This window comes from Pinus tabuliformis, chromosome 6, assembly GCF_031772625.1.
Source record: "Pinus tabuliformis cultivar Carrire ecotype Pingquan chromosome 6, CPIR1, whole genome shotgun sequence".
In the NCBI taxonomy this organism is placed as follows: Eukaryota; Viridiplantae; Streptophyta; class Pinopsida; order Pinales; family Pinaceae; genus Pinus; species Pinus tabuliformis.
The window spans coordinates 1,553,294,976-1,553,439,154 of record NC_142292.1 but is presented as its reverse complement, the minus strand read 5'-3'; positions in this window follow the sequence as shown (position 1 = coordinate 1,553,439,154).

Sequence of the window (144,179 nt, the reverse complement as noted above, 5' to 3'; positions counted from 1 at the left end):
AAAGTCCATTATTCATAATACAAAATTTAGCAGCCTTTAGTTTCAAAGTTCTACCTTTATTTTTAGCCATCCTCAGTGGCAGTGAAAGGTGTTGGAGCACATATACAATATCTGAATACCATTGAGAATGACAAAAATTTCAGATGCCTGAACGAGTGAAATGTATTCATCTTCTTTGTACATAGCAGCAATCAGGTTTATGTCCAAGGCATGCAAATTAGACTCTGCCATCAATTTTGCTAGACCCTGCCCCTTGATTAGCTTTGTTGGCTTTATCTCCAAGTCATATTCTAACAAAGCTCTGATCCATTTGCCTCATCTCCCTTATGGATCTATTAGTACCAAGACATCTTTGATGGGTGGGTTAGGGACATAAGCAAGACTATGAGAATGTAGAATATATACCCGGAAATCTTTCAAAGCTTTCACCAAGGCAAGAGCTTTCTTTTCAATAATGTTATATTTTAAGGGTGCGTCTATTATTGTCATGCTGAAAAGAGCAGTTGGATTTTCAAGCTGGTCCCTTTTTTGCATTAGGACTGCTACCATAGTATGTTTAGAAGTGAATGAAAATAATATGAAATCTTTGGAATAATCCGGCTGATTAAAATCGGAGCTGAAGAAAGAACTATCTTTACCAGGTTGAAAGACTTTATGGCGTCTTCGGTCCACTTTACCACACTATCTTTGTTCAACATATTTGTAATTTTCCTTAAGTGTTCAGCTAGATTTGGCACAAAAAGACGTAATAAATTCATCTTATTGTTAAATGCTTGGATATCCTTTTTACTACGAGGAAAATTAATTTTCTGGATGGCTTCCACTCAAGCAGGATCAATGTGGATGCCCTCCTTGGAAATTATGTGACCGAGAAGATTCCCCTCATCCATGGCAAACATGCTCTTCTTGGGATTGAGTGATATGCCATATTTTCCGCAACACTCAAAAACAATTTTCAGATGGTAAAGATGCTCCTCATATGAATTGGAAAAGATAGTCAAATCATCAAGATACATTACTAAAAATACATATTTCTCATACAAAGGCGATATCCATAGCCTACTGAAATGTTACACTAACATTCTTTAAATCGAATGGCATCTTGGCATAATGGAATGTTCCCCACGGAGTGGTGAATGTTGTTTTGTCCCTGTCATCCTCATGGACCAAAATTTGATTATAGTTGGAATACCCATCGAGCAACAACATATGAGATTCCCCAAGCACTCTTTGAAGTATGTGGTCCATTTTTGGCAGCAGATAATTATCTTTCAAAGACACCTTATTCGAATATCTAAAATCAATGAACAATCTAATCTCACTTGTCTACTTCCGCACGGGCACCAGATTGGAAATCCAATCTGAAAGTCTTATTGGAACGATTATACCAGCCTTGTATAATCGATTCACCTCTTTCTCTATTGATGGCAGCAACTTCAGATTTATCCTTCTTAACTTCTGTCGAAATGGCTTCTAGTTTGGCTTGATTGGAATGATAGGATGAATTATACTTTTATTATACTCCTTCAAATCTGTATAGTCCCATGAAAATACATCAGTAAATCAAGATAATAAACTAATATATTTTTCTTTTACTTGAGGAGGTAATGCCTTTGACAACTTCACCATCTTTGGATTTTCTGTTGTTCCAATATTCACATCTTCCACTTCCTTTTCGGTTGGCACTAAGCTTGGTTTCCAAGCTATATCATCTTGATCAAATAATTCCTCTAAAGGTATAAGGCCTTTAGGGATAAAATTTTCCTTCAACTACAAAACTTCCATCTGGTTTACCTCTATGTCTGGTTCACCATCATCTTGCTGACCATGTATAGAAGTGTCTTGATATTTGCCTTCATTTTGAAGAAATTCTTCAATATCTTTGTCATCCTGAAACACTTGCCAATATCTTTGATTATCAGGGACAGCTGGGCGATGCTTCACATGAATTTAAAACTTATTGTTTGAATTCATCGGGATTTTTAAATTACTTGCAGCTGTAGCAAGGGAATCTGCAATAACATTTTTTACACGAGGGACACATGTGAAAGTATAATCTAGAAACAACCTCAAAATATCGAAAACCGCATTACGGTAAGCCCTCATTCGAGGATGTTTGGCTTGGTATTCACCCTTGACTTGTTTGATTACTAATTCGGAGTTGCCATAAATTGAAATTCTCTTTGCAATCAACTTCTTGAGGATTTTCAAGCCTGCAATTAGTGCCTCATATTTAGCTTCATTATTGGAACAATCAAAATCCAGCTTATATGAAGAAACTCTTACATTACTTGGGACTTTATTTGGTAAGAAAACGGGGCTGCATATCCAAATACCAATTCCGGCACCATCTTCAACTACTGCTCCATCAAAGTCCATACTCCACAAACCGTACATTTCCTACAAGTGTTGGAATTCTACCTACTCTTCTACCTTTGGCTGTTCTCCATCCATTTTCTACTATTGGTGGAATGTTGACTATTCAGCGGTATTTTCAAGCCTTTGTCTCTCTTGATCAAGTACTGCTCTGAAATTTTTTGTTATCTCTGGTATATCTTCAACTTCAACTAATTGACTATTTACATCATTGAAACCACTATCAGAATAAAGAACAAAAGATTCTAAATCTGCATGTACATAATTAATTAGATGATTCAAAGGTTTATCCTTGCTCGTGATCATATACTTCATCTTTTTATCCCTATATAATGTCCTCAACTGACCAAAGACGAGAATAGTGGCATAGGAGAAATCTAACTACAATGTCCCTTTGATTTTTGCACCCCACGACCTAGATAAAAGGATGCCAAATCTAGGGGGAATGTCAGCCACAACTACATCCATACAAACATTCTTTGCTAGAATCTGATCTAAAGTCACAAGCAAATCTTTAATGAGACCAATACATCTGACCCTACCAGAATCAAAAGAATAAAGATCATGATACTTGCGAGTGATGTCCAAACCCAATTTTTCCATAATTTTCTTTGGCATTAGGTTGTGAGGTGCGCTTGAATAAAACATGGCATTGTGCAAAACATAATCATGCAATCTAGAGCTGATGTAGAAAGGGGCTACATCACTATCCTCAGATTGGCCTTCTAATGCCGAACCAAATATAAGCTCAGGTTGGTCATCTTCCACATTAACCATATCAGATAGGGGATCTATATTCAAAATCTTTGACACTTGACCTTTATAACTGCTATTTTTCATTAATTCAGTCAAAGGTATTGACACTTTTAACTTAGCAATCTCATTCTCTAAGCTAAAGACTGTAGTTTTCTCTAGCTCTTTGACTGGAGCATCCTTCTTTTCAGAGTTCTCTTTTGTTGCACTTGGCTAATTTGACTTTTCATTTGCTGATTGTACTTTGCTAGAAGTCAGATTTGGCTGCTTTCCCTTTTTCTGAACATTTGGAGAATCATTCTTTGGTGGTGTTGCTTCCTTCCGCTTCTAAATTGGATTGTTTGGTACATCCCTACTCTTGAGTGAGTATTGTCTTTGTTGTGTTGTCAATGCATTCATATATCCCCTCTGATATTCACCTGATTCTTCTTCTAGGACTATTTCATTCGCTAATATAAAATCTTCATCTTTTTTTATAGCGTGGCTTTCTGAATACTCTTCATCCTTGGTGATATAAATTAGCAAACCATTTGGTGTAAAAAAGTGATTCTCCTCTCCTATTGGAGTCTCATCATCCTCTGATTCAGTGCCATGGAAATATTTCTGCTGTAATGGTGTTTTGACCTGCTGCTGAGTTGATTGATCTTGCGCTCTTTGCTCTCGTTGCTTAATTCTGAACTGTGGTTGCTGCTGACCACGGAAATTTGGATTTATGACCTAAGTCTCAGGCTTATTTGTAATTGTTAATCTATCAAACATCCTCTCAAGCTTAGAAAGCAAATGATCTAAGGAAGAAGATTTTTCCTTTATGGTCACCTTCTTCTCGATCTTTGTTCTAGCTCTCTTAGCTAGCAGATTTTCCTCCACAGTCATTGCGATTTTCTACGTGTCCTCCAATGTATTCGGGTCTCTTTCTCTCAATTGATATGCCATGTCGAGATCAAATCCATCAGGAAATTTTGTCAAAGCCAGCGCCATTGGTGGCTTGATATTAGCTAGAATAGCATTATAAACAGTATTGAATCTAACATAGTAATCCTGGACACATTCACAAACTTTCCTCTTTATGTTTTCATATTTAGAAAGGATTTGGAGTGGATTTTTCTTTACCTCCCAACGATATAGAAATTTTCTTTGAAGAACTGCTAATATATTGGTAGTTCCAGCAGGCAATGCTCTGAACCACTTTCACACTTCGCCTCCAAAAGTTTACACAAATAATCTCATAGTCACATTCTCTTCATCTATCTCGTGAAGATCAAAGAAATCACTCATCCGATCAACATGCTATTGTGCTGTGATACCTTGGGTAGCATCAAACAATGGGATTTTACTTTGGTAATTAGCAGGTATATCATCCAAGTTCTGTGGCAAAATGAGAGGTGCATATCTGGCAGCCATTACTCGAGGTGGTTTTAAAATTGTCCTTAGGGATGTAGGAGGAGTGGGAAAAATGATAACAGTTGATGTGATGGGTGTATGTGGTGTCGAAGGGGATGAAGAAATATTTGATGTTTGAGGTGTTGAAGGGGTTGATGGAGGAGAAGAGACTGCAGATTTCTGATTAGATATGGTGGGCTGCACAGGAATGGTGGGAATAAAAGGAGGCTCAGTAGGAATTTTTGGACTATACACAACAACGGATGAACCAAGAGTAGTAGGTGCAGATTCTAGGAACTCAAGAACATTGGTAGCCACAATTGGAATTTGAAGATTTAGAATATAAGCATAAATTGATCTATTTTCTCTTTCAGTTTCAAGATATTGGACAAACTCCAAATTTAGAACAGTAGCACCAACTACACTTTCAAACTTGGTTTCAAACAATGATAGATCAAAATGTTCATCAAATGGGAGATCTTCAAGATATTCAAAAAAATTGGGCATGAATGAGATCTAAACATAGGAACCATAGAACTTTCTTGGTGAAGAATTCTTGGAATGAGATTTGGGTTTTAATACACAGGAGGAGGATCAGAATCAAGATTGGCTCTGGTGTATCGTATGGAAGCCAGTGAGTTGAATTATTCCCAAAAATCAAATTGACATTACAATCTTGTCAGCCTATTGAATTCTAAACTCATCATCAAAAAGTCTAAAATTATTTAATTTACTAGGGTAATAGTTTTGAATTTTTCCACAAGGGTGTTTAGAATGCTTGTAGAGAAAGAGCAGTTCGAAGGCTATCTGGCTAACTTCAGGCTCTGTCTGTATTTTATAAAACAAACAACAATAATGCACAAACAAACCTTTCTTCTCTAGTATGGTCACCACTATGTTAGGGCCTAAATGTACCTCAGGCTGAGAAAGGTAGGTCTAGGGTAACATCAAACCACACTTAACCTGGTAGCTAGCCCTACCAGGTCGGGAGAGGGCTCTCTCCTTGTCAATATCAATGAAAATTTATCAAGGAAGGTTTTATATGACTGATATAAAAACTAATTCTAGGCTAGATATGTTTTCTCAGAGGAATTTTGATTGATTTTGATGGTTGGTTGCTGGATAAGGTGGGAAGGCAGCTTTGGATTTGGGAAATCAACACAGATTTGCAGAGGTTTCTGTGGGGCGAAGTAGGCAAGTCTTTTAGCACTTTAAAATGAATGTAATGGTGATTCTAAAGACTGGTGAGGAGTTGGAGAGGTCATGAAAATGTCATGAGTCTTCTTCAAATAGTAGCAAACACGTGAAACTAAATAAACCCTAAGGCAGAGCACTGAAACACCAATGGATTCTACCCTTTACACTTGATTCATTTAGTTATTGCAGAATAAGATAGACAATAGCACACATAAACATAATATAAATTGAATTACAGAGAAGAAAACAATGCTCATTCACATTACCACAAGAATCCCACAAAATGCTACAAAACCCTGGTTTATTTCCTTGCCAAACTACAAAAGTGATGTACAAAATAGCTCAATGCATCCACAAGAGTCCAACCTTGACAAATGACTAAAAAAGTACAAGATATAGCCATCAAGCCACCTATACTAGCCATAAAGGGTCGAATCCATGATCCAAGGAGCTGTTTCAACAAGATCTAAAGTAGGAACTAAAAAATAGGCAATGGAACAGGTTTCCTCTAAAACTATAGAAGCTGATTTATTCAGCTCAAAACCACCTAAAACTGATGTCTCTACCTCCGTAAGTCATTTTTCATCATTTTTACATAATAGTACATCAATTTACATCATGTTACATCATGAATTTGACCATGAGAGAAGAAAAAGTCAAACTGGTAGAAAACTAGGCGAAAATCTGAGTTTTTGAGCAAAATTGGCAAAATTTTACCTGATGCGCAGTGCCATTAGCCTAATGCACAATGCCACTTCCGAGCTGTGTTTGAATGCCTTCCCCTTCACCAAATTAGCTTCAAAATGTCTTGTTGGAAAGGTTTGTCTGTCTAATTTCTAAGACAAGTGGAAATTTTGGATTTGGTGTCCATTTTCCCCTTCAAAAGTTAGTTCTCCAAAGACTACTTCGTGTGGGTCCAAAAAGTGGTAGAGAGGGCATTTTTTTTGGGCTTTTTTCCCTTTAGGTGAACCAAATCTCCTCCAAAATTCATGAAAAATTTTGTGTTTTCATATCTTTTCATGAGGAACCAAAAAATGGAAGCCATTTTGCAAAATTCCAAACCAGCTCAATGCGCAGTGCTAGTGGTGCTGCACATTAGAGGAAATTTCCTGTGTTATGCAATTAAAATTTATGAATGAAAAAATTTATCCAAAATTCTTCAAAATTGGCAAGAGGCAAGCTTATCAATTACTTTTCTGAGCCGAGGAAGCTTCAGCCAAGATTCTAAGTTTATCTTGCTCCTTTTTGGCTTTCAAGTCTCTATTTAACTTAGCTTTTAGGCTTCTTATCCTTGTCTTACAAATTTTGTTCCGGGCCAAATAGTGATAAGCCATGTGGCGCAACATGTTCTTCTACTTATTAGCCTTGTCCGAAAGCTTCTCAAGGTGGATATTCACTCTTTCCAACGATGATTCTCGGGCAGCCTCTATTTCTTTCTCTATTGAAGTCAACTTGATTTTTCTTCTTTTTGCCAATAGCCGGTTTTCCCTTATGGTTTGCAACTCCATGATTGTTTGTTTGTCATCCAATTGCTTGTTCTATTGCTCAAGGTAGTTAATAACCCATTTAGCCCTCTCAAGGTCAAGAGATAAGGCTTTGATCTCAGTTTCTTTTTCCTTGATGCCCATATCCTTGAGTCTTGAGCTTTCGGAGCCTAAATCAGTGTCCTCTTCCTCAACCAAAATAAAAGCCTTGTCTTGGCCTTTAGAAGGCCATTCATCATGCAATGGCTGGTTTCCTCTATCCTGTACTTGTTCTGCTAAAGAAGAAGGCAAAGCCCCTTTCACCCCAGGTGAAGATAGCATTTGTCTATTTTCCAGTGAAAAGAACGAGAACCCTTTCAACCTTGGTGGAGATAATACTTGTCTAGCAGCTGCAAAAAGTCTTCTTGTGCCCTTTCCATAAGTTATAAACACAGGAATGTGAGCCTCTTTAGTCTTGCTTTCGTGCTCTCTTTGTTGCCCTAAAGGTCCACCTTCCTCCCGAAGGTCTGCAAAAATCTGAGGCCCCTTGAAAATCTCATGGGAAATGAAGGTTTCCCATGGCACTCCCAACTGAGTGAGCTAATGCACAACAATAATATTAATGACAACAAAGTGATAAATTCTATTAAGATTCTATGAGTATGGTTTTGTCTTTTAAAGCACAATCATCGTCTCTATGTTTTTGCAAATGAAGTATGGAATACTCATCATTCTAACCCTGGTGAAATGCATAAGCAATTTGATGTGATAAGCATAGAGTCTGGAGAACGTTCCCTCACATGTGAAGGATTTAATGATGAGTTTCACTAGTGGAACATACTGGTCCTCCAAAAACTTAAAGGAAACACCCTGCCCAATTTGCTATGATATTTGGCTTTAATGTAGGGTTCATAGTTCTGTTTGTTGATATTCTGTCTTTTGTTCCATCTTTCCCCCACATCTGGCATCCTAGTTGCTTCTGCAATAATGGATGGTGAAAGAGTGAAATTGATGCCAGCAAGCTGCACCATATTGTCCTCCATATTGATGAAAAGTTGCCTTGCCAATTCATGATGATACTTAACCCTCTCAACCATCTCACAAAACTCAAAGTAAGATTGGTATCCAAAACAAGTGGTGGCAAGGGGACAAGCAAGAATTTTAGAAACACTAATAGGCTCCTCTTTGATTATTTTGCTACCCTTGTGAGGTCTCCTAGGCTGTACATTCCTATCTCTTAAACTGTCACTTTGTGTTTCTTCTTCATAGCTTGATTCATTGTTTCTTGCCATGATGCTTAGTGTTGTCTTAGGAAGATGATGTGATGAAGGTATGGTGACAAATGTTAATGAGGACAAGGGTAATGATTATGAAGAGATTTTATTCTTGGGAAATGAAATTGGGGAATGGAGGGATTAGTTTTGGGAAACTAGGGTTTAGTGAGGGATTTAGGGTTCGATGAGGGAATTATTTGTTTTAGGGGAGAGGGACATGGAAAAATGAGATAAATGGAGTGTTTTAGGGTAATAAAAGGTTGAAAAGGGGTTTAATGATGTCTTTGTGATGATGGAATGAAAATTTCATAATGAAATGGAAAACAATGATGGCAAGCTAGGGTTTCATTTTCCACATGCAAAATTTATGAAGAACACAAATGTGACCACAAATTTAGCTTTGAGATGATGATTACTTACTTGTAGCATGCAAATGTAGCAAGTTTGAGGGTTATGGCATGATTTGAAGTGATTTAGCATGTTCTGTGTTGATGCGCAACGCACTGGGCCCAATGCACAGTGCCCTCCTAATGTGCAACGCTCATTCAAAATTACACAACAGGAAAGCCTCTGATTCGCAGCACACTGCCTCTGATGCACAACGCCAGGCCAAGTTTCTTTGAAAAATAGGGTTTTTTTTCTCCTTGGCTCCAAATCATGATTTTTGAGTCTCCAAAGGATTTTTGCTCAATGAAATGATAAATGGAACCCCTTTGACTTTAAATATGGATGACCTTTAATTTTTACTAATTCCAAGCTCACTTTTCGAGCTCTGTTTTTTCATTGAAATTGACTTTCTTAGTCACTTGGTAAACTAATGCATTGAAGCTTGCGTTTTTGTCTGCAGTGGCTGGAGTTGGCAAGGTGAGAAAGGGAAGTAGCTTTGAACTTATTACATTTAGAAAATTTTGAAATTACATAAAAAAAATTTACATAGAAATAAAAACTTTGTTTCACCTCAAAACATGGTTTTGAGGTAAAAACCATTTATTGAGCATAACATCATTGAAAATTTGATTTTTTGAACTTATTAGACCTCCTCATGTGCCTGCTAACTGTTTATTGAATTTTTTCTGACCATGATGACAAACCCTAGACATAATGAGACCTAAAACCCTAAAAATGATTTTTTCATATGTAATGACAAAAATGACTGTAAATGACCAGAGCATGTGAAAATAGTCCAACAAGTAAAGACCATGAGGGAAATTTGATATTGAACCACTACCAACAGATGATCCATGGCCTAATGGAATGCAGCTGATCGGATGGGACACCTAATATGCATGCGAAAGAGAAATTTCATCATTGATGGAGGGATGAAGATACCGACACTAACACATACATATCTCATATCATATCTAGTATGAAATATTTTGTTAATTTAAAATGAATAATGGATTCGTTTGGAGCCTAAGATATTATTCACCACACTCCATGTATTTCAAAATCATTTGATTATACAAAGTGAATTTCTATAACATTTTTGTGTGGATTCATATTAGCCCTAAGTCAATGATACTATCAAGAAGATCAAATATCTTGAAGTACATACCTCTCTTAAAGTGAAAAACGTGAAAAAGGGTTGTAGGTCTAAGTTTCTAATGTATTTACGCTAGTTGTTTCTATATTTGTGTATATACACTATATATTACATTCATGCTTAGCATGGAAGTAATTACACATAGGAAACACACTAATAAAATGCTTTAACCATAATATCTCATAAATTATTATATATATAAGATATGTTAATTATTTTTATGATTAATAACAATAACAATTTAAAATTTTTATATTTACTATATTTACTATTTTATTTTACGTTTCTTTATTTTATAGAAAAACATTTGAACAATTTGAGTTGTATGATGGGGCAAGTAATTTGATGCTTATCATGTATTGTACCCTATTAGTGTATATCATCCATTGAATTTACCTTGCTTACTCCATATTGAAATATGTTATTTATGCTCGACATTTTTGAGATTTAAATATTTTTTCATTAATATTTCTTTAAATATATGTCTCCTTTATATTGAGAAGTTTCCCTCTATATGTTTTTGATATTTCTATAGTTAATATGGATTATTTTACTAAATGTTTATATTGAAATATTTTATTCATAACCTACAAAGAAATATTAAAAAAAAAATTCCTACTCCATGTTAAAAATTGATGAGTGGATACAATGCTCTTTCTCTGGCTAGATGACCAGATAGGATAGATCTTCACCTTCACTACCACCCAATGATCTCGATATCACTATGTTTAATTTATTTCTAACAAATTGCATGTAATGCAGTACATGAAGAAATTAGATGAAATTCTAAAGGTTGAGGATTTTTCACCATAATTAAGACGACGAGATATCCAAATCCTTGAACATGGCTTCATAGGGCAATTAATGGGGAGCTAGCATTCTGTGCATTATATTACATTGTCGACTAAAAAAAAATAGAGGAACCCAATGATCAAGGGTTTTGTCCCTTTCAGTTTTTCAGGAAAAGGTTATTTTACCTTAATTTTCAACAACAAGAATGTTATATACATGATATTTCTATAACAACCCTATGTACTCATGTAAATAATATTTAAGGAGAAGGAACTATTTTTAGTAATAGCAGGAAATCCATATCAAACTCAATTAGGAGTAAACATGATGATGTAATAAACAGATTTTCATAATAAAAATAAACTAGAAGATATACTTGGAATAGAACACTTGAGTTAATGACATCATTATTCCAATCCGGAATCCATTGTGGATAGTATTGAACAAACTTCCCTTAATTCACTCCAAAAAATCCCTAAGGTTTGTTGGTAAAGGTTTAATAAGATTGGAGGACAAGATTATATTAAATCGCTCAGTGATGAGAGAACATGGAGTATTGCTGAATAAAGCTTTGTGGGAGAAAATGGTGGGCTTTAATGAAAAAGGAAAATATTTTTTCGAAAAATATATAAAAAATTATAGGTTATGGCGTCAACAGATCCTCAAAAGTAGCATGCCGCTAAGGATTCCGCATAAAATACCTTGGACGAGAATCATAGGAGGTTGGTTGATTTTAGGATAATAACAGATCTCATCTTGGGGGAGAACTAGAGGTGAAAGTTCATGGTTCGATGGAAGTGTTTCTTCCAAGTTAATCCGGTGAAATACGTGCATAAATTGACTTGTTGAGCATCTATATTCTCTAGACTTGTAGTTGTGTTATTTGTTGAGAAAATTATGTTGTTTGGCTATAGTCTGGATTATTATTGTGTTCGACTATAAGCATGAATGTCTTTTTTTTATTTATAATTGTGTATATTTTGTTGATTGGGCTATATTTTAAAAAACTCTATAAATCATCGAGGTAGGATTGTTTGGGGGGTATTTTGAATAATTATGTTAATTATCGAGGTCAGACTATTTTGGAATTAAGATGGTATTCATAAACATAATTGTTTAATTGGTCCCTTCTTTATAGTTCCTTACCAATCACAAGAAAATTGGTTATACTAAGGCATGATATACAAAGTATCGAGGTATGGATGATTGAAGACATGGTTGTAGTAGGATGGAGAAATCAAGTGAGGTTTTGGTAATTTAGTAAATAAATAACCTATTTTTAGACCAGATAGAGCACCTGAGAAGTCTAACACAGATACGTAATTCATTTCTTATTATCATGTTACGTTAACACCTGTTTCTGAACAAGTTGAGGTATGCTGATAGATTATTGTGAAATTGCTAATAGCTACGAGGTGGCTAAATAGATAGGTTGGTATATAGTAGGCACATAAAAAGATAGTAAAATTAACTATGATGCCATACAAATATTTTGTATTAGGATTGAAAATGAAATTAAATAATGAAGAATCAAAATTCAAGCATGTTATGCACAAGAATGCTTCAATTTGGATTCAAAGAGTACATTAATAATTATAAATCTTCTTAGGAATATTTTACCATTTTAATTATACTTCCCATATAAAGGAATAAATTCAAACCATATGAACCATAATCATTTAAAATTGTAAATAAAGATATATTAAATTGTATGGTAAACCCAAGCTCAGATTATCACTTTACATGTGATATTCACTTTATACTACATGAGGCTATTACATATAGTAAGTACATAATAAATTGGTATAAAAGAACCTAAATATCAGTTAAAGTTGATAATTAACTTATCTTAAACAAAGAAATGCAAAAGATTGAAATTTTTTCCATTCTAACAAAAATCATAGTGCTTAGTATAGAACAAAGCGCTTAATTATCTATTGAATATACAAGGACGGAATTCGTTAATTGGTATTAATATATTTATATAAATTGACTCATTTACTCTTAAGCCATGATATGCACAAAAAGTGTTTAAATAACTAAAAATCGAATGATGCATTGCAAATATATAGTGGTATAAACTATTTGATATGAAACTACATAAATCCTCTGATTTTACACAATCAATACATATGGTACAAAGTTATCACAGATGGGAGTCAAAGAAAAGCAACAAGTACTTCAAAGAGAGAGATATTGTAGTTACAAGCGTGAGGAATGGAGAACTTATAAATTAAACAATAATAAACTTGATAAATCCTAATAATGTAACAAAGAGTTACACTGTGAGTCGTAACCTCTACAATTCGTTTTCGTTGGAGAAGCAAATGAATTCTAATTATAATGATGGCTATGAGTAACCACCATCCTAGTTGAAGTATGAAAACTAATGGAGTTTCTGATAGAATTCATTTTCAAAAGAATATTCATAGAGGCAAGAGCATACCACCGACCTATAGTAGAACATCACACAGTTAACTTGGGGTCTCAGCACAAGGTGAATGAAAATATCTGAATTACCCATTATCAATTGTGTCATACCAATATGATTAGGTTGCAAGGGAGGAACCAATAAATACTTTTGTAAATTTTTGGGACCACATTGAGAGTCATAAGATTCTACTTATCCAAGTGTGAATAAATATAGGAATAACCCATAATATTTAGTTACCTAGGATAGAAAGGATCATATTGCTTTTCCTTGTGATACCTAAGTAGGAGCCATAAAAATAATTAAATGGAATAATCAGTAGAGATAATGAACACTTAAAAGAAAATTTGAAACAAGAAAACTAACAATAAGAAAATCATACCTGGAGGGAACAATTAATCACCCTCATAAGAAAATAAGAGTAAACAGGGGATCCATGGCCATATTGACAACTAGACACTCTCCTACAGTGTAGAAAAGAAAAACCAGAATGGAACCTTAAATAAATGAGAAATTTTGCCTCATAACACAAGTGTATCAGAAAACAAATTGGATGGTAAACATTTAGAGGTTACCTGGGGGTGTGAGGATTTGTTGAAGACCTAAATGTCGGTGAATTTTCTTTGCAGTAGAGACTATTCTACTACATCCAATTCAGGTTATTACTATATCAAAGGAGCTACATAGGGTGATAATCCGGTTAAAAGAGGGTATGAAATGAAAAAAATATGACAACATATACCTATTAAATGAGAACCTGGAAAGTAGTAAAAAATATTGAGTGGTAATCATGTGAGGTTGCCACAATACCTGTACGTAAGGGTTTTCACAACAAAGAAGATCCCCAAATCGTCAATAGTTTAGCTAGCAACTCTAAAAGAATTCAACGACAATTAGATAAACAATTAGAAAAGAAAATGAAATACTCACAAGATTTGAAGAGGAACCATGGTGGTTTTTAAGTCGTAGTCATGCAAGGGAAAGTGCCAAGCAACGCTGAATTCCACTTTCATGCCACCATACTTTCATTGACATGAGAAAATGTAGTAAAGGGACAGAAATACTCAAATTGGCATAATGAGTAGACATTTTTCACTAAGAATGTACCATTTCCCTCATTTTGAAGTGACCCATGTTTGAGTCTCCTCAGAAAACATTAGACAGAGGAAAGGAAGCCTCGACACACCGTAGGCCAAACTCAAACTAAGGAGTAAGGGGGTTAGGTGTTTTAAAAAATGTAAGCCAAGGACAACCATCAGATTGCCTTGAACAATCTGGGCTGTCAAAAAAACACAACACTGACCCTCTTACCACCTTCACGTGATCAACAGGTGAAAACGAGGATGTAGTGCATTCGGGTTTGAGTCACAATAACTTAGGGACGTGTCCTCTCAGTGGTAAAGAAAGTGGGAAACATAGCGGATACCATTTAGTTGTTATTAATTAATACAACAATAAGGCCATATAGTGAGAGAATTGCCAAAGTAATATGACTAGACTGTGAGATAAGTACCTGAGTTCTATTGTATAAGAACACATATTATACCTTGGAAATAAATGAAATTATCTAGGATGCAACGCATGTTTTCTATAGTCTACGAAATATAACATATAGGGGAAAGACCAATCATGACAGGTAATATGTAATATTCATTACAGTTATCCAATGTATTTATCTATATCAAAGAGTTAAGGGAAATATCAAATAAGAAATAAATATGTCCACCAAGGAGGTAAACCATGTGATTATATCATTAAGTTATAGTCATATGGTTTGGTATGGTGATAATAATGTTGAAATAAATTAATTGAATATCTGATTTATGTCCATATATAGGTATATACAGATATAAGGTTATAGTTTTTACATATAGTAAAAAAAGAAAATCCCTTAGAAGGGGAATGCATGACAAGTGGTATCAGAGACTAGTTTGAAATACTAGGCTTATAATGGACCATCACTATTGAGCAAAAACACACAATTTTTTTTAATTATTATTTTTTATGTTTCTATAGAAGTTTTGATAAGTAGCTTGTACCTTTTTTTAAAGTACATAAGTGAAGCGGGTCACTCAGAATGGATGAGGAGTCTACTCCAACAATAATAGGTAGAGAGGCACTATATATCAAATTTGGGGAAGGTAGCAATACCTCAAATTCTCAATTAATGGAAGTTATGGAAAATTGGCAACAAGAATTGACTCATCTTTGAAGCAACAATGAACAATTGTTGAGAGCCAGTTAATAACAAGAATGCGTAATAAGGGAACTGATGGAGAAATCCATCTATAAGAATGTGGAACCACAAAGGTTGAAACAGAAGGAGGAAGAAATAGAGCTGGATAAATATGAAAGTGTGGAAGAATATAATAGAACATATTCACAGTCACGTAAGAAAAATAAAAAATTGGATTTGTAGGGAGAATTTTGGAAAATTAAACCCCCTAATTTTGATGGGGAAAAGGAGGATGACGCAGAAGCATGGCTTCTGGACATGATTAAGTAATTACAGGTGTATGAATATGAAAGTAATTTCAAGGACCGACTGGTTATTTACCAATTGCAGGTAAAAGCCACTCTTTGTGGGGAAGAGGCTAAAAGTATACATTTATTAGAAGGGAAGACAATTTAATGAGAGGAATTTCAGAAGAAATTTAAATCTTGGAACCTGAACAAACAATATAATGATGACTGTGCTAAGGATTTCCATGAACTAAGGTTACCATGGATGGCTTTTAACAAAATTTACAAACTTACTATGGTATTTTCCTTATATCAAAGAGGAGAAAGCAAAAGTACAAAGATTTATGAATTGTTTACTAACATCTTATAAAGAGAGGATTGAATTCAAAAATCATAAAACTATGGATGAAGCGGTACGGAAATATAGATTATGTTATGAGCATATCAAAAATAGAAATGGGGGAACAAAACCGTGGAAAAATAAAGATAAAACCAAAACTTCCATGAACATAAAAAGATAGAAACATCCCTATTACAAACAATTTGGTAAAGAAATTTAGTACAGAGTTGTTATCAACTGTTTAGAAAAAACTGTGAGTTTTGTAGACCAAATGAACAACCAAAATTAATAAGAGGAAAACCAGAAACAATATCAAACAGGAAAATTTCAACATTATAGTTAGAACGGACAACAAGGAAAGGATATCATGTATACATGGTGGATGTGGAAAAAAATGAACAACAAGTAGAAAGATAAAGGCTAGAGGTTATACCAAATATAAGAGAGTTTCCATAAGTTTTTCTAGAGGAAATTCCTCAATTACCCCCTCTTAGAGATATAGATTTCTTTATTGATATAGCACCAAGTGCTATGACAATGTCTAGAGCCCCATCTAGAATGAGTATACTAGACTTGTTAGAATTGAAATTGCAGCTACAATAATTGCTACATAGGGACTATATGAGACAAAGTGTGTCACCTTGGTGGGGCCCCGTAATATTTGTCAAGAAAAAATATGGCACATTTAGAATGTGCATCGACTATAAATAGTTGAACAAGTTAGCTCTAAAAAATAAATACATGTTGCCATGAATTAATGTTTTGTTCAATGAGGTAAGGGGAGCACGTGTGTTTTCAAAAATTGACTTAAGAACCAGTTACCATTAGTTGCAGATAAAAGATGAAGATATCCACAAGACAAATTTTAAAACTCGGTAGGTACATTATGAGTTTATAGTGTTACCCCTTGGTCTCACTAATACACCAACAAACTTCATGTGTCTAATGAATAATATCCTACAAAAATATCTTGATAGATTGGTGTTAATATTCATAGATGACATCCTAGTGTACTCTAAATATGAAAAGGAACATCAAGAATATCTTAGATTGGTATTACAAACATTAATAGAACACCCTATTTATGCAAAACCTAGCAAATTTGAATTTTACAATAACAAAATTCGGTACTTATGCCACATTATTTCCAAGGAAGGATTGGTTATAGATCATGAAAATGTTAAGGCTATCGTGAATTGGCATATATCTAAAGATGTATCAATAGTTCACTCATCCACAGGAATTTCTGGATATTATGGAAGATTTGTAGAGGGATTCTCCAAGTTAGCTAACCCCATTACCTCATTGCAGAAAAAAGCATTAAAGCTTGAATGGACAACCAAATGCCAAGAAATGTTTGACAAATTGAAGCAACTATTAGCAACATCCCTTATATTAAAAACATCATATCCAACAAAGAAATTTATAGTTTGTATTGATTTTTATTTAGAAGGACTTGGGTGTTTGTTAATGCAAGATAATGTTGTAAAAACCTATGAATCCAGAAAGTTAAAAAAACATGAACAAAATTATGTTTTATATGATCTAGAATTAGCAGTAGTAATACACGATCTCAAAATGTGAAGGCACTATTTATTGGGAAATAAATTCATGTTGGTAACCGACCATATCAGTTTGAAATACTTCTTTAGTCAACCTGATCTAAATGCTAGGCAGGCAGTATGGTTATCTTTCCTTAACAAGTTTCAATTTGATATAAAACACATAAAAGGGAAAAAAAAATTAGATTCTCTAAGCAGACATGTTGATGTCTTGGTGGGAGGTTCTAGAAGTAGCTCTAGTACTGATTTTGGAGAAAAAATTAAACATGCAATACCACAAGACCTTCAATATCAACAAATACAATAGAGATTATCACCAAAATAAGTCCCTTGATATGTTGAGAAGTATGACAATTTATTAACTTACCAAAATAGATTGTATATTCCTAATTTGGCCACGTTGAAACAGATGATATTGTATGAATACCATAAGAGATCATATGTTGGTCACCTAGGATAGTATAAAATGGTAACAATGTTAAGCAAAACTTTATTTGGCTAGGCATGAAAAAATGATATAGCAGAATATTTGGAAAAATTCTTAGAGTGCCAACAGGTAAAAGTGGAACACCAATACCCTTTAGGATTACTAAATCCATTACCCATTCGTGAATGGAAGTCAGAGGTGATCTCAAGGGATTTTATTACATGTTTAGCTAGAAAAAAGCATCAACATGATTGCATCATGATGCAGGTTGACACCTTAAATTAATGTACTTTATACCAGTGCAGTCTACTTTTGGAGTGACGCAGATTGGAAACATTTTAGTGAAAGAAATTTTTTGACTGCATAGTATCCCAAAAATAATAATGTATGATAGGGATGCTAAATTTACCTCAATGTTTTGGAGAGCTCTATTTGGGGGGCATGGGAACCCAATTAAATTTTAGTATTACCATCCGTCCTCAAATGGATGCCAAACAAAAAGCGTGAATCAAATCTTAGAAGATATGCTACACATGCATGTAATGGATAAACCCACTAAATGGGAGGATTTTATGGATTTGATAGAATTTGCCTATAATAAAAGATATCAATATTCCATCAAAATGACCCCTTTTGAAGCTTTATATGGTAGAAACTATCACACACCACATAGCTGGGGACAACCAAAAATTAGATTAATACTGGGTCTTGAAGCTTCCCAGCGAACGGAATAGATAGTATGGAAGATTAGATAGAATATTAAAACAACACAAGATGGACAAAAAAGTTACGCAAACATGAAAATGACTCATAAATAATTTAAGTTTGAAGATCATGTCTACTTGCGAGTAAAGCCCAGAAAAAGTACTCTCAAAACTAGCAGTTGTTTGAAGATGGCACCATAATTCTCCAAGCTTTTGGAAATTTTGCACCAAGTTGGTATAGTGGCATATTAGTTGGCTCTGCCTAGTCGTATTAAAGTTCATAATATGTTTCATGTGTCATTATTAAAAGAATATATTGATGATCCTTCTCATGTAATTGACTGGAATCTAATACAGGTGGAACCCGAAGGAGATTTTCTGCAAGAGCCACTTGGTAGTGTGGATTGGAAGGAGACCATGCTCTAGAATCGAGTCGTCACTCAGGTTAAAGGGCAGTGGAGGCTCTTTACACTAGAAGAGGCTAGGAACGTGAGGACATCAAGAAGGATTCATACCCAGCATTATTCTTGGATTACACAACAAAATAATAAACACCGAGGATGATGTTATTTTTTGTTTAGAGGAGGAAGATGTAACACCCCTCTATACTCATGTAAAAATTCTTTAAGTAGAATGAACTATGTTTAGTAGTGGTAAAAAAGCCATAATAGACACAATTGGGAGTAAATATGATGATGTAATAAACAATTTTGATAATAAAAATAAACTCGAACATTTACTTAGGAACGAACACTTGAGTTAATGAGATCATTATTCTAATTTGGAATCCATTGTGGATAGGATTGAACAAAATTCCATTAATTCACTCCTAAAAATACATATGGGTTGTTGGTTGAGATTTAAAAAGATTGGAAGAGAAAAATCTACTAAATCACTCAATGAGAAGAGAACACTGAGTATGTGTGAATAAAGCACCACGGGAGAAAAAGGTGGGATTTAACGAAAAAAGGAAAATAGTTTTTCATATAATCATGAATACTCTTGTGTTTGGCTATAAGTGTGAATGTTTTGTTATTTTGTTATAATTGTGTATATTTTTATGATTGGGTTATATTGTGAAAAACTATGTAAATTATCGAGATACGATTGTGTGGGGAATATTTTTAACTTTTTTGTAAATTATCAAGGTGGGATTGCATTGGAATTAGAATGGTATTTATAAATGTAATCGTTGAATCGGTCCCTTCTTTATAGTACCCTACCGATCGCAAGAACAGAGGTTATACTAAATCACAATATACAAAGTATACATGTGTGAATGATCAAAGCTATGACTGTAGCACGATGGAGAAATCGAGTGAGGTTTTGGTAATTTAGTAAATAAATATCCTCCATTTAGACTAACTAGAGCACGTGAGAAGTCTACCATAGATATATAATTCATTTTGTATTACCGTTTTTTGTTAACTCCTGTTTCTGAACAAGTCGAGGTAGTGTTGTCAGATAATTGTGAAATCGCTAACACCTACCAGGTGGATAAATAGCTAGGTTTGTATATAATGGGTACAAGAAAACATAGCAGTGAGTTGATACTAGTGTAGCATTTTGTATTATGTTAAAATGAAATTAAATAACAAAGAATCGAAATCCATGCATTCTATGCACATGAATGCCTCGATCTAGACTAAGAGAGGTTGTTAATAACTATAAATCTTCCTAGGAATATTTTACCATTTTAATTATACTTTCCAGATAAAGGAATAGAGTCAAAGGATATGAAACATAATTATGTAAAACTATAAATAAAGATATATTAAATTTTATGGTAAACCTAGGCTCACATTATCACTTTACACATGATATTTTCTTTATATTGTGCATTATTATATATAGTAAGTAAAAAATAAATCCAACAATAGAACCATAAATAAATTTGTATAACAAAACCTAAATTTCAATTAAACTTGATAATTAACTTATCTCACATAAATAAATGCTAAAGATTGAATTTTTCCATCGTAACAGTGAATCATACTGCTTATTATAGAACATAACATTAACTTATCCACTGAATATACAATGAAGGAATCCTTTAAATGGTATTAATATATTTATATAAATTGACTTGTTTACTCTTAAACCACGATATGCACAAAAAGAGTTTAAATAACTAAAATCAAATGATTCATTGTGAATACATAGTGATATAAAGTATTTGATATGAAAAGTGTATAACAACATATACCTATTAAATGAGAACATGGAAACTGGTACAAAATATTGAGCGGTAATAATGTGAGGTCACCACAATATTTGTACCTAAGGGTATTAACAACAAAGAAAATTCCCAAATTGTAAATATTTTACCTAGATTTTATGAAATAATTCAAAAGAGAATTAGATAAAAAATTAGAAAACAAAACCAAATACTCACCAGCGCTAAAGAGGAACCAAAGTTGTTTTTATGTTGTAAGCATGCAGGGGAAGGTGTCAAGTGATGCCAAATTGCACTTTCATCCCACCATACTTCCATTGACACCAACAAACATAGTACAGGGACATAAAGACTCAAACTCGCATAATGCATAGACATTTTTCACTAAGAATGAACCATTTTCCTCATTGTGAAGTGACTCATGTTCAAGTATCCTCACAAAATATTGAAGAGAGGAAAGGACGACATGGCACATAATAATACAAATTGAAATTGAGGAGTAAGGGGGTTAGCACTTCTGGAAAACTTAAGCCAAAGAAAACCATCAAGTTTCCTTGAACGATATGGGTTGTTAAACAAAACCCAACACCAACCCCCATACCACCTTCACATGATCAACAGGTGAAAAAAAGGATGTGGCATATTTGGGTTTGAGGCACAAAAACTTAGTGACATCTCCTCTCTATGGTGAAGCAAGCGGGAAACATAGTAGCTACAATTTAGTTGTTATTAATTAATACAACTATACAATCATATAGTGAGAGCATCGACAAAGTAATATGATTGAACCATGAGATAAGTACGGAAATATTACATATAGTGGCAATACCAATCATGACAGGTAATATGTAATATTCATTACAGTTATCCAAATTATTTACCTATATCAAGGAGTCGAGGGAAAGATAAAATAAGAAATAAATATGTCCACCAAGGAGGTAAACCTTTTGATTAGATTATTAAGTTATAGTCATCCTGTTTGGTATGGTGATAATAATGTGACAAAAATTAATTTAATGTTGGAGGTATGTCTATATATAGGTATATAAAGATATACGGTTATATATTTTATATATACTAAAAATAAAATAACCTCAGAAGGGGGACACATGAAACTTTCTAAGTGGAGCTTACTTCATGAGGGCCCAAACGTTATATTTGGATTCACGGAGCCCATATTTTAGCACTAAAAGTGATGTCTAATCTATACTCCATGTTTGAGTAAAGCTTCATTCTTTCCCATACTACTTTTAGAAGTATTAACAATGCACTTGGGATAATACAGTTATCCAATAGAGCAACTAGAGGGGTCTTCTCTTGTGAAAGAATATAGGTGGAGTAGTTCTACATAATGGATTTTCTATCCAAGGGAGCTTTTCTATTAAATGTTGGGTTAGTTTCCATATTAGAGGAGTCTAATGGTATTTTCTTGTCTATTTTGTCCTTTAATATTTTTTATCCTATTCAAATAAGAGTCACTTAAATTTCAATATATGTTTAAGGTCTAAGATATATCTAAGAGATATCAATTGTGGTTGTAGCCAAGCGATTATACTTTTTGGTTTCCTATGAAATATGGCAAGTATGTTTTTTATTTTGGAAAAATTAGGGTATGAAGTGTTATACTTTACATAAGGTTCAATTGCTCACTCCCAAAATTTGACGACATAGAGAGATATGTTGTATTACTATTTTTATTTATGTGACTCCATTATAGGCTTCTATTCTATTTTGAAAAATCATACATATACAATGTGGGCTAATATTCACTAAAAAGCCATGTAATTTACAATTAAAATGGTGGAATTTTCAAATAAATGCGCACAAATTTTCTCCTCTTCTTCACACCAAAATGGAATCTACGGCAACTTCCGAAACAAAATGAAATATATCCAATTCATAGTATTAGAATCCTCTTTAGTTAGATAATATGATATTAAAGAAAACAATTGTCATATAAAATCAAAAAGTTTCCATTCATAACATAATTGAAATATATTTTAATAAATCTTTTTATTTTTAAAATCAAATTTTGAAATATTCCTAAAGTTTAAAATTATAATACATTTAATAATATTGAAATAATAAAAATAATATAAAAGAACATAGTTCTCTATACAAAATAAAACTCTTCTTGTCACCAAAATAGAATCTAATGTAATTGTATGAACACAATAAACTCATAATACTAAAATCATTTTTAATTAAATTAAATATTATAACATACATTAAAATTTATCAAATTTATAATATAATCAAAATATATTTTAATCAATATTTATATTTTACATATAAAATTTTAAAATCCTAAAATTTTAAATTTTAAAAATAATATTAAAAAATGATTACCATACAAGATGCAAATGGAATACATCAAGTGTATGCAAATGGAATACATCAATTCATAATAGTGGCTTTTTTGGTTTGTGGAAATGACTAAATACATCAATTTCATAATACTTGATTTTGCTTAAAAGCAAGAAACCACAAATATTAACATCAAATAGTTGTTTTTGTTTGTTTCAGCGGATGACAAAGAGAGGCACGAAACCACATCATTGTTGACGTCACTTACATTTAATACAAGATGAGGATATAATATTCCTTTAGGTAAAGATGAGATTGACGAACAGTATGGCGTGAAGGAATGAATGGTGGCCTGAATCAAAATTATTAATATAAATACTAGAGAAACGGAAACCACCATGATTTGAAGGGATTATTAATATAAATACTAGAGGCTGCCATTACGATTAGGAGGTCATTTGGCTTAGCTTTACTTTTAATGTTTTTATTTGAGTTTTTTTTCTCACCAGAAAAGTCTCATAAACAAAATTGAATATATACCTGTCATAGTATTAAAATCTATTCTTTTTATGCAAAATAATATTAAAAAATGATTTTTTGTATAATATAATTGAAATATATTTAAATAATTTCCTTTATTTTTTAAATGAAATTTTAAAATATTCCTGAAATGTAATATTCCATTAAATTTAATAAAATTTTAAATACTAAATAGAGTAAGAATGAAAGTAAAAGTGAAATAAAAAAAATATAAATATTTTTTATATTGTCGTAATAATATAATTTTAAAGTAAAAAAATAATTTATTTTTTTTTAAATTAAACTTTGAAACTATCACGACATAAGTTTTTTAATGCCTATGAATATTTACTAGTCATTTAATTTATATAAATGCACTCGTTATTAGGTAAATGATTGGAATTTAAACTCTAAGGATATCCTAAAACATTCTAGTAGTGATGGAAGGTTGATATTTTACTTAAAAGTAGTTATTAAATGTTTTATTTTTAATTATATATTTTTAACTCATATTTATTCTTTATGATTAAAATTAATAATGATTATTTTAAAATAAAGTTACCATTTAGTTAAGTTCTATTTTTTAATCATAGGAGAATTTTGTATTTATATGAAAGCTTGTGCTTGGATTGTAGCAAATACAAAAAAATTTACATACCTAAATTAAAAAAAAAAGAAAAAATATCATAACCCTATTATGCATTAAAACTCTAAATTTTTCACTCAAGGCTTGAAAAAAAAATGGGTTTTTTTACCTATATACTTTACAAAATTGACCTTATACAAAAGGAAAATTAGATGTCATACTATAAGTGATGATAATGTGCTCCTTCATAGCTCTATAGTGACAATCCATTTAACTCAAGAAGAGGACCTTTTGTTGCTTTCTTAATTCTTTTCATATGATGGAGTAGCTCTTCACCAAATGTTGATTGAGGGAGGCTCCAAAAGTAGTGAGATATGTTATATACTTTTGGCTAATGGTACATGACATAAGATTCAACTTAGCCACATGAATACTCTAGATCATTAACTCTTATGAATACCTTGTAGCTTTAACTTTCAATAGTCTAAGGCATATTATGACTTAATTATTTTGATGTTTATCCATTTTACTACATTAAAGGTATAAATGTCTCTATTTTAGAGTAGTGCTTACATAATTTTAATTTAATTATTAGTAATTATGAAGTGGAGTGCAGGGATTTTACTTTCAGTTAATATTTGACATATATTCTAATTGGATGACAAAGGTTTTCGCTCCAAATAAATATTCATATCCATAGTAGTATACCAAAATCAAAAGTTTAGATTTCTGTCCAAAGGAGTTGTACCAATTTATATATTGAATTATCAAATTGTCAAGTATGGAAAAAACAAATTTTTTAATTATTTTGAAATGGTAAACTACTCTTTAGGTATGAACAAGTGAACTTCTCTAGACTTCTGGCTCCCAATATTTGATTACACCAAAGAATTTGTAGTAATATTTTTCTATGTTAAATTCTCTTTTTAAAACAAAATAGGTTTCCCAAATAATTTAAAATGTATCCATTTCATAGTACTAAAATCCCGTCCCAATAAAATTCATATTAAAGAAAATGATTTTCTTTTCAAAATCAAATACATTCATTTCATCACACAAGATTCCAATCAAATTATTAAAAAAAAAAATTCACATAAAATTAAAAATGATCCATTTCATAATATGATTCAAACATATTTTAATAACATCCTTAAAATTTAAAATTCTATTATATTTAATAAATTTGAATTATATTCATTTCATCATACTAGATTCCAATCAAATTATTAAAAAAAATAAATTTCACATAAAATTAAAAATGATTCTTTTCATAATACAATTCAAAAATATTTTAATAATATCCTTAAAATTTAAAATTCTATTATATTTAATAAATTTAAATTATATTCATTTCATCATACTAGATTCCAATAAAATTATTAAAAAGAATAAATTTCACATAAAATTAAAAATGATCTCCTTCATCATACAATTCAAAAATATTTTAATAACATCCTTAAAATTTAAAATTCTATTATATTTAATAAATTTAAATTATATTCATTTCATCAAACTAGATTCCAATCAAATTATTAAAAAAAAAAAAAAATTCACATAAAATTAAAAATGATCCCTTTCATAACACAATTCAAAAATATTTTGATAACATTGTTAAAATTTAAAATTCTATTATATTTAATAAATTTAAATTATATTCATTTCATCATACTAGATTCCAATCAAATTATTAAAAAAAAAAAAATCACATAAAATTAAAAATGATCCCTTTGATAATACAATTCAAAAATATTTTAATAACATCCTTAAAATTTAAAATTCTATTATATTTAATAAATTTAAATTATATTCATTTCATCATACTAGATTCCAATCAAATTATTAAAAAAAAAATCACATAAAATTAAAAATGATCCCTTTGATAATACAATTCAAAAATATTTAAATAACATCCTTAAAATTTAAAATTCTATTATATTTAATAAATTTAAATTATATTCATTTCATCAAACTAGATTCCAATCAAATTATTAAAAAAAAAAAAAATTCACATAAAATTAAAAATGATCCCTTCCATAATACAATTCAAAAATATTTTAATAACATCCTTAAAATTTAAAATTCTATTATATTTAATAAATTTAAATTATATTCATTTCATCATACTAGATTCCAATCAAATTATTAAAAAAAATAAATTTCACATAAAATTAAAAATGATCCCTTTGATAATACAATTCAATAATATTTTAATAACATCCTTAAAATTTAAAATTCTACTGTATTTAATAAATTTAAATTATATTCATTTCATCATACTAGATTCCAATTAAATTATTAAAAAAAAATCACATAAAATTAAAAATGATCCCTTTGATAATACAATTCAAAAATATTTTAATAACATCCTTAAAATTTAAAATTCTGTTATATTTAATAAATTTAAATTATATTCATTTCATCATACTAGATTCCAATCAAATTATTAAAAAAAATAAATTTCACATAAAATCAAAAATGATCCCTTTCATAATACAATTCAAAAATATTTTAATAACATCCTTAAAATTTAAAATTCTATTATATTTAATAAATTTAAATTATATTCATTTCATCATACTAGATTCTAATCAAATTATTAAAAAGAAAAAAATTCACATAAAATTAAAAATGATCCCTTTGATAATACAATTCAAAAATATTTTAATAGCATCTTTAAAATTTAAAATTCTATTATATTTAATAAATTTAAATTAGATTCATTTCAACAAACTAGATTCCAATCAAATTATTAAAAAAAATAAGTCACATAAAATTAAAAATGATCCCTTTGATAATACAATTCAAAAATATTTTAATAACATCCTTAAAATTTAAAATTCTATTATATTTAATAAATTTAAATTATATTCATTTCATCATACTAGATTCAATCAAATTATTAAAAGGAAAAAATTCACATAAAATTAAAAATGATTCCTTTGATAAAACAATTCAAAAATATTTTAATAGCATCCTTAAAATTTAAAATTCTATTATATGTAATAAATTTAAATTAGATTCATTTCATCAAACTAGATTCCAATCAAATTATTAAAAAGAAACAAATTTCACATGAAATTAAAAATGATCCCTTTCATAATACAATTCAAAAATATTTTAATAACATCCTTAAAATTTAAAATTCTATTATATTTAATAAATTTAAATTATATTCATTTCATCATACTAGATTCCAATCAAATTATTAAAAAAATAAATTTGACATAAAATTAAAAATATCCCTTTTATAATACAATTCAAAAATATTTTAATAACATCCTTAAAATTTAAAATTCTACTATATTTAATAAATTTAAATTATATTCATTTCATCATACTAGATTCCAATCAAATTATTAAAAAAAAATATTCATTTCATCATACTAGATTCTAATCAAATTGTTAAAAAAAATAAATTTGACATAAAATTAAAAATATCCCTTTTATAATACAATTCAAAAATATTTTAATAACATCCTTGAAATTTAAAATTCTACTATATTTAATAAATTTAAATTATATTCATTTCATCATAGTAGATTCCAATCAAATTATTAAAAAAAAAATAAGATAAAATTAAAAATGATCCCTTTGATAATACAATTCAAAAATATTTTAATAACATCCTTAAAATTTAAAATTCTATTATGTTTAATAAATTTAAATTATATTCGTTTTATCATACCAGATTCTAATCAAATTATTAAAAATAATAAATTTCACATAAAATTAAAAATAATCCCTTTCATAATACAATTCAAAAATATTTTAATAACATCCTTAAGATTTAAAATTCTATTATATTTAATAAATTTGAATTCTATTATATTTAATAAATTTGAATAAGAGTATAATATAGTAAATTTGAATAATAATATGAATAGCGGTGATATTAAGAAAATGCTTGGCCATACACTATGAAATGCGTGTACTTCGTATGCTAAAATCTCGTGCAGTTAGGTGAAGTTGAGATCAAAAGGCAGACTGGCGTGGTTCATGCGTGTGTAGGAATGAATGGCAGGCTGAATCACATTTTTCTTTGTTTCTCCATCGTTAACGCCATGGAGTGTATCGTATATAAAACGGGGGTGTCTTCAGCAGATGCATAACTATCACAATAGCGTTTGGCATTTGGAAGTGATATTATTTCATTTGAGGCAGCCTTATATTCGGTCATTCGCCTTTGCTTTTAAGTTTTATCTCTAATGCTACTATTTGTTCTCCAGACGCCCGTTATGGGCATCTGTAACTCCATTTTTCGATGCTCTCTGTAAACTGCTCGTATGTTTGGAACAAACGACGCCCGTCAGCGGTGACAACTACAGGACGGCACTCTGCAATCAGGCACTCTCTACTTCTTACTGCAGCACAACAATTCCTTCGGTGGTCTTCTTGGATATGGCAGTGAACACTGTTCCATCCGCTACGAGCAGTACAACTTCTTTTATTTTAAGTACTCTACAACACCGGCGATACCAAATTCATCTAATATCTCGGTGTGATAATGTGCTGCTATTCTAATTTCGTTTGAAAGTCGTGTTGCAGAGAGCAGCACGTTATCGCTACTGATATCAGACTCCTTAGGGTTTTATTGGTATCCCCTCAGGTTGTAGAGTAGTTGATACTAATAGAAGCCATATTTTTCGTAGTGCATGAAACAGTGGTCACCATATTTAACGTTATCGCTACAGAGATGAGATATTTCTTCTTGGTTTATTAAACAGAGATATTAGATTCATGGGGTATCGCCACTTGTTGGTATAGATACGAGAATCTCTGTTATAAAATAATTAATAAAACAAAATACTGTTTTACTGTTTTCTTTTTTTTGATATGCCTTTTACATCAATTTCTTTTTATTATATTTTAGTTTTCATCTTAGAAGAGTTTAATGGTAGTTTGTTGTTTATTTTGTTTTTTGTCTTATTCAAATACGAGTTACTTAAGCTTCAATAAAAGTTTAAGATTTAATATATATTTGAGATTTTGTTCGTAGTCCAATTTTTTAGGTTATTTACTGTGGGTTAAGGTATTATATTTTTTTGATCTCTTTCGAAATATATAAAGTATGTTTTTTTTTGAAAAAATATCTGATATGAAATGGTTTACTTATCACAAATATGAAATATGTAAAGTATGTCTTTTTGGAAAAAAAACTGGTATGAAATGATGTATTTATCACAAATTTTAATTGCTCACTTCCAAAATTTGACCATTTAGAGATATTAGTTGTATTATTATTTTTATTTATGTGACTCCAATTAGTGTATTTTTTAAGGATTCAAATATTATGCTTATGTATAGTATTAGAGTGGGTTATTCTCTTTTCAAAAGTTAGAATTTTTTGACTAATATTATCTTTTTGTAAAAAATGGAACTATCAGAAAATGTGTGAAAAAATAGTCATTTAACCAAATTTATGCCCTAAAATTTTCCTTGTATGTAACAAAAATGGTTGCCCGATAAAATTAAAATATAACCAATATATAATATCAAAACCTAATATAGTTGCTCAAACAAAATAAAATATATCCCACTCATAATACTGAAATCCTTTCTCACTAAAATAAAATAATATTAAAAAAAAAATTATTATATAAAATAAAATTCATCACCTTCAGAATATAATTGAAATATATTTTTCTAAATATTTAAGTCAATATACCTTTCTTTCTTTTTTGCTTTGAATCAGGACACCTCCCATTTTCGTCTACCCTTCTCCAATCTGGGTGCAGATCTCTTATCTGGGTGACATCTGCAGAAGTCTTTATGCTCACCCTCTCACCCTCCTCTCCCGTTAACATCCAGTCACCAATAATTTTACGCCGAATTACGTGCAACATTGTTTCCAGCAGATGTTTACAGTCGATATACCTGTTGTTTCCAGTCAGCGCATTTCCGGAAGAGTGAAAACTAATATAGTACAGTCTGTCGAATTTTTTTAAAAATGGGATGGGCTAGTTTCCTATCGAAGCATTATGGGCTAGTTCCCTATAAAAGTTATGGACCTTCTTTCTTAAGAATCCAATTGCCATTGAAGCATTTCACACTACTCCTAAATGAAATCTGATTGTATCCTCTACCGGAAACGACAGACCTGGTTCTCAGACAGTCGTAAATACTGCGCCATGGATTTTTACGGTTGGAGTGTCCTCAATCGACGTGGATTTCCTGTCAAATGTCGTGTTAGCAAACGGTAAGATTATTGAAGTGAGAACGGGGAAGCCAAACCTAAAAATATTATGTTTTTTCATTTTGCTAATAGATTCAAGACCATGCCCCGTTTTTTCAAAGATAACAGTGAGAATTTCATGCTTCTTGTTAATGGTATTAAAGAATATTTAATATAGATGTCGACTAGACCTGTAATAAATGCAGTTTTGTGTGAATTTTTCGAACTAGGGCAACAATTTTGGAAATCAGACAGATGTAGATAGGTTCTATAACAAACATTTTGTAAAATGCATATTTTAATTTCAGAGAGCACCAGAACCGTTGGTACACCCGAGCACAGTTGTGGCTGGGACCATAGCTTTGTGCAGAAGCTCTGTAAAAATGGATTTGATAAAATCTCAAGGCCTGAAATCGTAGCTCAGGTCGTTAGCGCTCAAAGAGATCCCGATGGACTTCCGAGAAACCTAACTACAAGAACAATAATGTTACTTACGGAGATATGATTCAATTATTAGGTTCCGCAAAGAAATTTGATGCCCTAAACAATTTACTCAAAGAAACAAGGAACTTTAGGAGTCGAATCTCTCTGTATGCATTTAATTTTTTGCCGAGAAGCTATATCAGAAGCGGGAGAGTTCAAGATGTAATGCAAGCATATGATCATATGGGGAACCTTGGGCTGAAACCACATGAGTATGCTTTTAGTTGGCTTATTGAGGCTCTCATACAAGCAAACCATCCAGACTTGGCCAGAGGGGTCTACTCTGGTCTTCAGAAAACCGATCATTGTATCGATAAGTTTACGCTGTTCTCGGTCGTTGGGGATATTTGCACGGGAAATGACATCAAACTGGCCTGGAAATTGCTTGGCCAGAGGGGTCTACTCTGATCTTCAGAAAACCGATCATTGTATCGATAAGTTTACGCTGTGCTCGGTCGTTGGGGATATTTGCACGGGAAATGACATCAAACTGGCCTGGAAATTGCTTGGTGAATGGCTTGACAAAGACGAGTTTTCGAATCTTTTGATCTTTGTGGAGATGATGAATGGCCTCTACCAAAAATTGAAGCTTGATGATGCCTTCAAAGGGGCATCCTTAAGTGTATTGCAGATTCTCTGAATATTGGGAATTGGATCTGACACCCATGTCCCTAGGATTCCAGAATATTGGGGGAATCTGCAATAAACTTAAGGTTAGGGCTTTCAAAGTGCTTACTGAAGTGAAAGAAATGAAGATTGTATTTGAATTTGTCATTACCAAAAATTGAGGCCAGAATCTGCAATAGACTTAAGCTCAGGACTTTCAAAGTGCTTACGGAAATGAAAGAAATGAAGATTGTACTTGAATTTGTCATTACCAAAAATTGAAGCTTGATGATGCCTTCAAAGGGGCATCATTAAGTAGATTGCAGATTCCCCGAATATTCAGGAATAGGATCTGACACCCATTTCCTTCTCAAATATTTGGGGAATCTGCAATAGACTTAAGCTCAGGGCTTTCAAAGTGCTTACGGAAATGAAAGAAATGAAGATTGTACTTAAATTTGTCATTTACAAGATCTTACGGAAATGAAAGAAATGAAGCTTGTACTTGATTTTGTCATTTACAAGATTTTAATTGAAGGGAACCACAAGGATGGAAATTCCTATCTTGCACAGAAACTTGATGAGGAAATGAAAATCAGGGATGTGACCCATATTTGGACAATTACAGGCAGTTAATTGATGTTTATTGAACTAAGGGTAGAGTGCAAAACGTTTATGATATTTACACGTGTATTAAACCTGCGGGGTTTACCACAAACCGTGTTGGTTACAATACATTGATTATTTTTGTTTGCAAGGAGCATCAGAGCTCAGGGGAGAAGAAATACTTGAAGAACATGGCAGAGTCTATATTCTTTGACATGGAGAAAGCAGGTTATGTTATTAGAAATCATTCTCCTTCGAGTTTTTACTTTGCAACCAAAATCTCATGGTTGGATTTTTATTCAAGGCCGAACGTACAGAATCTGCTATTGGGTTATTGAAGGAGAATCTTACAAAATGGGCGTTCTCTTGATTTGGTGACATATACAACTTTGATTGATGCTTTATCCGGAACAATTTTGCTGGATCCAGCACATGATACGGATAATGAAACGGTCAAAGAAGAATGTCGTCCTGACTTATTTACTTTTGAAACTCTAATTTATGAGTATCTCAGATCACGAAAACATATGGAGGCTGAAGAATAGTTTTTCTCAATACGAAAAAAAACAAGATTTTTATTAATATGAGCATATTTACATATAGAACTGCTGATAAGAGCAATATCATAATCTAGCAAAAGATAATATACTATCATGTCCAAAATTGGCCTTCATACTAGCATAGAAACCACATCTTTCAGGAGCATGACTCAAATCGAAAAGATAGACAGATAAAAAGGATCCAACTACACATAAAGTACCAGATCCATCACCCAAAAGAAACATGGGAAAGACTACATACCTCTAAGAGAGCAACAGATGATAGAAATATGAGAAAAGCAATACCGGCAGAGAACTAGGTACCTGGTATGGAGAAATCCTCTATCAGAAAAATAGAGTTTTGCATTTGTACCTCCAATTTCCATATACCAAGGTCAATAGTGAGTCCCTTCTTTGATAAATTGTCTGCCACCGAATTCAGAGACCTGTCCACATGGTTGATAGTATATGACTCATGACTGTCCCATAATAATTTTATCCTATCAATCCATCCTGACAGAGAGTCTTATTTGTTAACTTCCCTGTGGCCAGACCAATAGTATGTTTTGAATCCCCATAAATTTGCAGTTGGATATCGAGGAAGGAGGTTTATAGTATGTTTTGAATCCCCATAAATTTGCAGTTGGATATCGAGGAAGGAGGAAAACTGAAGAAGACTCACTAATGCCATTGCCTCAGGGTTATTATTTGTACCACATCCACCATGCCAGTATATAGAATAGTGTAAATCTTCCGACATAGGAAAATAAACAACACATGCACACTTATCTCTTTGAGCAGTGCCATCGAAGAATGCTCTAGGATAGCCCACCGACTGCATTGTATGGATGCGAGGATTGTGAGATTTGCCTAGAGACTCTTTTTTTGGAATGGAAAGATACATCAAAATTATTTGATCAAACAGAGGCAAATAATGTTCTTTCCCCTCTCGGAATATAGCATTGTTCCTTTTCTTCCAAACTGCCCAGAAAAAATAGAAGAGGAATAGACCTAAAAGCATGTTTCTGCTAACTCCACTAGGTTAAAGCCGCTTTGACATTTGTATGATCCATACGATGAAAGCCAAAATAAACTGCAAGTTCCTTCCACAACTGGATGGAAAAACTACAGGTGAGAAAAATGTGATTACTATTCTCATCCTCATTTTTGCAAAGAATGCATATGCCTGGGCCAGACCAATTCCTTTTTTGGAGATTCTCCCAAGATAGAATTTTGTTATGAAATACAAGCCAGGAAAAATGGATAATTTTGTTGGGAGCTCCAGATTTCCAGAAAGAGGTAGGAAAGATAAATTGATGTGGACTCGGAATCGATCTTGTCAGAACAAGATAGATATCTTTTACCTTTAATACATCAGAACACTTAACACCTCTCCATGTAAGATAATCCTTCCCATCAAAATTGAAGATTCCAGAGCCCCTTATAGAAATCATAATACTATCCCACTGTTGTAAGTATGCTTGATTAAGTCCCAGAGAAAGAAAACTCTTCCATATAGGAAAACACCCCTGCCAGTCTTCAATAAGTTGATTCCAGTAAAAGAACCCTGATCTATGAAGAGTCGCGATGATAGAACTAGGGAAGAGAAACTCCTCTCCCAGACCTGTGATATGATCATAGCCAATGAGCACATCTTTCCCATTTTGAATATTCCATTGTAGATTCTTCAGAAAGAAAGCTTGTATTCTGCAGAAGCTCTTCCAAATGGTCGATCCCTGAATTTTTCCAATAGTACCAACATGGTACCAGAAAGAGAGATCTTTGTTCTCCATATACTTCCTTCTAATAGTAGTACCCCAAAAACTATCCCCATTGATATATCTCCATAATGATTTACATAAAATGGCCTTACCAAAATTCCTTATATTCATAATACCCCATCCTCCCAGAATCTTAGGAAGGGAGATTTTTTGGAGACTAGATAGATGATATTTGATTTTATGTTTACCTCCTCCCCAAATAAAATTAGCCATTAGCCCGTTCAATTTAGTTATGATACTAGAGGGGAAATAGAATAGGTGGGCCCAATAGACTATGATCTGGGCCAGTACAGATTGGGCCAACACCGCCCTACCCGCAATGGAAAGGCATTTGAACTCCCATCCTTCAATTCTCTTATAAAACCTATCCGACAACCACATCCAATCAGAGGTTTTGTAACCTACAGGTCTAAGAAGAAAGCCCAAGCATTTGAAGCCCTCCTTTAAAGGCTTGGCACCAATATTAAACAAATTCGATAGATAATCCAATATTTCCTTGTCATCCACATCAGAAAAGAAAGATGATTTTCCTTCATTTATATAGATACCTGAGGCTAATTGAAAATTTCTTAGTATTTCATGAATGCATTTCCATGACAGTCTACATAACATACCAAAAATCATGATATCATCAACAAAAAGGCTGTGGGAGATATGGGAACCAAGACATATCCTAATAGGTTTGCATTTATTTTCTTTTACTGCCCCGTTAATGTGAAGACTGAGAGAATCCATAGCTAGGATAAACAGAAGTGGGGATAGAGAACAACCCTGACGAAGACCTCTAGCAGCAGCAAAAAAATTAGTGGGGATGCCATTAATAAGGACAACATAATTTACATTCTCCACACATGCCATAATCCATTCAATACAGTCATATTTTAGGCCAATCTTACAAAGAATACATCTTAAGAAACCCCAATCTAGGCTATCATATGCTTTCTTCAGATCCAACTGCAAAATGGCCGCACCTATCTTATTGTGATGCACAGAGTGTAAACACTCTTGAGTATTTGCCACAGCCTCAATAATATTCCTGTTCCTGAGAAATCCATGTTGTTATAAGGAGATATGCTCTGACAGGATGCTACAGATTCTATTGGAAATAATCTTAGAGGAGATTTTATAGATTGCATTGCAGAGGGAGATCGGTCTAAAATCTGAAAATTTGTTAGCTTGCTTCATTTTAGGAATAAGGGCAATATAAGTCGACATGAAGTGAGGATGAAAATATCCCCTCATACGCGATTCCTCCAGCATAGCCAGAATGTCTTTCTTGAGAAGATCAAAGAAAAACGATGTAAACTTTGAAACACGAACTATAAACTCAAAACGGGAACTCTGGCCAAAAAACCCCGGAAAAACATAAAAAACAGTGCTAAAAATGAAAAGTGTGTATACTGAAATGATGATTTTATGTTTTAGGGGTCAATTTTGAACATATTTTAAAAATGGCAGTGACTACAAAATTTACTACAAAATTTTCGTGCAGAATATAGCTTCAAAACGAAAAAGTGATGATACTGGAACGATGATTTTTTTTTTAGGGTCAATTTTCAAACTTTTAAAAAAATGCTAGTAAAACCAAATTTTTATGTGCCAAACAAAGTTGTTTATGAGGAAAAAAACACATAAATGTTTTTGGTAGAATATCATTTTTCTTTCCTAAGTATAAATTCAACATGTTCTCAACCATAACATCAACATCAACGGTGCTATGTTATTTTTTTTGCTTAAATCCCACCATCTAATTCATGAGTAACATATTTCAATCTCTTCATGTCAAACACCATCCATTGAATTAATGGTCAGATCAATAATCCAAATCTATTGCATGTGACAAACTCCTACAATCTCTTATATAGAATCTACTTTATATATCAATGTTGTGTCATGAGCTTTCAATTTGGCTATTCATTTCACGTTTACTGGTCTCTAAGTGAATTTACCAATTATTAACAAGTGATATAGAGGTTATTACATACTATAATTGGCTCAATTAAACTACTCAACAGTTAATGCTAATATGTACAATAGTTTAAAATCAATTTAACAATTAAAAATTCTTATAATGATAAAACTAGTTTTTTATGTCTGCAAAAATTCAACTCAACAAATATACTATTTGTAGAAAATAAATCTATTACTAGGGCTACAATGTTGCTATATAAATTTACTACAACTACTTTTTATGAAATAATTGCAAGGGCTATTGAAAGAAACAAGGTATAATCACTAAGAAGAAAATAAGGTACTTCTAGTAAAATATAGTATGAATATATTTTATAAAATACAATATAGTGGATAAAATAGAGTATAGCTATTTTACAAAAAAAATTAAATAATTTACAAATATAAAAAAATGAAATATTTCCTAAGTTAGAAAATAACAATTTGAATTCATTGAAATATATATGGATAGAAAGAAAACATATTTATATATTTACACAAAAAAATAACTTAAAATTAGCATTACCACTTCTTTAGAGTCGCCCTTGCTCTATAGTAGAATTGGTAATCACAAGCATACACACACTAACCAGCAAGATTGGAAGCAATTACTCTTTGAATTTCAGGAAAAAATGATTAAACACCAAAACAATAAAATCCCTTAAACTTAGTTCTCTTAATTTTTATACAAAAATTACTTAACTATAATAACTTCCAACTAAATTCTAGTGTTTTTTCCCTTAGTGTCCAGGAATACGACCATTTTTAAGTGTTTATATTTAGTATCAAGTAAACAAAACTAATTAAAACATATTTCCTAGTATGAAGGAAGGCAGCCACTTCTTAGTGAAAAAACATATAAGTATTTATACTTCGTATGAAGTACAACAAACTAGTTAACTAACTATTGCATCATGTGCTTATTTTAGCCTATAATTAAGCCAAATGGCATGAGTAGAATGACATTAAATTAACTAACTATTGCATCATGTGCTTATTTTAGCCTATAATGAAGTCAAATGTCATGAACGGAATGGCATTAGTGGTCTAAAATAGTGGAATGAAAAATCTTACGCTAACTTACGATTACAAAATTTTGAAATTACTATCAAACAAATTCAAATCTAAAAATGCATTTTGACTTCATACGCACATTTCTATATATATAGAAGCGAGTGGCTATTGTCCATTCATCAAATAAAATCGCATAGCAAAAGTGTAGTGCTATGGCTCAGATTTCTTGCTCTGTTTCCACCAAATTCATTGATGAATCTTCCATCCCTCAACGCACTGCCAATTACCACGGAAACGTGTGGGACGATGACTTCATACTTTCTTTGAACTCGCCCTATGGGGTATACTTTCAATCTCTCTCTCATGGGGCCAATTTGTAGATTTGTCATCCGCTCTTTCCTTTGCTTTTAGTCACATATTTGTAGCTCTTTCTTTTAGATATTTTTGGGGGCTTGTTAGCTATCAGTGCCATGATATCTCCATCTTTGTGATCTATATATTTTAATTCCATTGTACTGGAATCAGGCACCTAGATATTATGAACGCGCTGGAAAGATTATTGAGGAGATCAAGCATATGCTTTTGAGCGAAATGGAAGATAACAATTACGATTTAATCAAACGTCTGCAGATAGTAGATACATTGGAATGCCTTGGAATTGATCAACACTTTCAACCTGAAATAGAAATGGCAGCTCTAGATTACCTTTACAGGTTAGTCGTTTCCAAAGATATGAAGAAATTTAGTTTAGCGATTACATATATCTGCACATCGATACTTTGGGGTTGTCTTCTATTCGTTCATTTAAAGATGACTGTTTGAGCTGAGTAAATATTGGAACGAAAAGGGTATTGTGGTGGGATCAAGAGATTTTCTCAGAAAGATCTTAACACTATAGCTTTAGGTTTTTGGGCTCCCCGACTAAATCGTTATAGTGTATCAGCAGGTGGTATAAACACTATTGATTTTTTTTTGCATGTTAAGGTAGAATATACCCTTTTAATGTGGTCGGAAAGTACCAAGTGAAATAGTTCAAATGGTTAACTTAGTTCAGATGTAGTTATTGTTGTAGCATTAATCTTGTTTATTTCCTGAAAATTTTCATTGATTTAATTCGATACGTATATTACTTAGCTACCAAGCAGGTGTGTTGGAGAATTTCAAGGATGGAAATGGGAAGTTTTTCGGCAATTACAGTGGAGATAAGGAAGTGAGAAGCATGTTGTCGTTACTTCGAGCTTCAGAAATTTCATTTCCCAGAGAAAAAGTGATGGAAGAGGCGAAGGCATTCACACGAGAATATCTAAATCAAGTTTTGGCTGGACGTGGGGAAGTCACCGACGTAGATCAAAGCCTTCTGGAAGAGGTAAACAACACACACATTTTTAGGGTACCTGAAATTGAAAAAGGATGATGTCCATTGTTTATAGAGGATTTGACATGATCACTATTGTTTAGGTCAAGTACGCGTTGGAGTTTCCATGGTACTGTAGTACGCCCAGATGGGAGGCTCGTAGTTTCCACAGAAGAAGTCGTTATCTCCCGAGTTATCACACCGGATATGGGAATTATAACGACAATTATCACTAGATACGTGAAGTTTCATTCGATGTGCAAGTTATCACCATTTTAAATGCGATCTGTGAAGGATATGCGAGGTATCAAGCATTGCTTGGGACGATTCATAGCAGATGGTGCGATTCTCAGAATCGTCGGGTGGTGGGGCAATTCTCATAATCGCCCCGTCACCGCCCGGGTGGTGGCGAGGCGGTGGCGGGGCGATTCTGAGAATCACCCCACCACTCCGCAATTCTGAGAATCGCCCCATCTGCTATGAATCACCCCAAACAATGTTTGATACCTCGCATATCCTTCACAGATTGCATTTAAAATGGTGATAACTCGCACATCAAATGAAACTTCACGTATCTAGTGATAATTGTCGTTATATATATGTCATTATACGAGGGGAAATCCTTGATCCCTTCAATGAGTTGGACGTTGAATGCTTTGGTTATCTATTGGCAGATCTTCAATAATTCTGTGCTAGATTTATTCTTCGTGATCTGAATGTGTGGTATTGATTGCCTCTGGGAAAGGTTCTCGAGAGTGACTGTAAATCCCGGCTTTAGATCCACCACATACAGCGAGTGTGTGATGACAATTCCTTTTTTATTTTTGTTGAATAAATACGACTCTACCAGGCATTGGGTTTGTTGCCTATGGGTGATATACTAGAATGCTTTGCCAGTGATCGGTTTACATACACCTCGGTAGTGTATATGTTATTATCATTAACTAAAGAAAGTTTTCATACACATTATGTATATTTCCTATGCCAACAACAAACTTTTTTTTGAAAAGCCAGCGCCTTACTGTCATACATGCACTCTACACAGTTATCATTATACCTCTGCAATGTTTCTATACATACCTTTTGTTTGTGTATGCATCGAGAAGAAAACTGGAAACTTGGTTAACTGCCATATGCTTGTTGAGCAGTTCCTATTTTGTGCAATCTTTTTGTGGGTGTGGTTTGGCTGGACCTTTTTTTGCTGCTGCTTGGAAAAGTTAACTTACATCTCCCTATTAATTTAAAAATTGCATCGTTAGCCTTAGATGAATTTAGTCTTGATTTCTTCAGATTTTCTTTTAGAGAGACACATACCATTGAAGTATCTGTTTTGCACAGCCTGACAAATTGATAGACCTTCTTTTTTGGGTTATTTATTTATTTTATTCTGTTACAGCCTCTGTCATAAAGCTGTATTGCATTTGGTTATTTTTCTAATGCATTTACCATTCCTTGAATATTAATAAAAGTAATGTGAATTCAGAATTGCACACTTGCATAAGTCAATTTTCTATTTTATTTGTCCAGTGCTTGTTGATTGCCTATACTGTGGTCCTTGGTAGTCAGAGCTGTGCCACAATAATTTTCCTTACAACTCCCCTTTTTCCCAGACTAGAATCCAGATCTTGATTATAGCAATGCTAATATTTCACATCTTGCAAGGTTATTACTTGTGAGGGATTTATCTCCATTCTTGATTTTATTACTACCTTTCACAATTTATATGGTTAAAGTCATTTCAGTCGAGAGCTTCCTACATCGTGCAAAGTTTTAATATGTTTTGGGGAAGAGATTCAAGGGTAAGCCCTTGATTGCATGTGATTTTTCATGGAACCGTAGTGTAGATGATTTTAAACAAGCTGATGTATTTCTTTCTAAAAGAGGAATGTACTGAGTGAGAGTATAGTACTACAACAATTCTGCGTAACTAGGAAAGGATATCTATGTTAATTGGGAGTAATGTTTTATCATGGTAGATTGTCAATCATTGGACATATAGTTGGCAAGGGGTTTGTGAAATGATTAATAGTTGAAATTATTGTTGTAGATCCACAGTAATATTTGTTGAATAATATATTGAACTCATCATTTTGAAAGGCTAAAAGAAAAATCACCAACATTCAAAATATCTAGTCAAATATTTAGTTAATTTAAATAAAAATGAAAAACAAGATTAAATGAGATGAGATTTTTAAATAAAAATTAAGATTTGAATTAAAATTAAATAAGATATTTTTAAATAAAAATTAAAAAATGAGTTTAATTATATTAAAAATGTTATCTTTGGTACTAAATTTATCTTTATTTTTTTTTCTTTTAAAACAAATATATTAACAAATCAAAACTAAAAGCATCATAGTCTATATAGACTAACAACTACATTAAATAATGTTTGTCAAAATCTTACCCGGTGGTGTCCTCTTCGATGAAAAGATCTTGCTACCATTTTTAACTAGTGATCATAATGGGTAAGTCTTGGTTTTCACAACTTATCTCACCAATTTCTAGTTTCATTTATGAAGTTATTAATCACTAAGGTATGGATAAATGCAACAATAAGAGGAGAGGATATTAACAACCTTTCAATTTTTTTTATTAAAACAACCCAAAAGATAATATCAATAAATGGAATTACATATATATATAAAATATCGTGATAATGAAATATTTAGTTAAGTTAAATAAAAATGAAAAACAAGATTAAATTAGATGAGATTTTTAAATAAAAATTAAGATTTGAATTAAAATAAAATAAGATATTTTTGTACAAAAATTAAAAATTAAGTTTAATTATATTAAAAATGTTATCTTTGGTACTAATTTTTTTTTTTTTTTTTTTAAAACAAATATATTAACAAATCAAAATTGAAAGCATCATAGTCTATATAGACTAACAAGTACATTAAATAAGGTTTGTCAAAATCTTACTCGCTGGTGTCCTCTTTGATGCAAAGATCTTGCTACCATTTTTAACTAGTGATCATAATGGGTAAGTCTTGGTTTTCACAATTTATCTTCACCAAATTCTAGTTTCATTTATGAAGTTATTAATCACTAAATTATGGATAAATGCAACAATAAGAGGAGAGGATATTAACAACCTTTCAATTTTTTTTTATAAAAACATCCCAAAAGATAATATCAATAAATGGAATTACATATTAAATTGCATTATTTGAATGACTGGTGCTCTAAATCCCTGTATAAGGGATATGTGTAGGTATTATGACCGTTTATGTCTCTGTCTGAAACATATTTTGTCTAGCCTTTAGCTACATATCATATGATTTCACTGCAAGAGATGGCACTTTTGGGTGGAAAAAATGATTGCTCAATTGAGCTCTTTTTAAGCGTTCGATCGAGCCATTTGAGCACTTAAACAATGTAACCCAATGTTATTTAGGAGCTTGATTTAGCCATGTCTTTGCGGCTGTCAAATGAAGGAGATTGGGTTTTGGATTTATTTTTTGGCTCAGGTAAGTTTTATTATATGGAATTAAATTTCAATATGTTATTTATTAATTTATATGTCATTGTACTAATTTACTTCATTATTTCTTTTGTGCTTGATAATTAGGTACAACACTAGCATGTTGCCTTCAAAAAGGAAGAAATTGCATTGCAATTGAAAAAGATCCAATACAGTGCAATTTCATTAAGCAAAGAATTAATGCTCTTCAATTTCTTCCAGATGCAATGCAAGAAATTGGGTTGAAGAAACGGGACTTTAGTGAATCACGTGTGGCAAAAAAGGCAAAGGAACCCAAACCACCATTATAAGGAATGTTTGGAAAAACATACATTGGGAGATTCGCAGACATCAAAGATCCATTAGAATAGGAAAATGAGCAAAAGGAAGCAGAAAATATTGTGGAAGAAGACAATGATGAAACTCTAGAGGGCGAAGAGTTTGGATTACGTGACATTGTTGATTAAATTTAAGCTATGCTTGGAAATCAAGCTTTGCAATGTTTTGACTTTGACATTTTATGAGAAGAATAAACACTCAATTAAGGTTGTTATACGTTCAATATTTGTAATATGTGATTTTCGCATTAATTTTTAAGTTAATCGTTATTTTTTGAAAAAGAAGTGATTATTATTATTTTTTTGACATGAAATTAAAAAAAAAACTATTATTTTACTATTTTTAGTTAAAATTTTCGTATAAAAATTGTGATTTTGACATGTCAATTCTAGCAAAAAATTATCAAAACGTGTAGTTTTTTAGTTATATTTATGTTAAAAATGGTTATTTTTATGTCCATTGTTAAAAAAAATTGTTTTTTAGAAACAATTATTTTATGTGGATTGAAAAATTAATTAAGGATGTATAAATTTTTAGAATATCGAAAATTCAAAATATCGATCTTCTAATTTTAAAATGCAAAACAATAAAAACCTCACTACAAAAAAATTAAAATTTAAAATAAAAAACAAGAAAATATGAAGAAAACGACCACTTAAAAAATTATTAAATTTACAAAATAATTATTTACATTTCATACATTAGAAAATTTAAAGTAAAAAAATAGGTCTTTTAAAAAAAGGGTCTGATGCAGAATACCCACTTTTTTAAATCAGCATGAAAATCACTACCATTCTAAAACGTACATAAAAAAAATTAAAGTGCCAAAAACTATGCTCTAAAAAAAACGTGTGTGTTCTGCATCACCCCTTTTCAAAATCAGGTCATTTTTTTACTATCTCTACGAAATGGGTAACAGTATCAGTTTCCGTTTCAAAGTTTACATTGTTGAAATGGAGATAAAATTTGATAGTCCAACCATCAGGACTAGGACTTTTATCCTTTTTGAAGGAATTCATAACTTGAAAGAGTTCATTTTCTGAAACAGGCTGGAAAAAGGAATTGTTTTGTTCATCATTGGACATGGATGGAAATGGAGCAATTCCCCATAAGATATTCTCATTGCAAATATTATCATTCCTTTTATAGAAGTTTTTGAAGAAAGAGACTGCTTCCATTGAAATTTCCTCTTGTGAGAAAATTTTTTCCCACTATCATTCTGAATTTTCCAAATAGAATTAATATCTCTTCTATGATTCACAAATCTATGGAAAAACTTTGTATTCCTGTCACCTTCCACCAGCCACAACGCCCTACTTTTCAATCTCCAAGAAGATTCCTCAATATCTAGCAATTTGTGCCTTTTCCTTTCCAGTTCATGAATCTTATTGCGGACCGAAAATGAAATATTGCCTCCTTTTAGATACCCAGCTAAACCATTGAGACAATCTTGAATCTCTTTCAAAGCAGCTCTATTAGCTAATTTCTTCTTTCTCTGCCATTCCTTGACCTTAACCTTTAATTCCCTCAGATTATGCAGAAGATGTTGTGATGGAGAAATGTTCTCATTGGAAGAGATAGCAGACCAAAATTTTCTAACAAGATCATTGAACTCCTTGTCCTCCAGCCAAACTCTATTAAATTTGAATGGATGACCTTTCTTGTATCTTCTATTTCCCCATTGTAAATAAATTTGCCTATGATCAGAAATGAAGCAGTTTATAATATGGGAGGTGGGCCTGCCCATACAAACCAATAGGTTATCAGATATCAAAAATCTATCCAGTCTTTTAGCCACATAAGAGAATCCAAATCGACCGTTATCCCATGTAGGTCCCATGCACTGGGGAAAATGTCTGTCAGGTTATGATGAAGGAAAGCTTCTTTAAGAATTCAGCTAAAGGATCCACCTTTCTACCACTACCCCATACCTCGTCTCCACATAAGGTACAATTTAAGTCCCCACCAATGAGAAGATTTATAACTCCAAACACTCCAAAGATAGGAACCTATTCCAGAAGGGACGACGGTATTTATAGGGAGCACAAATATTTATGATATGAATAGTATTAGAAAAACCCATGATATTTGCAAGTAAAAGGATTCCAGCAAAACATTTGAAAGCTTTTTCCGCTATCCATATAGGATTCCAAAGAATTACAAGACCCCCAGAGATACCATTGCCATCAGTAGCAACTATATGCAATTGAGAAAACATACGCCTAAAATATCTGATTGAATCTTCAGTAGAATGCATTGTTTCTTGAATTGATATAATATTAGGTTGGTTAATAAATAGAATCTTCTTTAGGGAAAGAAATTTCTGGTCCACCCCCAGACCCCGAATATTCATTGATATGATACTAGTCATGTCTGATGATCGATGGCCTTACATGCTCCAAGGGGCCCATTATCAGATAATTCAATAACTGGAATATCAACCAGGGAAATATCCAGGCTCTTTGAGGTAGCAACAGACCTACCCCGGAAGTGCCTAGATCCTCTCTTATGTTTTCTCCTCACTGTAATATTCCGAGCAGAGTTAGGACTGATATGAGGAGGAGAAGCAGATCCTGGCTTATGTATAATAAGAGGAGACAAAGTAAGGGATTTTCTCTGTAAAAGCATATTCAAATCGCTTCCTATAGAGTTTGTACGAGAAGGAATCAGAGAGGTTGGAGGGGTGACAGAAGGACGTGGAGTGTACCTGTTAGGGATACAAGGTTTTCTATTAGGACTAGAAAATTTCTCTGATTCAGATAGAGGAGACATATCAAAAACTTTGTCTTTCCCTTTATATAGAGAGGAAGGATATTTAGGAGAAGGGGAAGCAGAAGGAACATATGTAATATGTGATATATGATGCATATTGGATCCAAGTTTGGAGAATTGGGGAGGTAACGGGACTTCGCTGCATTGAAGAGGTTTCGGAGGGTGAGAAATAATGCGAAGATCAGATTTGCATCTCTGTGAAGAAAACTTTTTTGGCGATAAGGATATAGAACGATGTTCCTTCCTGAGGGGGCCATAGGACTTAGATAAAGGAGATAGAAAAGTAGATAAGGAATTAGGCATACCTCGAGAAGGCGACCTACTGTTAATTGAATTCCAACCTCCCTTCGAGTCCTTTTGCTTGGGAGTAGGAGAAATATGAATGATTTGATTTGTCCTTTTAAAATTTCTATCCCATCGACGACAGTTACAATTTTCCTTCAAGTGACCTGTTATATGGCATGTAGAACAGCGGAATGGGACTCCCCAAAAATCCAGTCTTTGTCTCAAATTTAAATCTCCCCACATAAGCTCAATATGGTTGGGAAATCCCCCTCGAAATTCCTTTTCTATCAGAATCCACACAACTCTTTTATCTTTAGCACCCAAACATTTCGGGTCTATGTATATAAACTTTCCAATTACATTCCCTATGTCAGATAGAGTCTCACAGGTCCATAATTCTATAGGGAGGCCAGGGAGCTTAACCCAGATGAGGTTATTGGCAGGAGTATTCTTTAGAGGGTTGTAACCGATGTACCATTTATGAAGGGCTAAAAAGCTCTTATCATGCACCCACGGGATTGAGAGGATTTTCTTAAGGTTTTTCTCATTTATAAAATGAAAGCTATACCAGTCTTTCATTAATCTCACAATTGTAGGAATATACCCAAGCAATTGGTTCGATCGATCCCCAAGCCATGCATGCATCTGTGACTCATCCATATCCGGGAAGTGCCACTGCCCAACCAGAGCTCTCTTCTGTAAGCTTGTAATTCGGTCAGCTAGGAAAACACTATCGAGGTTGCATGCAGAGGGTGGCGGAATAGTCTTCATAGGCTGTTGTTTTATTTTACGTCGCGGGAAATCATCACCGCCACCTTCCTTATCACGTGTCATATGGACAGGAGGTATAATTGTATTTGCCACCTCGGATTGCCAATCTTTTTGTAATGATCCACTACCAAAAGCTTTTTCTGCCTCAATCGCGGCCCGCACCAAGGCTGATGAAGCAAACACGTCAGATAGTATCTCCATGTGTACTGCAGGAAGGGACTATAGATGTACAGGAGACAGCTCGGCCGAAAAAGGTATGACTCACATAGCACAGAAAGCAAGGAGGAAAATAAAAAACAAATATAGGATATAAAGTAAGTGGTTTTGAAATATGGAAAGATATGATGATGACAGAGAGTAAATCTGGGTCAGATTCTCTTAAAGGGATATATTTGGAAATTTGAAAATATATCAGAGGAGTATAACTTACGGCTTGACGAGATACATGTGAGAGGAAATAAAAAGCTAATATAGCTAATTAAATGTTGAAATTAACTGTTGAAAGAAATCAAATCATGGCCAAAATGACGGTTAAGGAGTCATCTGGAACGTGCCAACCCATATGTGTCACCAGTACGAGACATGAAACTTCCAGTCCATACCTTTTCGGGATACTTCCGGAACAAGGAATCGAAATAGCAAAAATACTAACCGGAAATCATCACCGGAAAAACCGGAGAAGACCTTTCACCTATGGAACCGCCAAAATCCCTAATCCTATGAACTATCCATGTTAGCGAAACAGAGATAATGCATTAGACTCCAGCGAGAAAATTACGGAGAATAGATATACCATAATATCATGGAGGTCAGGAAAAATCAGGACAACAACATATACAGCTATAGCAAATACACCAATAGTTCCCTATTCTACAGGGAAAATCTGTACATGGTCGGGATATAGTAAAATAGTTTGTAAATATAGTGCATGGGAATTTCGAAACAAAGACTTCCTTAATTATGAGATAAGAACTCTGTAGTGGTAATTCTAGTCGAGCAAAAAACATTTCAGCTTTACCATGGCAATTGCAAGGAATAAGGTAAAAGACACAGACTCAAACTTAATACCACAGAGAGATTTTGAAAAAACTGAGATATAGGGGCACAGCTAAAACAGATACAGGAAGAGAAACTTATAACATACCTCTGTGCTCCGCGCAAGGCCCTCATTGTAGTGAGAAATTGCCTGAACCATCGAAAACGCCAGCGATCTCCAGACCCAACAAAGTAGTGCATGCAACATTTCAGCAGAATAAACTCAAAACAGAGAAATTCTGTAACGCACTTAGACGGGGAGATCAAGGTTTTCAGAAACCCATCCAACGCTGAGATAAGATGTCGTGAACCATACTCACTCCTGATATACTCATGAGAGATAAACATAAGGAGAAGGTCCATTCCAGCCAAACATGGGCAAGGAAGGAAACCCACTCAGGACGAAGAGGAGAAGATTTAAAAACGGCAGACATCTACTATCATGGACACTCGTGTCTATGGTCATGGACGCGTGGAAGGAAAAAGGTCGAAAGTTCAAGGAATGAAATGTTAATGCGAAAAAGACTTGCAATTCGAAACAGGACCAAACTAACAGGCTAAACGCCAAAAGACATCTAACCTATTAAAATCATACCACACGTCAGGCAAAGCAAATAAGTAATGACCATACACAAGGACAAAGATAGCCACGCGCTATTACATGGATGAAGACTGAGATCCACGCGCCAAGACAGGATCATTAATGGCAGACTAAATGCCAAAATAATGTTATGGATCATAAAAACATCTCACCTGAAAGACAAATGACACGTGTAAGGTAGCTAGATATAGGAAAAGCCACGCCCCGAGACATGGGTTGAAGCCACGCGTTGGGACAAAGTGATGTTTCGCATTCAAAGCCAAGCGCTGGGAGATGGTTCATGGCAGAAGGCCTCGCGTAGAGCGGGATTTTGAAATTATAATGAGTGAACCATTCAATGTATGAAATTCTATGAGTGAACCATTCAATGTATGAATTTGAGGAAGCGACGAACCCGTTCTTTCATTTTCGCTGTCATTTAATAAGCTAGACCGACAAATTCCCTGTGCTGGTATATATTGACAAACCAATTATAAAACCAATAAGGCCACTTGAGGAGTAATTGCGTTACACATTGGGCCCAATGTCAATGCAACGCACACGTGACAGGCCAGCCAACAACTAACACGTTGTTTGGAGTGACTCGAAAAAGTGGAATTCGAAAAACTACCATGGAGAACCAGAAGGCGCATGTGCCCACATATCATAACATGGCAAGGATCACGAAAACGAATCCCTTTTGCTGGCGGAATACTTACAAACAAGTTGCGTTATAAATTTAAATATATTTATAAGATTTGGTCAAACATTTCATAATGCAAACAAGTCGAATTATAGATTTAAATATTTTAATAAGATCTGGTCGATTTTTATATTCAAAACAAGTAATATTTGTAAAATATGTAGGCTTTAATATAAATTTTCATCCCTAATTTTCTTTTTTAAATTTTGATATAATTTCTATGATTAATTTTTTTTTAAAGTTTACCATCCTAAAAATATTTATGTTTAACTTGGTGAAAAATATGAAAATGAATTAGAAAAAAAATAATCTATATTTTGAGCATAATTTTTTGTGGTCATTTATAGTTTATAAATATCATGAACAGAACAATACATCTTTTGACAGCTTAAATGGAAGTAAACTATGCCATGTCTCCCTTATCCTTAGCCAAATGAATATAAAAATTACCGTGAAAAGATTTTGAAATTTCATTGGCGAGTCACATATTAAAGGTTACTTAATTAAATAAGATTTTTCCAATAGTCTAGAATCTGCCATTAATGATTGTCTCCATTAATTCTTTGTATTTTTTATAGTGGACTCCTCTCTCTTCCTCTCATTTACTTTTGATACAAACATTATGATACAACTTCTGAAATTGTTCCTTCATTAATTTTGTATACAAACTTTGCAGTGAGATTTTGTGGTTGAAAATTGGGTTTGTATTGATCTATCGTGGTATGGATTTATATTATAATGAAAAACAAATATAGGGATTTTATTTATAATAAACTCAATTTCTTGTTTCTAAATGAAATATGATGCAATGGATTCCATTTTTTAATCTTCAATAAGTTTTTAATAGGCAGTTATCCTTATATTTGCAATGTATGATATGCCCCAAAATGATACATTATAACATGTAAATTCACAATGAAAAAACGTATGACATACATGTCTACAAATACATTATTCTTACAAGTTTTCCAATTTAACAAACCTATCAGTTTCTCTTTGCACTTTTTGAAGCAATTGCTATTTTTTTTTTCAAATCAAATTTTAAAATAGTAATAAAGTTAAAAATTCTAATACATTTAATAATATTAAAATAATAAGAATAATATAAAATGACTTGCATGTAGAAAACGAAAGACATCAATTTGATACTAAAGTCAAATTGTAGCTTTTGTTTGTTTGGCACCAAACCACCATCATCGTTGACATCACCAAGGATATATACATTTAATAAAAGATTGTACTTCATGATATTAAAATCATCCAGTCTCCGGCTGAGCAATCTGCAATCAGGGACTCTCTACCTGAAACGTTGCCTATGGCCGAGAAATCTGAGAAAACAGGAATACATAAATTCAGATAACAACAGCTATAGCTGCTTTATTACAGAACCAAAAAAATTACACAACCAAAAACCAAGAGTGAATGCTCTTCCTCGACTAAGCATATGTATTTATACCAAAATTAATTTCAGTTACAACAATTAAAATATTCATGTCGTAGGCAGTGCTACCCTTTCATTCTGCAGGCGGTAAGGAGGTGAGGCAGTGCTGACCTCCAGAAGAATGAAGAGCCAAGGAAGTGGAATGAAGAAGCAAGGTGGTGGCAATCATGAAATAATTATTTTTACTTTCTCCCCCTTAATTATTTCACAAAAATGAAAAAACAAAACTTTGCTATTACATCAAAATGTCCTTACATAATGCATACCCCTATGTTTTTCTTGAGAGTTTCAAAGAGTTCTTTTCCCAAGGGTTTTGTAAATATGTCTGCAAACTGGTCTTCTCTTCTGCAGAACTCCATACATATTCCATTATTGCTTACTAATTCTCGAATGAAATGATACCTCGTATCAATATGTTTAATTTTCTTATGGAAAACGTGATTTCTTGATAATGCAATAGTAGATTTGTTGTCACAGAAAATATGAGTGGGTTCTCTCTATTCATGCAACAACTCTTTGAAAATTCTTCTCATCCAAATAGTTTGGCATGTTTCTGTCGTGGCTGCAACATACTCTGCTTCAGCTAAAGATAGAGTCACAATGGATTGCTTCACTGATGCCCATGAAATTGCACCTGAACCAAAACTGAACACATACCCAGATGTGCTCCTCCTGTCATCAATATTGCCTGCAAAATCACTATTTGTATATCCAGTTATTTTACAATTTAAATCAGATGCATACAAGATACCATAATTTCTTTTTCCAACAACATATCTTAAAATCCTTTTTCCAACTAGCCAATGCGTACTCTTCGGAGACTCCATGAATTTGGAAATTAAACTTATACCAAACATTATATCGGGTCTTGTTGCAGTCAAATACATAAGACTTCCAACCAATTGTTTAAACAAGGTTGGATCAATATCTGAACCATGATCATCCTTACTGAGTTTTGTACCAATTGCAATTGGGGTTACAACTGACTTACAATTTTGCATCCTAAACCTTTTCAATATATCCTTTGCATACTTAGATTGACAAATGAAAATACCATCTTCAGATTGAGTTACTTCAATACCAAGAAAATATTTCATTAGGCCTAAATCAGTCATATCAAATTCTCTTTTCATCTTCGTCTTAAAATCATCTATTGAGAGATCTCCAGTGAAAATCAAATCATCAACATACAAGCACACAATCAAAATTTTACCATTCTCGTTTACTTTTGTATACAAAGTTGGCTCACTTGGACTCCTGATGAATCCATTGGTGTTCAGCTATTCATCAATTCTACTATACCATACTTGGGGTGCTTGTTTCAATCCATATAATGCTTTCTTTAATTTGTAAACTTTATCTTCTTAAGAATCAATTTCATCTCCACGAGGTTATTTCACATAAACCTCTTCTTCTAGAGAACCATTCAAAAATGTAGACTTAACATCCATCTGATATATTTTCCATTTATTTTTTGCAGCTATAGCTAATACCATTCTCACTATGTCAAGTATAGCTACAGGTGCAAAAGTTTCATTATAATCAATACCAGGTTGTTGACTAAACCCCTGAGCTACAAGTCTTGCTTTATGCTTTTCAATTTCACCTTCAGCATTCACTTTAGTTTTGTAAATTCATTTAACACCTATAATATTTTTACCTTCAGGAAAATTTACAAGTTCCCAAGTATTATTTTTTTATATCGCATCAATTTCTTCATCCATGGCTTTTATCCAAACTTTTTCTTTCACAACTTCATCAAAATTTACTGGATCATATGCAAGTAATGCAAAATTTGAAACTTGATCTATTTCATCATTCTGCTCATATAATTCCTTTAAACTTCTAGTCTTCTGACCTTTAATTCTATTCTTCAATGTAGCTATTGTAAGATTAGAATCATTACTTACCTCTGATCCAGTTGTTTGTTGTCCACCATAACCTGATGGTTTGCCATGTTCATGATTTCTCGGTGTTCTGAATTGTAATGGACTAACTCTTGGTGATTGGCCTACTGGCATGCTTGAAGCAGGTGTATGTGGAATTGGTTGTCCACCCTATGCTTCTTTCTCATCTTCATTATCATATACATGAGATAATACAGTTGTCTCCACAATAGATTTATCTATCTTTCCATCCCAAGCTTCTTCTTCCTTGAACTCAACATCTCTACTCATAATATATTTCTTGGTGATGGGATTATAAAGTCTATATGCTTTAGACTCATCACTATATCCAATAAATATACATTTCTCACTTTTATCATCTAACTTCTTTCTCAATTCTTTAGGAACATGTGCATAAGCAATGCAACCAAAAATTCATAAATGAGATATATGACAACTCTTACCATTCCATGCTTCTTCGGGAACTCGATCCTTCATGCTCTTAGTCAGACTTCTGTTAAGAATATAAACAGCACAAGCTACTGCTTCTCCCAAATATTCATTTGGTAGATGCTTCTCCTTCGACATACTTCGGGCCATATTCATAATAGTTCGATTCTTCCTTTCAGCTATTCCATTTTGCTGTGGAGTATAACGTGCAGTAAACTACCTCTTGATTCCATGTGATTGTCAAAACCCAATGAAATATTTTAGCATATATTCATCACCTCTATCTGATCTCAAAATTTTAATATGATTTCCACTTTCCTTTTCAACCATAGCTTTAAATCTTTTAAATACAGAAAATACTTCAAATTTATGTTTCAGAAGATAAATCCATGTTTTTCGACTGTAGTCATCAATAAAAGTCAAAAGGTAAACATTACCAGCCAAAGAAGGTGTTTGCATTGGTCCACATAAATCTGTGTGAACAATATCAAATGGACCTCTCACCCTGTACGAAATTCTAGAAACAAATTTATGTCTATGATGTTTTGCAAGTATACAACTTTCACATGAGCTCGTCAGTTTTGAATACTGGGTAACCCTTTCACCATCTATTTCTTCTGTAGCAAATCTAGACCACCAAAATATAAATGACAATATCTTAAATGCCATAACCATGACTCGTCGAAATTCTTAGTTTTGTAAGAATTCTAGGATGGAGTCAATTCATTTCTCATTATAAGTGGAAACATCCTATTCTTTGTCATTTCTACTCTTGCTATCAGCTGCTTACTTGGATATTTGTCAATGATAGTACACTCATTATTCTTGAAGAACACTCTATAATTTTTCTCTATTAATTGTCCAATGCTCAATAATTTTCATTTCAAGCTAGGTACATAGTAAACATCATCAATGGTTCTTCTATCACCATCTCTAGTATAAACAACAATCATTCCTTTGCCTTTAACACATACCTTAATATCATTACCCAACTTGACTTCAGACTAAATATTGGTGTCTAGATTGAAAAACAAACCTTCCTTTCCAGTCATGTGATTGCTACAACCGCTATCTAAAAACCAAATACCATTTGAACATTCTTGAGTCATGTTACAAGTCATAAACACCAGCTTCTGACTATCTTCAAATTCCTCAGAGATGTGTGTAGATTTCTTACCAACATCTGCCTGCCTCTTCAAACACTTAGTACCAAAATGGCCATATCTTTTACAATAATAACTTTGAACTTTAGAAATATCATACCTGTGACTTCCTTGATGCCAGGTTCTATTGTGACTCCCCCTTAAATTAGGAGGACGGTGCTGAGATTTCTCTTCATGATCATAATTATCTCGCAAACATCTTTGATCTCTGCTTCCTCATTCTCTATTACTCGATCTTCCTCAGCCTCTTCCTCTATGAAATTGAAGCTGAGTTTCAAAGGCATTCTCCAATGAGCTATCATCATATCTTGACATCCTCGATTCATGTGCAATAAATGAAGCAGTCAACTCTTCAGTTTGCATTTGACTGGTGTCCTTGAACTCTTCTATGGATACAACAATCACTTCAAATTTCTTTGGCAAACTTCGAAGGACTTTCTCGATCACCCTTTTATTTGAGAGGTCTTCTCCATATTGTCGCAATTGATTAACAACACTCATGACTTGAGTCATAAAAGCATCCACAGTTTCACTATCTTTCATCTTCAGATTCTTGAAATCTTTTCTCAAATTCTGCAATTTGACATTCTTTACTTTCGCTACACCCTGATAACATGATTCAAGGATGTTCCACACCTCCTTCGAATATTTTGCATTTGATACTTTTGAAAGTATCACGTCATCTAAGATTTGTTGAATAAGGCCAAGAGATTTATTGTCTTTCTTTCTGTTTTCTTTCAACAATGTTCATTCAACATTTGTAAGAGCCATCATAGCTGCCTCATTAGCAGGCTCAGGATATCCATCAATAACAAATCCCCAAAGATCATGAGAATGCAACAATGTTCTCATTCGAATAAACCAGGAATCATAATTTTTCTCAATTAAAATAGGAATTGACTGAGTAGTGTTGGTATTTGAAGCCATTTTATTTTGGTTTACCAAGTACTTTAATTTCTCCAAAAAAACTCCTTTCTACTCAATCCAAAAATGGTAAAAAAACTTTAACTCATTAACCATTTAATGTTAATAAGCTAATTAGAACCACACATAGCGAGATAGAAATACTGAGATGGAAAAATAAATATATCCAATGCCAAGGGAAGTAGAGCTTTGATATAAATTTCTTCCTTCAACTGTGTAGATATGTTGCTGGAAATTAAAAAAGTCCCCATCTACTGAATTGAAACTTCTCCGAATTTAAAAAAATTCTCAGAACGCCTTCAAACATGGAATTTAACAAATAATTCTACTCCCAATTAAAAACTAGCATATCATGACAAAATAACTTTCAACATTGGTAGTTGTGACTTATGGTAGATTTATTTCTTTTTACTTCAAAATTCAAGTTGCCCCATCCAAACACTACACAATACCCTCACAAATCTTCAACAGAATATTGTAGCTCTATTCGACCATGCTCAACAATGGATCCTCACAAATTAGATTTTGCTTCACTCTCAGATTTCAGCACTGAACAACAATTACGAATTCAATGTAGCATTAAACAACTCCAGTGATTTCAGTCACAAGTGCTCTATAGGTACAAGCACTTTGCACTGCATAATAGTTTTTTCAATCTCACAACAGTTCTGTCCAACCTCACACGATAACAAATTTTAGGCACACAGTAATGGCTTCTGAAAAAAGTCCAAACTGGCTCCGATACCAGATGAAAAAAACAGGAATACATAAATTTAGGTAACAGTAGTTGTAGCCGCTTTATTACAGAACCAAAAAAATTACATAACCAATGACCGAGAGTGATTCGAATTGGATCCATGGAGAATTATCAGAGTTCCATGACTGTATCAAATCATGATAGACATCAAAAACTTGTGAACAAAGAGCTATCAGGAAGGACCTCTGGACAGTGACTGTTTGTAGCCAGTAAGGAACAATGATGACCTCGGTCAAAGCGCACTGACCGAGGCCCATGGAGATCATGCAGGACATAAACTAGTAGTTAGGAAGTCTGCATCAGAAGACGAAGGTCGTTTCTAATGTGCGATTATGCTAATCACGCATCACCGGGCATGCCATACAGTGAACGATGCGTGTTCGACGGATGAGAGAGAAAACCGACTCTCATCGCAGGATAACGTCTGAGCAGGTCAACCTCACAATAAGAGCTAACACCATAAGATCTGGGAGCTCTAGATCTAACGACAGAGATTGCACCTACTGAATGACTAGATCTGGAGGGAGAATTGAGCTGCGGCATATAAAAGTCTAAAGTCTGACTTGACCACTGAGTTGGCGGATGAATCATTACATAGAGTAACCGAAATATCGAACCGTTTGAGCAAGACCTGGCGTAGTTCATGAAATAATAGGTGGCCTCTTCCCTTGTAGAAGTTACACAGTGGCAAAGACGCAAAGGCATGGAATTCCAAGTGAACAGCAACAGGTGATCCGAAGAGGAAGAAGAGGAAGTGAACAGTCAAAGGGACGAATTGGCCTTAAGCCATGAATAGACAGAGAATGAAATAGGGAGAAGGAGACAGTAAGCCAGAGAAACTGAACAGAAAATAAAGCAGAGAATAGAGAGCTGAGATGACCTGCGGAGTTAAGGCAGCATTGAGTAGACAGAAGGCTTGAGAGGTTCAAGCTATCCCAGTGAGGATATCTGTCGGGGAACTGAGTACCAAATTGGACTCATCCCATTAAGACCAGTTGAGGTTGAGACTTAGTAAGGGGGAGTCTGTGGACTCTAGTGGCTTGGGGAATCGAAGAACCACCCTACTAAGCATCATCTATTCCAGGAGACTCAATTTGAGCTCCTCATTGTAAAAAATTTGTTCAAAGACAGAATAAAAGAAGGCCACCACTGAAAGTTGGACCAGAGACGTAGCCCAGGAGGATTAGGTGTACTCCTTATTAATTTGTTGTGTTCTTGCATTTTCTTACTGTGTTTCTCTTACTTTTTTCCATTTTCCAATGTCTGTGTATTTTGCAATCTAATCGATCTGTTGCCTAAGATAACAAAGACACACACCAACACATAAGTCTGTAATACCTTCATTCATTAGTTAATTAACTGAGATCACTAACGAGTGATTTTTAGATCAAGTGGTATCAGAGCTTTAGGCTTTTAAGGTTAGACAAGCTTTTGATGGATTTAACTGTTCAATGCTAGCTAGGTCAAAGCTAAAATTAGGAGAAGGAGAGTTGGTCGAAACTAATCCTGAAATTAGGAGAGTCCATCCTTAGAAGACAATGTCAGAAGAAGGTTATGTGGGGCCAGACCCTCAATTCATGGATAGTTTCCTAGCCATAAGGTCCATGGTAGAGGAAATGTATAAGGATTTTAGAAAACACAAGGATGAAGATGCATCAGGTTCTAAACAAGACAAAGGAGAAGATGAGTCTTTCCTCCATGACCACTCAAAAGGCATAGGGAAAGAAGAAATCTTTCTCACACCTCCTAATAGCCTTGAACATAAAAAGAAGGCATCTTTGATTAAACTAGATGTTAAATTTGATTTACCTATATATGATGGAGAGTTGAATGCAAAAAAGATGCAAAATTGGATTAGACAAATTGATGTTTATTGCAGAGTGCAGAGCATCGATTCAGAAAAGAGCAAGATTCAGCTGGCAAGCCTATGCCTTGGAGGCACTGCCTTGGTTTGGTGGGAAGGCAGGACCCACTGACATGAAAGACACGGTAAGACTATCTCTATCTGGAGTGAATTTGTTTCTGTAATCAAAACACAGTTATATCCATTGGTCTACATGCACCAAGGCATGATGAGCTGGCAAACTCTTCGACAGTTGATAGGGAAAAGTGTACAGGGATACACCTAAGAATTTAGAAAGAGCATTGATTCTAGGAATCACATTAGACTCACCTGAGACTCTGTTGAAGTACATTGGTGGTATACATAGCTATATGAGGCACACTATCCTCATGTTTAATCCCACTAGTATAGATGAGGTATCTGTACAAGCTACTCATCTAGAAGCTAGAGGAAAGAATGGAAATCTAGAAGTTGGCGGATCATCCCAAACCACTGCAAGCAAGAATAAGGAGAAAAGAAAATAGAAATGGAAATCAAGGAAGGCTAACAATGCACAAAAGAGCAAGTATTCATGCACTCATTGTAAGAAGGATGGGCATGATGATGAGCACTGTTGGATTTTGCATCCGGAGCTGAGGCCTAAGAAATTCGACGGTAGGAAGAAGAAGATTGATGCAACTATTCAGAAAGATTTGGGGTCAGACTTAGGAGATGAAACAACCATTGTAGCCATAGGTATAAAAGGTAAGAATTCTGAAGCATCTACTAGTAATTCTGCACAATCTAATATTGATGAAGAAAATGAGATAAAAAGACATGAGCTTTTCCATATTCGAGTAATTTCCAAAAATCAAAAGATTGATACTTTGTTTGATAGTGGCTCATAAGTAAATTTAGTTTCTGAAGCAATTGTAAAGAAGTTGGGATTACTAACTACACCTCACAAGAAACCACACCCATTAGGATGGTTAAGTGATAAAGCACAACTACAAGTGACTAGACAATGCAAACTTAAGTTTTCTTTTGGGTCAGCATTTGTAGATGAGGTCAAGTTAGACATAATTACTTTGGATATATGTGGAATTGTTTTAGGAAGCCCTTACTTGTATGACAGAAAAGTTATCTTCTATCGAGCTGAGAAAAAGTATCTACTCATTAAAGATGGAAACGAATACTTTGTAAGAGCTCATAAGCTCAAGAAAAATTATACTCTCATAAACTTAGGGCAGATGAAACAAATGATAAATTCATGCAAACAATTCTTACTAATGGTTGTAAAGGAAAAGAAACCTGATAAAATCAATGTATTTGAAGGCTGTGATGCTAAACAACAAGATGATTTAGAAAAAGTTGTTCTAGAGTATGATATCTTATTTCAAGAACCTAAAGGTCTGCCAACCAAAAAGGAAATAGTGCCTGAAATTAATTTGCAGCAAGATGTTCCATTACTTAACATTGGAATGTACTGGTTGTCTACTTTAGAGAACGCAGAAATCAAGAAACAGGTGTAGGAGTTTCTCGAGGAAGGGTTCATCAGACCTAGCACATCACCATGTGGGTCACCAATCATTTTGGTGAGAAAGAAAGATGGCTTGTGGAGAATGTGCATTCATTACCAAGCACTAAATAAGATAAAAATAAAAAATCGTTATCCAATTCCTCGCATAGACGATCTCTTATATCAATTGAAAGAAGCTGTTTATTTTTCTAAGTTAGACTTGCATAGTGGATACCATCAAGTTAGAGTTGCAGAACAAGATGCATGGAAGACTGCTTTCAAAACAAAGCAGGGATTGTATGAGTGGCTAGTTATGCCTTTTGGCTTAAGTAATTCTCCTACTGCTTTCATGAGAATAATGAATGATGTACTCAGACCTTTCCTTGATGATTTTGTTATTGTGTATCTGGATGAAATTCTGATATTTAGAAAAACATGGGAAGAACATTTAAAGCATGTTAAGCAGACACTAGATGTTTTGAAAAGAGAAAACTTTATGTTAAAATCTCAAAATGTGAATTTCGCAAAATATCTTTGAATTATTTGGGACATATAGGAATTGAAGATAGATCCCTCTAAGGTGGCAATCATTTTAAACTGGCCTAAACCCAAATCTGCTACAGAAGTTAGGAGCTTCTTAGGAGCATCACAATATTGGAGAAAGTTTATTTCTAACTTTTCCTTAATTGCAGCTCCCTTACATGCTTGAATAGGATTGGCCAAGGTGTTTCAATGGGGAGGCAAACAGTAGAAAGCCTTTGACACCTTGAAAGAAAAGATTAGTATAACACTTGTACTAGCACTACCTAATCTTCATAGACCATTTGATCCAAATGGATGCCAGTGACTATGCCATGGGAGCAGTGTTGATACAGCACGGTAAACCCATATGTTATCATTCTGAGACGTTTAATTCTACAATAGTTAACTACCCCACATATGATAAATAATTGTATGCATTAGTACAGAGTGTGAAAATGTGGAAACATTACTTAATGGGCAAAGAGATAGTAATACATACTGATCATCAACCACTTCAATATCTACACTTCCAAACTAAGTTATAGCAGTCAAGACACTATAGATGTATGGGTTTTCTACAACAGCTTCATTTGGTCATTAGATATAAAAAGGGCATACACAATAGTGTTGGAGATATGTTATCTAGACCCATTATAAATGCATCTACTATACTTAAGCATAATTCTATATTATATGACAGCTACATTGAACAATATGCTCAAGATATAGACTTTAAAGATGTATATGAAACTTTATGTCAAGACAAGTGAGTAGAGGAATTGGATTATCATGTAAAGGACCGTCTCTTATATCATTGTGGGAAGCTATGCATTCCACAAATTGAAAGAGTAAAGATAATTTGAGAAGCAAACACTTCTCTAATATCAGGTCACTTTGGGGTAAGTAAAACAGTTGCACATCTGCAAAGAGGGTGTACTATGTGTGCTAAAAGAAAGCCCAGCAGTAGAAAACTAGACTTGTACACTCCATTACCAGTTCCTTCTCACCCTTGGGAAAGTGTTTCCATGGATTTTGTTGGAGGACTGCCTAAATCTAGGAAAGGTCATGATTATCTGTATGTTTTTGTGGATAGGTTCAGCAAAATGTGCATTTTGATACCTTGTAATAAATAGATTATAGCTAAACAAACTGCAAAACTGTTCTTTCAACATGTATGGGTTCATTTTGGATTACCCACTTCCACTGTATCTGATCAAGACACACGATTTGTGGGGATGTTTTGGTCAAGTCTGTGGGAACTAATGGACACCAAACTAAAGAAAAACACAACTTTCCATCCATAAATTGATGGCCAGACAGAAGTAGTCAACAGGACAATGATCTAGTTGCTCAGAGGGTATTGCAGTAAGCATCCTAAGATTTGGGATGAACATTTGTGTTATGTGCAACATGTTTACAACTGAGCAAAACACTCTTCTACATAGAGGTCTCCTTTTGAGGCCTGTTTTGGTTTCACACCAAGGTCTCCTTTGGATTTTGTCTTTGATAAGGACACAAAAATTGAGGGACACGGTGATGTGGATAGGGAAACTAGGTTCATTGAAAAAATCCAAGAGATCCACCATGCAGTACAGGAACAAATGGAAAAGAACCAAGCCAAGTACAAGGCAAGGCATGAAAAGCATCATATGGAGCATAGTTTCCAAGTTGATGACCAAGTTTGGCTATATATCAGTAAGGACAGAATGCAAGGTGAAGGTAAAAAGCTAAAGCCTATCAGGTATGGGCCCTTCAATATACTTGAGAAAATTGGTGAGAATGATTTTCAGCTTGATCTACCAGCTTATATGCACATCTACTCAGTCGTGAATGCAGATTGGTTGAGATTGTTTGAACCTTCACTAATTGAGGATCCCAAAGAGTAAAGCCAATTCCCTTCTATTGATGACCTGCTACATGAATATCTTAATGAATTGGAGGAAGGCATAGTTGTGGACAAGAAGGTGAGAATGACACGCAGGGGAGATGTTGATTACCTCAAAGTTGGGCTCAAGGGTTCAAAGGCGAGTAGTGCAAAGTGGATAGAGATTGGACAAGTGATACAGTTGTATCCTCACTTAGTCGATGCTTGAAAACCAACTTTTGGTGGTCCAAAAGCTTTTTTAGTGGGAAGGCCATGATCCGAATTGGATCCATGGAAAATTATCAGAGTTCTATGATTGTATCAAATCATGACAGACTTCAAAAACTTGTAAACAAGGAGCTATCAGGAAGGACCTCTGGACAGTGGAAGTTTGTAGCCAGCAAAAAACGACGAGGACCTTGGTCAAAGTACACTGACCGAGGTCCATGGAGACAGCACAGGACGCAAATTAGTAGTTAGGAAGTCCTAATTAGAAAACAGAGGTCGTTTCAGATGTGCACTGCGCATCGCTAGGCAAAACCCCTTGAGAAGGAATAGCCCCGAGCGCTCAGTCATAAGGAAAGCCAAAAAACGTGGGAAAAATGCTGAAATGACAGGCGGGTCCCGTGCTACAAAACCACCAGAATACCAGAGGCATTTTGGGTAGTAAACAGAATTCTCAGGAGGCCCAGCGATGCCATACAGTGAATGATGCATGTTCGACGGATGAGAGAGAAAACCACCTCTCATTGTGGGCTAACATTCGAGCAAGTCAACTGTGCGATAAGAGAGAACATTGTAGGATTTGGGGGCTCCAGATCTAACGACAGAGATTTCACCTAATGAATGGTTGGATCTAGAGGGAGAATTGAGCTGCGGCATATAAAAGTTTGAAATCCAATTTGAACACTGAGTTGGTGGATGAATCATTACACAGAGTAAACAAAATACCAAACTGTTTGACTAAGAGCTGGTGCAGTTTGTGAAAGGATAAGTGGCCACTTCTCTAGGAGACGTTACACAATGGCGAAGACGCAGAGGTAGGGAATTCCATGTGAACAGCAACAGGAAATCCGAAGAGGTGGAAGAGGAAGCGAACAATCAAAGGGATGAATTGGCCTTAAGCCATGAACAGACAGAGAACGAAACAGGGAGAAGGAGACAGTGAGCCATAGAAACCAAACAGAAAGTAAAGCAGAGAACAAAGGGCTAAGCTGACCTGCGGAGCTAAGGTAGCATCGAGTAGACAGAAGGCTTTAGAGGTTCAAACAATCCCGGTGAGGATATCTGTCGGGGAACTGAGTACCAAATTGGACTCATCCCACTAAGACCAGTTGAGGTCGAGACATAGTAAGGGGGAGTCTGTGCACTCTAGTGGCTTGGGGAATCCAAGAACCACCCTACTAAGCATCATATGTTCCAGGAGACTCAATTTGAGCTCCTCATTGTAAAAAATTTGTTCAAAGACACAATAAAAGAAGGCCACCACTGAAAGCTGGACCGGAGACGTAGCCCAGGAGGATTGGGTGAAATCCCTATTAATTTGTTGTGTTCTTGCATTTGCTTACTGTGTTTCTTTTACTTTTTTCCATTTTCCTGTGTTTGTGTATTTTGCAATCTGATTGATTCGTTTCCTAAAATAACATAGACACACACCAACACATGAGTCTGTAATACCTTCATTCATTAGTTAATTAACTAAGATCATTGACAAGTGATTTCCAGATCAGAGAGTGAATGCTCTTCCTCAGCTAAGCATATGTATTTATAACAAAATTAATGTTGGTTATAGAAATTAAAATATTCATGTCCCAGGGAATGCTGCCCTTTCCTCCTGCAGGCGGTAAGGAGGTGAGGTGGTGCTGACCTCCAGAAGAAGGAAGTGCCAAGGCGGTGGCAAGAAGAGCCAAGGTGGTGGTGGTCATGAAATAATTATTTTTACAAAATATCCAATCAAGCACTCTCTATCTCTGACTGTAGGGCCTGAATTTTTATTCTGGTAACTCCTTCGGGGGCTATTGCTACAATTCCTTCAATGGTCAGCATGGATACGGAAGTTTGCAGTGGTCTGTCCACTACTGGAGCTACAAGTTGTTTTAGTATCAAGTACTATATAACACTGGGCTATAGAAAATGCATCTTATATCTCTGTTTAAATAAAATCCCAAGGAGTTTAGGGATATCGTTTGATAATATGTTCCTATCTAATATGTATTTTTTCATGAATATTATAATTTGGTATGGCTTGAACGTTTTGCACAAAGTAGCACAATATGGCTATAGAGATAAGATATTCCTTAATGTTTTATTTAAATAGAAATATTACATGCATTCGGTATCGCCCTAGGTTGTAAAGTAGTTGATAGTAAAATAAGTTGTAATTCTCGTAGTGGATGAAACATTGGTCACCTTATTCGATGTTATCAAGCAAGCCCTTATTCATGAAATAGAGGTAGATATTGCTATGGAGATGAGATATTCCTTCTAGATTTATTAACCAGGGATATTAGATTCCTTGGGTATCACCTGGTGTTTGTATCGATACAAAAAGTTGTCTTATAATTTAATTAATAAAACAAGATATTGTTTTAATGTTTTTCTATTTTTACGAGGCCCTTGATATCAACCTCTTTTTCATAAATAGACAAATTATTGCGCAGTTATATATTTTATTTACATTAAGAAATATACATTAAGTGATTGTTCTTGTTTTCGTCATATCAAAATATCTTTGGCCAAAGTTGCAATGACTTTGAATTGTAAACCAATCAATCTAGAATTTATAGGTTGCAATGACTTTGATGTGTAAACAAATCAATCTAGAATTAAAGTCTCATAAAGAGGAATTGATCATAACTTAGTTTTGATTGTGTTTTTCTTTATTTTTTAGTTTTTTTTTCTCTTCCTTGTCTTGTTGCCAATATTTGTATTTCCATGAAACCCCCTTACATTAAAATCCCTTCAAAATATGAATTTGAATTATTTATTTGTTTCTTTTCACATCTAATATTATTTTTCTATGTATATACAAATCTAATATCATCACAATATCACATATTCTTAAATTTAAAATGAATGATGCATTTGTTTTATGATTATCCATCTCCTTGCTGCAAAGCCCATTGATTTCGGTTTTATATCTACATAGAGATCTCATATCATATTTAGTATGAGATAATTTGTTAATTTAAAATGAATATCATATTTTGTATGAGAGAATTTGTTAATTTAAAATGAATAATATATTTTTTTAGCATCCACATCATTAGCGGTGTTGTAAAGTCATTTGATTATGCAAAGTGATTTTGTATATTCATTATGTGAAGATACATTTTATAAGATTTTTGTGTGGATTCATCTTAGCTCTAAATCTATTATAGTGTCATGATTTAAAAATTAGAGTAGTAGACATGATGCACAAATTCACTCAAAACAATTTGTATCTAGCAGTACAAAGAAAAACTACAAGCCATATAAATAGTGCTCATGAGATCCAACAATTTCTAAACTAAGAGATTATTGTCAAGAAAATATCTCAACAATGCAATCCACTCAACAAACGAATCCTACCTATATAATAATGTAAGGATTATTTTAAATCACCTTTTTAATGCTTACATTACATCATTACAAATATTAATATAGAAAACACATATTACATATAGTCACAACATCTACACTCACATCCGCTCTTGAATCTCCCAAAGAATGTTGTTTCTTCAACACGTCATCTTCGAGCTGTCACTTGAATTTCATTTAAAACATAAAAACCCGTGACCTTATTTGATGAGATCTTTATAATTTACTTTTCTCGATCTTCGAGAAGACAATCTCGATGTTGGACCACCCTACGGAGAAACTCCCATCTATAAAAATGAATCATAAGGCACTTTTGATAGTTGTATAAGTGAGTTGCCTCGGTATTTAGTGTATTGAGTAGTCAGTTATGCAAGTGAACTTTCTCATGCACATGGATCTCATAACATGTAATTGACATTCTTGAAGCTTGAAGCACAATAAAACCCATCAACATATAACAGATTCACAAAATCCTAATACTTTCATGTAGTGTTATCTAACCAATACCTATGTAGACAATTAGCATTGCTAAAATTTCATGATCACAACCTGTCTTGTTAGAGAGTCAATGTTGAACTGGCTGCGATACTAATTTAAAAGTTAGAGGAGCAGACATGATAGCAAGATTCACTAAAAAAAATCTGTATATTGCACTACAAAGCCAAATTACAAGCCACATAGATAGTTCTCATGAGATCCAACAATTTCTAAACTAAGGGATTATTGCTGAGAAAATATCTTAGCAATGCATTCCACTCAACAAACCAATCCTAGCTTGTAAGCATTATTGCAAGTTCGAGAATATCAAATCTCTCTAAATACATATCATTGTTAAAGTGGGGAATAAGAGAAAAGATTGTACATATAAGGTTCTAATGGATTTATGTTGGTTTCTTCTATATATGTATGTATACACCATATATCAACTCCTTGTTTAGCATAGAAGCAATGATAATTGGGCAACAAACTATTAAAATGTTTTAACCATAATATTTTTTTAATTAGTTTACATAATTCTGCCTATAGATGTCTTTATTTAGAACGTCCTCCATTTAATTTAATTATTCCTAATTATTAGGAAGATGGTAGGGATTTAACCTAAGAATATGCAAAAGTATTCATAGTAGTACTCATAAATCTAGAGTTAAGATTTATAGTTATGCTCTTTTAGTTAATTAAATAAAATTCCATATCAGGCCTTGTCATATTAGGCATGTGGTATTAATAAGCCATGATATTGTAACAAAAGCTATTTACAAGTTAAGAAATTTCATTCTAAAGTGCATGTGAATATCCATGGTTAATAATATCATTACATGGTTTTTTTAAATTTATATACATTTAGATAACATGTTAATTATTTTTGTTATTAATAACAATACTAATTTTAAAAAAATATATCTAATTTATTTATTTAATAATTAATTAATTTTATCTCTTTTTTTTTCTTTTTTTTTGAAAATATTTGAACAATGGGAAATGCATCATGGGGTAAGTATTTTTATGCTTATCATGTCTTTATGCCTACCAATGTATAGCATCCATTTAATTTATCTATACCATAAATTTATATTATTTCGCTTACTTGGTATTGAAATATTCTATTTATTGACCACATTGTTCATATTTAAATTGTTTTTATATTAATATATTTTTAGATATACATCTCACTTATATTTTGAAGTATCCCTCTTTAGTATCTGATATATCTCGACTTCATATTGAGTATTTTACTTAATGGATATATTGAAATAGTTTACTTATAACCCACACTATAATATTTTTTAAAACTTTATTTCCTACTCAATGCAAAAAAATTGAAATATTTATTTATTACTCATATTAAAAATCAAAAGAATTAAACATATTAGATTAAATATATAAGTATAATAGTTTGATCATCAACTGAACCATTGTTTTTACATTTAACTCAAAGACCTATAGATATGAGAGTTTTAATGGATACAATTTTCTTTAGGTATCCACCTTAGATCGCACAACATGATTTGGATATCATTGATTTTATCTTATTGGTCACAAATGGATTGTAGTATTATAATGCAAAGCCTCTCCTTTTGTCTAAGAAAGGAGAATAAATTCGAAAGGTGAAGGCTTCTGCACCATAGATATGAGCACAAGCCATGTACCTCACTGAATGTGGATTGGTAGGAAAATTCATTGGCATGTGGCCCTCCTTACATTTTTTTTTGTATAATGGTGGGTTATACTTTCAAGGAAAACTATATGGGCTGTGGAAATTAATTATTCCTTTTTATCCTTGATCATGAAATATTTAAATCCTATTTTCTTTTCAATATTCTATCGAATATCATGCTCTATAATATATCTTATAAAGTGATCATGAATAATTTATCAAAAAGCATCAATTCTATTCTACTGAAAATTATCATAGAAAATCAAGGAGGATTCATGCATCAAAGAAAAATAATTGATACTATCATTCTCGTTCATCAACTCTAGCTAGAATTAGAAATAGAAAGCAATGATCATTGAATTGGATATGAAAGATGTTGAGTAATTCATGAGTTCCTCTTCAAAGTAATGGAAAAATTTGGCTTTGATGATAACTTTATTTGATGGGTTTCTTTATGTATCAAAGCACCATGGATTTCCCCTTTGGCTAATGAAAGAGTGGTTTTCTTCTATTGGGCCTCTTGAGGGCTTCATTAAGGATGGAGATAATCTCCTTTCTTATACATTATCTTGGCAGATTCTCTTACCTAGAACGTAGAATATGAAAGGAGATGTGTGAGCCTTCTTGGAATTATATTTTCCATATGTATCAAAAGCATAAATAACTCTTAATTTGTTGATGACAGGCTCTTGTGGGAGTTTCCTCCACAATAATAGGTAGTAGGTTTAATTTTTTTTGGATTCCTTTCTTGAGCCTTTGGGGGCCAAATGAACTCATTGAAATATCTAATTTATACATGGAACATATCATTAACGAAGCAATGAAAAATTGGAATTTTTTTCAGTTTTCAAATAGCTGAATCATGCAAGATATTCAAATATCTAAGAATTTCAATTTGCATGAAATCTCAGTCTTCTCAATCATGGAAAGCAGTTCTAGCAAAATTTAAAAGAAAATTTACCTCATGTTGAGCTCAATGACTCAAATTTGTTGGTCGTGTTGTTCTTATCAATGAAGTTCTCTCTACTCTACCTTTATACCAATTCTAATCTCTCCTTCCTCTGGAGAGGTTTTTTTTGGATTTACCAAATGATAATCACAATTTCCTCTATGAAGTTGGAAAGGAAAATTCAAAAAAATCCATTTGCTTAAATGGGCTCATGTGAAAGCCCTCAAAAATCATGGTGGTTTGGGAATATGAGATCCATTGATAATTAATAAGGAAATAGGAGAAAAATTGAGTTGGTTTCTTAGTATTTCTAATGATCCAGGTGAATATACATGGCCACTTTCCTATTCCATTTGGACCCCCAACACTATTTCTTTCAGTTTCCTTAATTGTAGCATAAGTTACTATATTTGGCAATTTTCGGTTCATGAAATTTTGAAGTCTTTCTGATGCCCTACATGATATTTTTTTCGAAAACATGAAAACTGATAACTTGTAGTATAGGTTTATAGTTGAAATTTATACTCTTTGGATAGATATTTCTAGCACAATATTGTAAATTCCCAATGAGGATAGTATGCCAACGTTACCACCCGCAGAAGTTGATGTACCAATTTACCCAAACGGGCCCATAGAATTTTGGTGCTTCATCTCCTAGGGTTAGGTTTTTGGATGTTTGGGGTTTTAAATTGTTTATACATAATAAATAGGCCTCCAAGCCTCGTTGTAACATAGTTTAAAAGGAATGTATATGCCACATCTCTTGTAAGAGATAAGATACCATTGCGTAAGCTACTTTATTTCCATTCTGCATGTATTAATTTTCAGTACCTTGTTATTAATGAATTGAAGTTTTTTTTTCACTGTCCATTCATGTCTCTATTTACATTTCTATTAAATTTCATTCTTTCATAAATATATATCAGTAGTATCATAGAGACCTCCTCTTTTTATGTTATTTTGTGCATGTTCCCAATGAGGTCGAGTTATAAGGATTTGGGACTTGAATTGGTTGAGCCTTTTCAAGATCATTCTTTCTGACACCAATGATCTCCCATGGTGGAAGAAAATAAAGATGAGGGAGTAGGGGATCGTATCAAACTATTTCTTGGAGAAACCCTCGAGTGGTAAACAAATGAGATGTTTGAAAACTTTGCCGAGATCCTTTGGCGCATGCTCTCAACCAACACATCTTCATATATAATAACCTTGGAGATACCACCCCCTTCAAGCTACAAGTTATATTTGATATCCCTATATTTCAAGGTCAAAAACATGTACATATTGTACATAAATGGCTACATCTATTGGAGGGTTAGTTTTCCATCCATATTTTCTCTAATAGATAAAAGATTACTTCTTTACTACTTAAGGTTGACCCCCATGTCAAGGATTAATGGGAAACTTGCTATGAGAAAATGGACAAGGAACCCTCTCTTTTTACAAGCACACCCTCTTGGATCTCTTTCTGAGATGTTGTGAAGGAATAGTATTACCCTATGGGGAGCTATGAGGAAAAGTATGAAAAATGGATCATAGTATGACATCAAAGGGACCTATATGTGCATTAGTTCACAAATATTTTCCATACTCTATTTAAAAAGGTGGGTATCAAAAAGTCTAAGTGTCATGTCATGGTTAAGTACCATGACTCTCTTCACAAATACATTTAGGAAGAAATTAAGTTCCTCAACATCTCCTTGCTTGATGCACCATATCGATATACTACTAATATTGAACAAAAAATTAAACAAGAGAAGTGTGCCTTTGGATCTGAAAATCTGACGCAGTGAAAGAGTTCCCCCAAACCACAAAACAAAGGACAGATCCAAGGTGGAGCAACTCAAGCCAATCCATTGAATCCACAAGAAAAGAATGAAAACGACAATGATGAATAAGGACAAAATAAAGTTGTATGATTTCCATAAGAGCCCCATTCATAACACAAATGAGTGTCACAAAATACAGTCATTGATGATCGAGCTAAAAGATTTAGAATGAGGCGAATGCTTTGATTCTAAGCTAGAACCTGACAAGGGGAATCAGATTATTCACAGTGAACCCACTGTCATTGTTGCCACCACTAAATTTCAGATAATTGAGATAAAATATCCCAGAGGAGGAGGAGCGCCTCTTCCACTCATAGATGTGGGTGAAGGGTTCTCGGGTGGCTCCTCCAAGGATGAGATCTTCGTGTTAGACAATAATGTCATCTTCCCCACAACATCAAGTTCTTCATGGATGAGGTATTGTGTGATGTTTCTCCTCTTAAAGTTTGTGATGTATTATTAGGCCAACCGTACTTGTGGAAGTGTCATGCAATGATGATTCTAGGCCTCACACTATTATTATTGCACTAGCAAATAAGTTATATAATATACCGAAGATAGCCCTGCATAACGTTATCTCTTTGATCTCTGCTAAGAAATTCAATAAGATCATCTATTAAAGTGGTAAATTTGTTTTCTTTTTGATTTGATCTCAAAGTAAGGGGAAGATAGTTGGCACATCCATGGCCCCAGGGATGGGTTCCTGCACATAGCAAAAGAAGGTAGATAAGGTCATCGAAGAATACAGGTACATATTTTCCTCAGGTCAAGCATTCGATTGATGTGACTTTGAGAGCACCTCTACCTAGTGGGCCTATATACCACCACTCCATTTTGGAAAATGAAGAAATCAAGTGGAATATCTAGGAGTTTCTATAAAAGGGAACCTCTGACCAATTTCCTCACCTTGTGGGAGTCTGCTTGTACATGTGTAGAAGAAGGATGGAACATGGAGGATATACATTGATTATCAGGAATTAAACAAAATAACACTAAGGAATGGGTATTAAATCCCATGGATTGACGACCTTCTTCACTAGTTCAAGCAGCCAAATATTTCAGCAAGATCTATTTGAAGTCTGATTATCAACAAGTTCTCATAGAACCAACAAATGTATGTATGTTGGCTTGATGGTGCCTGACCCAGGTTCAGATTTATTTTTCCAAACAAATCCTGGTACTACTATCCCGTTTGACAATATCCCATGGAGTGCGGATTGAGGTATCACCCGAAGCAGTATGGGGGGATGTTGGAACCAGGTTTCCACACCTTTGAATGTCTAAGGGGTCAATTTAGTCCAACAGTGAATACTTTCCAGCAGATTACTCCACGCACCTTTCTAACACGCGAGGCCTTCTCGCCCTGTTGTATTCACTTTTGCACAACCCTAACCAGGGGTTGTGGAGCCTTCACGCTGTTACACTATGGATCTTACTTATCTTCTGATAATAGTTAGTTATCTTCGCGTAAACAAATATTTTATCTTATATTCACTTATTCATATAAGTTCGCGCAACATATAAATAGAAACTTGCAATTCATACCCAATATACTTCAATGCATAAAACATGAAAAGATACATAGAGTGATAAAATAATTCTCTTTATTACTTATTGAATCGATTACAAAATCGACTTCACCCTGCGGACTCAGCTGCAGAGGTCCGTGCACTCAGCTACAGACTACTAGGCCTCTCGGCACTCAGCTGCAGAGCCTTCTCCTACTCTACGACCCAAAGCCTTGACTTTACACTTTGACTCAAACTCAATTCATTTTCATTCCTTTCATTCTATTCGATTCGATTCTATCTCTTTTAGAACTTAGAGCCTCGTTCTATTTATACAATCCCATGGTCCGCGGACCATGGGGAGATCTCTCAAGTTGACATTACATTACAAAATTTAGAGCGGACAACCCTCTGACTCATTTACAATCTTCGTGCTCCACGCCCACACCTTGTGAACTCTTTACATTACACATAGTCAAAACATGGGTTCTAAGCCCCAAAACTTGCCTTGGGGGATCATGTGCCCAACAAGACTGCAACACAAACATCGTGACTTGCCCTCGAGTCACTCTATCGATGTGGAAGTTTTCGCGCGGAGACCTCCCAACTCTGCCCGGACTGCTACAAGGTTGGCAGCGCACTGAGTGGCTGTCAGATGTATGTCCTAGATGCACTGTTCAGAGACTGCTATATCTGAACTGCTTCCCTGTAGTTGTTCATGCATCCCTCACATCTGCGCAAGCTTACCTTCCATTGTTGCTCTGATAACGAAGGCCTGATCGACCTAAGGTTGGACGCGCGCCTTCAGAACCACTTCTTTGTTTCGCGCTACATCTACCTGCTCCTTAAGCGCTTTGGCTGTTGCATCTGTGCAAGCCTCTGTGTAAGGGCCACCATCTACGTGGTCCCTTTGACATTGTCATACTGTTGTTGTAGCTCATGCACCTTTGCTTCTAAGCGTTTTATGTTTAGGTCCTCCTGTAAAGTGGTGAGGACCTCGAACGATTCTTCCAACATGGTGTAGTCCTTTACTACACTATGGATCTCCTCCATCCCAGATGTAATGGTGTTGGCGCATTGTTCCCTTATCTCTGGAGGAGTTGAAGGTTGCGCCTTCTATTGTACCTGTACTATCTGAAGGCTCAACTCCAGCTAAACCTTAGCCATTTCTTCTCATGCCTCGTGCACCCCTGCTACTAACCTCTAGATGCATGCCTCTACAGGTGCTTCTACTGGGATGGCCAACTCAGGGACCATCTGGCAGGCTTCTTTAATTACCTGAACCATCTTCCTGTTGTGAGACATGAACTCGTCACACTGCAATCTCAACTGCTCCATATTGATCCTCTGTTCACTCAACACTTGCAGCGTGCGGCTCTACCTAGCCCACAGTTTTGCAGTAATCCCATCCTATAGAAAATAGAGCATCTCTCAAGGGAGCATGGCCATGTTTATCTCTATACCTTTCAATGTACTAATCATAGGCTTTTCGGTCTCATTTGTTGTAACCAGTGGCCCCTCTGGTATCACTATTGTGTTGGTCGTACGAGTGTGCAATATTTCCTCGGCTGCAGGTGTTCCTACTGGAACGCTGGTCGAGAGAGTACCAGCCTGAGGAGTGTTCACCTGCAACTCCTGAATCTATGCTCGAAGGGCCCCCAACACAATCTTATTCTCCTCTGCAAAGTTCTGGAGGGCTTCTGCGATGACGCCACGCATCGTCTCTCGTATATTGTGTAGATCCCCCTTGGTAAGTGTGATCGGGTTGATAGGCATCTTAGATTCTTTTACCTTCTTACACAACCCCATCTACTGTCTCGGGCACTGCCGCTTCAATTGTGTCGACACTCTTTGTGGGTCCGCACCACCCTCCTCTATCTTTGTTTCCATCTCTTGCTCCTACTCAGGCAAAAGAAACTTCTGGCCCTCGCGTGATATTTTTCCTACCTTTTGTACTTTTGTTGCGACATTCTATTGTTCTATTATTGTCTGCGCAACGTCGCACACCTCCTACGCCTTTGCTGTTGTTGCTTATTTTCTTCTCTTTTCCACCAACTATGCCACACGTAGTTTTGCCTCATCCTTTTTCTACACAACAAACTTTTCCACCACAGAGAGGTCTGGAGCATGCCATTTCAGCAGCCATGCCTCAAGTACGTTGAATATCACATCATATGTGGCCATATATGGTAGTTAATTCCACTTCTTTTCAGGGTCCTTGTGCAGCCAGATGTATCTACTAAACTTTGTAGGTTGTTGTAGACAGCGGGTGATAACCACAACTTGCGGTTAATCACCATCCTGATTTTCATCTCCATAAACACCAATAATATTTTACTGTCACGGATGTGGTGTGCATCTTTAGTAGCCCACAACGAAGTGTACTTCGTGGTCTCTGGGAGATCCCTTGCAATTATGGGGAACTGGTTTTCCTCAAGCAATTCCCCAACCACCAACACTATGGACAACAGAAGCCATGCATAGTGGAAGGTTTTCCCTTGTTCCTGTGCCTCACGGAAATTCCCCAGGAACTCCTTGCACAAGAATTTGGACCAATTAAACTGGACCCCTTCTGTAGACTACTCAGAAAGTGCAACCACTGGTGCAGGCATCTCATCCGCGCGGTAATTCCACATGACCTTACCCACCAGTATCTGAGTCACAACTCTGACTACCTTATTATTGATACTGGAGATTGCGTAGCCCCTCTTTTTTTTCTCCAGCTTGTATTTCTTTTTCATGGCCTTCACGATGGCCAAATCACTGCTTTTACCCTCCGAAATGTCTATGGGTTCTTCTCCTTTACACAGGAGTCGGGTAATTGGATCGATCAGGTGGTTTATGATGGGGTGGGCTCCTCCAGCCATAAGCATCCGTCATACACCAAGAAGAGTAGTTGCTTTATGATGAAGATAGCTACTGGGGCATGATGGTAATGTGGCACCCAGAGCAAGTGTAACAACCTTGCCTTTTCAACCCCATACAACCATTTGCGCAGCTCCAACTCTATAACTCCTGCCATGGTGTGTCTCTTTGGCTTCATGAGGTGCACGATTGCCAAGTAAGGGAGATTCTCGTGGTGATCGAGATCCCAGTATTCGAATTTTAAGCTCGACACCCTTCCCAAGTGTACCCCTTTTAAAATGATAGCGTCAGGTAAAAACAGAGTCTGTAGAGGGCTTTTACTGTCGTCCAGGTCCTTGGGCACCTTTGCCCTCCCCTTTCGTGTAGGGACATATGCGGGAAGCTTGGTTAGAGGGACCGTGCCCTCAGTTTCTTTTTCCATGCCCTCATCCTCATCCTCTTCGATTATGATAGCCTCAAGGTCTTCTTCCTCCTCATCCGTTTCCAGGTTAACCTCTTTCCCCTTTTCCTCCATCGTTAATCTAGTTTGTAGCGGGTTTTGAGGGGACACATGCACCAAAATCATGGGCTGTTTATCTTTATCCTGTCTCGGTGTGCACGGTGATTTAAGGATTTCCCCAACAATCTCGATGCTCTAAGGGGCATCTTCTATGGTCATGACCTGCGCAGCTTCTTCATTAATCATTTCTACGATTTCCCTGGCTACTTCAGACGCTGCCATCTTGTTCATCCATAAATCTCTCAATTTTTCAATCAGGTGCTCAAACAATGCTCTCCACAGGGCAAACAGGTCTTGGTTTAGAATAATCGGGGTGCGCAACAACTCAGTTCTCAAATGATCAAGTGTTGTGTGCTGGGAAGTCTTTTGTAATTTATAATGCCTTTTGAATTCGAATTTGATCGTTCCCACCAAATCCACTCCATTAATGCTCCCTTGGCGGCAGATTTTCCCAAATCTTGCCAATAAAACTTGCCTTAAATGCCTACCGCCTACTCCATTTGGTCTCAAACCAAGAATCACATCATGAATAGTGACTATAATGATCACTTTCTGGCCGACCCGTGTGGCAGCTAAGCTATCCTTTCACTGTTGTGGACCCTGTGACACTTCTTTCCTGTGCGCAGCCCTAACACCGCGCAACTCTCAGGCATAGTAGTGTATAGTCCTGTGCCTCCTCACAAGTGCCTAGACCACTAAGACTGTTCTTCCTACGACTATTCAGGTGGCAGTGCCAACTATATAGGGTTCCAACCGGCCATCCATCACTTTTCTTGGAACAAATCCACCTTTTATTTTGAGTGCTTGCATCACACACTTTACCATCTACATCATACCACCATGGGTGATCCCTCTAGTAATATATGGTTCCATCGATGGCATCAAGCTAATCAGCTCTTGGTGGTATTCCCCAAATTTTTCAACGTAATCATGCACACCTTGTTTTATCACTATGGTTTTCTTATCGAGAAATTCATTCTTTATTTCTTCCTCAAGCTTCTTGACTTCCACTTCCATGAGAGCACTTTTCTCCCTTAACCACACTCTTTCTTTCATGACTTCTTAGAGCCTAAGATCACCCTGTTGGATTTCTTCCTCAGATCCCAAGCGTTCTTCTTCGTTCAACTACGCGATCCCTTCTTCCAAGGCTCTGTGAACCGTCATATCCACTGGCACTGCGATGTGCATACTAGGCATGTTATATTCTATTGGGACTATAGCGTTTGCCCCATAGGCTAGCCTAGAAGGCATCTATCCCATCAGTTTATTGTACGTTGTCCTATAAGCCCACAAAACGGCTAGTACACGTAAGTCCCACTCACTTTGTTACACATTATATACCCTGTTTAGTGCTTCACTTACTTTGTTAAATGCTTTTGCGTGTGTAACCTTCTGTGCACTTGTTTTTTTCATCCTCTGTTGTTCCAACTTGAGGGACCATTGACCTAGTTTCTTCCCCAACACATGATTATTGACCATGTCTCCCAACACGAAATCCATGTGCATCATCACGAGTTGTTTAACATATGCCTGTACCCACTTGGAGAGATGCACGCGTAGACCATCCCATACATTGTATTTATCTGTTAGTCATGTCTGAGGCTTACCAAAATGAATGCGCATAATTCTCCTACATTTGCACCAATCCTCAAAGCTTCCTTAGTGTGTACCCCACAACCTTGTGGGTGTAGCACACAGTACAGACTTCAAAGATGCGAAACGCTGTTGTTCTGGCACTTCCATCTCAAATTTGTTGAAGAAAAAATCCACCTCACCTACTCCATCATAAGTAGCTAAATCTCTCATTTCTGTTGAAATATAGTGCAACGATCTTGTCATCATGTTATAGTTTAGTGTGGTTACCTCATGTAACTGGTTCTGCCATCGCTCTATTTCTTCAACCAACTCAGACGTACAAGAGCATTCACGCTCCCATGAGATTTTCCATCGACGGTGGGTTTTACTGAGTCTTGCTCTCATGCGATTATCATGTAGATGTAGTCTAAGTCATCGTCACTTTCATAATCACGCACTGGATTAGTGTAGCGCGATCCCTCTGTAGGGTCCAAAGGTATCCCTACACATAGAGACTTCTTCTCAAAAATCATCTTGCGCATTTTCAGGTTAATCACCCCATTCATGCCAGTGTCTCAATTGATTCCTAAGAGTATGGGGTAGGGATTGCTATCATCGACAATCTCTATCACCTCAAAGTCGGCTAGTCCACTCACTCCTTCAATATCCACTGTGATTCCCTGCAATCACCCCAGGGGATTCTCTTTTATTGGTTCAGCATGCACAATTGAACAGGAGACCACTGCGGCATAGGCCTCCCCATGTGCTGCCATGCCTGCTTTGGTAGAACGTTCACGTCTGATCCTAGATCCAGAATTACTTGGTCCATCTCATATTCTCCAATTCGGGAAATTAGCCTCATTTCTCTTCCTATTCTTGTCTTGTGTTTTCAAATCTTCCAGACCACGTGCAGTTCTCCTGGTGCGGTCTTAGCGCATCTGTTAATGAGTTCCTGTAGTCCCTTTACTGCCTTAGTGTCATGCAGTAACTTCATACATGTTTCTAAGAACATTGTAAGCATAGATGGATCCATTTTTTGCTCCAATCTATCTTTGGTTCTCGAAGTGGAGGCATCAACGAAGCTCTTCCTAGCTTCCATGAAGGTTTCCTCAGCACGCTCCAAATCAAACTTTGGTTCTTTCATCGGAGCTTTGCTAACCCGAGTACTATCTTCAGGTTGTTTTCCTTTATCCTCCCCTATTGTAATCCCACTTTGGAGCACAATGTTTACATTTAGATCTTCCTCGTGCGGCTCAGAACTCATCATTTGCAGGTTCTGACTCAGGGGAGGTTGGAGCACTCCCTTATCGTGCAACCTAGCTATTATTGTGGGACAATCCTCCATCTCATGATCAATCAAGGCACAATACAGACATGATGGACATCTTGGATTCATACAATCACAGGAATAACGTCCTAGACCTCCATAATTGTAGCATATCAGTTGTCCGCGACCTTTCCTAGGTCCTCCACCACCTCGGCCTCATCTGCGCCCCTGGAATCCATCCTACACCATCCCTGCACCCTAGTCTAGGGGCCACCTTTCAGCTTGAACCTTGTAGGTAGGAGTTCTATCCATAATTAGCTCATAACTTCTAAAAGTACACTCATCATGTCCCACTTATATATAGAAATTATAGAACAACTGTTGCGAATTTTGCGTGTACTTCTACAACAGATGACATTTGTCCATAGCATGCTTTCCTCCTATTTGACAAATCATGCAACACAAGGCTGGCACCAGGCTCGGTCCTGCTTGCGCTTCTGACCTTACTGGCATTAGTCCTCCTCCTGCGAGATAATTCGCGGATACCGGGAAGTGGTCCTTGTCATGTCCCTGAGCCTTACATTTTATGCACCATTCTTCTTCGCGCACTTCCAGTCGAACTGTCCCGTCCTATTTCAGACTCTACATCTCAAGGCATAGGTTCTTCAACTACATGTGGATCTGTTCAACTCCCACATTAGGATCCTATATGGGGGCCTCAAGTAGCCTCATCATGGTCGTTAAGGCTTCGGCCTCAGTTGTCAACCTTTGCTATGACAATGCGTTCCTCAAATGCAGCAATAGTGATACTACAAACCATTCTCGGTGTTGTCCATCTGTCAGGGTCATATTAGCTTCGCGAATCATGCACTTCAGCATTTGATCCAACTCTCAAGGACTCTCACCTGGTAACATTGTAATTTCTTTGAAAAGAATGATTTACTACGCTTTTGACTTCATTCTGCTAAATTCCCTAGTTACCATATCTTGGATAGTTGTAATTCCCACATTCGGATGATCACTAGAGTGCTTAATGTACAAGGTCAGTGTCTGATCCTGTAGAGTGCTAACTAATGTTGCTTTCTTGATATTATCATTCATCACTCCCTGTGCTTCCCATATAGATTTTACCACGAACCAAAACTGGTTTGGATCTTCATTTCCCACTCCTTTGAACATAGGCAACTTTATCGATCTCATCATATCAAAATGAGGGGGTTGCGAAGGTGGTACGGGCAAAGATGGGAGTGAAGGAAATGAAGCTGGTGGTGGTGTGGGTCAGGGTGGTATGCAAGGGATCCTCTACCTTATCAAAATTGATCGCACTTCTTGGTGAGACCTTCACGCGCTCTTCCTCGTCCCCTCGCGGAGGTGAGGTCAAGGGGCTAGTTTCTAGATCTGTGCTACCTTCATTTCTATAAACTCTCCCACATCGCGTAGCCCTGGACATGAATATATTTGCATAATCCGATTTTCACATAGTAGAATTTTAATCCAAGTTTTCAGGGGCTTAACGTACTTACCTCGCGGTCCTTTGAGAAAACTTCACTCGGCCTTGATTTAGCTTACCGTAGTGTTTACTGCAAACTCCATAATGAATCCTCCTATAATCCAATTGAGCCATTGATCAACAGTACGTGTGATCTTATCCTCCGATGCTTCCAATCTATGTACGAATTGTGGGGTCAACACAATAGGACTGTCAAGCTTGCACCTTCATTGGCTATCTGCTAGCCTTGCAATCCACTCATGCAGCTCAGTGGGGAAAGACGCAAAGAAAATTTCGTGGACCTCTGTGTATAGGTAGCAGTATAACCACTCTTCTTTTGTTAGTTGTGGATTCTTGTTCTCCTGCGCCGCGAATTCATTAATTTTCCTACCCAACCACCCTTCAATTTCTTTCTTAGTTGGATTCCAGCGATGTGACATTAGACATCTCTATACATATTCTGTTCCTAGCAACGAAACCATTTGTTGGCTTGATGGGGCCTGACCCAAGTTCTGAGTTATTTAGCCAAAAAAATCCCTGTACTACTGGTCCTTTTGTCAACAACCCACCATAGAAAATTTTAGGGGCGAATGTTCACCCTTTGGCAAAATTAAGGGGTTTTAAATTTTTAGTGGGCGAATATTTTGTATCATAGTACATAATTACAAATCACCTCAAATAGCCCACCTTATTTTAAGGGAGAGGGTAAGAAAGGTAAATTTAGCCCTTGAAATTAGGAGTTACAACCTTCCATTTGCCCATTTTCAAGAATAGGTTTTATTTAAGTGAATCCTATGGGCCAAAGGCCCAAATACCATATTGATAAAAGAGGTATGGTAAATTAATAAAAATATAAATAAATGAGAGGTATGGTAAATAAATAAAACATTTTTTATATTTACTCCATAAGTCACCTTATATAGATGCAAGGGTGTAAACAAATAAAAATATAAGTAAAGTGGAGGTATGGTAAATAAATAAAACGTCTTTTTATACTTACTCAAAAGGTATGGTAAATAAATAAAAATATAAATAAACTAGATGCATGGTGAATAAATAAAACCTCTTTTTATATTTAGTCCATAATCCTCATTCTATTTATGAAGGCTCAAGAAAGAGGTTTTATTTAAGTGAATCCTATGGGCCAAATACTGTATTTGTAAAAGAGGTACGGTAAATTAATAAAAATATAAATAAACGAGAGGTATGGTAAACAAATAAAACATTTTTTTATATTTACTCCATAAGTCACCTTATATTTACGAACACTCAAAAAATGTGTTATATTTAGGTGAAACCTATGGGAAAAATACTATGGGACAAATACCATGGACTACATTGTTATTAATACCGTGCAAAAAAACATTATTAACCTTAATATTAGTATTAATAAAAATAAAAATGGCACATGGTATTGACCCATGGTATTCACCTGGAATGTAGCCTATTTAAATGGGGTAACTAAACCAGCATAGATCCATCTTTATTATGGATCTACTAACCCTCGAGAGGTATCAAATATCGTGATATGCAAACTAGCATAGAGTGAAAAAATATTTGATCCGATCAAGAGTAAAAGTGGATGTTGTAATTTAATGTATGTTAAACATTTTAGCTTGGTTAAAATAAAAAATAAAATAAAAATCAACTATTAATTTTATTAATTTTTATAAATTACTAATAGTAATTTTTAAACTCTAGGTTTATGATAACCCATGGTAATACCATGGCATTCATGTGAGCATAGACTATTTAAAGGGGAAATTCTATCATCTTAGATCCATCTTAATTTTGGGTCTACCAAGTGCTCAGAGGGATAAATAGATTTCATCCCCCTAAGAGTGGTAGATGTGGAGTTAAGATGGATATAGGTTGGTTTTTATGATAATGAAGATATTAAATAGACATAGGAAATTATATTGTAAAAACATATTAAGGTGAACAGTTAAAGCATAGACATTGGACAACTATATTTGTATACTTCTGTTTAAACTGAAACTAATCGAGGGCTAAAAGGAATGGATTGATTGCACTAGTCGTCCTTCTATAACTTTCCAACTTATGTTGGAGAAAATGGATTGTAATTTGGGTAATTTTTCTAATTTCAAATAGGAACATACTTGTGTATTGACAGGGTGGTTACAAGGTCCCTAGAAGTGATGAACTTGAATTTTTCTTGGTTTTATATATAGTATTAGGTTTTTTCTCATGCTTTATGTGAATGGCACGGGTGAATTTTATCCTACACCCACTAGGTTATCGATATGTAATTTCGGTAATTTTGATTTTAAAAGATATTTTAAAGAAATGCAATGATTTAATTTGTGTATTCAATAAACATAAGATTTTATAATTGAGTAAAATATTCGCCATGCCTGGTGAGAGATTCGCCAAAAAATTATATATACATATCATATTATTGATAAATCGCCTTCCATTTTTCCTATATACCATGGAGATTCACCCATTTATTATACATGTAAATTTAGGGGGGGTTCTTAAAATTTTCCCTGCAGCCCATAGAGCGCGGACTGAGGTCTCACCCAAAGTAGTATGGGGGGATGCTGGAACCAGGGTTCTGCACCCTTGAGATTTCTGAGGGGTCGATTTAGTCCAGCTATGAATACTTTTCTGCAGGTTACTCCGTGCACCTTTCTAATGCGCGAGGCCTTCGCGCCCTATTGTATTCACCTTCGTACAACCCTAACCAGAGGTTATGGAGATTTCACGCTATTATGTTGGGGATCTTACATATCTTCTTATACTAGTTAGTTATCTCCACGTAAACAAGTACTTTATCTTATATTCACTTATTCTACTATTCATATAAGTTCGTGCAACATATAAACAGTAACTTGCAACTCATACCCAATATATTTCAATGTATAAAATAGGAAAAGATACACAGAATGATAAGAAACTTCACTTTATTACTTCTTCAATTAGTTACAGACTCAACTTCACCCTCTTCACTCATCTATAGGGGTCCACACACTCAGTTACGAACTACTAGGCCTCTGTGCATTCAGCTATAGAGCCTTCTCCTACTCTACGACCCAAAGCCTCGACTTTACACTTTGACTCGAACTCAATTCATTTTCATTTGTTTCATTCTATTCGACTCGATTCTATCTCTTTTACAACTTAGAGCCTCACTCTTTTTATACAATCGTATGCTCCGTGGACCATGGGTAGATCTCTCAAGACAACATTACATTGCAAAATTGATGGTGGACAACCCTCTGACTCATTTAAAATCTTCGCACTCTGCTCCCACACCTTGCATAGTCTTTACATTAGACTTAGTAAAAAGTTGGGCTTTAAGCCCCAAAACTTGCCTTGGGGGATCCCATGCCCAACAATGGAAGAGAACATTCAAATCCAAGGAGGGAATTTTCAAGTGGTTGTTCATTCCTATAAAGTTGACAAATACCACTAAAATTCTTATGAGGTTGATATATGTCATCCTATGGCTGTTAACCAACTTGTTTGTGGTTGTATTTCAGGACAACATCCTCATCTTCAACAAGATATTGGAAGAGAACCTACAACACATTTGGAAGGTTTTTCAAAGCCCACGACAACAAAAATTATGTGCCTACTTGGATAAGTTTACCTTTAACATGAGTGAGGTCCAATATCTGGGCTACTTCATTTATGAGAAAGGAGTGCATGTGGATCTAACTAATATCCAAGTCATTCGAGATCGCCCAACCATGACCACTCTAACAGAGCTTCGTAGTTTTTAATTCCTTGCCAATTTTTTTCGGCGGTTCTTGTTGGGATTATCTTATATCTCTTGGCCCTTGTTCGAGGTTACCAAGGTGGGAATGAAAGAAAAGTGTACCTTTTCTAAGTCCCAACAAATGTAATTCATTCAATGAGAGAATCACCTCTACTCTGAACTAGTACTCCCATTGCTTGACCTGGAATAACCATTTGAGATCAAAACAAACACCTTTGATTAGGCTATTGATGCAGTTCTCACTCAACAAGGGAATCTAGGGTGGCCTATCATAATGAGACACTTTCCCACAGAATTTAGAAATACCCCACTTATGATAAAGAAAGGTATTATATCATGTAGGTGTGTTGACAATGGGAATATTACATTCTGGGGAAGGAGACAGTCATCCACATAGAGCATTGACCTATTCAGTTTATTCAGACACAGGGGAAGTTGCAAAAAATCAACATCAAAAGTTCTCTACATATCTGTAACAATTACCTTTTACAATAAATTAAATAAGGGAAATAACAATCATGTTGCTGATTTCCTCATTAGACCTCTAGTTGTAGCTTCGACTACTCTTATCAACTCTTGTGGCTATGAGACATCGAGATGGTTGTAACTATAAAAAAATGATCTAGATTTTGCCACTACATACTAGATGCTAGTGGATGGAAAGAAATTTCTGTATTTCCAGCTCCAAGATGCATTATTATGCTAACTAAGCCACCTTTGTGTTCCTCTAAGCAAGCATTCCAAGCTTATTTGGGAGGCACACTACATTCGACTTGTAGGATGATTTGGTGTGGAGAAAATGGGGGCCATACTACAAAAGTTTTTTTATTGGACTAAACTCTGACAAGACATTCAAAAATATATTAGATCCTAGAATTCATGTGGCATCACCAAGCCAACCATAAAGAAGCAATTCATGTACACTCCTTTAGCTACTTGTAGCCATCCCTAGGAATCCATTTTCATGGACTATATCTCAGGCCTCACTTTTACCAAGCATGGTAAAGAATGTGTATTTGTGGTCGTGGATAAATTTTCTGAGATGATTATATTGGTGCCTTACAAGAAGAGTATTTCAGTAGGGGACACTGCCAATCTCTTATTTGAATGAGCGTGGTTACCATTTGGGAACCCACAGACCATTATATCAGACCTTGATAGTAGGTTCCTGAGCACATTCTAGTCAAGAATCTAGACATTATTTGGCACCAAACTCACCATGTCGACTACATTCCATCCCCATACTGATGGCTAAATAGAGCTTATCAACAAAATGATACAGCACATACTACCCATGTACAACTCCAAGAATCCATGAACTTGGGATGACAATCTTCCTTATGTGCAGCATAGTAATAGCATAGCTCTCCATAGCTCGACTAGCCACAATTCCTTTCATGTGGGATTGATATTTCAATCATCGTGTTTGATTGTTGTTGTCATGCCTTATGTGACTACACAGACAAGATACACACATGTACATTCTAAGGCTGATAAAGAAACCAAGTTTATTGAACACATTGAACACATCCTCCAATAGTTGTATGACATCCCAGATAATTCTAACGCCAAATACAAGCAATGATATGATCGAAATCAAGCGCCACATAAGATTTAGCTGGGTGACAAACTTTGGTTTCATTTGTAGAAAGAATGTGTTGTTAGAGACCATCAAAAACTTTTACCACTCTGATTTGGGTCTTACACCATCACCAAGGCTATCTGAGATAATTATTTCAAGAACAACATTCCCCCATTCCTCGACTTTCACGTAGTGTTCAATGTGGACAGCCTTCGACCATACTTCTCACCATTTCTAGTCACATCATACATTGTAAAAAAAAAAACTTATACCAACAGAGCTCGAACCAGACAACATGGAAAATTCCACCACTTGTCAGATTGTGGACACATAAGTCAATAACACTCACCAATAGAACATCCAACTATATCAATTTGTCAAAGCTACTGAGCTCCTACACGAGAGAATGTGGGTCACGAGGGACCAAGTTTCGCAAAATTTTCCCCATCTCATGGGTGCACTCAATGAAACGGGGACCATTAGTTCCTAACAGGGAACAAATTATCTAAGGGGATATTGGTGGCAACCTACATATTCCATTTGGATCCCAAATATTGTTTCTTTTAGTTTCCTTAATTGTAGCATAATTTACTATTTTTGGCAGTTTTTCGGGTCTTGAACTTTTAGTGAAATTTATAGGACTTGAGCGACATTTTTTTTGGAAAATTTGAAAACCAAAAACTTGGGATATGTTTTTTCAGTCAAAAGTTGTAGTCCTTGGGGATATATTTTGCATGATGTATTGTCCACATCAAGTGGAGATCATATGCCAAAGTTACAGCCTCAGTAAGTTGATGTACCAATTTCCTCGAATGAGGCCCACAAACAATTGGCGCTTCATCTCGTACAGTTAGGTTTTTGGATGTTTAGGGTTTTTCATTGTTTCTTAGTAATAAATATCCCTCTAAGCATCATTGTAACATAATTTTGAAGGCATGTGACTTCCACATCTCTTTTGAGAGATAGACTACCATTGCCCAAGCTACTTTATTTCCATTATGCATGTAACAACTTTCAGTATTTTGTTACTAATGAATTGAAGTTAGTTTTTCACTATAGCTCTTTTTTTTATGTGTAGTTTTCTTCTAGAGTTCTCAGATACATAATTGTTTGAATCGACATTTTGAGCCATCTTCCATGGCTCTTTGTTTCTTTTTATGTATTTATTTCATTTTTTTTCCTTCATAAATATTGATCATCTAGAGTATTGCTTTTATTTATATGTATATTATATTCTGTTATATATTTATGATTTTACAAGAATAATGTAAACAAGAAACTATAGAAACTCTTCTTTTGGTCAATCAAAATAAATAACATGTAAAATTGATATCAAATTTAAGATTCCATGTGTAAGAAACTAATTCTCTTAATAGGATCTCATATTTTTCATAAATATGTGAAAAAAATCCCATGGATGGCACACTAACAAGATAAACATATAACTACAAATTAATGAAATAAAATACACATTGGAAAACAAAGAAAATATATTAACTAAAGGTTATATTATATAATAAATTACTTATCTAAGATAGAAAAATGGAGTACACAACACCAATTATCACTTCCCTATAAGTTAACATCAAATGTATATGTATAATGAATAAAAAAATCTCTGATGGTACGATATCAAAAAATTATTGAGCTCGTAACCAGGTGAGATAACAAATCATGATCACGTCAATAATTTGTAAGTATCACAAGAATTATAATGTAACCAGATAGAAAATAATAAATGAAATAACACTTCCAAAGTAATCCCCACTACGCCCACAAAAACCAAAAGAGTCAAGTGATTGGCTTGTCGAATAACAAATCTTTTGATTTGAAATGCCCAAGGTAATACAATACCAGGAGGAAAATCAAATCAGGTGTTTAACAATAGCTTAAATCATTTCCCAAGTCAATATCAATAAGTCATTTTTCTCCTTCAATAATAATTAACAAAATAACATATAGAATAACAAAATATGTATGAACTATACTAATAAAGATCTAAAAAATAACGTATATGAATTGTACTAATCGAAAATCATAAAACATGAGATAAAGTAAGTGTAGCAGCTGTGGTCTGACCTCCTACTTAAAAATATGTCTCTTTCACAACAAAATCCACATCTTGAATATAAGAAATGAGGACATTATATAGTATTAAGTTAGTTGTCTTAAAATAATTTGTTTAAACAAAAAATATTTTTTCAAATAAATAAAATTAGCATAATTATCTCCTTGGCACATTTTTTCGTTTAGTGGATTTTTTGGTTGCTTTGGCTTATTTATTCGACATTATAGTCAGTGATACGCTTTGGGGATCTTTAATATTTTTCTTATTTGGATCAAGAAGGAAGTCATGATGATGCCTTCTGTTATGAAACTAGCTCACAAAAAGATAGAAAAGATAGATGAACGCCTTAGAAATAAGCCTCTTCGAGGGGGAAACCTCCTTTACATTAGACAAATGAACAATTCTTGGATGATACAAATGACAATAGCTCCTTTCTATATATAGGAGTCTAAGGGGTCATAATGTAAATAGAGCTGAGATAACAATAATAATGTAAGGGCACAATAATAACAATAGTGGGCTTCTATGGGGCACAATAATAACAATATGGGGACTACATGGGCACAAAAATATAATAAAGGGGTTGTACTAATAACAATAAGGGGTTACACTAGTAGTATAGGGACCTAAAATGCCCCTCCTTCAAAAAGTGTTGTCCTCAATGATTGAGTAGTTATTGATGGTTATAAATAAAAATTCTTGTCCTCCCATGTGGAATCTTCAGCGGGTAAGTTCTTCCACTTTATGAGATACTCTGAAATTGATCGATTTTGTAACTATCAGGTTCTTGTTTCTGTGACTGCTCTAGGTTCCAAAATGATTTTTCCTTCCTCATCAAGTTCTAGCAATATTGCTTGAACTAGTATCTTTTGCAACTTCTGAATGAGTGGCCACATTTCTTCGTCCTTCTTCCATTCATCCCTTGCTTCGATTATCCAATCTAGTTGGATAATAGTAATAGCACAAAAGAATTCTCCCACATCATCATCCTTTCTTGAGAGTGCATCTGCAACAATATTTTGCTTCCCTTTTTTCTAGATGATTTCAAAGTCATAACCCAACATATTTGTCGCCCATTTTTTCTGTTCTTCTGAAGATAATCTTTGTTCTAAAAAGTATTTAAGGCTATCATGATTTTTTTTAACCTTGAAGTGTCATCTCATTAGGTAAGGTTACCATTTCTTAAGTGCATGTAGTATTGTCAACATTTCCTTCTCATAAATAACTTGCTTGAGGGACATTCGTTTGTATGGATGTAGCTATAAAAATACCCAATCACCTACATCAAAACTTCTTTCATTGCGATGTTGATCTACCTGTTGTTTACTCTATTTTGCTTCAAAGTGGTGCTATCCTTTAAAAGTTGGAGAACTTGTTGTTCATGCTTGATGTGATCTTTCACTGCTTGAATATTTTCCTTCTTGATACATCCTTCTATCTTGAGTGTTTGAGGAGTGAAAATTTTTTCCAATGCATTACAAGATATCGTTGGATTCATTTCTTAATGCTTGATGTGATCTTTCACTTTTTGAACATTTTTCTTCTTGATATGTTCTTCTATCTTGAGAGTTTGAGGAATGGTAATTTCTACCAATGCATTACAAGATATGGTCAGATTCATTTTTTGAAGCTCGATGTGATCTTTCACTTCTTGAACATTTTTCTTCTTGATATGTCCTTCTATATTGACAGTTTGGGGAGCGGTAATTCTTGCCAATGCTTCACAAGATATGGTCGAATTCATTTCTTCTTTCTCTGGGGCTGGTTCCTAGTGTATATCCTCTTCTTTTGAAGTTTTTGGATCCTTTTCTTCCTCCTCCTCACAATCAATGTAAAATAATTTCTTTTCAACACACTTATGACGTTTAATATATTTTTATCACAATTGTAACAAATCCCTTTTTCTCTTTTCTCTTCCAATTGTTGTAGTGTAAACCTTGTAGGTTGTGGAAGGCTAGGAGAAAAACACTTCCATAATTACAGTCATGCGTGGTGGGATTCCATGTTTCCATATTTTTTCTTTCAATTTTTCTTGCCAACCTGAATGCCTTCTCCAATGAATCAGGTTCCCAAAGATGAACCTTGTGTTGAATGTTATCCTTTAAAGTCCCTATGAAGACATCAACAATTTTCTTCTCTGGAATATAATTTACCCTTATATTCAATTTTTGAAAGTCCTCAATGTGTTTTTCCATTTAACTGTTTTGTTTGAGATTTATCGATTGGCTAAAGAAGGTGTTTCCCTTTGTATCCTCATAATGTGCTATCATTTCCTCCGTGAAAATTGACCACGTGACAAGTGGTTTATGAGAACAAAGACCTTTATACCATAAAAATCGATTCGGTTCTAAATAATTAGATGCAATACATACCTTTTGTAGCAGTCTTACACAATGTAGATCAAAATATTTCTCCATTTGTAGTATCCAATTTACCAGTTCATTGCCATCAAACTTCCTCATCTTGCTTTTTCTTGATTTTAGGAGCTCGATATTGAAACGAATGTAACTCTGTAATTTCAAATAATTAGGTTCTAAAATTTCGGCGTATAATAGCCCTTTGCATCCTATTTCTGACTCCATAAGTCCGATCACAATTTGATTCCTGAAGAAAGATTTATTCTCAATCTGAGGTGATGACCTAATTATAGATTAGTTCAGTAGAGAAAACGTGTGCGACATGTCATGGGTCACTGTTCCAACCTTAGGTTGTAAAAATGATACCCATAAAACTAAAGTTTGTCCTACTTTTATAAATTCTTATGTAATTTTAATCTCATGCCCAGAGAGACACTTATGATGATTTTCCCAAGGTCACCTATTTGGCATGTAATTCAGGGGTCTACAAAAACCCTAACTTCCTCAGATTATATCTCTGAAAATGTAGTGCTAAAAGCTCTGAAATTCAGACCCAAGGTTTAGACTAATTTCTTCTCAAATGGGTTTTTGTTTTAGCTTTTGAAACTTTGTGGCGAAAAAGTTATAGCGAACATTCCACAATGACCTGTTTTAGATGAAATTATGGAGCTTTCAAAAACCCTAAATTCCTCAGATCATATCTCTGAAATTATAGCGAGACGAGATCTAAAATTTAGACCCAAGGTTCAGTGATATTTCTTCTCAAATGGGTTTTTTTTAGCTTTTGAAACATCGCAAAAAAACAATTTATAGTGAAAATTCCACGATGACCTATTTGGAGCAGTAAAACCCTAGAATCCAAAGCTCTAATACGAAAAGTTATGAAACCAACTCACAAAAAGATAGAAAATATATATGAATGCCTTAGAAATAAGCCTTTTCGAGGGGAAAACGTCCTTTACATTACACAAATGAACAATTCTTGGATGATACAAATGACAATAGCTCCTTTCTATATATAGGAGTCTAAGGGGTCATAATGTAATCAGAGCCGACATAACAATAATAATGTAAGGGCACAATAATAACAATAGTGGGCATCTATGGGTATCAATAATAACAATATGGGGACTACATGGGCACAACAATATAATAAGGGGGTTGTAAAAATAAAAATAAGGGGTTACACTAGTAGTATAGGGACCTTACACCTTCTTTATCCCATTCTTCAATATCTTGCACCACTCACTATAGTGGAGGAGTCTTATAGATGGTAATAGTGGCTTCTTGTATATTAAACCAAAAAATCTGTTGTTTTTCTACTCTAGAGATTTGATCCCATTCTATCAGTAACAACCACAACACCTTTTTAAACTCGTAGACAACTAGGATTAATCGAGACTTCATTTCATACCATGTAGGGGGAAGGCCTTGTATTATCTTATCTAATACCAAAGACATATTGAAATCTTTTTATAGGTAATTTATCACTAATGTTGCAAAGATAGTTCCTTCAATAATATCCTAAATCTTGTCGGGTAGCCTCTCATCTTGAAATTCTTCTTCTCACATCATCCAACCTTCATTTCCCCAAAAAGAAAGGATTCCAATTATTTCTAAATAATTCCATTATATTATAAAATCATCAATGACCTTCATGACTATTTGAAAATCATATTTTATCTCCATGACACATTTATGTTTTTCCTCTATAATAGAAAAGGAAAAAATACATTCACCTCTTGAGTGCAAGTTCATATCTTTAATTGTTTCTTCTTCTAGCTAGTTCAAAAAGTCTATTACTTGATCAACATCTTTCAATATTTCCTCAAGTACATGAGTAAGATTATTAACTTCAATGTTGGCATTTTTCATTATTACTTTCTCACAATATGACAATATCTTAACATATCAGCTCACTTGTGAGATATTCTAGCTTATTTACCCCCATATCTCTTCCTTAGCTTCCATTAGAACTTGTTTACCTAATAAATTAATATTTATGATTTTCTGAACGGACTTAATATCATATTTATTTTATTTAAGAGTGTTTTGAATTTTCATAATGGTCTCATCCTTTATTTCTACTCCGCATGAGAAATCCCTTTCAATTTGTTCCCTTTCAGACTCCATCTTCTTAATCTTTTGCACTAGCTGTGAGGTTTTAAGTTAAAAAAGTTTGGAGAAATGAGCTATGCTAGTGTTTCGGTAAAATCCTGAAGCATATAACATCACTACGTCTGCATTCTCTGCAACCATATTTTTCCTATTGGAGGGCTCTGACAGGGGGAAATCAGCACCCCTGGTGGGTGGAAGAGATCCCCTCTTATCGAAGTGTGGAAACAGGTGAAACCAATTAAAAAATAGGAATGGTGCATGGTTATGGAACTGAACCTAATGAGGGATCTATAATGGGAGCCCGCCGAAAAGCATGAATCTGTGGGAAATGCCTCTTATGCACAACCAAGAAACCCAGATTTGTGATACACTTTAACAAACTGGAGAACTATCGCAAGTACATGAAGGATCATGCCTTGATATGTAAATTTATTGGGATCTGGCCATCAGAGAAGTTTTTGATCATGTGGATCGAGCTAAAATGGCAACCCAAAAGCCATATAGATCTCAAACTTAGAGCTCGAGGGTTTTTTATAGTAATATTCGTCAGCTTGGAGGACAAGGAGAGGGTTTTTGAAAATGGACCATTCCTTTACTTCAATGCATGGCCTTTAATGATATACTGGGAGGAATGTGACAATATATATTAGGAATCATTTATGGACGCCCCCATCTGTGTTCACCTCTTTTCTCTACTGGTAGATTTCTAGGATATAGAAATTATGGAAGGGATATGCAACTCCATTGGAAGATTCATGAAATTAGTTGAATCGACCTGTCGCAGGAGATACACTTTGTATGGCCAAATATATGTTTACATGAATATCATAGAACCCCTCCCTGAATTTGTAGAAATGGAATACGAAGATGAGATCTAGCACCAACTACTATATTATGAGCACATCCCTTTTTTCTCGGCTAATATGAGTAATACCATTTGTATAAAGCATGCCCATTGAATAAAATAGAACCAGAAGTTGGGTCTGAGGCCAAAGAGCCGACTTCATAGCAATAGGATAATGAGGGTTTTTAATATGTCTCACATAAAAATAAAAATGTGAAATAACCCCAAACACATTCAGAATCAAAGCAATGAAATCCAGAGAATGAAAATCATTTCTAGGTTCTGTAGGATATGGGGGAAAGTTCTAAAGCTAAATATTAGCCAAAAGAATTAGCATGAGGGAGAGAACCCACCAAAATAAATTCTAAGCCATAACAAAAATCTCGTATGGAATCCTTAGACAAGGAAGAATATGAGCAGCCCATGCAACTCACTATCATGGATATTGATACATCAAAGAAGCATTTGAGCACCAAATATCTATTTCTAATTTTTTTTTGTGTGAATGGAGGAATCTACATGATAGATTCATTCTAGAGGATCAAAAGAAGCTTTACGGGGACACATTCTAGCAATATCAGCCGAATCAGAGTCAAAATCCACTTTATCCTCTGCATACCATCAAATCCTAGTGGGGAGGCTCACAAGAACCCAGAGGCCATAAAAAGGGAGGAAAGAAATGTGGAAGGACAAATCTTTAGGAATCTATCCAAATGATAGGATATTCATTAGTCAATTATGGACAGGTGGTATAGCTATGAGTGGTTTTCCACCAAATCAAAAAACTTTCTCAATGATTGTAATGTGTTGGAATGTGAGGGGCCTCAATAGCCGAGGTAAAAAAATATATCTATAGGATCGCCTAAAAAAGGATAAACCCCAAATAGTGATGCTCCAAGAAACCAAAGTTACAGGGGACACAACATAAGTAATGTTCATTTAGATGCGTTTCTAGGTACAAAGTGATAGCTTTAGAGGCAATGGGTAGTGCTGCAGTTATTGCCATAATCTGGATCCCTACTGAGATTCTTTTTTACCATTTGATCAGTATGCCTCATATTTTATCTGGGATATTCCGACATATTGGGGCTAGAGAGTGGGTATTACGATTGACATTCTATGAACCCCATATTCTAGGGGAGGAAGAAGATTTCCTCCAAAATTTTGGAAATATTTAAATTATTAGTGAGGAAAAACTTTGGCTAATTGGGGATATTTTAACCTCATAAGCTCGCTGGAAGAGAAAAGGGTGGAATAAGATGGTGGGAGCTAGAAATGGATCTTTTCCGAACTTTGATAAAATATTTAAAATTAGTATATATATTCCCATTGTCAGTGAGATATTCACGTGGAACAACTCAAGAGGCAGAGCTCACCAAGTCACCTCTAGGTTAGATAGACTCTTGGTTTCTCAAGACCATATCAGTAAGGAAATTTTCTTCAAAGCCTCCATTATGCTATGTCTTCGATCCAACCATTGGCCATTCCGGTTGTAAATGGAACTTAATTTTGGCCACCGTAATCAACCCTCCAGGTTTGATTCCTTTTACTTGTGGGCCCATGCTTCTTGGAAGAATGAAAGGATTTGTGGAAATCCAGTTCGGTTCAAGGATGCAACTGTATGTACACCTTTCAACTCCATCTGAGGGATCTTAAGAAACAGATAGAAAAATGGAATAAATGATAATTTGGGCACATTCAGAAAGACCCAGAAATCCTTCATACTCTGATGAAAATGTTACAAGAACAGATGATCACCCAAGGGCATTCAACACCCCTAACATTATAAGAAGGATAACTCCTAACTCATATCCAGGAACGAAGAAAATGTTATGAAACCAGCTCAAGAAAAGATAGAAAAGATAGATCAACGCCTTAGAATTCAGCCTCTTCGAGGGGGCAACCTCCTTTACATTACATAAATGAACAATTCTTGGATGATACAAATGACAAAACCTCCTTTCTATATATAGGAGTCTAAGGAGTCACAATATAATCCAGCCGACCTAACAATAATAATATAAAGCCACAAAAATAACAATAGAGGGATTCTATGGGGCACAGAAATAACAATATGGGGGTAATAGGGGCACAACAATATAAATAAGGGGTATAACTACAATAGTAATGGGGTAATCACTAGTATTATAGGGACCCAACATGCCCCTCTCCTTCAAAAAAGTGTTGTCCTCAACGCTTGAGTAGTTCTGGATACTTCTGCATAAAATTCTCATCCTCCCATGTGGAATCTTCAGCGGATAAGTTCTTCCACTTGATAAGATACTCTGAAATTGATCGATTTCGTAGCTGTCGAGTTCTTGTTTCTGTGACTGCTTCCGGTTCCAATATAATTTTTCCTTCCTCGTCAAGTTCTGGCAATATTGTTTGAATTGGGAGCTTGTCACCTATAACCTTCTTTAAACATGAAACATGGAAAACTGGGTGCAATCGAGAAGCTGCAGGAAGCTCCAATTTGTATGCCATAGTACCAATCTTTTGCAACACCTTGTACGGACCATAATACTTTGGTGATAATTTATTATCCTTCTTAGCTTGCTTTAGGGACATTTGCTTATATGGTTGTAGCCGTAGGAATACCCAATCACCTACATCAAAACTTCTTTCACTGCGATGTTGATCTGCCTGTTGTTTCATTCTATTTTGTGCCAACACGAGGTTATCCTTTAAGAGTTGGAGGACTTGTTGTTGATGTTCGATGTGATGTTCCACTGCCTGAACCTTAGAATTTTCTCTTAAATATGATGTGATGGATGGTGGTTGATACCCATAAAGTGCCATAAATGGGGTCATTTTTGTTGCTGTATGGAAGGAAGTGTTATACCACCATTCAGCCAGAGGCAACCATTTGACCCATTGTGTCTGTTTATCAGATACAAAGCAACGAAGATATCCTTCCAAACATTTGTTTACTATCTCAGTTTGCCCATCAGATTGAGGATGATAAGATGAGCTATGAGCTAACTGAGTACCAAGACAAGAAAATAATTCTGTCCAAAAATTTCCAGTGAAAATGGGATCTCTGTCACTTACAATAATCTTTGGGTTTCCATGTAGCTTTTGAACTGTTTCCATAAATGCAGTAGAAACTGTACTGGCTTTAAATGGATGTGATAATGCACAAAAGTGTGCATACTTGGTAAGTCTGTCAACTACCACCATGATGACACTCTTTCCCTCAGACTTGGGTAAACCTGTGATAAAATCCATTGAAACCTCCTCCCAACGTTGGCTTGGAATGGATAAAGGTTGTAATAGACCCGGTGTCTTAATTGTTTCAACTTTATTTTGCTGGCAAACCAAACATTCCGCCACAAACTTTTGAATATCTGATTTAAGGCCATCCCAAAAAAATTCCTTCTTAACCCTGTGGTAAGTTTTTAAAAATCCTGAGTGCCCTCCTAAGGGAGAAGTGTGCAATTCCATAAGAATCTTTTGTTTTAGCTGGGAATTCTTACAGAGGTATAAGCGATCTTTGTACCATAACGAATCATTTTGCCAGCTAAATGTATCAGAAGTACTGGAATCTTGTTGTAGCTTTCGAATAAGTGCCCACACTTCTTCGTCATTCTTCCATTCCTCCCTTGCTTCGTTTATCCAATCTGGTTGGATAATAGAAATGGCACACAACAATGCTTCCACATCCTCATCCTTTCTTGAGAGTGCATCTGCCACCACATTTTGCTTCCCTTTTTTGTAGATGATTTCAAAGTCATAACCCAACATCTTTGTGACCCACTTTTGTTGCTCTTCAGAGGATAATCTTTGTTCTAAAAAGTATTTAAGGCTATCATGATCCGTTTTTACCTTGAAGTGTCTTCCCATTAGGTAGGGTCGCCATTTCTTAAGTGCATGGAGTATTGCCAACATTTCCTTCTCATAAATAGCTTTGCTTAAAAACTTTCCCTTGATTGGACGACTTTCAAAAGCAATGGGTCTTTCATCTTGCATTAGAACAACACCAATTCCATTTCCTGAAGCATCACATTCCACAATAAAGGTTTTTGTGAAGTCCGGTGTAGCTAAGACCGGTGCTTGGCACATTGCCTCTTTAAGATGTTCAAAGGCCTTTGTTGCTTCCGGAGTCCATGAAAATGAATCTTTCTTCAATAATGTTGTTAGAGGTGCTGCTATTCTCCCATAATTCTTAACAAACTTGCGATAATACCCTGTCAACCCAAGAAATCCTCGCAGATGCTTTATGGATGTGGGGATTTTCCATTCCTTAATGGCTTTAATTTTGCTAGGGTCTACCTTAACTCCTTCATGAGATACAATATGACCCAAATATTCCACCTCCTGGACTCCAAAGAAACATTTGGATCTTTTTGCATATAATTGTTTCTCCTCCAATAGTTGTAGCACCCTGTCAACATGTTCAACATGATCCTTCCAAGACTTGCTGTAGATTAGTATATCATCAAAAAATACTAACACAAATTTTCTAAGGAATGGTTTGAAAATTGAATTCATCAAACCTTGAAATGTTGAAGGTGCATTGGTAAGGCCAAAAGGCATGACCAAAAATTCATAATGACCCTCATGAGTTCTAAATGCCGTTTTCGGAATGTCTTCAATCTTCATTCTGATTTGATGATATCCCGAACGAAGATCCAACTTGGTGAAGTAAATTGATCCATGCAATTCATCCAGTAATTCATCAATAACAGGAATGGGGAACTTATCTTTAATAGTGAGCTTGTTGAGCTCCCTATAATCCGGACACATGCGCCATGATCCATCCTTCTTGTGCACCAATACTACTGGAGCTGAGAAAGAACTTTGACTCGGTTGAATTATACCAGCCTCTAGCATTTCTGCAACCATACGTTCAATTTCACTTTTTTGGACATAGGGATATCTGTACGGCCTGATGTTTGGAGGAACACTTCCTGGAATCAGATGAATAGCATGATCATGATCACGCATAGGTGGGAGACCTTTGGAGTCTCAAATACCTTGGAATGATTGTCCAGGACTTTTTGGAGATCTGGAGAAATAGATGATTCCAATGTGGAAACATCTAGCGAACATAATTGTGCAATTACACCTCTTTGCTCCTTTTTTAGAAGCTTTGTCATGCCATTAGAGCTGATTATCTTTCCTGGTTTCCCTGCAATACCCCTTAATTCAACTTCCTTTCCTTCTGTAGAAAATTTGATGAAAAGTTCTTGAAAATTAAAAGCTATTGTACCCAAGGATTGTAGCCATTGGACTCCTAGTACAACATCAGCACCTCCCATTGGAATGGAAAGCATTGGGCTAGTCAATACATATTCTCCCATGGATAGCTTGATATTATGGCACTTTCCAGAGCAATTTATTGTTCCTCCATTTGCAATCATCACTTGACACTCTGGTGCTGGATATAGGAAGCAATTCAATTCTTTTGCTACCCTACAATGAATAAAATTGTGGGTGCTTCCTGAATCAATCAACACTATTACCTTTTTCTTCTTGATTTGTCCTTCTATCTTGATGGTTTGAGGAGTGGTAATTCCCGCCAATGCATTACAAGATATGGTCGGATTTATTTGTTCTTCATCTAGGCTTTGTTCCTGGAGTATATCTTCTTCTTTTGACCTTTCTTGCTCCTTTTCTTCTTCCTCTTCACAATCTATGTAGAATAATTTCTTCTCAGCACACTTATGACCTTTAGTGTATTTGCTATCACAACTGTAACAAAGCCCTTTTGCTCTTTTTTCTTCCAATTGTTGTGGTGTCAACCTTATAGGTTGTGGAAGACTAGGGCAACAACACTTCCGTCTTTATAGTTGTGAGTGGTATGCTTCCTGGTTGCCATAATTTTGCTTTCCATTTTTCTTGCTAACCTGAATGCCTTCTCTAATGAATCAGGTTCCCAAAGGCGAACATCATGTTGGATATTATCCTTTAAAGACCCTATGAACACATCAATCCTATGCTCCTCTGGAATATCTTTTACCCTTATGTTCAATTTTTGGAACTCCTCAATGTGCTCCATTACTGAACCCTTTTGTTTGAGACTTATCAATTGGCTAAAAAAAGTGTTGCTTTTTGTATCTTCATAATGTGCTATCAATTCTTCCGTAAAAATTGCCCAAGTGATAAATTGTTTACGAGAGCAAAGCCATTGATACCATACAAACTGATTTGGTTCCAAATATACAGTTGCCATACGTACCTTTTGTGTGTTTTGCACATTATTGAGATCGAAGAATTGCTCCATCTGTAATATCCATGTGGCGGGATCCTTGCCATCAAACTTCCTCATATCGATTTTTGGAATATGGTGATTCTTCGATCCAACATTAGCGTCTATGGAATCATGATTAACATTTCTTTTGTTCTCATCATGAGTTTCCTTTACTACCTTTTCACCATTAGTGACCCTTTCTTGTAGCAACTTCTTCAATTCTTCCATGTCTGTCTTCAAATCTATCTTCAAATCTGCCATGTCTCTCTTCAAATCTGTCTTTGAATCATCCATCTTAGCTTCCATTCCCTTTATCTTAGATTCCACGCCATTTATCTTAGATTCCACGCCACTTATCTTAGCTTCTGTTAGCTTTTGTGAGCGTGACATTTGTTGCACTTGTTCTTGTAATTTTGATATATCATGTAGCATTTCTTCCTCTTCTTCATGAGTCATGCTAGAGCTTTCAGGTTCCTTACTAGGTGTTTGCATTTTCTTTCCTCGGGGCATCAGTTACCGATAATAATGCTTTACTATGCCCTTTGAATTCCGTTAAACCAAGCTTACACAAAAATTAAAAAAAAAACTACACACCTTTTTTTCACTTTATAGAAGCCTGATATTGAATCTGATGTATCTCTGTAATTTCGGATCATCCAGCTCTAAAATTGCTACCTGTAGTAGCCTTCTGCGTCCTCTTTCCAATGCCACAAGTCTGAGCCAAATTGGATTCTCCAAGGAAGAGTTATGTGAAATCTCCCACAGTGACTTGCTTTTAGACTGGTTCAGTAGAGCGAACTTGTACGACGTGCCACGAGTCACTGTTTCAACCTTTGAATCTGAAACACACACACAAGAAACTACAGTCTATCCTCTTTCTGTACCTTCTTACGAAATTTCAATCCAATCCCCAGAAAGAATGTTATGACGATTTTCCCCAGGTCACCTGTTTTGAATGTAATTCAGGAGTCTGCAAAAAGACCAACTTCCTCAGATCATATCTCCGCAAATATCGCGCAAAAGCTCTGAAATTCGGACCCAAGGTTCAGCGCGATTTCTTCTCAAATGGGTTTTTTTTTAAACTTCTGAAACGTCACAGAAAAAAAGTTATAGCGAAAATGCCACGATGACCTGTTTGGAGCAGCGAAACCCTAGAATCCAAAGCTCTGATACCAAATGTTATGAAACCAGCTCAAGAAAAGATAGAAAAGATAGATCAACGCCTTAGAATTCAGCCTCTTCAAGGGGGCAACCTCCTTTACATTACATAAATGAACAATTCTTGGATGATACAAATGACAAAACCTCCTTTCTATATATAGGAGTCTAAGGAGTCACAATATAATCCAGCCGACCTAACAATAATAATATAAAGCCACAAAAATAACAATAGAGGGATTCTATGGGGCACAGAAATAACAATATGGGGGTAATAGGGGCACAACAATATAAATAAGGGGTATAACTACAATAGTAATGGGGTAATCACTAGTATTATAGGGACCCAACAGAAAAAAAGGAGGAGATACTGTGAAAACAAAACTCAGAGGTTAAATGGCTGCGAGAAGGGGAGATAAATACTCATTTCTTTCACAAAGCCATGACCGAGAATAGGCATCACAACCACATATTTTCATTTCTTGATTCATAGATGAATCGACTGGGCCAACAAGAAGATGTGGAAAACCTTATGGCTGAACATTTTAATAACCTCATGTCAGAACCAGGTTAGGATAGATCATAAGAAATCAAGTGCATTACAGGACATATTCCAAAATTGTTCGGTGGAGACCAAAACCTGACACTGATGAGGGTCATCATTATGGATAAAGTTAAGGAGGTAGTTAAAGGCTTGGCAAAGAACAAAGCCCCAAGACTTGAAGGCTTCACTGTAGAATTCTTTCAAGCGGCCTAGCCTACTTTGGGTAAGGATATGTTGGATGTGGTTGAAGAGTATCAACTATCTAGGAAGGTATATCCCACTATTAAATCTTCTTTTATATCTTTGATTCTGAAAACAACTAATTCTGAATATCCTTGGGGATTCAAACCTATTTCTTTATGTAATTTCATATATAGAATTATCTGCACCATTATGGTCAACCATCTCAAACCTCTTCTTCCTACCCTTTCTTCTCCTGAGAAAACGGGTTTTGTCCAATGTTTCCAAATTCTAGATGGCATTGCCACTGCCCATGAGGAAATTCACTCTCTCAAGAGTTTTAAATATTAGAGCATGATGATAAAAATGGACTTATCCAAAGCTTATGATCGCCTGAGTCGGTCCTTTCTGTTGAACATTTTGAAAGCCTTTGGTTTTGAACAGTGATGGATCCAATGGATTTCCTCCCTGGTATTTTATTCTCATCAATGGATATCCCTCCTGCACTTTCAATGTGTCCAGAGGCCTCCATCAAGGTGACTCTATTTCACCCTACCTCTTCATTTTGGCTGTGAAGGGCTGGGAAGATATATAAAATCAGTTTTTTAGGTTGGCCATTTAAAAGATATTCGTTAGTGGGGCAATGATATTCCCTTAACTCACCAACAGTTTTTGGATAATATAATGTTATTCTTTTAAGCCTCTCTTCGGGAGGACAAGGCTCTAAAATGCATACTACAAGACTTTATGAAAGCTTCTGATACCTTAATCAATAATGATAAATCAAATGTCTTTTTCTTCAACACCTCGATTCCTTCCAAATCCTTCCTGGCCAAGATTTTTGGATTCCACATTTGCTCCCTTCCATCCAAATACTTGGGAATCCCCCTAGTGGCTAATTCTCTTAGGAGCTCCTATTAGAAAACCATCCTTGAGCGCATCCAATCTCAGCTTCAAAACTAGTCTTTTTGATCCCTAAACATTGTTGGGTTGGTGGTTTTACTAAAGGTTGTGTTATAATTGATCCTAATATATCAACTCTCGAGTTTAGATGATCCCAAATCTTCTTGCTCTGATATGAAAAATATCTTCAAAAAATTCCTATGGCAGGGGGCTCAGGAAGCTAAAAAATGGGCCCTTCTGTCTTGAAATCGGTTGATTAAACCTTAAATGGCCACGGGTTGGGTCTTCGGGATCCTTTTCTCCTAAACCAAGGGACGGGGGAAAAACTCTTGTGGCAATGGATTCAAGGTGGCGTTGATCTTTGGAAGGTCTTTTCGGGCTGGAAATATATCATGCCCTCAAATACAGAGGAATGACTGAGAAAGCATGGAACTCCAAGATGATCCTCAATTTGGAGCTTAGCTTTAGAGAATAAAGAGTTAATCTACAATTGTACCTTCTTGGAAATCAGAGATGGGAAGAGAGCTCTATTCTGGAAAGATTCATGGCAACAATGGGAAAAACTCTTGAGTCGCTAGGATTTCGCTGAGATCTTTCTTTTTACTGGTAGACCCCACAACATGATGGTTAATCACTTTTGGGACCTGACCACCAGGAATCAATGGAGATAGTGGAAAATGAAACAACATTGGCATATCTCTCCTGACACAAGTCAATGGGATGCCTTTGATTCTAAGATGGACACTAGAAGCATTCCATCGTCATAAGGATAGGACATTCTCAAGTGGGGCTATAAAACCAAAGGTATGTTCACCATAAAAGAATCTTACCAACTAGCAATAGAGGAGCCTCTGGATCAGTATAATCCACTTTGGAGAAAAATATGGAAGGGACAATTCTAGCTGAAAGTAATGTACTTCCTATGGCTAGCGTGTAGTCGCAGGATTCTCACAGAGGAAAAATTATAAAAGAGAGGAATCTATGAGCCCTCTTTCTGCGGCATGCGAACCTCTTAGACTAAAACTATGAAGAATCTATTAAACTTATGTGCCTTTGTATCCCCACTCTAGACCGAGATAATACCAATATTCGATCCACCATTGGGAGGTGAAGGAAAGGAATTTTTTCCATTATTGTTGTAAATCAAGCCTAGTGTCCATATATTGACTTTATTTTATGGGAAGTGTGGAAGGACTCAAACTCTTTATGTTTTGGATTACTTATAATGTGATTTTATGGCAAATAGACCTGGTTTCCCACTAGGCAGGTTGAAGCCACCGAACGACTTGTACATTTCTAACCTACTTCTTTATAGATGAATGAATGAAAGGTACTTCTATGATTAAAAACAAAAGAAAAATTAAAAAGTTTGAATCTGTTATCCCTGTTGTAATGTGCCTTAGAGAATTATCTATGGAGGCTTTGTATTCCTCAATTGTATGAAGATTCTTTTTCACTCTTTCTTCAAATTCTTTGTTAAACGTTGTTGAGAATAATGTACACTTCGGTCTAAAGCATCCCCCTCTATGCGATGTGTTCTTTTATAACCTAAAGTTAAGTAGTTGGTGTCTCTCTCGCTAATTTCATTCCACAAAATGAAGAGTAAATGAGTGAACTCAAAGTGTGAAAGCATATGATTTAGGATGATACTGATGAAGATGAAATGATCATGTGTGTAGAGTGACAAAAAAACTCTCTATTAATTATAAAATGTTAGGATATACCTAGATCTACAGAAATAAAAAAAATTGCTAAACTAAGTCATGATATAGTGGTAGGAAATATTTTACTATATTGAAGAGAGAAACATATTTTTGAAATGATAAAAAATCTTTAGTTAGTGAATGAGCTAAAAATTAATGATTTATTGAGTTAATCATGACAAATTGTTAAAGTAATTAATGAATAAAAAATATATATTAATTACTTTACAGAGTTATGGTCAAAGTGAGTTCGAAATAATTACTAAATAATTATTTTTTAGATATTTTATGGGAGAAATGTGCAATGATTAAAGAATGATAACTAAATAGGGTTAGAAATAATTCGTAAATAATGATTTAATAGTTATTTGAAGGGAGAAAATTAAAATGATTAATGAATAATGAATAAATATTGATTTATTTAATTATTCCTATGGATGAACAATCTTTTTAATTTTTTCATTAAAATGGATAAATATGAAAATAACATGAAATTAATTGAATAAATTTCTGGGTTATTTTCAAGTGGATAAGGTCAAATAATTTATGAAGAATGGTTCTAAAAATTATTTCCTTCACTAAAAGTGGGATTTTATCTGTAAAACTCATGCTACATGGTGTATTTTGATCATCCTACTGGGAAATGGCTAGGTGATCACTTTTTAGGTGATAGAAAATGTCTTTGCCCATTCCTATTTTTTCTTCAGTTGAATATCTTTCATATCAATGGATTTTTGCATTCCTTGCTCTTTTATCACAATTTATTCCTTCTGTTTGAAGGCCTCTATAAAACTATTTTCATTATAGTAAGGAATCTTGGAAGTTGACTTTATGCTCTTTGTCTTTCTTCTAATAGTTTTCTGATAGAGCTACCATCATTTGGTCGACCTGATTGTTTTATTATCTTATCTTCAAACTCTTTTATCTAGTTAGCTTTAATGCTTAAAGACACTCTTACACTATCAAGTTGTTTTGTGTCCTTAACGAGAATGACTTATAGCTTCATGTTGCTACCAGTTGCATCTAGTAGTCTCTCGGCCACAACTTCTCTAGTTTGTTTATCCTAATTTATCATATCAGAATCAAGAAACTTACTCAAATTTATAGCCAAAGAATATGATTTTGAAACCAAAAATATTTTTTTATATTATGGCTTTCGTTTCATCAAAGTAAGGATGAACACGTTATCTTCAAAATTGGTTGAGGATATGAATCTGGGACCTGTAGTAGGATCCTTTTCTACAAGCGTTATCTCCTCTACCATATGTGCTTCTTGTGGCAATAATATTAGTTCTTTCCATACATTCTCCACATATTTTTCCTTCATAAACTATTATTGGATTTTAATGCATTCTTTTGAGAATCTTTTGGTTGTGAATCCTCGAGAGTTTTTCAAATTTCTTTGGATAGTTCTTCAGTAATTCTTTTAAAATATTTGATTTCATATTTCCATTTTCTCCTTGCCCTAATTGTGAATATTACTTATTTCATATGTAATTCATATGTATTTCTATTTAAGACATTGGTCACTGATATAGTTGTGGATTGATTAAATTTTACATCTTTGGCCTGAATTATCTTGGGAAAATTTCCTTTACTCGGTTCCTTTAATTTTTGAATTTCTTGGTTTTCCTGCATTGGGGCCACCCAAATATCTATCTAACCTTCCTATTGTGAGGCAAAGGAAATACATTAGCTAATTCTTCAATCTCTAATGTGCATTCGTGAATGTAAGTAGACTAACTAGCCTATTTCTTCAACTTAGAAGTAATACAATGGGGATCATATTTGCAACAAAAATTATGACAATTCCTTTTCAATTATATCAATGGTTGTCTCATGTCTTTCAATCAAAGAGAAAAATCTATAACGAAAACTAAAAATTTCCCTTTTATTTTAGAAACAAAATGAAAGTCTATAGATTTTTGTGGTGAGGATTTTTATTTCGAGATCTTAGAGCATCCACAGTATTAATTTTTTATTCGATGTTTCGAGTAAATACCATGACTCGTCATTAGGAAAAAAACCTGCAAACAAGAGAAGGAAAAGGAGGAGATAAATAGGGTTTGTAAAGAGGAAAAGATAAAAGAAGGAGCTAACCAGAAAGCCCAAATAAATAGACGAAACAAAGGAAGAAAATAAATTATTTAATTTTTTTTTTACTATTATTAATTATATAAATTACTATATTTAATTTAATGTTCATAATATTAAAATTAATTTAATGTTAATAATATTAAAATTAATCTAATATTATCAATTAAGTTAATTTATAAAATTTTATTTTAATATTAGAAAATGAAAATTATTGCTAAGGGCCTATTTTATTAAGAATAATAATAATAATTATTATACATAAGTTGAAAAGAATAATGTTTTATTTATTAATATAAATTATTATGTCAATAGCAATAATGTTCTTATTACTATTAATAAGTTAATTATTATTACTAATAATAAATCCATTATTATTAATTTATGGTTTCATAATAATTATGATTAATAAAATGTTAAGGTAAGTTACAATAATGAGAGTTAAGGAATGAAGAGGAAAGAGAGTCCAATGATAATGTGAGGTTTGGAGGAGGTGGTCGATAAATATTTAATGAGATGATATTAAATTAAGGAGGATGAGGAAATAGATTTAGGAAAAGGTTAAGAGAAAGAATGGAGAGGGAGGAACAAAATAGAGTGCAGAGGGTAGGGAAAGAGGGAATGAGCAGAGAGAGAGGATGGGTTCAATGGGGCAAGGATGGAGATGGTGTATGATTATGATAGAGTAGGGGAATCTAGTTTCTACTAACTTCTAAACCCCTATCCCTATTGATATTTTGAGGATGTTTAATTATTTCAAGGGCTTCACACATTTTTTGTCTATATAAAAAGTGGGACATCATCAATGTAATGCCTTCCAAGGTAAATGTGCATATAAATGACATAATAGGAACATAAATACAATAAACATATCAACCATAAAAATCCAGGTATACATCAGTACATTTTTACATGAAAATCAAGGGAATGATCTTTTTCATAATAAATGCAATGAAAAAACTAGAGATGGGACTACCACGTTCCACCCCACCATAGATTAGTTGATCCAAGTCTCTCTTCAGCCAATCACCCTCGCGCCATATTCCAAGAATGAATGTGGGATCTTAGAGAACACATCAATCAAAACTCATCCAAGGCTTCCAGAGACCACCCACCTCAACCCATCAAACAATGATTCCACCTCATGGTCGGACATCACCAGAAACCATCATCAAATTGGCCTCCATCCAAGCCTTCCAGGGATTCGAGAGAATTTTTCCGACCAAGTCTTCTAAAACTAGTAACTCAACCCACAAGTTATACTAGGCTTCCAAAGTGTTTGTCTAACCGAGGCTTTTAGAAGTAGTAACTCAACCCACAACTTATACAAGGATTCCAAAGCATTTGTCCAACCAAGGCTACCAGGACTAGTAACTCAACCCACCAAGGGCTTCCATATCATTTGTCCAACTAGGGATTCTAGGACTAGTAACTCAACCTAAGCTATTGTAGGGCTTCTAGAGTGTTTGTCCAACCAAGGCTTCCAAGACTAGTAACTCAACCCAAGATGTTACAGGGCTTCTAGAGTGTTCATTCAACCAGGGCTTCCAGGACTAATAACTGAACCCAAGCTAAGGAAAGATGAGAACTAACCAAAACAATGAAATGAAAGTAAACCCACAATAACCATGACTATCTAGGAAATGGAAAGGTTAGGAAATCCACTGTCAGTCCCATCCATCCTCAATGCTAATGAAAAATCATAACCAAGAAACCACATGCATGTGCCATGCATGCCAAAAGTAATGAAGAAAACATACATGCAACTCGATACCTACAAGCAATTTGATGTAGTTGTTGATGTTGATGCCTTCTTGTGATTTCGTACTCTTCATTTGCCTTCTTGCTCCAAGAATCCAAGTATGCCACACCCTCCAAGAGTTCTCCGACAAAACTCTAAGTATCCAAGAGTATGAGAGAGAGAGAATAATTAGAGACCTTTGAAAACTAAACTAAAAAAAGATTCACACTAAAAGGATTAAGCCTACCAACTGATCCTCAGAAAGCTTTTTGTGAATGAGGTCTCTATCCTCTTCATTTTCCATTATTTTTCTTGATTTTTCTCCTCACATGCAACCTGTGACCTTTTGCCTCCTCTATCTTCTAATTTCCATTATTTTCATAAATAAATGTGCCAAAATTTCCTTTGTCAATTTCCTTAACCATAAACAACCAAATTAACAACCAATAGGATGTACTGCCCATCATTCAGCTTGGAATATGTGTCTTATCCATGGTATTTATATATATTTACATGGAATTTTCACAACGGTTGTTACAAAACCCTCCCCGTTGAGGGAACACCATCCTCGGTTTTCAATGACACCTATAACCAGCAAGACTTCTAAAAACAAAAAATATTTTTGATGGAGCTTTATAACACACCTCATTGAAGTATTTACAATGAAAGATATTCTCAATATAAAAACATCATGACAACATGACAACATACCGCATACTAGAGTTTTATAACACAACTCATTATGGTATTTACACTTATATACACATATACACATTTTCTTAACCAACAAATAAAGTATATGAAGCCCGTATCAATCAATAAGGGAATCTAGAGGCTCACACTTCTACACTCAAAGTAATATCAGGATTCATCTCCTTCCCAGGAAGTCTAGAATACACTGCAAAGTCAAGTCTGCATCTAATGTCCAGCGCTATAATCTCGAGCCACTTGTCATCTAAGTGAACAGTTATCAGCTCATTGTTCCAGAGCGCACTCCCAATGTGCATCTAATTCCATCTAGAAATGTTAATGAACAAAACAAATCCATCTGTGACCTTCCCTTCTCTGCTACACAGTCCCTTGGTAATCGGTCACCCCTTCCGTGCAGTCACTCCCCTTGCAAGTTTCGTTGGCACCACCATCCCAGGAAGTCCATCCCTTGGCAAGGCTTCCTCGCATTGGAAGATATAAAATCCAAGGCATATCGCTGCCTCAACACATCATATCGATCATAGCATGTTCATGGAAATAAATTGACACAATTGGGTATGAGTGTCCCACAATGGCTCTACTTCTTAAGTGCTCTACCAGTATAATTTTTCCTTTCTAATTTCTTTAATGGTTGCTGCTAATTCTTGTAGTCGATTTTAACCACCCAGCTAGGCATGTTCATTCTTTTGTTACCAAGAACATAACTTCCATTAGATTCAAAATAAATTGAAATAACTTCAAATCATACACCATTGGTAGTTCATCAATAAGGTATACATGGAATCTTGTTCGCTTCCTGTCACAAGATGTCGAACTAGCATCTTTGACCAAATTAGCATGTATAAAAATATACATGAGTTTATCTCAAATCACAACCATCATAGATCAAAATCATAAATCACATGTAACCGTTGTAAACCAAAATCATAGATCATAAACCAGAATCATAATTCACATGTAATCATCATATACCATAATCATAAATCACATGCATAATAAAACTAAAATAAATAATGATACCTATCCTTCATCGATCCATACTTTGGCCTTTGTTCTTTTGTATAGACAATGGATCGGTTTCCACTCCCAGCAAACACCCAATTCCTTCTCCTCTGCCAGGTGCATATACGCATAGTGTGCATCACACACGTACAACCACACCTGACAGACAACACCATGCAATACATGCACCTACACATGACATACAACGCATACACCTACAACCAGTGTACAACATAGTGTATCCATCTATACCCGAAGTGTAATACCACCCAATACATGTACATACAGAGTACAACACAATGAGTACACACATCGCAATACCACGACTACATGATGCACATACATAATACCACATGCCATCAACACAACATGTATGACATGCACACAATACCACATGTGCGCCAGTACCATATGTACAACATGTACAGAGTACCACCGGTACACCGCAGCACCTGCACAATGTGTGCACAGCATCACATTTACATAGTGCCACTTGCACAACATGTACACAGTGCCACTTGCACAACATGTACACAGTGCCACAAGTACACCAGACCACTTGTACAACATGTAAAGAATACCATATGTACATAATACCACACGCACAACATGTATGTGACACCACATGTACACAACACCACATGCAAGGCATGTACACAACACCACGTGCACACAGTGCCACTTGTACAACATGTACACAACACTTCTCGTACAATCATGCACACCACACCATATGTACATAGTACCTCATGTACAACATGCATGCAACACACTTGTACATAGCATTACATTCCCAACATGTACATAGCATTATCTGTACGTGACACTGTATATCCAACATGCACAGAGCACCATATGCACACAACATCACATATACGTCATGAAGACAATGCAATATGTATACAACACCCCATATGCAATATTCACACAGCCCTATTTGTACCATCTTGTACATAACATCGCATAAATAACATGTACACATTCTATGTATACACAACACCACAAGTGCACAGATCATAGATGCAACATGTACAACATATACAACATATGCATAATAGTAGTACCACATATCCAAAACCACACTTACTCTACCAAGCAACCTTTCCTCCAGTGTCTTATCCATGCTTGTCTTAGCATGTCACGGACCACGCTACTTTCATTCTGCTAGTGTATCCTTTGGTATAACTTGTCCATAACCTAGACACAATATAATCACATAATATCAACTCATAGCCATATGATACTGACCTCATATATTTGTCATGAATACTCTTCCCACTTGATTCCTCATGAACCAGGAACCTCTTCACACCATTCAGTTGCATAAGAAATTATTCCTTCACAAGAATTATCCCTCACAATCCTTATCAGACAATGACGTAGATACATACATACATACATACATACATATATAATCGTTAGCATAAAACAATCATCACCTTGTCAGACAAAGACATAAATTCATTCATGTATACATATATAAACATCAACATAATCATGATCATAACATAATTACTAGATAACATAAGGTCTAGGCTAAGAGAAATTCCTTTATTCATGCAACACATGTGCAACATTGAGAACCATAGTTTCCAACATAGCCAAGGCATATGATGCCTCAAATCCATTTAATTTACCTTTTCCTATTACCTTTCTCATGACTATACAACTACCGTCCATTCACCACAATGGACCCAGCTAGTGCAACTGACTGTCATAGCCTTACCTTCTGCTGCGCTTACTCATGCACCGAGATTCACCTGAACCATACATTACCTTTTAGGTACCACACAACTCTCCCTGAGCTCCATCAACTTTCCTCTTTCCCATCCAATTCCCAAGACTCAAAACAATAAAAGAGAAGACAAGAAAAAGCCAAGAAGAAGACTGTGAAAGCCCATAACGATATGAGACTAAAACAACATTGCAAGGCCTTCCACCAAACATAAACAAAACCACCAATCAAGCTCAAAATCCCAAAAGCACAAGATTGACACCACGACTCAATCCCCATGGTTCCCAATGAAAGCTCAACCTGATCCATCTCCAAGATTTCATGCCAGTCTCTCTTGCCATGCAACTCTCTATATCATACTTCTATAAACACATAATTGTCAATGTATAATTAAGCATAATAATACACCAGTTACCTCATCTTATTATGCCAGGCGCACTGCCTACAACTGAAACTGTCCACAACATCTCTCAAAGGACTCCAATCCTTTAACAGTTCCACCTATAGCTAAAGACTAGATAATATACCTATCAACTACATGTTCATGAATATAGCACATATCCACATAATGTCAGACAAAATCAAGGTTAAGAAGACTTCCTATGTGAAAAGCACTCATAAGATCATAATATCCATAATAATATCTAAGTAACATGTTCACATTGTAAAATCATACAAAATTATCATTCGCACATATGCAAAGTCAATCTAGATTAGTATGAAACCATCTCACAAATATGTTGTTTCATACATGAATATCCCAACCATAACCATCTGCATAGGTCAAACCAGGTTAACACAATACATATAGCATCAAGATCTTCAAGATAATGAATAGAACCATCACACATATGACCAATCTAAATTACAACATCAATATCTCAATGAAGTGATCCTAATCATCAAGTTAATAGAATATAACAACAATAAGCTATATATCATACTCATCAACAAGATACAACAAAATCATTGGGTTATCTAGTATAAAAAAACAATAACAATGCATACAACTACAATTTACTATCATTCTTGACTATATGACACATGTGCATATGACTACACTAGTCAACCAAAATCTATAATGAATGTAACCATAACATCAAAAGACATGTACATAATCCTAATGTATATAAACCTAATGCAAATAAAAATCCTTAACTTACATACGTGCTTGCCCACATGCAATACTTGTATGATGATCTTCCCTTGCCTTAAGGTCCAATGCTACAACTTCACTTTGATGTTCTACATCTCTTTCTTTATCTCAGCCAACTCATTAGCATCATAACAACCAATAGCACCATGATTACCTAAATTGCATACAATGAATTCACAAGGCACGCTTGACCTAATATTCAAACTATAACCAAGATCATAGATGCATAACAACTGTATATAGACATATAGCAAATGAGTACCAAACCATACACACATCATTCTAGCTAGAGTCTAGTCATCAATACATGACTATATCAACTAGAAAAATGATGACCTCATGCATGAAAACAACCATTACTCAATTATACACATTGACACATGAAACCAACAATATGCATAAGAAATTCCAAACCAACTACCAATATGCATAACGACATATAGTCAAACATAGTCAATCAGTTCTTGTACTCAACCTAGAAGGCTGATGCATGTAATCAAAATATTCAAAAATGCAACCTAACATGCAAGGATGTAAGTAGGCATCCTGAAATCAACATGTAAGTGACATATAATCATACACAATCAATCACATGTTTCAAAAATAAAGACATCGTATGTATAAATTTGAAATCATCTTTCACCAATACTAATAACCATGTCATAGTCGGAAATAAACTCACAATCATAGTCATAATACTAAAACTAGCACCCACTTTCACACAAGTGCATATCAGTTGTCTCGACACATATTGTGTTAGTACATCTATATTAAAAGAAGAGCATTCCTTCATATAATTTTATAAGCACAAACACATATCACGTATTTGATCAAGCATTCAAACAACCTATAAGCATACCCTCTTACTATCGATGGTCTTCACTAAGGTATAAGGAGGAAGCTACTATAATGGCTGGATCTCCAATGTCCAATTACGGAAATGGGAATCTCCAAAGCTCTACTAAATTTAACCTCACTTGAAAAGAAATTGATTTTCATTTCTCATACATTTTGTATGATATTAAGTCAAAACATTTTTCTTATTCCACTTGTAACATAATAACTAAAAACATGCCACTTTCCCATTTCCTTACATGCAACTTTTCAAATTCCTTGTAGACAACCTTTCAAATTCCTTACATGCAACTCTCGAAATTATTTGCATGGAAATAGGAATAGATCAAATACATCCATTTTTTCATACTACAATACTATACCATCCAAAAAAATAACATTTTCTTCAAACAATTACCATTCTTTTGCATTTTTCTTCAAACAGCTACTATACTATTACATTTGCTTGTAAATATTTCTTCAAACATTTTACAGTCAAACTAATATAACAAACTATTTGCATACAAGTAAGAATACATCAAATACAATAATACTATTAGATATCAATACTATCCCTAACCACAAACAACATAGTCATTAGGGTATTTATCGAATAGTTTGTACGCAATTAATCATTGAACCATTTAAGCATTTCATCAAACACTTTGCATGAAAACTAATATAGCGAATGATCCAATGCATATATACTAAATTAAAGTAGTACAAGTTATGGAAACTGAACCATATTATTAGTGGTATTTTCCCTCACTATGGTTCAAGTTTCAACTTCTAATATTTTGCAGATGCAAAGTTATAACAAAAATACAACACAATCATATTTGGTGCACAATTCTAGGAGTATCTAGAAAGCTCAAAGTCCATTGGTCTTATCTCCTAAAATATAAAGAATAAATGTGTGAATTTTTTATCCCTCTATCAGTGGGATTTCCCCTCATTGTGGAAAAAATTTCAGCTCATGAGAGTCTGCAGAAGGAAAGTTATAACAAAAATTTTAGCATGACCCGTTTGAGGCCTCGTTTTAGGACAATTCAGAAGACATGACTCCCTCTACTCATATATCATAAAATATTGTGACCCAATATCTGAAATTTCTACCACATAATCATTGGTATGTCCCCTCAATGTGGACAATTTTTTAGCTTCTTAAATCCTACATAAGACTCCTAATTGCAGAAATTCCAACATGACCTTTTTAATGGTGAATTCATGAAGGTCATCTTACTTAGATCAGAATTCCTAAAGTAGTGTGAACCAATATCTGAAATTTTTACGACATTATAGTTGGGATTTACCTTTAATATGGATAATCTTTCAACTTCTAATATTCCATAGAAGAAAAGTTATAACATATATGAAAGAAAGGTCTAAATTTTAACCTTTCACCTATTATAGAGCACATCTTGTCCAAGTGTTTGAACCATGCTTTGATACCACTCTGTAAGACCTTCCATGGTAAATTTTAATATAAAAAAATTAATGGTAACATAAATAAAAAAACATATCAGCCATCAAAATCCATATATACATCAGTACATTTGCACATGAAAATCAAGGGAATGATTTTTTCTTTAATAAATGCAATGAAAAACCGATGATGTGACTACCACGTTGCACTTGACCATAGAATGCATGAGCCAAGTCTCTCTTCATCCAATCACCCCCATGCCATATTCCAAGGATGAATGTGGGATCTCAGAGAATGCTTCAATCAAAACTCATCTAGGGTTTCTGGAGGCCACTCACCTCAACCCATCAAATAGTGGTTCCACCACTGTCGGACATCACCAAAACCCATCATCAGATTGGTCTCCATCCAAGCCTTTGAGGGCTTCTAGAGAATTTGTCCAGCCAAGCCTTCCAGAATGAGTAACTCAACCGCCATCTTATACATGGCTTCTAGAGTGTTTTTCCAGCTAGGGCTTCTAGAACTAGTACCTTAACCCACAACTTATACAGGGCTACTAGAGTGTTTGTCCAACTAAGCCTTCTAGGACTAGTATCTCAACCCACTAAGGGGTTCCAAAGCATTTTTCCAACTAGGGCTTCCAGGACTAGCAACTCAACACAAGTTGTTACAGAGCTTACAGAGAGTTCGTCCAACAAGGGCTTCTAGGACTCGTAACTCAACCCAAGCGGTTACAGGGCTTGCCGAGTGTTTTTCCAACCAGGGCTTCCAGGAGTAATAACTCATACACAATTATCATTCACACATATGAAAATTAAATCTAGATTAGTATGAAACCATCTCACAAATATGTTGGTTCATACTTGAATATCGCAACCATAACCATCTGCATAGGTCAAACTAGGTTAACACAATACATATAAAATCAAGATCTTCAAGTCAATGAACATAACCATCACGCATGTGACCAATCCAAATTATAACATCAATATCTCAATGAAATTACCCTATTCATCAAGTTAATAGAATATAACAACAATAAGCTATATATCATACTCATCAACAAGATACAACATAATCATTGGGTTATCTAATATAAAACAACAATAGGAATGCATACAACAACAAGTTACTATCATTCTTGACTATTTGACACATGTGCATATAACTACAGAAATCAACCATCATTTATCATGAATGTAACCATAACATCAAAAGACATGTATATAAACCTAATTCATATAAAAATCGTTAACTTACATACCTGCATGCCCACAAGAAATACCTATATGATGATCTGCCCTTGCCTCAAGGTCTAATGCTGCAACTTCACTTTGATGATCTACATCACTTGCTTTATCTCAACCAAATCATTAGCATCATAACAACAAATAGCACCATGATGACCTAAATTGCATACAATGACTTCACAAGACAAGTTTGACCTAATATTTGAACTATAACTAAGATCATACATGCATAACAGTTGTATATAGACATATAACAAATGAGTACCAAACCATACACACATCATTCTAGCTAGAGTCCAGTCATCAATGCATGACCATATCAACTACACAAACCATGACCTCATTCATGAAAACAACCATTACTTCTTTGCACATATTTCCACATGCAACCAACAATATACATAAGAAATTCCAAACCAACTACCAATATGCATAACCGCATATAGTCGAACATAGTCGATCAGTTCTTGTAATCAACCTATAAGACTAATGCATGTAATCAAAATATTCAAAAAAGCAAGCTAACATACAATGATGTAAGTAGGTATCATGAAATCAAAAAATAAGTGACAGATAATCATACACAATGAATCACATGTTTCAAAAGTCAAGACATCATGTCTATTAATTTGAAATCATCTTTCACCAATACTAAAAACCATGTCATAGCCAGAAAGCAGCTCACAATCATAGTCATAATACTAAAACTAGCACCCACTTGAATGCAATTGCATATCAGTTGTCTCAACACATATTGTGTTAGTACATCCGTATTAAAACAAGAGAATTCATTCATACAATTTTATAAGCACAAACACATATCACACATTTAATCAAGCATTGAAACAACATATAAGCATACCCCCTTAGTATACATGGTCCTCACTAAGGTATACAGAGGAAGCTACTATAATGGCCTGATCTCGAATGTCTAATTATGGAAATGGGATTTCCAAAGCTCTACTAAATTTAACCACACTTGAAAATAAATTCATTTTCATTTATCATACATTTTTTATTATATTAAGTCAAAACATTCGACTTATTCCACTTGCAACATAATGACTAAAAACATGCCACTTGTCCATTTCCTTACATACAACTTTTCAAATTCCTTCCATGCAACCTTTCAAATTGCTTACATGCAACTCTTCAAATTCTTTGCATGGAAATAGGCATAGATAAGGTACATCCATATTATCATACTACAATACTATCCCATCGAGGAAAATAACATTTGCTTCAAACAACTACCATAGTTTTACATTTTTCTTCAAACAACTACTATACTATTGCATTTGCATGTAAGCATTTCTTCAAACACTTTACATGCAAACTAATATAGCAAACTATTTGCATACAAGTAAGAATATATCAAGTACAATAATACTATTAGACATCAATACTATCCCTAACCACAAACAACATACTCATTGGGTCATTTTATCAAACAGTTTGTATGCAATTAATCATTGAACCAGTTAAGCATTTCATGAAACACTTTCCATGCAAACTAATATAGTGAATGATTCAATGCATATATCCTAAAATTTAGTAGTACAAGTTATGGAAAATGAACCATATTATCAATGGTAGCTTCCCTCACTATGGTTTAGGTTTCAACTTCTGAGATTTCATAGATGTAAAGTTATAACAAAAATACCAACACAATCATATTTGGGGCACAATTCTAGGAGTATCCAGAAGGCTTGACTTCCACTGACCATATCACCTAAAATACAGAGAAAAAATGTCTAAAATTTTTATCCCACTATTAGTGGGATTTCCCCTCATTGTGGAAAAAATTTCAGCATCTTAGAGTCCCCAAAAATAAAGTTATAACAAAAATGTCAGTGTGACCTGTTTGAGGCCTCGTTTTAGGCAAATTCATAAGGCTTGAATCCCACTAGTCATATCTCATAAAATATTATGACCCAATATCAGAAATTTCTACAACATAATCAGTGGTATGTCCCCTCAATGTGGAAAATTTGTTAGCTTCTTAATGTTTACAGAAGATGAGTTATTGCAGATATTCCAACATGACCTATTTAACGATGTATTCGAGAAGGTCATCTTCCTTAGATCATAATCCCTAAAGTAGTGTGAACCAATATCTGAAATTTTTACCACATTATAATTGGGATTTACCTTAAATATGGAAAAATTTCCAACTTCTAATATTCCATAGAAGAAAATTTATAACAGATATGAAAGAAATGTCTAAAATTTAACCTTTGTTCTTCATTTCACCTATTATAGAGCCCATCCAATCCAAGTGTTTGAACCATTCTCTGATACCATTGTGTAACACCTTCCATGGTAAATGTGCATATAAGAAAAATAATAGAAACATAAATACATTAAACATATTAGCCATCAAAATCCATATATACATCAGTACATTTGCACATGAAAATCAGGGGAACGGTTTTTTCCATTAATAAATGCAATGAACCAATTAGTGATACGACTACCATGTTCCACCTGACCATAGAATGGCTGGGCCAAGTATCTCTTCAACCAATCACTGCCATGCCATATTCCAAGCATGAGATAAAGCATGAGATGTATATCATCAAAGTGAAGTTGTAGCATTGGACCTTGAGGCAAGGGCAGATCATCATACATGTATTACATGTGGGCATGTAGGTATGTAAGTTAAGGATTTTTATATGCATTAGGTTTATATACATTAGGTTTATGTACATGTCTTTTTATGTTATGGTTACATTAATCATAGATGTTGGTTGATTAGTGTAGTTATATGCACATGTGTCAGATTGTCAAGAATGATAGTAACTTGTATTTGTAGGCATTGCTATTGTTGTTTTATATTAGATAACTTGATGATTATGTTGTATATTGTTGATGAGTATGATATCTAGCCTATTGAGATATTGATGTTAGAATTTGGGTTGGTCATATGCGTGATGTTTATGTTCATTTCCTTGAAGATCTTGATGTTATATGTATTGTGTTAACCCGGTTTGACCTATGCAGATGATTATGGTTGCGATATTCAGGTATGAACCGACATATTAGTGAGATAGTTTCATACTAATGTAGATTGACTTTGCATATGTGTGAATGATAATTTTGTATGAGTTATTATTCTTGGAAGCCTTCATTGAACAAATGCTCTAGACACCCTGTAACAACTTGGGTTGAGTTACTAGTCCTAGAAGTCGCGGTTGGACAAACGCTCTAGAAGCCCTTTACCAGCTTAGGTTGAGTTACTAGTCCTAGAAGGCCTGGTTGTAAAAATGCTCTGGGAGCCCTTTGTCGGTTGAGATACTAGTCGTTGAAGGCTTAGTTGGACAAACTCTTTGGTAGACCTCTATAAGTTGTGGGTTGAGTAACTAATTCTGGAATCCTTGACTTGACAAACGCTCTAGAATCCTTGTATAAGATGTGGGTTGAGTTACTATTTTTGGATGGCTTGCTTGTACAAATGATCTGGAAGCCCTGGAAGGCTTGGATGGACACCAATCTGATGATGGTTCTTGGTGATGTCTGACCGTGAGGTGGAATGACTATTTGATGGGTTGAGGTGAGTGGCCTCTGGAAGCCCTGGTTGAGCTTTGATTGATGTGTTCCCTGAGATCCCACATTCATGCTTGGAATATGGCATGGGGGTTATTGGCTGAAGAGAGACTTGGCTCAGCCATTCGTTGGGCGGGTGGAATGTGGCAGTCCCATCACCGGTTGGTTCATTTTTTTTATTAATGAAAAAAATCATTCCCTTGATTTTCATGTGCAAATGTACTGATGTATATATGGATTTTGATGGCTAATATGTTTATTGTATTCATCTTCCTATTATTTTGCTTATATGCACATTTACCATGGATGGTGTTATACAGTGGTATCCTAACATGGTTCAAACACTTGAACTGTAAGGGCTCTATAATAGGTGAAATGAAGAACAAAGGTTAAATTTTAGTCCTTTCTTTCATATCTATTATAACTTTTCGTCTGTGGCATATTAGAATTTGAAAATTTGTCCATGTTGCAGGTAAATCCCAATTATAATGTGGTAAAAAATTTAGATATTGGTTCACATTACTTTAGGAATTATGATCTAATGAAAATGACCTTCATGAATGCATTGTTAAACAGGTCATGTTGGATTTTCTGCAATAACTCATGTTTTGTAGGCTTTCAGAAGCTAAAAAATTGTCTACATTGAGGGTGCATACCACTGATTATGTGGTATAAATTTTAGATATTGGGTCGCAATATGTTATGATATATGAGTAGAGGGAGTCAAGCCTTCTGCATTCTCCTAAAACGAGACCTCAAACAAGTCACACTGACTCTTGGGAGCTGAAATTTTGTCCACAATGATGGGAAATCCCACTAATAGTGGGATAAAAATTGAAAACATTTATTCTCTAGTTTAGGAGATTGGACCACTGGAATTCGAGCTTTCTGGAAACTCTTAGAATTGTACACCAAATATGATTGTGTTGTTATTTTTGTTTTAACTTTGCATCTATGAAATCTTAGAAGTTGAAACTTGAACCATAGTGAGGGAAAATACCACTGGTCATATGATTCAATTTCCATAACTTGTACTAGTACATTTTAGGATATATGCATTGAATCATTCGGTATATTAGTTTGCATGCAAAGTGTTTAATGAAATGCTTAAATGGTTTCAATGACTAATTGCATACAAACTGTTTGGTAAAATGCCCGAATGAGTATGTTGTTTTTGGTTAGGGATTGTATTGATGTCTAATAGTATTCTTGTATTTGATATATTCTTACTTGTATGCAAATAGTTTTCTATATTAGTTTGCATGTGAAGTGTTTCAAGAAATGCTCACAAGCAAATGTAATAGTATAGTAGTTGTTTGAAGAAAAATAAAAAAGTATGGTAATTGTTTGAAGAATATCTTATTTTTTTGGATGGGATAGTATTGTAGTATGATAATATGGATGTAGCTAATCTATGCCTATTTCCATGCAAAGAATTTGAAGAATTGCATGTAAGGAATTTGAAAGGTTGCATGCAAGGAATTTGAAAAGTTGCAAGTAAGGAAATGGAAAAGTGGCATGTTTTTAGTTATTATGTTACAAGTGGAATAAGTAGAATGTTTTGACTTAATATCATAAAAAATGTATGAGAAATGAAAATCAATTTCTTTTCAAGTGTGGTTAAATTTAGTAGATCTTTGGAGATCCCATTTCCATAATTGTAAATTAGAGATCCAACCATTATAGTATCTTCCTCCTTCTACCTTAGTGAGGACCATGAATAGTAAGGGGGTATTCTTATAGGTTGTTTAAATGATTGATTAAATGCGAGATATGTGTTTGTGCTTAAAAATTGTATGAAGGAATGATCTTGCTTTAATACAGATGTACTAACACAATATGTGTTGAGACAACTCATATGGACTTGTGTGCAAGTGGGTGCTAGTTTTAGTATTATAACTATGATTGTGAGTTGATTTTTGGCTATGACATGGTTGTTAGTATTGGTGAAAGATCATTCCAAATTAATAGACACGATGTCTTGATTTCATGATATGTCGCTTACATGTTGATTTCATGATACCTACTCACATCATTGTATGTTAGGTTGCAATTTTGAATATTTTGATTACATGCATCACTCTTGTAGGTTGATTACAAGAACTGAACGAATATGTTCGACTATATGTTGTTATGCATATTGGTAGTTGGTTTGGAATTTCTTATGCATATTGTTGGTTGCATGTGGCAATGTGTACAATGAAGTAATGGTTGTTCTCATGAATGAGGTCATGGTTTGTGTAGTTGATATGGTCATGCATTGATGACTGGACTCTAGCTAGAAGGATATGTGTATGGTTTGGTATTCATTTTTATATGTTTATATATAGTTGTTATGCATGTGTTATCTTGGTTATAGTTTGAATATTACGTCAAAAGTTCCTTGTGAAGTCATTGTATGAAATTTAGGTCATCATGGCGCTATTGGTTGTTATAATGTTAATGTGTTGGCTGAGATAAAGCAAGAGATGCAGATCATCAAAATGAAGTTGTAGCATTGGACCTGGAGGCGACGGCAGATCATCATACAGGTATTTCATGTGGACATGCAGGTATGTAAGTTAAGGATTTTTATATGCATTAGGTTTATATACATTAGATTTATGTACATGTCTTTTGATATTATGGTTATATTCATGATAAATGTTGGTTGATTAGTGTAGTTGTATGCACATGTGTCAAATAGTAAAGAATGAGAGTAGCTTGTAGTTGTATTAATTGCTACTATTGTTTTATATTAGATAACCTAATGATTATGTTGTATCTTGTTGATGATTATGATATATAGCTTATTGTTGTTATATTCTATCAACATGATGATTAGGGTAATTTCATTGAGATATTGATGTTATAATTTGGATTGTTCATATGTGTTATGGTTATGTTCATATCCTTGAAGATCTTGATTTTATATGTATTGTGTTAACGTGGTTTGACCTATTCAGATTGTTATGGTTGCGATATTAAAGTATGAACCAACATATTTATGAGATGGTTTCATACTTATCTAGATTGACTTTGCATATGTGTTAATGTAATTATGTATGATTCATTAGTCCCAACAACCCTAGTTGAGCAAATGCTCTGGAAGCCATGTCACAACGTGGGTTGACTTACTAGTCCTGGAAGCCCTGGTAGGACAAACGCTCTGGAGGCCCTGTAACAACAACAATTGAGCTACTAGTCTTAGAAGCCCTAGTTGGACAAATGCTCTGGAACTTTTTAGTGGGCTAAGATACTAGTCTTGGATGGCTTAGTTGGACAAACACTGTAGTATCCTTGTATAAGTTGTGGGTTGAGTTACTAGTCCTGGGAGCCTTAGCTGAACAAATGCTCTGGAAGTCTTGTATAAGATGTGGGTTGAGTTACTAGTTTTGGAAGGCTTGGTTGGAAAAATTCTATCCAATCCCTAGAAGGCTTGGATGGAGACCAATCTGATGATGGTTTTTGGTGATTTCCGACCATGAGGAGGAATCACTGTTTGATGGGTTGACGTGAGTGCCCTCGAGAAGCCCTTGATGAGTTTTGATTGATGTGTTCTCTGAGATCCACATTCATGCTTGGAATATGGCATGGGGGTGATTGGATGAAGAGATTCTTGGCACAACCATTTTATGGTCGCGTGGAACGTGATATTCGCATCACGGGTTGGTTCATTGCATTTATTAATGGAAAAAATCATTCCCTTAATTTTCATGTGCAAATGTACTGATGTATATATGGATTTGGATGGCTGATATGTTTAATGTATTTATCTTCTTGTTATGTTTTGTATATTCACCTTTACCATGGAAGGTGTTACGGAATGGTATCAGAGCATGGTTCAAACACTTGGACTGGATAGGCTCTATAATAGGTGAAATGAAGAACAAAGGTTGAATTTTAAACCTTTCTTTAATATCTGTTATAGCTTTTCTTCTGTGGCATATTAGAAGTTGAAAATTTGTCCATATTGAAGTTAAATCCCAATTATACTGTGGTAAAAATTTCATATATTGGTTCATACTACTTTAGCAATTATGATCTAAGGAAGATGACCTTCCTAAATGCATCGTTAAATAGGTCATGTTGGAATATCTGCAATAAATCATCTTTTGTAGACTTTCAGAAGCTAAAAAAATTTCCACATTGAGGGGACCTCCCACCGATTATGTGGTAGAAATTTCAGATATTGGGTCACAATATTTTATGAGATATTAGTAGAGGGAGTACAACCTTCTGAATTCTCCTAAAATGATGCCTCAAACAGGTCACGCTGACATTTTTGTTATAACTTTCTTTCTACAGACTCTTAGGAGCTCAATTGTTTTGCGCAATGAGGGGAAATCCCACTTGTAGTGGGATAAAAATTTCAGACATTTATTCTCTATATTTTAGGTCATATGATCAGTGGAAGTCGAGCTTTCTCGATACTCCTAGAATTGTGCACCAAATATTATTTTGTTGGTGTTTTTGTTATAACTTTGCATATATGAAATCTCAGTAGTTGAAACTTGAACCATAGTGATTGAAGCTACCACTGATCATATGGTTCAGTTTCCATAAGTTTTACTACTACAGTTTAGGATATGTGCGTTGATTCATTCACTATATTAGTTTGCATGCAAAATGTTTGATGAAATGCTTAAATGGTTCAATGATTAATTGCATACAAACTGTTTGATAAAATGCTCCAATGAGTATGTTTTTAGTGGTTAGGGATTGTATTGATGTCTAATAGTATTCTTGTACTTGATATATTCTTACTTGTATGCGAATAGTTTGCTATATTAGTTTGCATGTAAAGTGTTTGAAGAAATGCTTACATGCAAATGTAATAGTATAGTAGTTGTTTGAAGAAAAATGTAAAAGTATGGTAATTGTTTGAAGAAAATGTTATTTTTTTGGGTAGGATAGTATTGTAGTATGATAATATGGATGTAGCTGATCTATGCCTATTTCCATGCAAATAATTTGAAGAGTTGCATGTAAGGAATTTGAAAGGTTGTATGCAAGGAATTTGAAAAGTTGCATGTAAGGAAATGGAAAAGTGGCATGTTTTTAGTTATTATGTTACAAGTGGAATAAGTCGAATGTTTTGAATTAATAGCATACAAAATGTATGAGAAATGAAAATCAATTTCTTTTCAAGTGTGGTTAAATTTATTAGAGCTTTCGAGATCCCATTTCCATAATTGGACATTGGAGATCGGGTCATTATAGTAGCTTCATCCTTCTACCTTAGTGAGGACCATGGATAGTAAGGGGGTATTCTTATAGGTTGTTTGAATGCTTGATTAAATGTGTGATATGTGTTTTTTCTTATAAAAGTGCATGAAGTAATTCTCTTGTTTTAATACAGATGTACTAACACAATATCTGTTGAGACAACTGATATGCACTTGCGTGCACTTGGGTACTAGTTTTAGTATTATGACTATGATTGTGAGTTGATTTCAGACTATGACATGGTTATTAGTAATGGTGAAATATGATTTCAAATTAATAGACACAATGTCTTGATTGCTTAAATGTTTATTTCATGATACCTACTTACATGTATGTTAGGTTGCATATTTTAATATTTTGATTACATGCATCAGTCTTTTAGGTTGGTTACAAGAACTGATCATCTATTTTCGACTATATGCAGTTATGCATATTAGTAGTTGGTTTGGAATTGCTTATGCATAGTGTTGGTTGCATGTGGCAATGTGTATAATGGAGTAATGGTTGTTTTCATACATGAGGTCATGGTTTGTGTAGTTGATATGGTCATGCATTGATGATTGGACTCTAGCTAGAATGATATTTGTATGGTTTGGTAATCATTTGTTATACTTATATATACAATTGTTATGCATGTATGATCTTGGTTATAGTTTGAATATTAAGTCAAGCATGCCTTGTGATGTCATTGTATGCAATTTAGGTCATAATGGTGCTATTGGTGGTCATGATGCTAATGAGTTGGCTGAGATAAAGCAAGAGATGTCGATCATCAAAGTGAAGTTGTAGCATTGGACCTCGAGGCAAGGGAAGATCATCATACAAGGATTGCATGTGGGCATGCAGGTATGTAAGTTAAGGATTTTATATGCATTAGGTTTATATACATTAGGTTTATGTACATGTCCTTTGATGTTATGGTTATATTCATGATAGATGTTGGTTGATTAGTGTAGTTATGTACACATGTGTCAGATAGTCAAGAATGATAGTAACTTGTAGTTGTAGGCATTTCTATTATTGTTTTATATTAGATAACTTGATGATTATGTTGTATCTTGTTGATGAGTATGATATATAGCTTATTGTTGTTATATTCTATTAACTTGATGATTAGGGTTATTTCATTGAGATATTTATGTTTTAATTTGGACTGGTCATATGCGTGATAGTTATGTTCATTAGGACCTTAACCACTAGGGCAGCCCTGACAATTTAAATGATGAGCTCAACCATCTTCACAAAGTGTTTGAACTAAATGGCTATAATAGAAATACCATCAAGAAAGCCATGCACATATCCCTAAACAAGAATAACAATGATATCAAAGATCAAAATTTATCAACTCCTAAGGCCTCCCTTCCATACATAAAAGATACCACTGATAAAATTACTAAAATTCTTAATAGACATAACATTAATGTAGCCTTCGCCCTGACTAACACCGTCAGACAATTATTCAACTTAGTCAAGGATCCCATAAACCCTAACCTTCAAAAAGGTGTTTATGTGATTCCTTGCTCATGCGGCAAGGAATACATAGGTGTAACAGGTAGGTCTCTTAATATTAGAATTAAAGAACACACTGGCGACTTAAGAAGGGAAAGGACCTCAAAATTGGCCTTAACAGAACATGTTCATTCTTCCTCTCATTACATCTGCATGGAAGAAGTCAAACTGGTTAGAAGAGAAGACCACTATCTTAAAAGGAAAACCAAAGAAGCCACTGAAATAGAAAAAAGGAAGAATAACTTGAACTGGGACGAAGGATTAAAGCTAAGTAACACCTGGAAACGTTTACTTGAAATCTTAAAAAATCAATAAATAACTCATTATTGATTTATTAATTAATTAATTAAGTTATTATTTTATTAATTAACAATTAATTAATTAATCATTAATTAATAAAATAAATTATTCAAATAAAATAAATAAATAATTAAATAAATACATAAAATTAAATTAATAAACATATTAATAAATAATTAATAATAAAATTAATTAATTATTCTATTCTTTCAGTTAATTATCAAACAAATTAGTTAATTAATGAATCATTTAAACAAATTAATTAAAAAATTAATTTCACATAAAGTTAATAAACATTAATTAATTAATCATTAATAAACATATTAATTAAATAATAAATTAATTAATTAATCTATTAACTAATTAAATTAATTTTAAACAAATTAATGAATTAAAACAAAATTTAAATAATTAAATTAAAATTAATAAACATAATAATTAATTCAATAAATAATAAAATTAATTAATGTATTTATCCCTCTAACTTATTAATTAAACAGATTTATAAATTAATTATTAAAAAAAACTAATAGGATAATGGCCGACAAAATTTCATATATCTTTTCATTAAAAAAACCTATATATACCCTAAATAGAGCTCTTGGATAAATCATTAAAATCTGGAATCTATTGACGCATCCCCTGATGATGGACTCACTTGGTAGTCCGAAACGTTGGGTTCACAAAACTCTATAATAGTTCATTCCTCCTCTAAAAATTGTCCTCACCTGTATGGATTCATTATTTAGCTAATAAATTCTCCACGTTGAGGGGACATACCATTGATTATGTGGTAGAAATTTCAGATACTTGGTCGAAATATTTTATGAGATATGAGTAGAGGGAGTCAAGCATTCTGAATTTGCCTAAAACGAGGCCTCAAGCAAGTCTCACTGACATTTTTATTATAACTTTTCTTCTGGGGACTCTTAGGAGCTGAATTTTTTCCGCAATGAGGGGAAATCCCACTGATATTGGGCTAAACATTTCAGACATTTATTCTCTATATTGTAGGATATATGACCAGTGGAAGTCGAGCTTTCTCGATACTCCTAGAATTGTGCACGAAATATGATTATCTTGGTATTTTTGTTATAACTTTGCATCTATGAAATCTGAGAAGTTGAAACTTCAACCATATTGAGGGAAAACACCACTGATCATATTTTTAAGTTTCCATAACTTGTACTACTATAGTTTAGGATATATGAATTGAATCATTTGCTATATTAGTTTGCATGCAAAGAGTTTGATGAAATGCTTAAATGGTTCAATGATTAATTGTTTACAAACTATTTGATAAAATTCCCCAATGAGTATGTTGTTTATGGTTAGGGATAGTATTGATGTCTAATCGTGTTCTTGTATTTGATATATTCTTACTTGTATGCAAATACTTTTCTATATTAGTTTGCATGTAAAGTGTTTGAAGAAATGCCTACATGCAAATGTAATAGTATAGTAGTTGTTTGAAGAAAAATCTAAAAGTGTGGTAATTGTTTGAAGAAAATGGTATTTCTTTGGATGGGATAGTATTTCAGTATGATAATATGGATGTAGCTGATCTATGCCTATTTCCATTCCAAGAATTTGAAGAGTTGCATGTAAGGAATTTGAAAGGTTGCATGCAAGGCATTTGAAAGGTTGTATGCAAGGAATTTAAAAAGTTGCAAGGAAATGGAAAAGTGGCATGTTTTTAGTTATTATGTTACAAGTGGAATACGTCAAATGTTTTGACTTAATAGCATACAAAATGTATGAGAAATGAAAATCAATTTCTTTTCAAGTGTGGTTAAATTTAGTAGAGATTTGGAGATCTGATTTCCATAATTGGACACTAGAGATCAGGCCATTATAGTAGCTTCCTCCATATACCTTAGTGAGGACCATGGATAGTAAGGGGGTATGCTTATAGGTTGTTTGAATTCTTGACTAAATGCGTGGTATCTGCTTGTGCTTATGAAATTGTATGAAGGAATGCTATTGTTTTAATATGGATGTACTAACACAATATGTGTTGAGATAACTGATATGCACTTGTGTGCAAGTGGGTACTAGTTTTAGTATTATGACTATGAGTGTGAGTTCATTTCCAACTAGGACATGGTTGTTAGTATTGGTGAAAGATGATTTCAAATTAATAGACACGATGTCTTGATTTTTGAATCATGTCACTGATTGTGTATGATTATATGTCGCTCACATGTTGACTTCATGATACCTACTTACATCCTTGCATGTTAGGTTTCATTTTCTAATATTTTGATTACGTGCATTAGTCTTATAGGTTAATTACAATAACTGATCGACTATGTTTGACTATATGTGGTTATGCATATTGGTAGCTGGTTTGGAATTGCTTATGCATATTGTTGGTTGCATGTGGTAATGTGTACAATGGAGTAATGGTTGATTTCATGCATGAGGTCATGGTTTGTGTAGTTGATATGGTCATGCATTGATGACTAGACTCTAGCTAGAATAATGTGTGTATGGTTTGGTAATAATTTGTTATTTTTCTAGATACTATTGTTATGCATGTATGGTCTTGGTTATAGTTTAAATATTATGTCAAATGTGCCTTGTGAAGCCATTGTATGCAATTTAGGTCATCATGGTGTTAATGGTTATTATGATGTTGTTGGCTGAGATAAAGCAAGAGATGTCGATCATCAAAGTGAAGTTGTAGCATTAGACCTCAAGGCAAGGGCATATCGTCATACAGGTATTGCATGTGGGCATGCAGGTATGTAATTTAAGGATTTTTATATGCATTAGGTTTATATACATTAGGTTTGTGTACATGTCTTTTGATGTTATGGTTACATTCATGATAGATGTTGGTTGATTAGTGTAGTTATATGCATATTTGTCAAATAGTAAAGAATGATAGTAACTTGTAGTTGTAGGCATTTCTATTATTGTTTTATATTAGATAGCCTGATGATTATGTTGTATCTTGCTGATGAGTATGATATATAGCTTATTGTTGTTATATTCCCTTAACTTGATGATTAGGGTAATTTCTTTGAGATATTGATGTTATAATTTGGATTGGTCATATGTGTGATGGTTATATTCATTGCCTTGAAGATCTTGACGTTATATGTATTGTGTTAACCTAGTTTGACCTATGCAGATGGTTATGGTTGTGATATTCATGTATGAAACGACATATTTGTGAGATGGTTTCATACTAATCTAGATTGACTTTGAATATGTGTGAATGATAATTATGTATGAGTTATTAGTCCCAGAAGACCTAGTTGAACAAATGCTCTAGTAGCCCTGTAACAACTTGGGTTGAGTTACTAGTCCTGGAAGCCCTCGTTGGACAAACACTCTGGAAGCCCTGTAACAGCTTGGGTTGTGTTGCTAGTCTTGGATGCCATATTTGGACAAATTCTTTGGAAGCCCTTAGTGTGTTGAGATACTAGTCCTGGAAGGCTTAGTTGGACAAATTCTTTGGTAGCCCTATATAAGTTATGGGTTGAGTTACTAGTTTTGGAAGCCTTCGCTAGACAAATGCTCTGGAAGCCCTGTATAATATGTGGGTTGAGTTACTAGTTCTAGAAGGCTTTGTTGGACAAATGCTCTGGAAGCCCTGGAGGGCTTGGATGGATACCAATCTGATGATGGTTTTTGGTGATTTTCGACCATGAGGTGGAATCAAGGTTTGATGGGTTGAGGTGAGTGACCTCTGGAAGCCCTAGATGAGCTTTGATTGATTTGTTCTCTGATATCCCACATTCATACTTGGAATATTGCATGGGGGTGATTGGCTGAAGAGTGACTTGTCTCAGCCATTCTATGGTTGGGTGGAATGTGGTAGTCCCATCACCGGTTGGTTCATTGCCTTTATTAATGAAAAAAATCATTCCCTTGATTTTCATTTGAAAATGTACTGATGTATATATGGATTTTAATGGCTAATATATTTATTGTATTTATGTTCCTATTATGTTACTTATATGAACATTTACCATTGAAGATGTTACAGAGTGGTATCAGAGTATGGTTCAAACACTTGGACTGGATGGGCTTTATAATAGGGGAAATGAAGCAAAAAGGTTAAATTTTAGACCTTTCTTTCATATCTATTATAACTTTTCTTCTATGGCATATTACAAGTTTTGAAAATTTATCCATATTGAAGGTGAATCCCAATGATAACGTGGTAAAAATTTCAGATCTTGGTTCACAGGCATCATAACAAGCAATAGCACAATGATGATCTAAATTGCATACAGTGACTTCACAAGGCATGTTTGACCTTATATTCAAACTATAATGAAGATCATACATGTATAACAACTGTATATAGACATATACTAGCTAGAGTCCATTCATCAATGCATGACCATACTACACAAACCATGACCTCATGCATGAAAACACCCATTACTCCATTGTACACATTGCCACATGCAACCAACAATATGCATAAGCAATTCCAAACGAACTACCAATATGCATAACCGCACATAGTCTAACATAGTTGATCTGTTCTTGTAATCAAGCTATAAAGTTGATGCATGTAATCAAAATATTCGAAAATGTAACCTAATGTACAAGGATGTGAGTAGGTATCATGAAATCAACATGTAAGTGACATATAATCATACACAATCAGTCACATGTTTCAAAAATCAAGACATCGTGTCTAGTAATTTGGAATCATCTTTCACCAATACTAACAACCATGTCATATTTGGCAATCAACTCACATCATAGTCATAATACTAAAACTCTAGCACCCACTTGCACACAAGTGCATATCAATTGTCTCAACACATATTGTGTTATTAAATCAATATTAAAAAAAGAGCATTCCTTCATACAATTTTATAAGCACAGAAACATATCACACATCTAATCAAGCATTCAAACAACCTATAAGCATACCCCCTTACTATCCATGGTCCTCACTAAGATAGAAGGAGGAAGCTACTATAATGGGACGATCTCCAATGTCCAATTATGGAAATGGGATCTCCAAAGCTCTACTAAATTTAACCACACTTGAAAAGGAATTTATTTTCATTTCTCATACATTTTGTATGATATTAAGTCAAAACATTCCACTTATTCCCCTTGTAACATAATAACTAAAAACATGCCACTTTTCCATTTCCTTACATGCAATTTTTCAAATTCCTTTCATGAAACATTTCAAATTCCTTACATGCACTCTTCAAATTATTTGCAAGGAAATAGGTATAGATTAGCTACATCCATATTATCATACTACAATACTATCCCATCCAAAAAAATAACACTTTCTTCAAACAATTACCATACCTTTACATTTTTCTTCAAGTACAAGAATACTATTAACATAAATACTATCCCTAACAACAAACAACATACTCATTGGGGCATTTTATCAAACAGTGCATTCAGGAAGGTCATCTTCCTTAGAACATAATTCCTAAGGTAGTGTGAACCAATATCTAAAATTATTACCACATATCATTTTGATTTATCTTCAATATGGACAAATTTTGAACTTCTAATATGCCACAAAAGAAAAGTTATAACAGATATTAAAGAAAGGTCTAAAATTTAACGTTTGTTATTCGCTTAAACTATTATAGAGCCCATCCAGTCCAAGTGTTTGAACCATGCTCTGATACAACTCTGTAACACCTTCCATGGTAAATGTGCATATAAGAAACATAATAGGAACATAAATATAATAAACATATCAGGCATCAAAACCCATATATACATTAGTACATTTGCACATGAAAATCAAGGGAATGATTTTTTTCATTAATAAATGCAATGAACCAATGGGTGATGGGACTACCACATTCCACCTGACCATAGAATAGCTGATCCAAACCTCTCTTTAGCCAATCACCACCATGCCATATTTCAAGCATGAATGTGGGATCACAGAGAGCACATCAATCAAAACTCATATAGGGCTTCCAAAGGCCACTCACCTCAACCCATCGAACATTTATTCCACCTCATGGTCGGACATCACCAAAAACAATCATCAGATTGGTCTCCATCCAAGCCTTCTAAGGCTTCTAGAGCATTTTTCCAACCAAGCCTTTGAAAACTAGTAACTCAACCCACATCTTATATAGGGCTTCCAGAGTGTTTGTCCAGCCAAGGCTTCTAGAACTAGTTACTCAACCCACAACTTATACAGGGCTACCAGAGAATTTATCCAACTAAGCCTTCTAGGACTAGTATCTCAAACCACTAAGGGCTTCTAGACAATTTGTCCAACCAAACCTTCCAGGACTAGTAACTCAGCCCAAGTTGTTAAAGGGCTTCCAAAGCATTTGTGCAACCAGGGCTTCCAGGACTAGTAACTCAACCCAAGATGTTACATGGCTTCAAGAGCATTTGTTCAACCAGGGTTTTCGGGACTAATAACTCAACCCAAGCTAAGGTAACATGAGAACCAACCAAAACAAAGCAATGAAAGTAAAACCACAATCAACATGGCTATCCTAAAAATAGTAAGGCTAAGCAATCCATTGGCAATGCCGACCATCCTCCATGCTGATGACAGATCATAACCAAGAAACAACATGCATATGCCAGGCATGCCGAAATTAGAGAAGAAATCACACGTGAAACTCGATACCTACAAGCAATCTAATGTAGCTGTTGATGTTGATGCCCTCTTGTGTTTTCCCACTCTTCCTTTGCCTTCTTGCTCCAAGAATCAAAGTATGCCACACCCTCCAAGAGTGCTCCAAGGAAACTCTAAGTATCCAAGAGTATGAGAGAGAGAGAATAATGAGAGAGCTCCCAAAATTGAATCGATAAAAGATTCACACTGAAAGGAAGAAGCCTGCCAACTGATCCTCATAATCCTTTCTATGAATGAGGCCTCTATTTTCTTCATTTTCCGTTATTTTACTTGATTTTTCTCCTCACATGCAACCTATGACCTTTCACCTCCTTTTTCTCCTAATTTCCATTATTTCCTTCATTTTCCTCCTCACATGAAACTTGTGACCTTTCACCTCCTTTTCTCCTAATTCCCATTATTTTCATAAATAAATGTGCCAAAATACCTTTTTTCCTCTGTAATGCCTTAATAATTACCTTTGCCGATTTCCTTAACCATAAACAACCAAATGAACACCCACTAGGATGCCTTGCACACCCTTCAGCTTAGAATACATGTCCCATCATCCGTGGAATTTATATATTTTTCCATGGAATTTTCACAAGGGTTGTTACAATTAAGACCATTAAAGAGCTTCTAGACATAAATACGAGCAACCTATAACAAGCACCCAAGTTGCTAATAGGGGAGTGTATCTACCGTACATTCAAGGAGTCACAGAAAAGCTCCCTAAGGTTCTAAAAAAGAAGGATATTGAAACCTCTTTCAAACCACTGTTAACCATTAGACAAAGGATCATATCAGTTGAAGATAGGTTTGGTCACCTTCAATGGACGGGTTTCTATAAGGTCATATGTTCATGTGGAATTTGGTATATTGGTGAGACTAGAAGATCTTTAAAAATTAGACTAAAATAACATGGTGCATACATAAAAAGTGGCAGAGCTCAATCTTTAGCACTTGAAGAGCATTTAGAAAAAACTTGTCACCATATCTTCCTTGAAGACACTAAATTTATCGCCAATGAAAACAATAAGTATAAATGAAAAATGCACGAAGCCCTTGAAATTATTAAACATCCTCAAAATCTCAATAGGGATGGGGGTCTAGAAGTTAGAAAAAACTAGATTCCCTACTCTCTCAAAATCATACACCGTTTCCTTCCTCCCCCATTGAACCCCCCTCTCTCTCCTCTCATTCCCTCTTTCCCTACCCTCTTATACTTTGTCCCGTTCCTCCCTCTCCCTTCTTTCCCTTAACCTTTACATAAATATATTTCATCATCCTCCTTAATTTAATCTCTTCTCATCAAATATTTATTGAACCCATCCTCCAAATGTCACATTATCATTGGATTCCCTTTCCCTTTTATTCCTTAAATCCCATTACTATAACTTCCCTTAACATTTTATTAATCTCAATTATTAAGAGATCACAAATTAATAATAACGGATTTATTATTAGTAATATTAATTATCTTATCAATAGTAATAAGAACACTATTACTTTTGACATGATAATTAAAACTAATAAATAAAACATTATTATTATTAACTTATGTATAATAATAATATTATTCTTAATAAAATAGGCCCTTAACAATAATTTTGATTTTCTAATATTAAAATAAAATTTTATAAGTTAACTTAGCTGATAATATTAAATTAATTTTAATATTATTAACATTAAATCAAATATAGTAGTTTATATAATTAAAAAAAAATGAATTAAATAATTTATTTTCCCCCTTTGGTTAATTTATTTATTTGGGTTTGTTGTCAAGCTCCCTCTTTTATCTTTTCCTCTTTCCAAACCCTATTTATCTCATCCTTTTCCTTCTCTTCTTTGCAGGTTATCTCCTGATGATGAGTCATGGCATTGACTTGAAAAATCGAAAGAAAAATGAATATTGTGGATGCTCCAAGATCTTGACCCTCCTCCTTCAATAAGCCAATGCATTAACTTCGATGTTTTTGCCTACACCAATTCCAATAACATAAACTTGAATTTAATATGCAAGAATAACGATAAGTTGTATACTTCCTCCCCTCACATTGGTGTTAATAGTAAACAATAGGAGCCCAATTCAATTATCCCATTCCCTAGCCATTGTAGTAAAAAGGTCGTTAACACTCCAAGTATAAATTAAGAAAAGAGGAGTTGGAAATCCTTAATAAAGGGCTTAATTTTTCCATTTCCCCCAAACCTATTCCCTTTGAAGAAATCATTTGTAATCTTGTAGATGGAATTCAAGACCTCATGGATGAGGATAAAGAGAATGTGAGACAAGACTGTGCCATTATTTTAAGAAAAGATAGACCTCTGAAAGGTAATTTAAACAATGAATAGTTAATGGCCCTCAAAAGTTTAAGGAACAATGAAAATATTGACATCCTTAGAGTAAACAAAGGAGGGGAAAAAATGGCTATGGCTAGAAATTAATACACCACTAAAATGAAATACCACCTTTATAATAATGAGAGCTACAAGAAACTTAAGGATAACCCTATTTACAAAATTACCAAAATTTTTAAGAAATCCATCAAAGACTCCAACGTGGATGAAAAAGTAAAGAAGCACTTGTCCCCTAATAGTGTAATCACCCCTCGAATTTATGAAGCCCAAAAAATCCATATAGCAGGTGATCCCCTTCGACCTATTGTCAACACTATCGAGGCACCCACATATGAATTGGAAAAATATGTTGCTAGCATCTTGGCCTCTCTTGTTGACAATACTAGCTCATTCCTAAAATGTTCTAATCATTATGTGGAATTCATTAAAAAATAAAAGATGGAGCATGGTGATAAAATTGTAGCATTTCATGTTATCCAATTGTTCACAAAGATCCCTTTAGAGGACCTTGTACAAGTTGTAAAAGAGGTCACGGATCCCCAAACTCCAAAATTTTCTAAAATATGTCTTTGCTCCACCTTCTTCACCTTCCAAGGCAAATTCTTTGAACAAACAACTGGGGTAGCAATGGCATCTCCGCTATCTCCGAGAGTATCTAACCTGTTTATGGAGAAATGTGAAAATAAAGCTCTTGACACTTTCCCCTTGAAACAAAAATTTTGGATTAGGTTCATTGATGACACTAGTGTCAATTGGACAAATGGGGACAAGGAGTTAAGTGACTTTCTTGATCACCTCAACAACATATCTAATGACATCAAGTTCACAATCGAGGTTTAAGAAAACAACAAGATATCATTCTTATACATTCTTCTCATAAGAAATAAATATAGATCGCTTGGACATAAGGTGTTCAGAAAGAAGCCACACACTGATAACTATCTACATGCAAACTCTCACTATCACCCTTCTCAGAAGATGTGGATACTAAGGACTTTTTCACAAGGGCCTTCAGTATATCAGACAGCTCTCATATGGAAGAAGAAATCAAATATTTAAAGAAAGTCTTTGAAAACATCGGATATAAAAAGTGGGACATCATCAAGACCATTACAGGAGATTCTAGACTAAAGGACAAAATCTATAACAAACATCCAAGTTGTTAACATGAGAGCATATTTACCGTACATTCAAGGAGTCACAGACAAGCTAGATAAGGTTCTAAAAAACAAGGATATTGAAACCTCTTTCAAACTGTTGTTAACCATTAAACAAAGGATGAGATTAGTTAAAGATAGTCATGATCAACTCCAACAGAAGGGTGTCTATAAGGTCATATGTTCATGTGGAAGTTATTATATTAGTGAGACTGGAAGGTCCTTCAAATTAAACTAAAAGAACATGGCACAACAATAAAAGATGGAAGAGCTCAATCCTTAGCACTGGTAGAGCATTCTGAAAAAACTTGTCACCATATTTGCCTTGAAGACACTAAAGTTATTGCCAATGAAAACCATAAGTATAAATGAAAAAAGAATGAAGCCCTTGAAATTATTAAACATCCTCAAAATCTCAATAGGGATGGGTGTTTATAACTTTTCAGAAATAGGATTCCCTTACTCTCTCAAAATAATACACCATCTCCTCCCTCCCACCCACCCCCCCATTGAAACCCCCATCTGTCTCCTTTAATTCCCTCTTTCCCTACCCTCCTGCACTCGATTTCGTTCATCCTTCTGCCTTTTTCCCTTAACCTTTTCCTAAATATATTTCATCATCCTCCTTGATTTAATCTCTTGTCATTAAATATTTATCGACCCCCTCCTCCAAACCTTACATTATCATTGGACTCCCTTTCCTTTTTATTCCTTAAATCTCGATATTATAACTTCCCTTAACATTTTATTAATCATAATTGTTATGAGACCATGAATTAATAATAATGGCTTTCTTATTAGTAGCATTAATTATCTTATTAATAGCAATAAGAACATTATTACTATTGAAATGATAATTAATAATAATAAATAGGAGATTATTATTATTAACTCATGTATAATAATAATTATTATTCTTAATAAAATAGGCCCTTAACAATAATTTTGATTTTGTAATATTAAAATAAAATTTTATAAATTAACTTAATCTATAACATTAAAATAATTTTAATATTATTAACATTAAATCAAATATAGTAATTTATATAATTAAAAAGATAATATAATATAGTTATTTTTTTCCTTTGTTTCATCTATTTATTTGGGTCTATTGGTCGTCTCCCTCTTTTATGTTTTCCTCTTTCCAAACCCTATTTATCTCCTACTTTTCCTTCTCTTCTTTGTATGGTTTTTTGTGATTATGAGTCAAAGTATTGACTCAAAATGTCGAAACAAAAATGAATATTGTGGATGCTCTGAGATCTTGAAATCAAAATGAAAGTAATTTACATCAAGTATATACCTTAGCACTTCATATGTAAGTATTAATCGATTAATAAATTTTGGCAGATGGTATGGCTTTTTTTCGTGGCCATAGATTCTAATTATTGAATAATTTGGAAAAATGAACTAGTATCCAATACTATATTCTTTAGTTAAGCATTAAATTATTCTATCCTCCTCTAATATTATGTCTATGGCTTCCTCAAACATCTTCACCTGAAGGTAAAATTTGAAATCATCAATATAAGAAATATAAGCTTCTAGTATTTTTCGTGGATACAAAAAATTCATCCAACCGTAAAAATCCATTGCCCTTCATTATGTTTATTCCCTTTTATCTCTTAGCACTCCTTAGTTTTACCAAGGCTGAGAAAGGAAACCAAAGAGGTAACCACAGAATAACTTTGAACTTGGAAGTTAGCCCTACCAAATTATAGAGGGCTCTCTCTAAATCGACCTCACAGGGAATGGAAGTGACTCGAGGATACTAGGGTTTTAGGCTAGTTACCACCTTTAGATGGGGAAACCTAGTGACTTTTAACGAGGAAAAGGAGGATGATGCAGAAGCATGGCTACTGAACATGATTAAATACTTTCAGGTGTATGAATATGAAATTATTTTGAAGGAGAAACTAGCTATTTACCAGTTGCAGGGAAAAGACACCATGTGTGGGGAAGAGGCTAAACGTATACATTTATTACAAGCGAAGACAGTTTCATGGGAGGAATTTCATAACCAATTTAAATCTCAGTACCTGAGTGAACAATATTATGATGACCGTGCTAAGGAATTCCATGGACTAAGGTTACCATGGATGTGTTTGTAATAAAATATATAAACTTACTATGGTATGTGTCTTATATATAAGAGGATAAAGAAAAAGTACAAAGATTTATGAATTGTTTACCATCATATTATAAAGATGATTGAATTCAAAAATCATAAAACTATGGATGACACAGTAAGGAGAGCTAGATTATGTTATCATCAAATCAAAAATAGAAATCAAGGAAAAAAACAATGGAAAAATAAAAATAAAAACAAATCTTCCATGAACATTAAAAGAAACAAACCTCCCTATTACAAATAGTTTGGTAAGGAAAAGCATAGAGTTGTTATCAACTGTCGAGAAATAATTGTGAGTTGTGTAGACTGAAATGGAAAACCAAAACCAATATCAATTAGGCAAATTCCATCATTACAGTTAAAACAGATAACAAGGAAAGGATGACATGTATAAATGGTGAATGTGGAAAAAGAAGAACAATAAGTTGAGAAAGAGAGGCTAGAGACTATACCCGTTATAAGAGAGTTTCAAGATGTTTTCCCATAGGAAATTTCCCAGTTACACCATCTTAGAAATATATATTTCTCTATTTATATAGTAATAGGTGCTACCCCTCGTGTTTTGAGCCTGTATAGAATGAGTATACTAGAGTTGTTAGAATTGAAATTACAGCTACAATAACTGCTAGATAAGGACTATATCATACCTAATGTATCACCTTGGGGGGGTCATTTACTGTTTGTCAAGAAAAAATATGGAACATTTAGAATGTGCGTCGAATTGATGACCTGTTCGATTAGGTAAGTGGACCAACTGTCTTTCCAAAAAAAATTCTTAAGAATCGGTTACCATAAATTGTAGATAAAAGATGAAGATATCCACAAGACAACTTTTTGAACTCGGTATGGACATTATGAGTTCATAGTGTTACCCTTTGGCCTCACTAATGCACCAACAACGTTCATGTGTGTAATGAATAGTATCCTACACAAGTATCTTGACAAATTGGTGCTAGTATTCATAGATGGAATCCTAGTGTACTCTAAAGATGAAAAGGAAAATCAAGAACATCATATATTGGTATTACATAAATTAAGAGAACATCATATTTATGAAAAAATCAGCAAATGTGATTTTTACAAAAACTAAATCTGGTACTTAGGCCAGATTATTTCCAAGGAAGGATAGGTTGTAGATCTTGAAAATGTTAAGGCTATCATGATTTGGCATATACCTAAATATGTATCAGCAGTTCACTCATTCATGGTAATTTCCAGGTATTATGAAAGATTTGTAGAAGGATTCTCCAAGTTAATTTATCCCATTACCTCCTTGCAGGAAAAAGGATTAAATTTTGAATGGACAACCAAATTCCAAGAAAGCTTTAACAAAGTGAAGTGACTATTAACAACATACCCTATATTAAAAATATCATATCCAACTAATAAATTTTTAGTTTTTACTGATGCTCGTTTAGAAGGACTTGGGGGTGTGTTAATGCAGTAATAGCCTATGAATCCAAAAAGTTGAAAAAACATGAAGAAAATTATGTTGTATATGATCTAGAATTGGCAACAATAATACACGCTTTCAAATATGGAGGGACTATTTATTGGTAAAGAGATTCTTGTTGTAACTGACCATATCAGTTTGAAATACTTCTTAGGCAGACCGACCTAAATGTTAGGAAAGAAATATAGTTAGCTTTCCTTAACAAGTTTGAATTTTTAAAAAACATATAAAAGGAAAAGAAAAGAAAATTGTAGACACTCTAAGTAGACATACTAATGCCTTGGTGGGAAGTTCTAGAAGAAACTCTAGTACCAATTTGGAATATTAATTAAACATGAAATACCACAAGACCCTCAATATCAATAAATACATCATAAACTACAACAAAAAGAAGTCCTGGATATCTTGAGAAGTATGAAAAATTATTAACTTACTCAAATAATTGTATATTCCTAATTTTGCCACATTGAAATAGATGAGGTTGGATGAATACCATAAGAGACCATATGTTGGTCACCCAAGATACCATAAAATGTTAAAAGGGTTAAGGAAAATTTTGCTTTAGCCAAGCATGAAAAAATTATATAACAGAATATTTGGAAAAATGCTTAGAGTGTCAATAGGTAAAAGTGAAACAACATCGCCCTCTAGGATTACTAAATCCATTACCCATTGCTAAATTGAAGTGGGGGGTGATCTCAATGTATTGTATTACAGATTTACCTTGAACAAATAATCAACATGATTGCATGATGGTGGAGGTAGACACCTTACATTAGCGTACTTTATACTAGTGCAGTCTACTTCTGGAATGATGTAGATTGCAAACATTTTCATGAAAGAAATTTTCTGACTGGATGGTATGCGGAAGATGCTAGTGTATAATAGGGATGCTAAATTTACCTCAAATGTTTGGAGAGATCCCTTTGGGGAATGGGAACCTAATTAAATTTTATTACTCCCTATCATCCTCAAATGGATGGACAAACAGAAAGGGTCAATTAAATCTTAGAAGATATGTTATGCATGTATGTAATGGATAGACCCACTAAATGGGATGATTTTATGTGTTTGGCAGAATTTGTCTACAATAAAATCTATCAATATTCCATCAAGATGACCCCTTTTGAAGCCTTATATGGAAGAAAGTGTCATACACCACTTAGCTTGGGGAAACCAAAAGGAAGATTAATACTAGGTCCTAAAGATTTTTAAGAAAATGAACACATAGTACTAAAGCTTAGACAGAATATTAAAATAACATAGGATATGCAAAAAAGTTACCCAAATAGGAAAATGACTCATAAATAATTTATGTTTTGGGATCATGTGTAATTGTGTGTAAAACCCAAAAAAGGTACTCTCAGAACTATTGTGCCAAGATGGCACCACAATTCTACGGGTCTTTTGAAATTTTGGACCAAGTCAGTCTAATGGCATATTAGCTAGCTCTGCCTAGTCATATTAAAGTTCATAATGTGTTTCATGTGTCATTATTTAAAAAATGTATTCATGATCCTTCACATGTGATTGATTGGAATATGAGTGTTATGAAACCAGCTCAAGAAAAGATAGAAAAGAAAGATCAACGCCTTAGAATTCAGCCTCTTCGAGGGGGCAACCTCCTTTACATTACATAAATGAACAATTCTTGGATGATACAAATGACAAAACCTCCTTTCTATATATAGGAGTCTAAGGAGTCACAATATAATCCAGCCGACCTAACAATAATAATATAAAGCCACAAAAATAACAATAGAGGGATTCTATGGGGCACAGAAATAACAATATGGGGGTAATAGGGGCACAACAATATAAATAAGGGGTATAACTACAATAGTAATGGGGTAATCACTAGTATTATAGGGACCCAACATGCCCCTCTCCTTCAAAAAAGTGTTGTCCTCAACGCTTGAGTAGTTCTGGATACTTCTGCATAAAATTCTCATCCTCCCATGTGGAATCTTCAGCGGATAAGTTCTTCCACTTGATAAGATACTCTGAAATTGATCGATTTCGTAGCTGTCGAGTTCTTGTTTCTGTGACTGCTTCCGGTTCCAATATAATTTTTCCTTCCTCGTCAAGTTCTGGCAATATTGTTTGAACTGGGAGCTTGTCGCCTATAACCTTCTTTAAACATGAAACATGGAAAACTGGGTGCAATCGAGAAGCTGCAGGAAGCTCCAATTTGTATGCCATAGTACCAATCTTTTCCAACACCTTGTACGGACCATAATACTTTGGTGATAATTTATTATCCTTCTTAGCTTGCTTTAGGGACATTTGCTTATATGGTTGTAGCCGTAGGAATACCCAATCACCTACATCAAAACTTCTTTCACTGCGATGTTGATCTGCCTGTTGTTTCATTCTATTTTGTGCCAACACGAGGTTATCCTTTAAGAGTTGGAGGACTTGTTGTTGATGTTCGATGTGATGTTCCACTGCCTGAACCTTAGAATTTTCTCTTAAATATGATGTGATGGATGGTGGTTGATACCCATAAAGTGCCATAAATGGGGTCATTTTTGTTGCTGTATGGAAGGAAGTGTTATACCACCATTCAGCCAGAGGCAACCATTTGACCCATTGTGTCTGTTTATCAGATACAAAGCAACGAAGATATCCTTCCAAACATTTGTTTACTATCTCAGTTTGCCCATCAGATTGAGGATGATAAGATGAGCTATGAGCTAACTGAGTACCAAGACAAGAAAATAATTCTGTCCAAAAATTTCCAGTGAAAATGGGATCTCTGTCACTTACAATAATCTTTGGGTTTCCATGTAGCTTTTGAACTGTTTCCATAAATGCAGTAGAAACTGTACTGGCTTTAAATGGATGTGATAATGCACAAAAGTGTGCATACTTGGTAAGTCTGTCAACTACCACCATGATGACACTCTTTCCCTCAGACTTGGGTAAACCTGTGATAAAATCCATTGAAACCTCCTCCCAACGTTGGCTTGGAATGGATAAAGGTTGTAATAGACCCGGTGTCTTAATTGTTTCAACTTTATTTTGTTGGCAAACCAAACATTCCGCCACAAACTTTTGAATATCTGATTTAAGGCCATCCCAAAAAAATTCCTTCTTAACCCTGTGGTAAGTTTTTAAAAATCCTGAGTGCCCTCCTAAGGGAGAAGTGTGCAATTCCATAAGAATCTTTTGTTTTAGCTGGGAATTCTTACAGAGGTATAAGCGATCTTTGTACCATAACGAATCATTTTGCCAGCTAAATGTATCAGAAGTACTGGAATCTTGTTGTAGCTTTCGAATAAGTGCCCACACTTCTTCGTCATTCTTCCATTCCTCCCTTGCTTCGTTTATCCAATCTGGTTGGATAATAGAAATGGCACACAACAATGCTTCCACATCCTCATCCTTTCTTGAGAGTGCATCTGCCACCACATTTTGCTTCCCTTTTTTGTAGATGATTTCAAAGTCATAACCCAACATCTTTGTGACCCACTTTTGTTGCTCTTCAGAGGATAATCTTTGTTCTAAAAAGTATTTAAGGCTATCATGATCCGTTTTTACCTTGAAGTGTCTTCCCATTAGGTAGGGTCGCCATTTCTTAAGTGCATGGAGTATTGCCAACATTTCCTTCTCATAAATAGCTTTGCTTAAAAACTTTCCCTTGATTGGACGACTTTCAAAAGCAATGGGTCTTTCATCTTGCATTAGAACAGCACCAATTCCATTTCCTGAAGCATCACATTCCACAATAAAGGTTTTTGTGAAGTCCGGTGTAGCTAAGACCGGTGCTTGGCACATTGCCTCTTTAAGATGTTCAAAGGCCTTTGTTGCTTCCGGAGTCCATGAAAATGAATCTTTCTTCAATAATGTTGTTAGAGGTGCTGCTATTCTCCCATAATTCTTAACAAACTTGCGATAATACCCTGTCAACCCAAGAAATCCTCGCAGATGCTTTATGGATGTGGGGATTTTCCATTCCTTAATGGCTTTAATTTTGCTAGGGTCTACCTTAACTCCTTCATGAGATACAATATGACCCAAATATTCCACCTCCTGGACTCCAAAGAAACATTTGGATCTTTTTGCATATAATTGTTTCTCCTCCAATAGTTGTAGCACCTTGTCAACATGTTCAACATGATCCTTCCAAGACTTGCTGTAGATTAGTATATCATCAAAAAATACTAACACAAATTTTCTAAGGAATGGTTTGAAAATTGAATTCATCAAACCTTGAAATGTTGAAGGTGCATTGGTAAGGCCAAAAGGCATGACCAAAAATTCATAATGACCCTCATGAGTTCTAAATGCCGTTTTCGGAATGTCTTCAATCTTCATTCTGATTTGATGATATCCCGAACGAAGATCCAACTTGGTGAAGTAAATTGATCCATGCAATTCATCCAGTAATTCATCAATGACAGGAATGGGGAACTTATCTTTAATAGTGAGCTTGTTGAGCTCCCTATAATCTGGACACATGCGCCATGATCCATCCTTCTTGTGCACCAATACTACTGGAGCTGAGAAAGAACTTTGACTCGGTTGAATTATACCAGCCTCTAGCATTTCTGCAACCATACGTTCAATTTCACTTTTTTGGACATAGGGATATCTGTACGGCCTGATGTTTGGAGGAACACTTCCTGGAATCAGATGAATAGCATGATCATGATCACGCATAGGTGGGAGACCTTTGGGAGTCTCAAATACCTTGGAATGATTGTCCAGGACTTTTTGGAGATCTGGAGAAATAGATGATTCCAATGTGGAAACATCTAGCGAACATAATTGTGCAATTACACCTCTTTGCTCCTTTTTTAGAAGCTTTGTCATGCCATTAGAGCTGATTATCTTTCCTGGTTTCCCTGCAATACCCCTTAATTCAACTTCCTTTCCTTCCACAGAAAATTTCATGAAAAGTTCTTGAAAATTAAAAGCTATTGTACCCAAGGATTGTAGCCATTGGACTCCTAGTACAACATCAGCACCTCCCATTGGAATGGAAAGCATTGGGCTAGTCAATACATATTCTCCCATGGATAGCTTGATATTATGGCACTTTCCAGAACAATTTATTGTTCCTCCATTTGCAATCATCACTTGACACTCTGGTGCTGGATATAGGAAGCAATTCAATTCTTTTGCTACCCTACAATGAATAAAATTGTGGGTGCTTCCTGAATCAATCAACACTATTACCTTTTTCTTCTTGATTTGTCCTTCTATCTTGATGGTTTGAGGAGTGGTAATTCCCGCCAATGCATTACAAGATATGGTCGGATTTATTTGTTCTTCATCTAGGCTTTGTTCCTGGAATATATCCTCTTCTTTTGACCTTTCTTGCTCCTTTTCTTCTTCCTCTTCACAATCTATGTAGAATAATTTCTTCTCAGCACACTTATGACCTTTTGTGTATTTGCTATCACAATTGTAACAAAGCCCTTTTGCTCTTTTTTCTTCCAATTGTTGTGGTGTCAACCTTGTAGGTTGTGGAAGACTATGGGCAACAACACTTCCGTCTTTATAGTTGTGAATGGTATGCTTCCTAGTTGCCATAATTTTGCTTTCCATTTTTCTTGCTAACCTGAATGCCTTCTCTAATGAATCAGGTTCCCAAAGGCGCACATCATGTTGGATATTATCCTTTAAAGACCCTATGAACACATCAATCCTATGCTCCTCTGGAATATCTTTTACCCTTATGTTCAATTTTTGGAACTCCTCAATGTGCTCCATTATTGAACCCTTTTGTTTGAGACTTATCAATTGGCTAAA